This window comes from Syngnathus acus, chromosome 19 (assembly GCF_901709675.1).
Source record: "Syngnathus acus chromosome 19, fSynAcu1.2, whole genome shotgun sequence".
NCBI lineage: Eukaryota > Metazoa > Chordata > Actinopteri > Syngnathiformes > Syngnathidae > Syngnathus > Syngnathus acus.
The window spans coordinates 1,354,865-1,499,043 of NC_051103.1; the positions used below are offsets into that span (position 1 = coordinate 1,354,865).

The 144,179-nt window shown below is 44.0% G+C and overlaps 1 protein-coding gene, 3 long non-coding RNA genes and 13 other non-coding genes across 17 annotated transcripts; 7 read left to right on the top strand and 10 right to left on the bottom strand.

Moving 5' to 3' along the window:
• The first annotated feature begins 1,419 nt into the window (after positions 1-1,419).
• Positions 1,420-4,871, top strand: LOC119137931. Its single transcript, XR_005101038.1, has 2 exons — positions 1,420-1,461; positions 4,632-4,871. It is a non-coding gene; the product is annotated as an uncharacterized LOC119137931 (long non-coding RNA).
• Positions 4,872-23,265: 18,394 nt separating this feature from the next.
• LOC119138403 lies at positions 23,266-24,648 on the bottom strand. The gene has a single exon (XM_037278413.1). It carries the CDS (start codon positions 24,646-24,648, stop codon positions 23,266-23,268), a length of 1,383 nt encoding a protein of 460 aa, XP_037134308.1.
• Positions 24,649-44,297: 19,649 nt separating this feature from the next.
• Positions 44,298-44,370, top strand: trnat-agu. Its single transcript has one exon. It is a non-coding gene; the product is annotated as a tRNA-Thr (tRNA).
• Positions 44,371-46,065: 1,695 nt separating this feature from the next.
• On the top strand, positions 46,066-64,016 carry LOC119137923. The gene is made up of 3 exons (XR_005101031.1): positions 46,066-46,077; positions 62,226-62,232; positions 63,824-64,016. It is a non-coding gene; the product is annotated as an uncharacterized LOC119137923 (long non-coding RNA).
• On the top strand, positions 46,271-46,384 carry LOC119138872. Its single transcript, XR_005101275.1, has one exon. It is a non-coding gene; the product is annotated as a U5 spliceosomal RNA (small nuclear RNA).
• trnah-gug lies at positions 49,197-49,268 on the bottom strand. The gene has a single exon. It is a non-coding gene; the product is annotated as a tRNA-His (tRNA).
• On the bottom strand, positions 60,215-60,378 carry LOC119138846. Its single transcript, XR_005101254.1, has one exon. It is a non-coding gene; the product is annotated as a U1 spliceosomal RNA (small nuclear RNA).
• LOC119138853 lies at positions 61,466-61,658 on the bottom strand. Its single transcript, XR_005101261.1, has one exon. It is a non-coding gene; the product is annotated as a U2 spliceosomal RNA (small nuclear RNA).
• A 2,430-nt stretch (positions 64,017-66,446) lies between the features above and the next one.
• LOC119137934 lies at positions 66,447-69,661 on the top strand. The gene is made up of 3 exons (XR_005101041.1): positions 66,447-66,535; positions 67,718-67,723; positions 69,646-69,661. It is a non-coding gene; the product is annotated as an uncharacterized LOC119137934 (long non-coding RNA).
• LOC119138862 lies at positions 66,898-67,011 on the bottom strand. Its single transcript, XR_005101266.1, has one exon. It is a non-coding gene; the product is annotated as a U5 spliceosomal RNA (small nuclear RNA).
• Positions 69,662-74,170: 4,509 nt separating the features above from the next.
• Positions 74,171-74,243, bottom strand: trnak-cuu. Its single transcript has one exon. It is a non-coding gene; the product is annotated as a tRNA-Lys (tRNA).
• Positions 74,244-75,762: 1,519 nt separating this feature from the next.
• trnam-cau lies at positions 75,763-75,835 on the top strand. Its single transcript has one exon. It is a non-coding gene; the product is annotated as a tRNA-Met (tRNA).
• Positions 75,836-86,575: 10,740 nt separating this feature from the next.
• Positions 86,576-86,648, bottom strand: trnat-ugu. The gene has a single exon. It is a non-coding gene; the product is annotated as a tRNA-Thr (tRNA).
• Positions 86,649-92,410: 5,762 nt separating this feature from the next.
• trnas-gcu lies at positions 92,411-92,492 on the bottom strand. The gene has a single exon. It is a non-coding gene; the product is annotated as a tRNA-Ser (tRNA).
• A 1,857-nt stretch (positions 92,493-94,349) lies between these two features.
• trnaq-cug lies at positions 94,350-94,421 on the bottom strand. Its single transcript has one exon. It is a non-coding gene; the product is annotated as a tRNA-Gln (tRNA).
• Positions 94,422-104,452: 10,031 nt separating this feature from the next.
• trnat-ugu lies at positions 104,453-104,525 on the top strand. The gene has a single exon. It is a non-coding gene; the product is annotated as a tRNA-Thr (tRNA).
• Positions 104,526-140,019: 35,494 nt separating this feature from the next.
• On the bottom strand, positions 140,020-140,131 carry LOC119138859. The gene has a single exon (XR_005101263.1). It is a non-coding gene; the product is annotated as a U5 spliceosomal RNA (small nuclear RNA).
• Between the last annotated feature and the right edge of the window lie 4,048 nt (positions 140,132-144,179).

The following is a 144,179-nucleotide window of genomic DNA, read 5'->3' on the forward strand; positions in this document are numbered from 1 at the left end:
CAAATGATAAATGTTAAAAATGAAATGTTACAAATACATGTTACAAAAAAGTTACAAATGATAAGCGTTAAAAATGATAAGCGGCAAAAATAATAAAGGAAATAAATGACATGAATTTGTGTCCCACGCGGGTTTCGACACCACTCGCGAAAACGGCTCGTGTCTGAAACGCTTGTGCACCCAGACTGAGCTAATCAGGTTCCTTCAGTCAAGGTGGTTGAATTTGGTTAATGTAATGAATGTGTTTGTTGAATGCGAATGCGTAATCAAAGTGGTGGAAATTGCTTAATGTAATGAATGTTGAATGCGAATGACAAAAGTTACAAATGATAAGCGTTGAAAATGATGAGCGGGAAGAATAAAGAGTAAAATAATTTATGACGCCCAATGTGGGAATCGAACCCACTACAGGAAACTGGCTCGGGTTGACGTTGCCATTAAGAATGAATGGGGGATTTTAAGGCACAAATTTGCTAATTACTTAAAAACGGTAAATGTTATGAACAAAAAAAATGGTAGCAAGCGTGACATGAATTTTTGGGACGTGTGAAAGTTTGAACGGGGTGAATGGGTTGAAGCATGTGGGAGTAGTTAGATGCCAAAAAAGTGGGAGGAATAAGTTGTTTAATAATAATAAAGTAGAATACCAATGTGTGAAGGCCTTCGCCTTCACACAATAAAGTAGAATACCAATGTGTGAAGGCCTTCGCCTTCACACAATAATAATAATAATAAAGTAGAATAACATATGTGTGAAGGCCATCGCCTTCACACAATAAAGTAAATGGTGTAGAATAACATATGTGTGAAGGCCATCGCCTTCACACAATAAAGTAAATGGTGTAGAATAACATATGTGTGAAGGCCATCGCCTTCACACAATAATAATAATAATAATAATAAAGGACAGGAATAACAATAGTGTGAAGGTTACACCTTCACACTAACTAGAAATTGCAATTTCTGGAGAAATTGCGTGTGAAGGCGAAGGCCAATGTTAAGTTACAAATGTTACAAAAAAGTTACAAATGATAAATGTTAAAAATGAAATGTTACAAATGTTGCAAAAATATTACAAATGATAAATGTTAAAAATGAAATGTTACAAATGTTACAAAAAAATTACAAATGATAAATGTTAAAAATGAAATGTTACAAATGTTACAAAAAAATTACAAATGATAAATGTTAAAAATGAAATGTTACAAATGCTACAAAAAAATTACAAATGACAAATGTTAAAAATGAAATAATACAAATGTTAAAAAAAAATTACAAATGATAAATGTTAAAAATGAAATGTTACAAATACATGTTACAAATGCTAAGCGGCAAAAATAATAAAGGAAATAAATGACATGAATTTGTGTCCCACGCGGGTTTCGATACCACTCGCGAAAACGGCTCGTGTCTGAACCGCTTGTGCTCCCAGACTGAGCTAATCAGGTTCCTTCTTTCATGGTGGTTGAATTTGGTTAATGTAATGAATGTGTTTGTTGAATGCGAATGCGTAATCAAAGTGGTGGAAATTGCTTAATGTAATGAATGTTGAATGCGAATGACAAAAGTTACAAATGATAAGCGTTGAAAATGATAAGCGGGAAGAATAAAGAGTAAAATAATTTACGACGCCCAATGTGGGAATCGAACCCACTACAGGAAACTGGCTCGGGTTGACGTTGCCATTAAGAATGAATGGGGGATTTTAAGGCACAAATTTGCTAATTACTTAAAAACGGTAAATGTTATGAACGAGAAAAATGGTAGCAAGCGTGACATGAATTTTTGGGACGTGTGAAAGTTTGAACGGGGTGAATCGGTTGAAGCATGTGGGAGTAGTTAGATGGCAAAAAAGTGGGAGGAATAAGTTGTTTAATAAAAATAAAAAAAATAATAATAATAAAGTAGAATAACAATGTGTGAAGGCCTTCGCCTTCACACAATAAAGTAGAATACCAATGTGTGAAGGCCATCGCCTTCACACAACTAGAAATTGCAATTTCTGGAGAAATTGCGTGTGAAGGCGAAGGCCAATGTTAAGTTACAAATGTTACAAAAGATTTACAAATGATAAATGTTAAAAATGAAATGTTACAAATGTTACAAAAAATTTACAAATGATAAATGTTAAAAATGAAATGTTACAAATGACAAATGTTAAAAATGAAATGTTACAAATGTTACAAAAAATTTACAAATGATAAATGTTAAAAATGAAATGTTACAAATGTTACAAAAAATTTACAAATGATAAATGTTAAAAATGAAATGTTACAAATGATAAATGTTAAAAATGAAATGTTACAAATGTTACAAAAAATTACAAATGATAAATGTTAAAAATGAAATGTTACAAATGTTACAAAAAATTACAAATGATAAATGTTAAAAATGAAATGTTACAAATGATAAATGTTAAAAATGAAATGTTACAAATACATGTTACAAAAAAGTTACAAATGATAAGCGTTAAATGATAAGCGGCAAAAATAATAAAGGAAATAAATGACATGAATTTGTGTCCCACGTGGGTTTCGATACCACACGCGAAAGCTGCTCGTGTCTGAAACGCTTGTGCTCCCAGACTGAGCTAATCAGGTTCCTTCAGTCAAGGTGGTTGAATTTGGTTAATGTAATGAATGTGTTTGTTGAATGCGAATGCGTAATCAAAGTGGTGGAAATTGCTTAATGTAATGAATGTTGAATGCGAATGACAAAAGTTACAAATGATAAGCGTTGAAAATGATGAGCGGGAAGAATAAAGAGTAAAATAATTTATGACGCCCAATGTGGGAATCGAACCCACTACAGGAAACTGGCTCGGGTTGACGTTGCCATTAAGAATGAATGGGGGATTTTAAGGCACAAATTTGCTAATTACTTAAAAACGGTAAATGTTATGAACAAAAAAAATGGTAGCAAGCGTGACATGAATTTTTGGAACGTGTGAAAGTTTGAACGGGGTGAATCGGTTGAAGCATGTGGGAGTAGTTAGATGCCAAAAAAGTGGGAGGAATAAGTTGTTTAATAACTAGAAATTGCAATTTCTGGAGAAATTGCGTGTGAAGGCGAAGGCCAATGTTAAGTTACAAATGTTACAAAAAATTTACAAATGATAAATGTTAAAAATGAAATGTTACAAATGTTACAAAAAATTTACAAATGATAAATGTTAAAAATGAAATGTTACAAATGACAAATGTTAAAAATGAAATGTTACAAATGTTACAAAAAATTTACAAATGATAAATGTTAAAAATGAAATGTTACAAATGTTACAAAAAATTTACAAATGATAAATGTTAAAAATGAAATGTTACAAATGATAAATGTTAAAAATGAAATGTTACAAATGTTACAAAAAATTACAAATGATAAATGTTAAAAATGAAATGTTACAAATGTTACAAAAAAATTACAAATGATAAATGTTAAAAATGAAATGTTACAAATGTTACAAAAAAATTACAAATGATAAATGTTAAAAATGAAATGTTACAAATACATGTTACAAAAAAGTTACAAATGATAAGCGTTAAATGATAAGCGGCAAAAATAATAAAGGAAATAAATGACATGAATTTGTGTCCCACGTGGGTTTCGATACCACACGCGAAAGCTGCTCGTGTCTGAAACGCTTGTGCTCCCAGACTGAGCTAATCAGGTTCCTTCAGTCAAGGTGGTTGAATTTGGTTAATGTAATGAATGTGTTTGTTGAATGCGAATGCGTAACCAAAGTGGTGGAAATTGCTTAATGTAATGAATGTTGAATGCGAATGACAAAAGTTACAAATGATAAGCGTTGAAAATGATGAGCGGGAAGAATAAAGAGTAAAATAATTTATGACGCCCAATGTGGGAATCGAACCCACTACAGGAAACTGGCTCGGGTTGACGTTGCCATTAAGAATGAATGGGGGATTTTAAGGCACAAATTTGCTAATTACTTAAAAACGGTAAATGTTATGAACAAAAAAAATGGTAGCAAGCGTGACATGAATTTTTGGAACGTGTGAAAGTTTGAACGGGGTGAATCGGTTGAAGCATGTGGGAGTAGTTAGATGCCAAAAAAGTGGGAGGAATAAGTTGTTTAATAATAACTAGAAATTGCAATTTCTGGAGAAATTGCGTGTGAAGGCGAAGGCCAATGTTAAGTTACAAATGTTACAAAAAAGTTACAAATGATAAATGTTAAAAATGAAATGTTACAAATGTTACAAAAAAATTACAAATGATAAATGTTAAAAATGAAATGTTACAAAAAAATTACAAATGATAAATGTTAAAATGAAATGTTACAAATGTTACAAAAAAATTACAAATGATAAATGTTAAAAATGAAATGTTACAAATGTTACAAAAAAATTACAAATGACAAATGTTAAAAATGAAATAATACAAATGTTAAAAAAAAATTACAAATGATAAATGTTAAAAATGAAATGTTACAAATACATGTTACAAAAAAGTTACAAATGATAAGCGTTAAAAATGATAAGCGGCAAAAATAATAAAGGAAATAAATGACATGAATTTGTGTCCCACGCGGGTTTCGACACCACTCGCGAAAACGGCTCGTGTCTGAAACGCTTGTGCACCCAGACTGAGCTAATCAGGTTCCTTCAGTCAAGGTGGTTGAATTTGGTTAATGTAATGAATGTGTTTGTTGAATGCGAATGCGTAATCAAAGTGGTGGAAATTGCTTAATGTAATGAATGTTGAATGCGAATGACAAAAGTTACAAATGATAAGCGTTGAAAATGATGAGCGGGAAGAATAAAGAGTAAAATAATTTATGACGCCCAATGTGGGAATCGAACCCACTACAGGAAACTGGCTCGGGTTGACGTTGCCATTAAGAATGAATGGGGGATTTTAAGGCACAAATTTGCTAATTACTTAAAAACGGTAAATGTTATGAACAAAAAAAATGGTAGCAAGCGTGACATGAATTTTTGGGACGTGTGAAAGTTTGAACGGGGTGAATGGGTTGAAGCATGTGGGAGTAGTTAGATGCCAAAAAAGTGGGAGGAATAAGTTGTTTAATAATAATAAAGTAGAATACCAATGTGTGAAGGCCTTCGCCTTCACACAATAAAGTAGAATACCAATGTGTGAAGGCCTTCGCCTTCACACAATAATAAAGTAGAATACCAATGTGTGAAGGCCTTCGCCTTCACACAATAAAGTACAGGAATAACAATAGTGTGAAGGTCTTCACCTTCACACTAAAAATGATGAACAGTTGAAAGTTGGGTGTGAATTTCAAAATAAAAGATGAAGTTTTTGGGAAGTTGTGGAATAGGTAGAAAGATAATGAACAGTTGAAAGTTGGAATGGGTTGAATCGGTTGAAAAATGTAGAAATGAGAAGGGAAAAAGGAATTGGGTGTGAATTTCAAAATAAAAGATGTGAAGTTTTTGGTAAGTTGTGGAATAGGTAGAAAAATGATGAACAGTTGAAAGTTGGAATGGGTTGAATCGGTTGAAAAATGTAGAAATGAGAAGGGAAAAAGGAATTGGGTGTGAATTTCAAAATAAAAGATGTGAAGTTTTTGGTAAGTTGTGGAATAGGTAGAAAAATGATGAACAGTTGAAAGTTGGAATGGGTTGAATCGGTTGAAAAATGTAGAAATGAGAAGGGAAAAAGGAATTGGGTGTGAATTTCAAAATAAAAGATGTGAAGTTTTTGGTAAGTGGGAAGTTGTGGAATAGGTAGAAAAATGATGAACAGTTGAAAGTTGGAATGGGTTGAATCGGTTGAAAAATGTAGAAATGAGAAGGGAAAAAGGAATTGGGTGTGAATTTCAAAATAAAAGATGTGAAGTTTTTGGTAAGTTGTGGAATAGGTAGAAAGATAATGAACAGTTGAAAGTTGGAATGGGTTGAATCGGTTGAAAAATGTAGAAATTAGAGTAGAAAAACGAAATTTTGGAGAATTTGGTTGAATTTCAAATTTGGAATTTTTGGTTAGTGGGAAGTTGTGGAATAGGTAGGCAAAAGATGAACAGTTGAAAGTTGGAATAGGTAGAATCGGTTGAAAAACGTAGAAATTAGAGTAGAAAAACGACATTGTATAAATTTCGAATTATTGGTAAGTGAGAAGTTGTGGAATAGTTAGGCATAAGATGCATGAGCTAAATGTTGAAACGGGTTGAATGGGTGGCAAAATGAAGAAATTAGAAAGGAAAAACGCTGTCAAATGACACTGAATGATGTATACATGAAGTGGGATTGAGCTGAACCTGTTGATGTTGGGACAATACAAATTGGTTAAAGCAAATTGGAAACTGCAGGTGAATATGTACATACAAAAAGCAGTAAGCAAGAAAACCAGTAAGCGAGTAAAAACAGTACATACGCAAGAAATGTTAGTCAACAAGAAACAGTCAGCAAGATAACTAGTAAGAATCAAATCTGAATCTGTTCTTATTAGGCATAACATGTGCGTGACAACATAACATCCACCAGGTGTCAGTGCTGAGCGACAGTTATTAGGCATAAGATGAACAGTTTAAAGTTGGAACACGTCGAAAAAGACATTCCTGTCCACAAAGCCCAGTGGAAAATAAGGATGCTGAGGACAAAGATACTGCTGCTTTGACGTTGGGGATGTCTGGATAATCTGCAGTAAAATCAAAAACACCAAAAATAAATCCTCTATCCACATTAAAAGTAAAATAACATAGTTTATTTAAAAGTTGACAGAATTACATTGCATGTCCAATGAAAAAATATGCACATCTCTTAAAAGTTGTTACAAATGTAAGGCTGTGTGTGCAATTGTTACAGACAGAAATGATGAAGACAGCTCATCCGCTGTGCAACATATTTATTTTCAGCGTCCTCTACTGGCAAAAATACATATTGCACTTGGGCGCATGGGTTTCTTCCTCTAAATAGAAAAAAAACTTCCTATAAACCAAAAGTTCTGGGGAGGCAAGTGCCACATATGTTCTTTGGACAGCGGTCCAAAGAACGCTACCGTAAATTGTACCATAAAGGGCATTTTAAACAAAGCTACCAGTGTAAAGCTACCAGTAAAGTTGTTACGCGTGACCTCCGGTTGAACATTTCAATCTAGAATGGGAATACATGCGACATCTGGGCAACATTTTCAAAATAAAGCATAGTATTCCAGAATAATAAAATAAAGACAGCAGAAGTTACAAATATCCTAAAATAAGACAAAGGTAAAATACCATATACTATAGATTAAAATCATATACTATACATTAATACCATTAACTACACATTAAAACAATATATTTGTGACTGTATTTGCTATAAACAAAATAATAAACTGGGTCACCTCAATTGGCGGATGACGTTACTGGTAATGATTTTCAACATCCACGAGGTGTCAGCGCTGAGCGACACAATCAACAGATTGGAATGTATTTGCAATACCGTATTTATTCTAATTATCGCCCATATTCTAATAATCGCCCAGTGTGTGTTACCGATGACATAAATAAAAAACATTGATACCTCTAATTATCGCCCATGCTGCTAAAAATTCCCCCCAAAACTTACGTTTTCCTCCGCGACCGCATGTCGACGTCATTGTGCAAGTTTAAATATGACTGATTTGACAGCACGTCGAATGTCCCTTTTAAATTGTTTCTCGCCATAAACTATGATACAATTACACTCGTCACTCCACTACAATATCCTCACACAATTACGTTATCGGGGTGTGCGCTCGACCAAGACGATCGCATTAATATGACGTAGACAACACGTGATGTGCGACGGTAACGTGTCGCATCGATGGAGCGTCAATTGACGCACCCAGCTGTTAGAGGTAGATCAAAACAGCCGCTGTCCTAGTGTTAAGAACACCAGTGAGATACTACATAAGGAAAATATACATATTATCGCCCATTTCAGTGCCCCTTGGCGATCGGACAATAATGGGCGATAATTAGAATAAATATGGTAATTTAATAAAACGGGTGACCTAAATCCACGGAAGACTTTGCTGGTAATGATTTTATACAGCCACTAGGTCTCAGTGTTGAGCGGCTAAATCAAGATAGGGATCGTATTTGCAATAGAAATATAATAAACTGGGGATAGTGGATCTTCGCTTTTTGCACCTGAAACAATTAAACAATCACATTATTCATAATGACTACCATAAATAATTAAGCACGTTGTTGAAGGGGATATACCCAGTTCAGTTTGTTTCGTAATGGCATTTCATAACTTGACATATTAAAAAACTCAATAGAGTGAAATCATTCAGTAAACTGTACCTGTCTGTTCAAGTTGCTACCATTTTTATTTTTTGTTTATTTTTGCATGATGCCTCATCTGATTGGCTTGAAAACTTAACAAATAAAAATTTTAACCTTGTGCCAATGGCTTGAAATCTTTATCAATGTAGATTTTACCTTGTGCCAAATGAAGTAACAAAAAGCCTCTTGTTCAAAAATGCTTCATTAAAAAAAATTGTTTCACAAGGTTCATAATAATTTCTTTTGAAATTTCCTAATGCATTCACTCATGAGAATTAATTGTTCAATTTCAATATGATTTTCAAGCCAATCAGATGAAGCATCATGAAAAAATAAACAAAAAATAAAAACGGAGGGGGGGGGGGGGTGAACTGAAGAAATCATCCCATTCCCTGCCTTGCTGCTCTTGCTGCCTTTCTAAAAATGCACCCAGCATTTTCAACAATCATATTTGTATCATCCCATATTGTATTATTTCACATTTTGTGAAACAAATCAGGGGTGAATAGTTTACATACCTGATATGACGTGCTCATTGCATGTCCTTGTGTAAATCGTAGGTTTCCATCGTTCACGACGAATCGCCGCGATCCATTTATCGCGTTTTTGGATGTTTGCCGGAAATCTATAGAAGGTTTATCGCCTCGTCTATTGCTACATCCAACAGCACAGCAGGTGTCCGGCATTTTCAAGCTCAAATAGCAGCAGATGTAACAAGAAAGCGTGTGTGAGTCGTTGACCGGCACTGAAATGTTGACCGGCAAGACGGCCGCCAAGCTAATGTGCGCGGCTGATGACGTCAGCTGCAAAGCCTCTATTGGCGGATGACCTTGCTGGTAATGATTTTCAACATCCACGAGGTGTCAGTGCTGAGCGACACAATCAACCGATTGGGAATGTATTTGCAATACCGTATTTATTCTAATTATCGCCCACATTCTAAGAATCACCCAGTGTGTGTTAGCGATGACATAAATAAAAAACATTGATACCTCTAATTATCGCCCATGCTGCTAAAAATTCCTCCCCAAACTTACGTTTTCCTCCGCGACCGCATGTCGACGTCATTGTGCAAGTTTAAATATGACTGATTTGACAGCACGTCGAATGTCCCTTTTAAATTGTTCTTCTCCATAAACTATGATACAATTACACTCGTCACTCCACTACAATATCCTCACACAATTACGTTATCGGGGTGTGCGCTCGAACAAGACGATCGCATTAATATGACGTAAACAACACGTGATGTGCGACGGTAACGTGTCGCATTGATGGAGCGTCAATTGACGCACACCGCTCTTAGAGGTAGATCAAAACAGCCGCTGTTCTAGAGTTAAGAACACCAGTGAGATCCGGGTATTGCATACTACATAAGAAAAATAAAAATATCGCCCATTTCAGTGCCCCTTGGCGATCGGACATAAAGTGTTCTCTATTAATTGCCCCCCCCCCCCCTCTCCTGTTGGACATAAACCTTCTGTAATTATTGCCCTGGGCGATAATTAGAATAAATACGGTAATTTAATAAAACGGGTCACCTAAATCCACAGATGACTTTGCTCGTAATGATTTCATACAGCCACTAGGTGTCAGTGTTGAGCGACTGAATCAAGATAGGGAACGTATTTGCAATATAAATATAATAAACTGGGTCACCTAAATACGCGGATGACTTTGCTGGTAATGAATTTCAACATCCACCAGGTGCTGAGCGAAAAGAAGCAACAGATAGGGAATGTACTGCTTATCACCCAATATAGTGCACATTTAGCAATGTTTAGTAAAAACCTCGTTACTTTTTTTCTGGTTTTGTTGTAGCTTATGTGGTTATCAAGCCAAACCATGAAAGGAAAACTAAATATGTCGGAATAAGTTTTATTTTGGTGTAGGAATTGTCTCTAATAATTTATTATAATTTAAAAAAATAGTTGGAAAAATATGGGGAGAAAAAAATGTAAAGCATCTATTGAATTGATGCAACTAATACATTTAATATAATGACTCAACACACAATTTATACACGGACAACTAAATATAACTAAGTGGTGAAATATATTTTCATAATTTAGATTAAATTAATTCAATTTAATAAAAAAAATAAACAATGACTATTTTGTGCATTTAACTTTAAACTTTAATAATAGAACATTTTAAACAGAACAACAAACAACAAGAATTACAAACAATAGAACAAAAACTAAAACTAAATTACCACAAAAACCCCTCTGGGGTAAGATTAGGGCCATCGGGGAATCTTTCTTTCCATGTGGTCAATGGAACCCTTTTGGTGGCATTGGTGGTGTCCACAAGTTCCACGTGTTCACCTTTTATTTTAAAGGCGATCACGTGAAATGCCTCTTCTTCCAGTTCCTGCGCAAAGAAATTTCATCACAATTTATTGTGTTTAAAACATCACGAGAAAACATGATGGATGTATAGATGGATGGATGGGCAGATAGATAGATAGATAGATAGATAGATAGATAGATAGATAGATAGATAGATAGATAGATATAAAACCTAAAACAATTTGATTAATTTCATGACCATAATCACAACCACAATGATTTTATACAGTCAAGGAAGCAAGTGAAATTGTATGTCTTCCTGATAGAGCTGTATCTGAGACTAAATCTTATAAAGTTGGTGATCCAGATTTTGAGAAAACTCCTAAAGCGTGAATCTGACTTCAACCTTAGTGATGATGAGCCAGTGATAGCAGTGCATCCCAAGTAAATAACAGTATTGATTCAATTTAGAATACCTTTGTTTATACACATGGAAAAAAACTGCTTGCTTTAGGTACCTTTATCTCAGTATTTTCCGTGGAGTGGAGCTCCAGGCCACCGGAACACGATGTTTTCAGGTGTGATAGAGACACCCGCTGTCCAACTGTCAGAAGTTTAATGTTGGTCTCTCGCCACCTGACCACCTTTATTTCCATTTGATCCTATAATGAAAATGTCAAATTAGTACTAGCTGTTGAAATGTAGATCTAGGCTACAATTACTAAGGCAATAAAGCTAGAGAAATACTCAAGAAACTGGTGCCAAATTTCTGTCCTACAAAACCAGTGTCTTGCATGTTTAGACGTCTCCCTCCTCTAATATACATGATCGTCAGCAAACTCTACACGGGTGATATTAGAGTGAGCTATCAAAAGCTTGGAAGGGATCAGGCCTTGATGCCCTAAGGCACCTTACTCAGGTGAAATGTGAGTGTGTGTGATGTATCTATATTTAGATACGCACATGCACACACACGCATGCACACACACGCATGCACACACACGCACACACACACACACACCTAGTGTGACAGAGAGAGAGAGAACAATCAGTTTACTTTTTTTAAATAAAAGATGCCTAATGGGACCGTCAACCCACGTGACAGCACCATCCTCATGGGGCGGATCTCAAAAAGAAAGACAGATTAAACATCACTACTTCATGAAAGAGAGGGAGCGGAAAGAGAGAGATTGATCTTACAGCAGAGACAATGCCGTCTGTTGTGAAAAGGACACCCTCCTCATGGCGGATGTCCTTCAAGGCTCTGCCAATGCTTGGAGGGTACAGCAGAGCTGTCCCCCTCACCTCCAAATCTGGCGTCACCTCTATCGCCCCAGCCACATAAATACTACTGTTGTGCCGGGAGAGGAGGACCCCTTTTTCTTTTCCCCGGCCAAAATTAATAAATCTAAAAGTGCCTCCAACAGAGACATCGGAGGCTAAATTTTCAAAAAGAATGAATTTGCACAAATGGTGGCCATCACAGAGGGCCACCACTGTATTACAGTGGGAGGCCGTAGCCTCCACCGTGCCATCCTCTTTAAGGACCCATCTTGAATATTTTGTTGTGGTTTTTAAGGCCACCACTTTGGCCGTGACCGCTGCTGGCAGTTGGTGGAACGTCCACAGGTTTTCCATTCTGAAAAAAAAAATGAAAATAATAACTGATCATCAGAGACATAATTACAACAGCACTTATATATGGTTTAGTTAGTCTACATGATGACAGAAATTGGTTATAAAATAGCAGCCCTACCCCTTTGGAAGGACTATGGTTAATGTCCTAAATGGCTATTGTTTAATTGTTTTTTGTTGTTTTTATCTATCTATCTATCATTTATTTATTTATGTATTTATTTATTTATTTATTAAAAAATCCCAATGAACTACTTCCAAATTTGTGTATTTTGGAAATTGTTAAGCGTTGACTCCTTTGATCTACAATTTCATTCCCTACATAATTTTGGAAGCTCATATCATGTTGGTGCCTGTGCATTAGTTCCACAGAAAACATTTTAGCACTCTAAAATGTGTGATTATACATTGATATGTGCACTCAAAAAAAAAAAACGCTTTTATGAAAAACAAATACAGCGGATCGTACAAAACAGATAAATCCAACAGAAATTTTAATCCAATTTACCATGACTGCCTTCATTTTCTCACTTAAAATGTGCAAGGAGACATTGCTTATTTTACATCTGATCGCATTCAATTTCACTGGAAATCATCAGTACAATAGCATTAATAACTAGAATTTGCAATTCCTGAAGAAATTGCGTGTGAAGGTGAAGAAGTTGAATAAATATTTAAGGAATGTTGCAGAATGATGTTGAAACGAGTTGAATCGGTTGAAAAATGTAGAAATGAGAAGGGAAAAAGGAATTGGGTGTGAATTTCAAAATAAAAGATGTGAAGTTTTTGGTAAGTGGGAAGTTGTGGAATAGGTAGAAAATGATGAACAGTTGAAAGTTGGAATGGGTTGAATCGGTTGAAAAATGTAGAAATGAGAAAGGAAAAAGGAATTGGGTGTGAATTTCAAAATAAAAGATGTGAAGTTTTTGGGAAGTTGTGGAATAGGTAGAAAAATGATGAACAGTTGAAAGTTGGAATGGGTTGAATCGGTTGAAAAATGTAGAAATGAGAAGGGAAAAAGGAAATATTGGAGAATTGGGTGTGAATTTCAAAATAAACGATGTGAAGTTTTTGGTAAGTTGTGGAATAGGTAGAAAAATGATGAACAGTTGAAAGTTGGAATGGGTTGAATCGGTTGAAAAATGTAGAAATGAGAAGGGAAAAAGGAATTGGGTGTGAATTTCAAAATAAAAGATGTGAAGTTTTTGGTAAGTTGTGGAATAGGTAGAAAAATGATGAACAGTTGAAAGTTGGAATGGGTTGAATCGGTTGAAAAATGTAGAAATGAGAAGGGGAAAAGGAATTGGGTGTGAATTTCAAAATAAAAGACGTGAAGTTTTTGGGAAGTTGTGGAATAGGTAGAAAGATAATGAACAGTTGAAAGTTGGAATGGGTTGAATGGGTTGAAAAATGTAGAAATGAGAAGGGAAAAAGGAAATATTGGTGAATTGGGTGTGAATTTAAAAATAAAAGATGAAAACGTGAAAATTTTGAATTTGGCAAGTTTGGGAATGTCCCCAATGTGATTTGAATGTGTTGAATGATGTGAATTTCAAACTGGAACAACGTAAATGTGAAATGTTGAATCTGCCATTAAGAATGAATGGGGAAAAAATTGCCGGAAATTTGTGAATTTTGTGAAAACGGAAAATTTTTGGAAGGAAAAAAAATGTAAGCACCCATGTCATGAATATTTGGAATAAGTGAAAAGTGGAACGGAGTGAATCGGTTGAAGTATGTGGAAGTAGTTAATCAGCGAAAAAGTGAGCGGAAGATGTAGAATAATAATAAAGTACAGGAATAACAATAGTGTGAAGGTCTTCACCTTCACACTAATAAAGGACAGGAATAACAATAGTGTGAAGGTCTTCACCTTCACACTAATAATAAAGGACAGGAATAACAATAGTGTGAAGGTCTTCACCTTCACACTAACTAGAATTGCAATTCCTGAAGAAATTGCGTGTGAAGGTGAAGAAGAATGATGTTGAAAGAAGTTGAATCGGTTGAAAAATGTAGAAATAAGAAGGGAAAAAGGAAATTTAGGAAAATTGGGTGTGAATTTCAAAACTGAAAATGTGAAATGTTTGGTAAGTGGGAAGTTGTTGAATAGGTAGGAAAATGATGAACAGTTGAAAGTTGGAATGGGTTGAATCAGTTGAAAAATGTAGAAATTAGAGTAGAAAAATGAAAGTTAGGAGAATTTGGTTGAATTTCAAATTTGGAATATTTGGTAAGTGTGGAATAGGTAGGCAAAAGATGAACAGTTGAAAGTTGTAATGGGTTGAATCGGTTGAAAAATGTAGAAATTATAGTAGAAAAACAAAATTGTAGAGAATTTGGTTGAATTTCATTTGAAGATTTAGAATTTTTGGTAAGCGGGAAGTTGTGGAATAGGTAGGCAAAAGATGAACAGTTGAAAGTTGGAATGGGTTGAATAAATGTAGGTAAGTGGGAAGTTGTGGAATAGGTAGGAAAATGATGAACAGTTGAAAGTTGGAATGGGTTGAATCAGTTGCAAAATGTAGAAATGAGAGTAGAAAAACAAAAATTCGGAGAATTTGGTTGAATTTCAAATTTAATTTGAAAAGTGCATTCAATTATGCATCAACATTCATGCATTCATGCATTCGTGCATTCATCCATGCATTCATCCATGCATTCATTCACACATTCAATTTTTGTCACGTCACCCTGCACACGAGTGACAGTGATGGGTATCCCATCTTGTGGTATCTTCGGGGGCTGGCTGAAAGTTTTTTGCCAGATCTCAAGCTTGATGCTTGTCACTTCGCCCGAATCAGACACAACCTCCACCACCTCTTCCCCATAGAGGATACCACAGACAGTTAGGATGAGGCTGGAGTTGCAGGCCTGTTGAATAAAATAAAAATCTAATTAGTTTTTATGAATGGAAAACAACGTTTACCAAAGGCTAATCATGCCTCCAAATAAAGCAAGTGGGAGCAGTAAAGCCATCCTAAAACACAAAAACGTTCTTAAAGCAATGCGACAGTGAGCGCCCGGCGCGCTGCGGGCGGTCGCGCGATCGGACCAAATTAAGCTCCCTGCGCACTGAGGTACACTTCAATTTTGGAAAGTACATCAGGACGTTACAAATATTTTCTAAATTTCAGCGACGGCTCTGTCACAATAATGCGACCAGCGCGGAGCAGTTGCGCGGTCGGCAGCGCGCTACGGTTGCGCGCTGGGCGGAACGCTGCAATTGCGCGATGGGACAAAAATGAGCAAATAAAGAAAGAAATCTTAAAAAAGTGAATTTTTTAGTCTTGGAACGGATTAATTTGTTTTCCATTGTTTGTAATGGGAAAAATAGATTGGGAACCTGATCCCAGTTGATCTCGGAAAAGAGAATAATAAGCAATAAGCAAGCACCTTTTCAATTCCACTGCTATGAAGCCATTTACTAACCTTTATTCCTGTGTAAGTTGTAGAGTGGAGCATTACTCCCGAATCGTTCACCCGGGCACTCAGGTGGGTGAATAGGAAGGAACCCCCTACCTTCAACTCTAGGAGATTAGCCTCCCGCCAAAGGCCAATTTTGACAGTGGCTTCATCCTGCGGTAGTTTAAAAAAAGTTTGTGTGCAAAGTGCTACAACAGGGGAAGTACAAATGGCTACTTACTTTTTTCAGTGTCAAACTCCGAAATGGCGCAAGGTGGTTCCCTCTCTGGCGCACCATGCGGATTGGACGCATCTAAAGTGGACCAAATAGATATCACAATTACAATAATTATGTTTGACAATGAGCGTGTCATGTGTCAGTGTACACAACCTTAACGATGACAAAAAAAAAAAACTTTTGGTACCTTAGTACTAAACAGAGGATTTCAATGATTTTGTGTGTGTGTGTGGGTGGGGGGCTTTGCATACGCATGCATGTACATTATTGCACATGCATCATGTCTTCACAGGTGTACACAAATACATGTGTGTATATGCGCATTTGTGGGTGCAGGTGACTTACATCGGTAATTATGCCATCCAGTGACACCATCTCCTCAGGTAGTTTTTTCACTACTTCCTGAGGAGATGATGCCACTGAGTTGGGGTAGACCAGGGCCCTGGCCTCTTCTTCCAACTGTGGGCTGGTCTGCACTTCCGCCCCGATGAAGATTTTGGAGCCGGGTTTAGTGAGGAGCAAAAGGCCCCGTTCGTCGACACCAAAGTTTAAAAAAATTTAACTGTTGCCCTCTGTGACGAGGGCTGCCAAGTGTTCAAACAGAACTACTTGATAGGCTTTCTTGTCGTCACAGAGGGCAACAGTCACATTATTATGCTGGCCTTGCATGGACAAGGTGCCATCCGCACCACAAATCCAGCTCCGCGCTCGGACAGCACTCCTGATTGCGACAACTTTTGCGCCAATCATTTTTGTCGCCATTCTGAAAGCGAAAAAAAAGAGAGAAATTGACTTGTTTAGTTTGTAGATGACAAATGGCAAATTATTCATTTAATAATTACAATTATAATACATCTGACTGACTTATTTTATTAACTACACAAGATATCATTACCATATTAAAATTGGATAAAAATAAATGAATACCACGTATAATAAAAAAACCACAATTATTTAAATGTTATACTGAAAAGAAAGAGTTTCCCAGCAATGATTTTTAACATCCACCAGATGTCAGTGCAGAGTGACAAAGTCGATAGTTCATGGGTGTGTAGCATATCAAGACTGCTACAAATTAACACTGGGCAATGATTCAATACTACTGATCTTACTCGGTCAGTACATATCAGTGCTTAGAGTTGCAATGTCATCTGCTATATAATTTTGGAAGCACATTTCATGATGGCGCCCGTGCATTTTTATTTTGGGGCTAACCGAAATCAAAGATTTTAATAAAAGAACACTGTAAAACGTTTTTATCCATTTACGTGTGGCGACTACGAGGTGTCGTCTGAAATAAATGGATTACGCGTCGTATATCTTTCCAGAAATGTCGTTACTCCGTAACGCAGAGTGAATACATAATGGGTGTGGCGCGTCCATCTTGTTATATGGCGGCAAATGCACACGGCGGACGATAGTGTATAATACTTAAACGAAAGAGCAATAAAATGGGGAATCCTCCGTCATAAATAGGAACGCAAAACAAACATGTATTTTCGACTGACTAATTAATGACTAATTACAAGTTCATTTGCTATATGCGCATTTCGTAATGGCGGCCGTTTTTTTTTTTTTGCTCCAGGGGAACCGAAGATGTGAATGCACGAACTCCCTAAAAGTCCGTCCTGAGAACAGGAGACTAATTTTTCTATATGTACAGTAATAACATGTAATAGTACAGTAATTGAACTGTGACGTTCGTAATTAACTTCAGTTTGAAGTGAGGAAGTGCTACTTTCCGCACTATCGCAACAATCCTGGTTAAAATTTAAGCATATACTCAGGGTTTTTAATAAAGTTGTGAGAAAATCGCGGTTTGCGGGTGAGATTTCTGAAAAGCCACTTACCTTTCTCGTCTCCAAGCTGATAATGAGACCGTGTGCATCAATTATTCCCCACCCACTTTTCGGCGGCGCGAAAGTTCTTTGCGAAGTCTGTAAAGGGTGTGTAACTTTTTGCCGTCGCGTCACAACTTTATTACACACAGAAAAAACACAGAGAGCGGAACACATCGCTCTAAATTCGTGTGAAATATGATTACACAATTGAGTGAACATGTGCATGTTTATATTTACGTGAACTCAATGCTTTTAGATCTCCCCCCCCCACCCTTAAAACGTGAAAAATGGCAGCGTCCACTTTAAGTAAAGCCAGAAAAAAGAAATAGGTAAACACGCGTAAAATCACGCGATACGTGACGATACGATTGAGTGGCCATGTTTCAGCATCTTTACAATAAGGTCATGATAGTAATAAAATAGTTGTACAGTAATGGTAATAACTATAATCGCCACGGTTTACGAGATTTCCGAATATTTTTCAAAGTATTTCAATGCAACATGATCAGTACAGTCGCGAAGATAAAATAATATACAGTATATCAAGTTAGTGAGTAGTGTGAAAGTAATGAATGAACATGCAGAGTTTAAATAAAAAATAAGTATTTAATTACAGTTTCATATCAACACGGAAAAGACCTATTTTCTATTAAAGAAGGAATTCAATAAATGTAAATTATGAATAATGTCATTCAAAACAGGTTCTTTTATACGACAAATCACAACATAAGTTGTCAACATACACTTTATACGTTTCTTTCTAAACAAGAATGAAAAAAAAAACAGTTGCATGGTGCTTTTTGGACCAAAAATACAGTATGATATTTGTTGTTTTGGGCAGAATCGAATATATAATGCGTGAGGAGAAGCGGTAAAATGAAAGAGTGCTTCCTGACAAATGTCCTTTTTGGCTACTCACAGAAGAATCAGGAGAAGTCATGTGTGTTTGGGAGTTTGTGTTCCATGATGCAGGCCTCCCTTGTACAAGTCTTCTTGAAATGCGTGGCTCTCGCTGTTCCGCAACATAATATCATAATCAATTCATGTTGAGGAGCAGCGGTAAAATTAAAGAGTGCTTCCTGACAAATTTCCTTCTTGGCTACTCACAGAAGAATCAGGAGAAGTCATGTGTGTTTGGGAGTTTGTGTTCCATGATGCAGGCCTCCCTTGTACAAGTCTTCTTGAAATGCGTGGCTCTCGCTGTGCTGCAACATAATATCATAATCAATTCATGTTGAGGAGAAGCGGTAAAATTAAAGAGTGCTTCCTGACAAATTACCTTCTTCGGTGTTCCGATCATCCAGATGTCCCCATTTGGCGAGAGTGACTTTTGCACGTCCAACACCAGATCTTAGTCTATTTAGGCATTTCCACGTTGCATAGTTGGTGTCTGCTCCTGGGGGCATTGCCTCGCTTGCCTTAAGCTCCATTGTAGTTTCTGGTGGAAGATTGTCAAGTCTTTCTTCCCACCGAGTGACTCTTTCACTGCCTAACTCGGTGTTCTGAGGGGTGGGACACTTTTCAGAAAACTTTTCCTGGACTTAAGGCGGCTTTTGGCTGGTACATGGCCGAAGAGAGGAAGTCTTTGGTCAGTGGACTGTGGATGAGCCGCTTTCGCCAGATAAAAGAAACTGTTAAAATACAGAAGAGTGAAATAGCAGCATTTACTGTCTTTTGAAAGAAAGATAAAACATGTCTCATGATGAGAAACTTACCTAGTCTGTTTTCTGTTCTCGCCTCATGATTATGACGTAGAAAAAATATAATACATAAATAACTGAAATAAGTAATGTGAAAAACAAATAAAAATAAATAAAGTTTAAAAGGCCTTCCTAGAACTTATCTTTAAAATGTGATTGTAAAATCAGAAATCTAAAAATGTAAAAAGTTAAAAAGTCTCCCCTTAACTCGTCTAAGATAGTTTAAAAAATGTAAAAGTTGCAAGTTAAAAATTTAGAAAGTTAAACATTTTAAGTTAAAACTTTAAAAAGTTAAAAATGTTACAAGTTAAAAAGTTAAATCAACTTGAGTTAAGGGAAGGCTTTTTGAAAGCTAATTTAAAAAGTTTAAAATTTTAAAAAGTTACATCGAGTTAAGGGAAGGCTTGTAGAAATTTTCAAAAGCCTTGGCCTTCCCTTAACTGAACTTGAGTCCACACCAACCCCCACTCCATCTCAACATACAGGCCCATCCTCAACTTACCACCACAGACATGAGTTCAGCTACATCAACTGTCCTTGTCTTTACATGTATGACCACCTTTACTCATGATACTTTTTAATCACAGTTTCATGTATGGCTTTACTCACAGTTTGTTTCCATTTATCACTCATATGATTTGCCTGGGACCATTTAAAAATGATAAAAGTGAATCCAAGTTAAAAAGGCCACTCCTCTCCGTCTCCCCTGCACTCACTCTGAAGCATGCTTCTCGTGTCAAGCCAAACCTTTGCCATCGATAACTATTTTCCAATTCAATGTTTTCTCCATTTGTAATGCCAGCCAGGCAACAGGTTTATTGCTAGCACCAAGCAGAAACCTCAGTGTACAAAATTGGGGTGGATTTCATTATGTTTGCCACCAATTTATATTATCAGTATAAAGCTGCTTTTGCAGCTATCGCTATCCACATGGGTCGGTAGTTATTTTCTATGTGGAAATTGTGAGGCTTCTGCCTAATGCCAACATTACGTTTACCATTCTGAGCCACCTTGGCCCCAGATCCCATTTCATCTCAAATCAACAAATCACCCACCACATCCCACCACTAATATTATACCACTTACGCCATTCGATGTCTGTCCTCGTTGTTTTTCCAACTACTGAAACACATGATTTAGATTTGACTTACCTTTCACTGGTCAAAACACAGAAAACCGGATTGCGATAGCTGTTGTATGTTCGCACGACACCTGAATAAAGAGCACAGAGGTCGAGAGAAAGAAAAAGAGGTCAAGTAATGAGCACTTCCACTCCGGATCCCATCTCTCCTCAAGTCAACAAATCACCCACCGCATCCCACCACTATTATTATACACTTACGACACCATTCACGTTTCGATTTCCATCCTTGTTGTTTTTGAAAATGCTGAACCGCACGATTTAGCTGTGACTTACCTTTCACTGGTCAAAACACAGAAAATAGGATTGTGATAGCTGTAGTACGTTTGCAGGACACCTGAATGAAGAGCACACTGAGGTCGAGAGACAAAAATGAGGTCAAGCAATGTGTTTTTGTCAGTGGTAGCAGCGGTTATGAGTTGCGTGTAACCTTTTGAGCGAAACAAATCAAGAATGGGCTTGAATGAGGCAGATAGCATATCTTCATTAAAATCTCCACATACCAAGATCTGATGATGGTCCATTACTTCAAGGTACCGCAAGAGATTTCCCAAGCTTGGCAGAAAGGTGCGCAGACTGTTGCGTGGAGGCCTGTAAACGGCAGCAATCAACACATTGAGGGGAGCTTCAAGTTTCACCACAACAAATTCAATGTCAGTCACACCCTGAATGTATTTCTTTTCCTGGGCTGCGATGTGACTTTTGACACAAATACCTACGCCGCCACCAAGTTTTGTTGCCAAGTCAGGACAGTTTGTGTAAGAATCACTTCGGTTCCTGTGAAACATCGTGTAGCCTTCCAAGCAAGCACGTCCATCGGCCACTGATCCTTGGAGGTGTGTCTCTGTGAAGCACAGAACATCAGCAAAAAGCAGTTCGTGATGAGACACGATATCTTGCACGTGACAAGACAGCCCTTCGGTGTTATGATGGAGGACAACCAGGTGATTTGCCCGATCTACCGACGGCATCACGTGAAGGAGGGGCATGACGCTCTCCAAAGAATCCTCTGCCATCTCAGCAAGAGCAGCAGTGATTAGTGGATTTGCATGAAGTCTTCTCTCATCCATATGCAGAATATGCAGACCACTGAGCGAAGTCACTCTACTCAGAGCTACGTACCCCATGCCGTGTTCGAAAACACCTTTCAGCGAAACTGCAGCCTCTGATGTTGTCATGCCTTGTACCTTATGGATCGTGCAGGCAAAAGCAAGCTTAATGGGAAACTGTCGGCGCACCGCTCCACCCTTCTTCAGCTTGTCCTCCTGTCTGTCAATGTACACAGGGTTAGCAGCACGTGCTGTCTTACTCACATCAAGTTCCAACCCAAGTTTCTGGACACGTGCTTCGTTTGGATAGTTCACCAATTTGACAACTTTTGCAAGCATCCCATTGCACAGACCTGATTGAACATCAACGTTGCGTGTGATCATAACACGAGCACCCAAGGCAACTTTGATTGAGTCCGGGAGCTCATTCTTAGCGCCTTGCACAGGGGAAGCTTGCCTTGCCATTCTGCCAGTTCCTTTGTCTTTCTTGTAGTCATCTGCGTCAATTTGCACAATGTCCTTATGAAGCAGATTCAGCATCGCAGAGTTATGGCCATCCACCTGTTTATTGGTGGCAAAAACATGCAGAATATGCTTTGGACACATTTCTGGGGAAGTGTACCTCGTCGCAAGGAGAGCTCTGTCCAGTTCCGACAGTTCATCAGACTTTTCTTTGACGCGGAGTCGGTTCAGCAGTTCAGCAAAGGCGACATCGTCTTTCTGCCTCATGATGTCGCTGAGTGTGATCTTTGTGAAGTTGTCACGCCAGTGGTCCAGCCGCGTGGGATCGTACACGCACAGAGGTTTGGACTGTCCCACAGGAGGGAGCTGAAAGAAATCTCCAACAGCAAGAACAGACATGCCACCAAAAGGTAAATTAATTCCTTAGATTTGTTTCAACCTGGCATTCACGTAGGCAAAGAGGTCTTTTGACACCATGGAAATCTCATCGATGATGAGTATTTCGGCGATCGACAGGTCGGCTCTGACTTCGTCCAGTTTATTGCCCAGGCCATGGTACGGGGGTTTGAGACTTCTCGGCAGTTTGAGTAGGCAATGCAAAGTTGTCCCGGAAATGTTGAATGCCGCCGTGCCAGTGAAAGCCGCGAGAACAACCGTTTGCTTGGAAATGTCGGCCTCCTCAGCCAGTCGTGGTAGTCTCTGCAGTATTTTGGTAGCCTCTGCGTGGATACACTTGATCAGATGCGATTTGCCGGTCCCGGCGCCACCGTTGATGTGGTAGAAGAACTGCTCAGTCGGCTTTGGGCTACACACACGTTTTATGCACCAATCTCTGACCTTGTAGAAAACGGACGCTTGCTTTTGGTTCAGGTTACGATACATGTCGCGTAACACTGCGGGATCGATGGCAGCAGCCTCTGTCACGATGGACATTTGTGTTCTTTTGGACCTGACGTTATAGTCCGGGACATTTTCCTCCACGTTGTCATTCGGGTCCTGTCTCGCGTTGATTTCCTCAACGCATTCGAGTCTTTGCAACTCACTCTCGGGAGCCAGGTGGCACCATTCGTTTATGACGAGCCCACTGTCCTCCACCTCTTGGATGGCATTGTCAATGTCTCGACTGTATTTCTCATACCTTTCTCTGTTCCTTCTGACAATTTCGCACACACGCTCCACAGAGTCGTTATATGGTAACTGTACACAGGCGTGATCGTGAAACAACTGATACGCGGGACAGCGTTCAGATTTTAACTGGCAATCAGCAAGCACGATGAGGCAGGTACAGCTTGAGCAAGGAGCAGTAATATTCCTCCGGATCCTTTTGTTCAGAGTATTTGCAGTATTTGATGACCGCATGTTTTTCTGTTCTTTTCTGGACAAACCCCATGTCGTTCAGCAGAGGCAAAACATTCTTACCTTTGACTTGTTTGCCATAAACAATTCTGCACGTTGATGCAAAATCAGCCAAGCACATTACTTCAAATTCCTCTGTTTGAGGTCTGCGTTTGTATTTGTCTGGCAGCCCAGTCATCCACACTTCATGAGATTCCTGCGTTTTGCCCTCAAGGAGTGAGAGAGGATAACTCATTTTCAGCGCATTGTCACTCGTTTGTACAAATACCACACTGCGGGAGGACTGTTTCATATGCAAGCCGCATGCGCGTGCGACACATTCCTGAGCACTCACTTCTCTTTTCTTGCAGTACGCTTGCATAATTTGCTTCATTTCATCGCTCTCGTTGACATTTTCGCTGCGGGAGTTTTCAATAACCGATTTCAGGTATTGGCTCAGACCGTGTTCAGCTTTGCTGATGTAGCTGCAGATGTAGGCGATGCAAGAGTAGGCATTCAGGATGTATTGGATGTCCAGGTTTCCATCCCACGCAAGAAGCAAATGGCGGTTGTAGTTGTTGACCCAGCAGTCCTTCGGTTCTCGCTTAAGCACGACAGAACTCGACGAGGCCGTCATGTGCAAACAGTTCATGTACTCGTCACCGGTGAGCTTACATTTAGCCAGTAGCTGAGGCAAAGTCAGGGATGACGTTTCAGGCTCATTCAGCAGACTTAGCACGGGAACAAGCTTGGCACTTGACGCCAACCGATTCTCCTTGTGTTGATCTCGATTGTCGTCGTCGACGGGCGCAGGTCTGACGATCATCGTTTCATCGCACGGTTGTTTGGGGAATCCAAAGCGGCAATTCGCACCTTTGTGTTTGACACACGTTTTGGAGTGACTTTTGCTGTGCATCTGAACCTCTGTGACCTTTTTGTACAATTCCGGTTCCTTCTGCGGGTCCGGCAGCTCAGCCGAGATGTAGCGAGACACAAAATGACAGATGGCTCCATCTGTGGCTTCCTCAAATACAGGGGCACCTCGAACCCAGATGAGGCAATGAATGTGAGGACTTCCTCTGTGTTGAAACTCCAGTCGGTAAAAGTAGTCGACGACCTCAACAATCGGTCGCGCCGGAGAGAGGATCAAATCTCTGAACAGAGCTTCCACACGCTTGTCAAACATGCGCATCGTCGTCACAGGATTGCTGCGTAGAATCTCACACTTGGTTGCCCAGTCAAGTTGGGCGAAATTCACTACTTCACCTTGTTGCGCTTTGATGGCAGTGATGACCTCTTCCCAACGCATTTCGGCAGCAGAAAATGTGCAGAAGAACGTGGGTGTGCCCAGCTGCCGGATCATAGCAAAAAGATCTTTGCATAGTTGTACTAGGTTCATCTTGTTTTTTCTTTTTCAATTACTTCACTGGTTCTTCTATATCAAACAATTTTCTTAGGTTCATTTACCTGACATGTTTCGGCGGGTTCTTCCGCCTTCATCAGAGTGTCTGGCCAGAGTCATCCGCACTGAAGACAACAAACATCAGCGTTGGATCAGGGAGGCCATTGAGATCCGCAAGCGGGGCCCGAGGACCATCAACAGGGACGAGGGAGCCTACATGCTCTCTACAACCTGGAACAGCATTTTGGAGAGGTGAACGGACAGCAGAGGGCGTGGCTCATCTGTCAAATCTGACAGGTGAGCCACGCCTTCATCCATCAGCTGATAAAGACGCGTCACAATCACATCACTGACACTCTGATGAAGGCGGAAGAACCCGCCGAAACATGTCAGGTAAATGAACCTAAGAAAATTGTTTGATATAGAAGAACCAGTGAAGTAATCGGACAGCATGTTTGCTGCGCACCAATTTCTCAACTTCACGTTTGTCCTGAAGCATGGCATTGTTTATCCTTCGACCATCCCTGGTAAAAGGCTTACCTTTGCGTAGCTGTATTGTCATGCTCGACGTTGCCTGGGAAATTTCAGTCACAAACTGGGCAAAGAACAAGTAGTTGGTATCTCGAGCAAAACGTTCATCCACACAACACAGACGCGTTTTGAAATATTTGCTTGGTGTGAGTTTTATTGCTCTCTGGCCTCAAGTTTGGGAGTCTTGAAAAAGCTTACTGGGTTGTTTCTTTCTGCAGGAGCAACACAATAAATGCCCTCTGTAAAACTCATAATTTCCTCTGACACATCATTTGGTTGGAGACATGATTCAAGTATCACTCCACCATTTGGTTGATCACCGTCTTCCGCATTTTCTGGTTGCTGTTTGTTACCACTGTTGTCATCTTGTGAGTCACTGTTCATCCCACACAGAGCATCACTCTCAAATCTGTATATCTCCTCCAGAGCTTCCTCATTGTACTCACTGTCGCTCATTTCCGCTTCATCGGAGCTGCTCTCATCGTCAGTGAGGGTTGGGTCGCAAAGGTCCGCATCGTTGCGAATAGTTATGTTTCTGTACTGTGGATGAAGTTGTTTCAGTTTCATCAGAGCACTCATTAGCTTGGACCAAGTGACAGTTTGAAAAAACTGATGGCCTTTGTAGCAAAGCCATCTCTTCAGTTTCACTCTCAACATCTGTGACTTACTTCTTAGTCTCGGCAAGACATTGACCGTCTCTTGTACTTCGGATGGCACGCACACCACATTTCCACGAATGGCTCGTTGTTGACCTTTGGGAAGAGGTACGATTTTGGCAAATGATATGCATTTTGAAATGAGGTGTCTCTCCAGTATGTTCAATACACACAGTTCCTTTGGAATATCAGAGAGTGTGAGATTGTTCGCAACAGCAAATGCAGGCATTTTACCATCTTTGAGGTGAGGACAGCAAGTGTGACATATCCACTCCAGTTTTCTTTCAGCTGGTACGCTGCACGAGGCCTGACATTCATCATCACAAATATGGACAAATTGTCCCGTGAGACAACTTGCAACAACATGTCTGTTTTTCTTATAAAAGCTACGTTGACAAGGGCGTACTTGGTTCGGAAACAATGCTCTGTGGCAAACAGTGCAGACAAATGTGGGGCCATTCTTAATCTGGGCTTTGAATAGCTCAACAGCTTTCATAATCACACAGTCATTTCGCTCCCTACATAGTTGGTTTATGACTTTGTATTTTTGTAAAAGCGTACTTACTCTGCGTATTGTTTTAGTCCTCAGTGAATCAGATTTTGTTTTCATTATGCGCCTCATGATTTCCTGATGTTTGAATCGGAATTCAGGGTTGTTTAAATAACGGCGTGTAATGTAATAGTGCTGCCTGTTTCGAAACCCAACATCGTCACGGTAACGTTCTGTGATGTACGAACGCTGTCTGTTCTTAAACCCAACATCGTCACGGTAACGTTCTGTGATGTACGAACGCTGTCTGTTCTTAAACCCAACATCGTCACGGTAACGTTCTGTAATGTAAGCGCGTCGTCTCATCGTAAAACACTCATCTGTCCTATAACGACGTGAGAAACGGGAACGGTTTTTCTTCTTAAACTCATGATCCGTCTGACAACGTTGTGTAAAATAGGACTTTTGTTTGGAACAAAAACGCTTGTCCTGTTGATCACGGGTCCTAATATAACCCAATTTCTTTTGTCTTACCTCTGCATTTTGACTGTACTGTTCCTTCTCTTTAGAGTTCTTCATCATTCTCTTTAGTTCCTGTTTTTTACGTCTCACTTCAGATTTTTCTTTTAACTTTTCCTGTGCTTTTATTTGTCGTTGGAACTTTGCCCTACGAGATTTTGGAATTTTTGACACATTTGGCAGCTGTTTACCTGTTGTTGGGAAAACCGCTTCACTGTCGTTATCGATAAATTTTTGGTAGTGACGTTCACCTGAACACGGTGTAGTCTCGCTCGTCTCAACACGAGAGAATCTCAGCAACAGGTCTGCTTCATCGATGTTCATCACGGGAGGTAACTGTGTACATGGCGCCATCTCATGGTTACTTACGGGAACTTCAACAGGTTCAAAGCAGATCGGTACAAGCTCATACGGCTAATTACCAAAGCATCTCAAGCTTGTATAAACCTCCGTCAACTTATCGATCAGGTCGGACACACGTGAAGAGCATCATGACCGCTGTCCCATTGTCAGCATGGAGGCCATCTCGTCCTCTAGAGTGGGGATCAAAAAATCCATACCTGCCTTGGTGGTCTCGGAAAACAGCAATGCACGTTAACCGCATAATCAGAAGCGCATAATTGACCTCTGAGGTCAAGCACTGGAGTCTGTCACGAAGGTTCAGAAACAGCTCATCTCCGTAGAAAGAGGTGAACAAACCACCCATTGACTGACTCTTTATTAAGACATGCTGCTTAGAAAAACCACGCACAATCCCTGGAAGTTCATCAGCCGTCAGCAATCTGTCCAAGAAGCATCCTTGGGCTTTCAATGCAGCAACAGTACATGTATACAGTTCATTGCCAACATTAAGAACAGCATCAAGGTCAGAGCTGGTCAGGTGATTGAACTCCTGGAAGAAAGCCAGAAATCTAACAGAGTTAGCCACACATTGACTGTTTCTGAATTCTCCATATCTCGGATGAGCTTGGCTGTGAGATGCCAACACATACGTTACCAAATGAGGTTGCACAGTAGCCGTGGCTGCAGCGGGAATGTCAGGCCCAGTGTCACAGGAATCAGTCTCAAATTGTGCAATATTGGCACGGTGATGAACAATCTCAAAATGTGCATCAAGGGCACGTTCAGCAGTTTGACAAAGTGGATCATGGCCACGTTCGTCAGTTTCAAAGTGCGGATCATGACCACGTTCAGTTTGACAAAGTGGATCATGGCCACGTTCGTCAGTTTCAGAGTGTGGATCATGACCGCGTTCAGTTTCAAAATGTGGCTCAAGGCCATGTTCAGGTTCAAAAAGTGCAGTATTGGCACATGTGTCAGGAGTTTCAAAAAGTGCAGTATTTGCACGTTCGAAGTCATTATGCCGGGTAGGTAAGGTTGGATCACTGCATGTAACTGGTGGCGGGGAGCATCGACGTTTGGCACGTCGCTCCCAGCTCAACTTTACAGCCTGGGATCGCCTTCCTTTCCTCGGCATGTCAAGTTCTCAAGGATGTGAGATAGAAGGAAGACAGAAGACAAAAGATAGAGCAGCCACAAGAGAGGCTATAGGGGGTCAGCCACAGGTCCCTGGAGCGTCACAGAATACAGGTCCACGGAGCGTCGCAGAAATACAGGTCCACGGAGCGTCGCAGAAATACAGGTCCACGGAGCGTCGCAGAACCACAGGTCACGGAGCTCTACAGGAAAAAAAAACATATATCAATAAGCTACAATGTAATTAGTCATGCTTTCAATTTACAACTAACTCAAAGCAAAATTACATTATAATTGATTAATTTATTTATTAAAAGAAGACATGACATAACATTGGAAAAATCAGACGCAAAACTGTTTTAGCTGTAGTTTTAACTTGTATACAAGAGGCTTATTAGTGAGAAGAATGTGGTACAAATGAATTTGTGGGTGGTATAGCACATCTTGAAAATATTATGGCACAACATAATGATGTACAGTGACGGTTTCTGTCGCACTAGAGTTTATGAGATGGAGAAAATGAAACTTTGATTATGGCGGAAGCATGTCTAACTTACAGTATACAATGTTACCGCAATGTACAAATGTAAATGGTACAGTGACCCCAATTATAACATAAAAGAATGCTAAACTAATAATTTGCTCCTGGATGCTTCTTTTGTATCGGATCAGGTATAAGTAATTTTGTCATCCAACACCTAGGTTTTGAACTTCAGTGTTCACTACTTAACCAAAAGCACAATAACAATACATAAGCATAGTAATCACAATTAAACAAACCATTGACTAAAATACAGAAACAGTGGCCAAATTTAATCGCGATTTCAAAACTATCATCACAGGAACTTGAAATACAAGCACTTTATAATGATGATAACATAAAATTGACTGACTGAATCATGCCTCACCTTGGAAGTAGAGTTATGTCCTGCAGGGAAAGAAATAACAGAAAGGGGAAGAAAATAATTAAGTGACATTTCCACAATGCTTTGAATGTCTTTTATGATTACAAATACTGAGTTGAAAATACCAAGATGGAAAAAATGGACAGTGGTAGCTCAATATACAAATGTAATCGGTTCATACTTTTACAATGACATACTAGGATAATCGAGCAAGAAGGAAAAAAAATGACAAGACTGGGATGAGATTTCAACATCATCACGAACAGATTAAGTCACGGTGCCGAAATTGAAGGTCAATATTTCTTAACTAGTCAAAAACAGCTTTTAATTATACAGTAGTCACAATGCACAACTGTAGTACTAATGATAATTCATCATCATATTTTTTAATGTTATTTAACTTTATTCCAAACTTCAACACTACAAAATTCGACTACAAATGCGTTTCAGACATTAACTGATACGTTTGGTTTTACGCAAGCCGTACAGGCAGCAACGCATAAGAATGGAAATACCTTAGATCTGATATTATCCCGAGGACTTGCAACCTCAAATATAGCAGTACTGCCATACACTAGTGTTCTGTCTGATCATTACTTAATAAAATTAGAAATTTTAGTTCCTTGTCAAAGACAAGAGAGCAATCAGAATTATAGGAGCCGTAATTTTAACTCCATGATTGCAACTGCGCTATCTGAGTTACTGTCGCCGGCAACCGCCATATTTCCCGCATACATCGGCTCTATTGATAATCTTACAAATGAATTCAATGCGACATTGTTAAATGCCATCGACTCTGTGGCGCCGCTACGTCTGAAAACTCGCCGTAGATTGCCTACTCCGTGGTTCACAGATGAAACACGTACGCTTAAGCAATTATGTAGAAAGCATGAGCGCAGATGGGGTTTAACCAAACTTGAGGTTTTCCATCAGGCATGGCAGGACAGCCTCCTGAAATATAAAGATGCGCTTATCTTAGCAAAAACTCGTTATTTTTCGCAAGTTATTAATCTCAATAAAAACAATCCTAAACACCTATTTGATACAGTGGCAAAGCTGACACTACGCCAGCCGACCCCCGATAGTTCCTTCCACTCAGCTGATGAGTTTATGAAATTTTTTGCTCAAAAGACTGAATCCATTAGGGACGAGATCAAGAATACCATTCCAATCGATCAGTCGAGACCGCCGTTTACCAGCGCTGATGATCATGTAATAACCCTCTCAAATTTTAAAAGCGTGTCCCTTGAAAGGCTTACACAATTGGTTAGTGAGGCTAAACAAACAACATGTTTACTCGACCCTCTTCCAGCCAAACTACTTAAAGAATGATTTCAAATTTTAGGACCGTCCGTCTTAAATATAATCAATCTGTCTGTCTCCTCTGGTATAGTGCCAACAGCCTTTAAAACGGCTATCATTAAACCGTTACTTAAGCGACCAAATCTTGACCCGGACTGTCTCAGTAATTATAGGCCAGTTTCAAACCTCGAATTTATAGCAAAACTTCTTGAAAAAGTAGTAGCGCAGCAGCTTATTGATTACATGGTCGCCAATAATCGATATGACTCTTTTCAGTCTGGTTTTAGAGCTAATCATTCCACTGAGACAGCACTTGCTAAAGTGTCTAACGATCTTCTCATAGCTATGGATTCAAACACTTCATCTGTATTGTTACTACTCGATCTTAGTGCTGCCTTCGACACTGTAGACTTCGATATTTTATCAGGGCGTCTTAAAAGTTGTGTTGTTATTTCAGGGTCAGCACTAGGCTGGTTCCATTCCTATCTATCAGACAGGACGCACCGAGTGGTCCATGGCAATACGTCCTCTGAGCTCTATAATGTTACGTGTGATGTCCCACAAGGATCGGTACTCGGACCAATTCTATTTAATATTTATATGATTCCGCTTGGGGACATAATACGTAAATATAATATTAGTTTTCAATGCTACGTGGATGACACCTAATTATATATGCCGTTATCGATGAAAGGTTCCGCGGGATTGTTGTAATCTTGAGGCGTGCCTTGCGGAGATCAAGCAATGGATGTCTCTCAACTTCCTTCGTCTTATTAAAGTCAGCTTTATTGTCAATCCCTTCATATGTCAAGACACACAAAGAAACCGAAATTCCGTTTCCTCCATCCCACGGTGACGAGACATACAAGCAGACGACACAAAATAAAAACAAGAAGGCACAAACAATAAATAATAAATAAAAAATAACAAATAAATAAAATGAGCGATGAATAAATAATAAACCAATAACCCAATAAATAAGAGGAGCAAAACTGAGCCAGTGTGCATACAGCAGACAGTAAGCATAGCGCAAAGAACAGGACGCTACGCAGAAAGGGGGAGCGAGTTCAGGATCCTAACAGCCTGGAGTATGAAGCTGTTGGAGAGTCTGGTGGTGCGGGAGCGCAGGCTCCTGTACCGCCTCCCAGAGGGCAGAAGATCAAACAAAGAGTGAGCGGGGTGACTCACATCACTCACAATCTTGGTCGCCTTGCGGGTGAGATGGGAGGTGTAAATGTCCTTCAAGGAGGGGAGAGAAGCACCAATAGTCTTACCAGCCGTTTTCACTATGCGCTGCAGGGCCTTCAAGTCGTAGTCAGTGCAGCTGCCACCCCAAACAGCAATACAGCTGGAGAGGACGCTCTCAATGGTGCCGCGGTAAAATGTAGTCATGACGGCCGGAGGAGCGCCCGCTCGCCTGAGTTTCCGAAGGAAGTACAGGCGGCGCTGGGCCTTCTTCGCCAGTGATGCGGTGTTGGTGGACCAGGAGAGATCCTCACTGATGTGCACCCCCAGGAACCTGGCGCTGCTCACTCTCTCCACCACAGCACCGTCGATGGTCAGCGGCAGGTGTTGGGCGTGACCCTTCCGGAAGTCAACAACAATCTCCTTGGTCTTGTCGACGTTCAGCAGGAGGTTGTTGTCCCTGCACCACGTGGTCAGAAGGTCAACCTCCAGCCTGTATTGAGTCTCGTCTCCCTTGGTGATGAGACCCACCAGAGTCGTGTCGTCAGCAAACTTCACTATGCGGTTGTCGCTGTAGGTGGCAGTGCAGTCATGCGTCAGGAGGGTGAAGAGCAGCGGACTGAGCACGCAGCCTTGGGGGGCCCCTGTGCTCAGCGTGATGCTGGCGGAGATTTTGTCGCCAACACGCACCACCTGTGGCCTCTGACAGAGGAAGTCCAGTAGCCAGTTGCAGAGGCAGGTACTGAGGCCCAGCTTGTCAAGTTTGCTGATGAGACGTTGTGGCACAATGGTGTTGAAGGCAGAACTGAAGTCCACAAACAGCAACCTCACACACGAGTCCCTCCCCTCCAGGTGGGTGAGGGCCGAGTGGAGGGCAGAGCAGATGGCATCCTCAGAGGACCGTTTGGCTCGGTACGCAAACTGGAAGGGGTCAATGGTGGGGGGGAGAACGGATCGGATGTGCTCCATGACAAGCCGCTCAAAGCACTTCATGATGATGGGCGTAAGTGCCACGGGGCGGTAGTCATTGAAGCAGGACGGAGCAGGTTTCTTCGGCACAGGTACGATGGTGGCAGCTTTGAAACACGACGGGACGATGGCCTGCTGCAGGGAAGTGTTAAAGATGTCCGTGAAGACACCCGTCAGCTCACCAGCGCAGTCCTTCAGCGCTCGACCCGGGATGTTGTCCGGTTGTGTATAGGTTGTCATAGTTTCTGTGTGTCTGTGTGCTCGACCCTCCCTTCCTGTGTGCCCTTGATTAGTGGAATCACACGCACCTGCCTCTCGTTACCTGTGTTGTATTTAAGTTCTGTTTGCGTGTCACTCGCCGTCGGAGCATTGCATGTGTTGTGCGGACAATGCACGTGTCACTGTCATGAGGTTGTTTGGTTCCTGTCTTTTGTTTCACGTCTTTGGCGGTCAGTCCTTTTGGTTTTGTTGTTTAGACACGTTAGTCTGCCGGGTCTGTCCTTTGAGTTTGCTACATTAAACCCTGGTCCAAGCTGCATTTGGTCGTCCTCGCTCCATTCCTCTCCGTTCGTGACAAAAACTCCAGCTAGGGGAAATGAGAAACCTTGAGAAGAGACCACAGATGGGAAGGTCCCTCTTCCAGGATGACCAGGCTGCAATGGATGCAGAGAGGACACATAGTACAAACAGTGTAGACAAATTCAAAAAAGGTGTGGAGAGCAGGATGTTATTGCACAGTAATGACTCTGAGACTCTAAGAGTGGTGTGAGTTCATCAGAGCAACAGCCCGGGGGAAGAAGCTGTCTCTGTGTCTGCTGGTTTTGGCGTACCGAGCTCTGTAATGCCGTCCGGAGGGGAGTAGTTCAAACAGACTGCAACCTGGGTGAGAAGGGTCTGTAGAGATGTTCCTTGCACGTTTCCTGGTCCTGGACAGGTACAAGTCTTGGATAGATGGGAGGTTGATTTCAATGATCTTTTCTGCAGTCCTGATTGTCCGTTGCAGTCTGTGCTTGTCTTGTTTGGAGGCCGATCCAAACCAGACAGTGATGGAGGTGCAGAGGACAGACTGGATGATGGCAGTGTAGAAGGTCTTCAGAAGCTCTCGCGGCAGGTTGAACTTCTTGAGCTGTCTCAGGAAGTACAGCCTCTGCTGGGCCTTCTTCCGGACAGAGTCTATGTGGCCGGTCCATTTCAGATCCCGAGAGATTGTGGTTCCCAGGAACTTGAAGGTGTCTGTGGAGAGAATAGTATTACTGCGGATAGTGAGGGGTAAAAGTGGTGAAGGGTCTCGCCTGAAATCCACTGTCATCTCCACGGTCTTGAGCGGGTTCAGCTCCAGATGGTTTTGGCTGCACCAGTGGACCAGCCGCTCCACCTCCTGTCTGTACGCAGTCTCATCACCGTCCTGGATCATTCCGATGAGAGTGGTGTCGTCTGCATACTTCAGGAGCTTCACAGGAGAGTCACCTGAGGAGAAATCATTGGTGTAGAGAGAGAAGAGCAGTGGGGAGAGGACGCACCCCTGAGGGGCTCCAGTATTGGTGGTCCGGGTGTCAGATGTGATGCCCCCCAGCCTCACACGCTGTCTCCTGTTGGTCAGGAAGCTGGTGATCCACTGACAGGTGGAGGCAGGCACCGCAAGCTGGATGAGCTTCTGTTGGAGGATGTCAGGAGCGATGGTGTTGAACGCCGAGCTGAAGTCCACGAACAGGATCCTGGCGTACGTTCCTGGGGTGTCCAGGTGGTGCAGGATGTAGTGCAGTCCCATGTTGACCGCATCATCCACTGACCTGTTTGCCCGGTAGGCAAACTGGAGGGGGTCAAGCAGGGGGCCCATGACCTCCTTCAGGTGGTTCAGCACTAACCTCTCGAAAGATTTCATGACCACAGATGTCAGTGCGACAGGTCTGTAGTCATTCAAACCTGTGATGGCGGGCTTCTTGGCCACTGGAACGATGGTGGAGCTCTTGAAGCACGAGGGCACCTCACACAGCTCCAGAGAACGGTTGAAGATCCGTGCAAAGGTGGGCGCCAGCTGCTCAGCGCAGACTTTCAAGCAGGAAGGTGACACGCCGTCTGGGCCCGGTGCCTTCCTGGTCTTTTGTCTCCGGAACATCTGGCGCACTTCCTCCTCGCGGATCTGGAGTGCGGGCGCGGCCTCTGCAAGAGAGAGAGTGGGTGACAACGATGATAGAGGTGTGGACAGGGCCGTTGTGGGGAGAGGTGAGTATGTAGATTGTGCTGCAGGAAGTCCCGTTTTGTGGGAGAACCGATCAAACCTGCAGTAGAACTCGTTTAGCTGGTTAGCAAGCCTTGGGCTCTCCACAGGACGGGGGGTTCGTTTCTTGTAGCCCGTGATGCTCTGCAGACCTTTCCACACTGTTGAGGGATCAGGATTGGCAGAGAGGTGTCTCTTCAGGTTCTCCCCGTAACACCTCCTGGCTTTCCTGACCTCTCGGTTCAGTGTGTTTCTGGTCTGCCTGAACAGGTTGCGGTCGCCGCTCCTGTAGGCCTCCTCCTTGACTTTGCGCAGCCTCCTGAGGTTCGGTGTAAACCAGTGCTTCTCAAATAGTGGGGCGCCCCAAGGGGGGCGCGGTGCAATACCTGGGGGGGCGCGTGTGACCCTGGGGAACAGGCTTTTTTTTTGGCAGTACTAGAATAAAGTGTAATTGCGCATTTACTACAATAGGCGGCAGTGGCGCTCTCATTGTTACTTCTGTCACGTTTGCGACAGTGCAACATTTTACGACTTACAAGACAACAGGTTTGCCTTGGTTAGCAGTGTTGAGTCAACAGAAAGCTCCGACTGCGTCCTGTCTATAGCCTCCGTTATTCAACATAACCACCAACATGAAAACGTTTTTAACAGGGATGAAAAGAAAAGCGGAGAGAAACAAAGATAATGAAACAAAAGAAAGTCAGCCGAAAGCTAAGACGAGGAAATACGACGAAGCGTATTTAGCGCTTGGCTTCACTGTGAGTACAGTTGGAGAAGAGGAAAGACCGATGTGTCTGCTGTGTCTAAAAATGCTCGCAGCGGACAGCATGAAGCCAAATAAATTGGCGCGTCACTTAAATACGTTACACCCCGATCACGCCGATAAGCCACTTGAGTTTTTTCAGCGAAAACGTGCTGAATATGGCCAACAGTCATCCCGTTTTGTGAAGGCTACTTCAGTAAACCATCGAGCGCTGTTAGCATCATATAAGGTGGCGTACCAAATCGCGCAGTGCAAAAAGCCCCACACCATAGCAGAGGAGCTAATACTGCCTGCAGCATTAGACATGGTCTCTGTCATGCTGGACGACGCCAGTGCAGCAAAACTAAAAACTATCCCTCTGTCCAATGACACTGTCGCCAGACGTATAGATGACATCGCTAACGATCTTCAAGAACAGCTGGTAGATAAACTCAAAGACAAACGTTTTGCCTTACAGTTTGATGAAGCAACTGACAGCAACAAAGACTGTCTGTTTATTGCTTATGTACGTTTTGACTTGTCAAACTCCCTGTGTGAGGATCTACTTCTTTGTAAATATGTCCGAGACAGAGCCACAGCTGAAGAGCTCTTCAAAATTCTGGACTCCTTTTTGACTGAGAATGGGCTAAAGTGGGAGAACTGCATTGGTGTTTGCAGTGATGGTGCACAAACCATGGCAGGGAAGAGAAAAGGACTTCGGGCACTCATCAAGACAGCCTCACCTCATGCTGAGTGGACACACTGTATTATACACAGAGAAGCACTTGCAACCAGGCAACTTTCCCCTGAATTAAGTGAGGTTATGACTGACATCATAGGTGTAGTCAATTTTATAAAGACCAGACCACTAAAAACAAGAGTCTTCTCTGCCATCTGTGAGGAGATGGGAGCTGAACATCAAGCTGTGCTCTATCACAGTGAAGCAAGGTGGTTGTCACGAGGAAAAGTCTTGTCCCGAGTTTTTGAGCTCAGAGAGCAAATAAGAGTGTTTTTGGAGCAGGAGCACAAGTATGAAGTGGCAGAAAAATTTTGTGATGAGAAGTTCCTGGGAAAACTGGCCTACCTGAGTGACATATTTGAAAAGCTAAATGAACTGAATCTGCAGCTTCAGGGGAAAGATAAACACCTCCCTCAGGTCACAGACAAGATTAGCTCTTTCACCCGAAAGCTTGCAATGTGGGGCAGGCAACTTGATGAAGGAAACACCGATTCATTTCAGAACCTGCATGAATTTGTGGACACCAATGACTATGATGCTACCTCAGTGATTCCACACATTAAGCAGCACATTTCTTCACTGATGGGATTCTTTAAAAAGTACTTCCCTGAAAACAGTTCCCAGTATGACTGGGTGAGAGACCCTTTCAGTGCACCAGCTCCAACTGGTTTCAGCTCTGCAGAAGAGGAGCAGTTCATTGACATGACGTCTGACTCCACATTGAGACTGAGGTTTACATCACAGACACTCAGTGCATTCTGGCTGAGTGTAGAGAGGCAGTATCCACTCTTAGGGGAGAAAGCTATGAGCATTCTGCTTCCTTTTGCAACATCTTACCTTTGTGAGATTGGCTTCTCTGCTGTTGCTGCACTGAAGACCAAGTACAGGTCCCAGCTAAACATTGAGCAGGAGCTGAGAGTTGCACTATCATGCTTCGAACCTCGCTTCGAAAAGCTGTGCACTGCAAAACGTGCTCATTGTAGCCATTAAACCTGACTTCCTCCTCATTTTGATGAAAAAAAGAAAGAAAAAAAGAGCACAAATTGTTTAATTCACCTTGTTTTGTAGGTTCAAGTGTTTTATATATTGTGCTCCTGAGTTAATGTTGCTGAACTGAATATAAATAAGTTATTATTTTTTTAGTTTTTGTAGTTTATTAGTTATTATAATTATTAAATATTATTTATTGATTTGATTTAATTTTGCAATGGTGCAATTAGTTGGTCAAACATGTTTACAGTTTAAACAAGGATTTATTTATTCTTAATTTCAGGCATTGATGCACTTAAAATCTTTTCTGTTGCAGACTTAAAACACGATTTGATAAAGTTATTCTTTGTAAGTTTGACCATATGTCTTTCTTTTTTTCTTTAATGTTAATAAGGATAAAATGTTATGCAGAGATGGATAGTCACGGTGGGGGGCGCGAATAGTTTTCTTCTTGCTAGGGGGGGCGTAACAGAAAATAATTGAGAAGCACTGGTGTAAACCAAGGTTTGTCGTTGTACGTGCAGAAGGTCTTAGTCTGCACACACAGATCCTCACAAAAACTGATGTGACTGTCAGTGAGTTCATGCAAGTCTGAAGTTGCAGCTTCGAAAACTCCCCAATCGGTGCAGTCAAAGCAGGCTTGGAGGTCCTGCCTTGACTCCACTGTCCACTTCCTCACAGTCCTCACCACAGGCTTAGAAGTTTTTAGTTTCTGCCTGTAGGCCGGGATCAGATGAACTAGACAGTGGTCCGAGAGTCCTAAAGCTGCACGAGCCGCAGAGTGGTATGCATCCTTGATCACGGTGTAGCAGTGGTCCAGAGTCTGTGCCCCTCTGGTGGGACACTTTACGTGCTGTCTGTATCTGGGGAGTTCGTGTGCGAGGTTCGCCCTGTTGAGATCACCCAGAACAATGATTAATGAATTTGGTAGAAGTTTATCCATGTCTGTTACCTGGTCAGCGAGCATCTGCGTGGCTTCACTCGCCCGTGCGTGTGGTGGAATGTAAACAGCCGCCATGACGACCGAGGAGAACTCCCGTGGTGAATAGAACGGCCGGCAGTTTATGAAAAGTGTTTCTAGGAGAGGGCTGCAAAACTCTTTCAACACCGTGACATCAGGACACCAACGTTCATTAATGTAGAAACAGAGACCACCTCCCTTTGATTTTCCGGAGAGCTCCGCGCTGCGATCTGCCCGCGTTAGCCGAAACCCCGCTAGCTCCACGGCGTGGTGGGGGGTTCGTTCGCTGAGCCACGTTTCCACAAAGCACAGCGCGGCGGATCTGCTGAAGTCCGTGTTCCTTGAAGTGAGGAGCAGCAGTTCGTCCATCTTGTTCGCCAGGGAGCGGACATTCGCCAGATGAATTGACGGTAGGGCAGAACGGAACCCTCTCTGCCTCAGCCTTACGAGTGCTCCGGCTCTTTTCCGCGCCGCCGTCGTCGCGCTAGCTTGTACAGCACCGCCGCTCCGGCTAGAATCTCCGACAAACAGTCTCAATCGGAGAGAACAGGAGAGAAAATACCAGAAGAAGACTGTCCGATGTTTAACAGCGCTTCTCTGGTAAAAGTGATCCGGGATGGACAGCAGAGGACACAGAAAACACACAAAATAAGACAAAGAAACAGAGAGCGACTCACCGTGGCTGCCATCCGCGGCGCCATCATATGACAAGGTGGTGTTCATGCACTTCTGCATGAGTTCCGCTCTATTCTTCTGGCCCAACTCTTTCGGCGCAGCCGTTAGGTACATATGATGACCATGGAAAGTTCTTTGCGGATTATCAATCTTTGCCTTTCATGTTCATCGGGACTACCCTTTTAATAGGTACCTACACTGTGTATTTGGATAGAGACTGCTGAAAGGGGACACATATAGTAATATGGAGCAAGTTAACAAATAAAAACTACAGTTAACTTGACTTGGACTTGACTTGACCTATTTAAGGACTTGACTTGGACTTGACTTGACCTATTTAAGGACTTGACTTGACTTGCCCAAGAAAAAAATGACTTGGGACTTACTTGAGACTTGAAGGTTAAGACTTGAGACTTACTTGAGACTTGCACATGTGTGACTTGGTCCCATCTCTGGACATTTGTGTTGTTTCGGACCTGACGTTATAGTCCGGGACATTTTCCTCCACGGTGTCATTTGGGTCCTCTCTTGCATTGATTTCCTCAACGCATTCGAGTCTTTGCAACTCACTCTCGGGAGCCAGGTGGCACCATTCGTTTATGACGAGCCCACTGTCCTCCACCTCTTGGATGGCATTGTCAATGTCTCGACTGTGTTTCTCATACCTTTCTCTGTTCCTTTTGACAATTTTGCACACACGCTCCACAGAGTCGTTATATGGTAAAGGAGGTATTTCTCTTTAAAGATACAAATACTCTTCTTAATATTAGGACATCCAGGTAGAGAAGACATTTTGACTTTCGCCAAAATGCTGTGACAGATAGATGGACAAAAGATTTTGGATTATGCGAGCCACCTCTCGACACGGCCCTTCGAACAAAATGTTTTTTCTGTGTTCAGGTTTACCCTCTCTGGCTCTGCCCGTTCCTCCTACCACCCGGCAGGGGCATGGTCCACCCCAAAAGTGACGAGGAGGAACTGTACGTGGACATCGGTGCCTACGGTGAGCCCAAAGTCAAACACTTTGAGGCAACGGCATCTACGAGGCGGCTGGAGAAGTTTGTTCGAGACGTCCACGGGTACGTCGCTCAAGATTTTGTATTTCTGCTGTAAAGTTTAACCACGCAAATATTTCAAATTCCTTTGACGACATTTGCTTTCTAGCTTAATGACTCAGAGATGTTTTCTAAGGTTCTTGTGTTGACTTTGCAGGTTCCAGATGGTGTACGCCGACGTCTACATGGACCGCGACGAGTTCTGGGAGATGTTTGACGGGCAGCTGTATCAGAAATTCAGAGAGGAGCTCGGCTGCAAGGACGCTCTCCCCGAAGTTTACAACAAAATTTGTAAAGCCGCCAGACACTAATCTTCTGCGGCCGCAGGTTGGGATCGTGTCCCCATCAAATGTGACATATGTTGATCATCTACCGTCAAGTCGCAACGTGCCTGCGTGTTAAAAAAAGTTTGACAAACATTTTTTGAAAATAGACAACAAGGTCATTTTTATAACACAAGTGTTTTAATCAATAAAAATTTAAAATGTACAGTTCGCATTTCGTATCTTAAAATCAAGTGCATTTGTGTTTAAGGGAAATTTACACCGAATAAAATTCATTTTAAAAATAGATAAAACAGATAAAACAACTTTTGTAAAGCAATGGTAAATTGCAATTGTAAAATATTAAGAATAAAGTTAGACCAATCGGTCATTAAAAGAGTTAAAAGGAAACAGTTAATAGATTATAAATAGAAGCAGATAAAAAGAAGAAATCTATCATGTATATCAAAACATTCGTAAAAAGAATCAATTCATTGTGTCTCTGTTTCCATGCCCTAAATGAGGTAGGAAGACAAAAAGGAGGCTGAGGACGCCTCAGCTGCCTCCAAAGCTACCAGCTGCCTAAAAAGGGCAGAGGTCGGATCCTCCTCGTCCTCATGAAGGCTGCTGGTGTCTGAGGGTGAACTCGAAAAGCAGTCCGAGGTCACCTCGGCCAACTCCTTAAATAGGCCGGAGGTCAGGTTTTCCTCGTCCTCATGCAATCTGCTGCTACACAAGGGTGAATCCCAGAAGGAGCTAGTGGACATCTCCAGCTCCTCCAACTCCTTAAATAGGCCAGAGGTCGTCAGGTCGTTCTCATACAGGCTGCTGATGCATGAGGATGAGGACGAAGATGGAGGCAACTCAAAACCCCGACCGATGGTGCAGCCAGGGTCCTCATTAGGCCCTGCCTGCCAAATGCTCGTATCTGGCAAGAAGTGCTGCCTCGGCACCGCCAAGTGGCCAGTCAGGTCCGCTTTGGGTGCCTCAAAGTGGCTGAACGTGACAGAGGGGGGTGCCGGTGCAGGGATGTCAGGTACACGCACTGCAAACACAAAAACGGCAGTCACTCCCGAGATGAGATTCACTGCGAGACTTCCATCACTAAACAGAATGCTCAGTTTGGATTGACACGCTCTGTCAGGTGATCAGTTCAAAAAATTCAAAGAAACATTTTCTGAGACGTACCTGTATTATTATTGCCCATCAAAGAAGCATGCGGTTGGACATTATTGGTGCGTTCGGATTTTTTGGTACTGCACCACACTCTCTTTTTCTTTTGACCCTGCACAAAACACAAAATCATGTCATTTCACACAAAAACACTTTTTTTTTTTTAATTGTTCCGATGGATTCTAACTCACATAGTTATCCCGACAGGACCAATCCGGGTGCAAGCTGGCATGGATCTGGTTGAGCCGATCCGATTCATTAAAGTACTTTTCCTGCTCGTGCTGCGTGAGCGACTTCCACTGTGGATTTAATGAGAAAGTGTCAAAAAAAAAAAAAAAAAAAACACGCGCGCGTGAATGCGTGCGCATCGTACTTACCATCTGCCCCAAGATTTTATTCCCGGATGCGGTGTCTGTACGCTCTCCGCTTGAATTTTCAAGTTGAGCTTTGACAAAAGGCCGCTGCTCCTTCATAAATAACATAAACGCGTTCGGTGGTGTTTTGATATACGGCTTGGAAGGAGTCTGGGGTTCTTTTGTCCAGCTGGAAAATTAAAAGCACAAGCAAACGCATGTCACCATCGTGTGGGCATTCAAAGGAATACATTTTGCAGAAACTGAGGATTTACCCTGCTTTTTGGGGTGTTGGTGGTAAGATCGGAGTGAGCAGGTAACATCCTGGTGGTCGTATGTTATTGGACAAGTGTCCAAGGCTACAGAAAAATACGAACGTTAGACTTTTTTTATGATCAGAAACGCTAGAAATGTTAAATCTGGTTAACAGGTCGTCACATTTTGAGGATTAAATTAAAGTGTAAAATGGAATTATGTCAGTAGAATTTAAAGAAACAAAATATTTTCAGTTGCGTTTACTTTTTAATGCTTTTTAACTTTTGCAAGGACCAAATGGTATAAACTAGAAAAAGAACTAGAAAATGCAATTTCTGGAGAAATTGCGTGTGAAGGCGAAGAAGACCATGAATGGGAATCTTAAAAAAAAATTGCGGCAACATTTTTTTAAATTTGGAACAAAACGAAAGCTACAGGTTCAAGAGGTTCAGTTTGGAGTTCAAAAGTTGAAACGGGTCTAAACGGACAAAAATTGTAAAAGTTAGAGCAAATGTTATATTTAGGTCACTTCTGGTTTCATTTAAGGCACTTCTTGTTGAAATAAGGTCAATTCCGGTTTATTTAATAAACCCAGGTTTCTGGACACGTGCTTCATTTGGATAGTTCACCAATTTGACAACTTTTGCAAACATCCCATTGCACAGACCTGCTTGAACATCAATATTGCGTGTGATCATAACACGAGCACCGAAGGCAACTTTGATTGAGTCCGGGAGCTAATTCTTAGCGCCTTGCACAGGGGAAGCTTGCCTTGCCATTCTGCCAGTTCCTTTGTCTTTCTTGTAGTCATCGGCGTCAATTTGCACAATGTCCTTATGAAGCAGATTCAGCATCGCGGAGTTATGGCCATCCATCCACCCGTTTATTGGTGGCAAAAACATGCAGAATATGCTTTGGACACATTTCTGGGGAAGTGTACCTCGTCGCAAGGAGAGAGCTCTGTCCAGTTCCGACAGCTCATCAGACTTTTCTTTGACGCGGAGTCGGTTCAGCAGTTCAGCAAAGGCGACATCGTCTTTCTGCCTCATGATGTCGCTGAGTGTGATCGTTTTGAAGTTGTCACGCCAGTTGTCCAGCCGCGTGGGATCGTACACGCACAGAGGTTTGGACTGTCTCACAGGAGGGAGCTGAAAGAAATCTCCAACAGCAAGAACAGACATGCCACCAAAAGGTAAATTGTTGACTCGTGGTACCGCTCCCGCTGACATGTTTGCGCATGTCTGATATAAAGGGGCGTGATTCTCCAATAAACACGTTCGGTAGGTAGACAGGGCACGACTGATTGATTGACAGGGTAGTGATCCAATCATGACAACGCCATTCTCAGCCTGCGCTCCCACCGTGTTATCAGTAATATTTTCTAAATGTATTATTCATTTTATATTCAAACTGAAAACATAAACTAAACAACACGGAAGTCATTCAAGTCATCGTTTCTCAAGTCAAGTCAAGTCCCGAGTCTTTAACTTCCAAGTCCAAGTCGAGTCGCAAGTTTTTTCATTTTTTGTAAAGTCACAAGTCATCAACTCGAGTCAAGTCCAAGTCACAGTGACTCGAGTCCCCATGTCTGGCATTCCTATAATATTTAAGGTGTTTGAATTCCATTGCATGACACACTAAATTAACTACAAGGGACTCGAACCTGCAATCTTCTGATCCGAAGTCAGACGCCTTATCCATTCGGCCACATAGCCATGGGGAAAATTGCATCAAGTGAAAACAGGGCAATGATTTTGATGACTCCCCAGCCTTCAGAAGCAAGTGAAGTTCACAGTTGTTACAGACATGTCCTGTGGATTAATCCATTTACAGTAAAAGAGAATTGTTATGCCATTGAAATATAGCCTTATTAGTGCAAGTGATCGTGGATCAGTCTCAAAATCTGAAGGTTGTGAGCTCAACCCTCACACGGGGCGCTGTTTTCCATAGTCCACAGTAAAATCATTGTCAATTTCAGAAGATAGTAGGTTGCTCAGAATAGAATAAAGTTTTCTGTCTGTGAAGTTGAGTTTAATTGAAATGGCCGGTGGTTGAATCAATTTTACAGTAAAATAGCTTTGTAAAACCAATTGCTCATGGCCTTGTTAGCGCAGGCGGTAGCGCGTCAGTCTAGTAATCTGAAGGTCGTGAGTTCGACCCTCACACGGGGCACACCTTTATATAGTCCTAACTCTAGCCCTAGTTGGAAACTCTCATCCTCGTTGGAAACCCCAGTTGGAAACCCTGGCCACAGTTAGAAACCTTAGTTGGCCTCCCTAACCTGAGTTGGAAACCCTAGTTTCAGAATGCTCAGACTTAAAGTCAATTTTTCTTTCTGTGAAGTTCAGTTTGATTGAAATGGCCGGTGGTTGGATCAATTTTACAGTAAAAAAGAATTGTAACACCGCAATTGCACAGCCTCATAGTGCAGGTGCTAGAATGTCAGTCTCACAACCTGAAGGTCAAGAGTTCGGTCCTCAGGTGCGGCAGACTTTTTATATACCTAGTCCAAACTAGCCCTAACCCTAACTCTAGCCCTGGAATAATGACAAGGCTGACATCAGCAGCGCACGCGCGGCGTTGTTGACAAAGGACGAGGAATTTGATTGATGGATTTAATGATTTGGAGTGACACAGATGGTTTGATAATATTGTTGTTTATATGATAGTTATTTGATATATACTTTATATATCGTTATATTTCGGGTAGATGGAGCTCGTCAGCTTGGGAGGGCAATCCATCTAGGGGACGGAAAACCCTGATTCTCAAACCCCCACTGCCTTGTGGGTTACCTATTCTCGGGAAATCTATATCTTTATGTTTGAAGCCTGAAATGTGGCGAAATGTTGAAAGGTTCAAGGGGGCCGAAAACTTTCGCAAGGCACTGTACGTGGCATCGTTTCCATAAAGGACGATCGATGGATTTAATGAATTGGAGTGACACAGATAGTTTGATAAACGTGTTATTTATGTAATAGTTATTTGAATAACTCTGAATGTTACGTCAGACCCGTCCTCAGCTCTTTGTTTGTGTTTATGTCACATTAGCATACCTATCGTTTAGCCTGTTGTTGCTCGTTCATGTCTGTTCTTGGTGTTGGATTTTTCGAATAAATTTCCCCCAAAATGTGATTTATACCCCGGAGTGACTTATATATACGTATATATTTTTTTCACTTTATTGTGCATTTTATGGCTAATGCGCCGTATATTCCGGAGCGACTTTTAGTCCGAAAAATACGGTAGTTATGTATACACTTAATCCGTCAAGAAGTAATTTTTTCTAAAACTTTGGAGAGTATACTCGCTAGAGCTATTGGTCTACAGTTAGCAATACATCCTACTTTACCAGCCTTGTCTTTTATAACAGGGACCAGAACTACAGACATCATGGAGTCAGGTAGAGTACCGTGAGTCAGCAAGCCATGAGAAACAGAGAGACAGCAGCGCTGTCAATCGGGGGCCAGCTAACTTTAAATGCTCTGCTGTGATGTTATCCAGACCACTGGCTTTTCTGTCAGAAAGTTGTCCTCCGGCAATAGACACCTCATGACAATTAAAACAAATACTTTCCTCTTCAATTATGCCTACATGATAGGGCTCGCTTTTCACACTGTTAAATAGTGCTGAATAATGCTGCCTCCAGAGGTCAGCCATGCTCACACGATCTGTTACCCCCTCTCCCTCTATGTTACATGGGAGAGCTGCTTTAGCCCTGTTCAGGGATTTGACCTCTTTCCAAAAATTAATAACATCATTATTAAACAGATTATCAGCCAAAGAGTGAGCACTTAGGGCGTGCTCTTGCTTATTTATGTACCGTAATGCATATTTGTACTTGGCATTCATTTTCTTTTTATATTCAAGGACAGGTCCCTGTCTGGGCCTACCAGCTATTACCCAAGCCTTGTGGGCCTCATTGGCCTCTGCATGGTCAGCTACCCATTTATTCCACCCGGGCTTGATGTTCTTAGCCTTTCTATGGCGGGAGAATAAAGACCTGCTAGCAACCAGAAGGGCTCTCACTATATCATGATACATTAAACATAAACTTTTCCCCATATTATCAGCTCACTCATATTTCTCTTCAGATCGAATAAATCTTTGGCCTTTTACTCAAGATTTCCATGGGGAGGAACAATAAGAATCTATCTAAATTTTTTGATGCTCTGCGAAAGCGGAGCTTTCTTTCTCTGTTAGGGTTAGGGTTAGGGTGCAAAAAGACCAGACCTAAATTGATGCAGAAGTGGCTGTGTTCGGATTTGAACCCACAAGTCAGGAGTGACTGGAGTTTAAATAAATAACCGCTTAGACCGCTCGGCCACACTACCTAATTCCTAGGCTACTGTATGGAATTTTCTTGACAATCATATTAAAACTTTGAAATCGGAGGATACATAGCTGGTTTCCCCACCAGCAACCAGGTTAGTGCTGTCCGACACCGCCTTGTTTATAATGTAACAAAGAAGAAACAACTCGCAGAAGGCCTGGCAATCATCGACAAGAGCCAGCTACCCGGAAAGCAAAAATTGCGGTGCTACAACTTCACATTGTACCAAAGGGCCATGTGGCCACTGAAGATGAGCAAGATCAACAGCGAACGGACTGGACAGACTAAGCCAACTCCTACATTCGGAAATGGCTAGGTCTACCGAAAGGTTTCTCTGACACAGGCTTGTTCAGGGTAACCACGCTGCAACTGCCGATCCAGTCCATACCTTGGGCTATGAGTAGGAGAAGGCCAGGTTCGTTCTTGAGCTAATAGGATCCTTGGATCCTACTGTGCGAAATGCACTTGTGGCGCTATCGGCAGGCTTCAACATCAGGAAAGAATTGGCAAGGTGAATGAAGGGAGAGCGGGGCTTGGCTGGGGAGAGCCTCCACGATTCTTGTCCAAGGCCACAAAGAGGGGGACCCCTGTGCAGCGCACCGAATGCCAGCCTACAGCACCTACTGGCAGGCTGCACTGACACAGGCACGCTACAGATGGCGCCACGACCCAGTCCTGACGAAGCTGGCTGAAGTTCTCGAGAACAGCAGAAAAGAGACCAACAACCAGTCTGCAGCCATACAGCTCCCTGTCAGGCTTGTGAGGGCAAAGGAGAGCAGTCGAGACACCAGCCGACGAGGCAGTTTTCCGACAGCTGAAGTTCAATCGAATCAGGGAGACGCAGTTCCGCACTCTCACAAATTACGCAGTCGAGATTGAATTGAATTCCTTTATTGTCACGTTAACGCAGTGTTAACTGTGAAAATTAGTTCATACTAGGCATTCCATATCAATGAGGACAGGAAAAGGGTTCTTCTCCCTCGCCGGTACGCTGGCACTGCGTGCCCGGAGCCAAGAACGCCTTAAAATGAAGATGGATTTTTCATTATTTTTGAGATTGGACCAAAATCTACTAAAATGGATTTCTACAGTCTTCGAATTGGACTTTGTCAAATTTTAAGCTGATAGATAGGCTAGGAGAGAGGACTTCGGGCCAGCAGGAAAGGGAGATGCCATTTTCAAGGCGTGGTCCTCCTCCAGAAGGCTGCCTATCTATTAAAACAGAATTTGAATTTTGGAACAAAGGAGAACTGATCACTCCAACCAAATAGCATTTTAGACCCTTTGTCTCCTCTTTTGCTCCTCAGTTTCTTATGTGCAATCACCGAACCCCTCTTTAGTGATTTGGGTTTTTTTTTTCAAATTCAAGACATAGATGTTTTTTACTGCCGCACAACATGAGCCGTGCATGAACACCACCTTGTTCAAAGATTAAAACCGACACAATGCATGAATTCACGACAAATGACATACCAGCAAATCAGTGTGACTTCTGCTGTTGCCTTTGCGAGACCAGTTCAGATATGCGTTATCACGAATTTATAAATCAGGTGTGTTCGGACCTCCGCAGTGGAGGCTGTGCTGAATCCCTGAGACCGCCTCACCGAACCCCTAAAGTTTGACCGAATCCAGGTTAAGAACCACTGGTTTAGAGGCTGTCATTTCTGCAAAAGGAGGATCTACTAAATATTGATGTCATTTTTCTGTTGGGGTTTTCAATTGTATGCATCTGCCTACTTTTGTTTAAATAATGATTGCACACTGTCTGCAAATCCTATAAACTTCATTTCACTTCTCAAATATCACTGTGTTGATCACTGCCGTCATCCGCCATGCATGGATTCGGGCCATCTGATTGGTTCCTTTGCCCCCCCGACACACACAGGAATGGGTTCGGACTTGAATAGTAAGTGTTGGGAATCGTTTTGGCTGTGCGTTCAGAGCAAGGAACAAGCCACTAGCCCCACGGGAAGTTGTCATTTTCTGTAAGCTTGTGTGTATGTAAATTTGTCATGGTCCAACGTAAGACTGTTTAGGGTGAATAAAAAATAACTGCAACAAGTTTATTCTGCTATTCACCAGATTCAAACTGGGGTTGCAGCCGCCTCAATGCTAAATTATGGCCAATATGCAGTTGCATGTTTAGGGTCTTTTCTCTAGGATCTTCAGCCACGACACCCAGGCAGACCATGAAAGAATGTTGATGTTAAAATGTTGGTGGAACTATCCAATAACTACGCAGATCCGATGATCCCTAAGACTTGAGATGAGACAAAATTGAAAAGGCTATTTGTTGACAGTGTCTGTGAGTTACTTCAACCCAAAAGTTCACATAAATTACACATAGCTAATGTTGACCACAAAATGGCATGTGAGCTGGCCAGGAGTCCTGGAATCTTCTGATCTGTAGACAGCTGCGTTATCCATTGCTCCATGAGCCCCACGGGAATATGTGGCTTGTAAGCTTGTGTGTAACACTTTTGCAAAAATGAAAAAATAAATAAAAATGGGTGACATTATTTGAACATGCCATGATGCTTTATTCATTGTGCCACTCGCCCTACAAGTTTGTAGGTCAATTTTCTATTGACCGCAAACGTGTGGAAAATCGTCATTGTCCAAAAGCAATAGTGAGCAAGGGACAAATTCCACGCAGTAATTTGAGCATGCCATGACCCGGATTCGAACCAGGGTTGCTGCGGCCACAACGCAGAGTACTAACCACTATACGATCATGGCCAATATGCACAACTACGCTACTGCATACAGGCCATGATCGTGTAGTGGCTAATGGTTGAGTGCGATTCAAATCCGGATTATGGTATAATCAAATTACCTTGTTGAATTTGTCTGCTGGTCACTGTTGCTAAACAGCCTTCCTTTGGACAATGACAGTTTTCCACACAAGTTTACAGTCGATACAGTCTTGTAGGGTGAGTGGCGCAATGGATGACACATGACGGCGGATTCAAGTGATGAGAATCAAAACAACAGATTTAAGAGACTCAAGGTAAATTAACTCAACCCGTTTTGTTTCAATTGACAGCCCATGTGACATGCACCTCAGATGAAATGGGGCTAGTTGATCAACAGCAATGTTTTAACAAAGGGATCATCTGGGAGTTGAACCCTCGACCTCTCACACCCAAAGCAAGATTCATACCCCTAGACCACCGGTGTCAAACTCGAGGCCCGGGGGCCAGTTATGGCCCACCGTATCATTTTCTGTGGCCCGCGACGACAAATTGTGCATTAAATTTACGTCATACTAAAATTGCAAATTGTCGTAACTTTTAAGAATCTTCTTAAAATTATTTTTGAAATATTTGAAAAGTTTCCACTAGTCTGATTTGAAAAAACAATTATTTGTCAGTTTGTTTTGTAGCTTATACTGTATATAATATGAACCGTTTATTTATTTGGGTTGACAGTCATAATGGCCCGTCGAGGGAAACTTTGACTACAATGTGGCCCGCGACAAAAATGAGTTTGACACCCCTGCCCTAGACCAACGAGCCTCAAAGAAAGCTCGCAGACCATGTTACATTCTGTGTAACATTGGCCTATCAAACAGTCCACACAACAATAGACAACAGTGTTTCAAAGAAGAGCTCGTCCGGGAGTTTAACCCGGGTAATCAAAGAACCCTAGGCGAGAATCATTCCCCTGCACCAATGAGCCCCATAGTAGACCAGCTGACCCCGTTACATTCCGATTGGAAGCCCATGTGACATGGACCTGAAGACTGAATGTCAGTGATTTATGGAATAAATGGAATCTGGTTGGCCTAAGGCTCCCAATTCCCCAACTTCAAACCCTAACGCTAACCCTCAAACCCTAACAATTACCAAACCCTAATAAATTAACCCTTAACCTGCTAACCCGCCTACCATAACCCCCTCACCTTTAATCTCTAATACTCCCCCTAAAGGTAGTGCTCTCTAAACTTGAATGCAGGCATATGCGAACTGGACCAGCAGATTGCCCCATTTCAGAACTGTTTTAGAAACCTTTACAGACGGTTAAAATCCACATAATAGTTACGCGCGCATGTGTTCCGTGAGCGTTCTCGTCCCCCCCCCCCCACCCACCTTTCCTTTCTCCCGCCAAGTAGCAAATTGCCCCTCTACACAGAACAGTCCTCGTTAGTATAGTGGAGAGTATCTCCGCCTGTCATGCGGAAGACCGGGGTTCGATTCCCTAACGGGGAGTTTATTTCTTTGTGCAAAGTAGAATTTAAGCAGGTTTTCGACCCATGTGCGTTAACCTGTGTTTGCAGCAGAGTTATTGTATAGCTGCATTGGTTTATATCATTACATCATAAGATGGCACCGCGGATGGCCACCTCGGTGACTCGCTCTCTCCTACTTTTCGTTATTTTCTATCTTTATAACCTCACTTTGAATCATACTTCCGGTTTGCCACGTAGAGCGCCGCAGCGTCACGAGAGAGACGATCTACATTCCAACATTTCTATATGTTTTTCTAGTTCTTTCGCGCTTTTTATGTTTTTTACTCCACTTTTGGGAGTTTACTATTGTTGAAAGTCGCGGACCGTCAATCCCTGCCATTTCAACCACGTCACTGTTTGGCTCTTAGCGGAGGCTTCGTGGCTGTTTGTCTACCGTCGATCATCGGACACGTAAGCATGGCTGCGGATCAAGAGGTTTGTACGGCTTTGTGCACCAATTGCACCCTTCTCTTAGATAGGTTGTCCCTGCTAGAGGGACGTGTCTGCCAGCTAGAGCAGAATAGTGCGATAACACTAGATGTGGCGGACACAGATGCAGACTGTAGTCAGCCCGCTAGCCCCGTTAGCATAAGCCCCAAGCGGCTTGCTAACCGCGATGAGCCAATCAAGACGTATAGCCGTCCCAAGCTATCTCGGTCTACTGGCTCTCGCTACTGGTGATGCGGAAACTATTATACATGCGTTTATTATGTCGCGCCTGGACTACTGTAACGCATTATCAAAGTCAAAGTCTGCTTTATTGTCAATTTCTTCACATGTCAAGACATACAAAGAGATCGAAATTGCGTTTCCTACTATCCCACGGTGGAGACAAGACATATTACACCCAATTGGTCCACAGACAAATAAAACATTCAAGGAAACAATACACAAAGTAAAAATAAGAAGGCACATACCGTATTTTTTGGACTAAAAGTCGCTCCGGAATATACGTCGCATCAGACATAAAATGCACAATAAAGTGAAAATAAAAACATATATAAGTCGCTCCGGAGTATTAGTCGTATTTTGGGGGAAATTTATTTGACAAAACCCAACACCAAGAACAGACATGAACGAGCAACAACAGGCTAAACGATACGGTATGCTAACGTGACATAAACACAAACGAGAAGCTGAGAACGGGCCTGATGTAACAATAACAGTTATTCAAATAACTATAACATAAATAACACCTTTATCAAACCATCTGTGTCACTCCAAATTATTAAAGCCATCGATCGAGTTGGTTCTCCTTCATGTATACAAGTCCGACATCAGCGGCGCGTTACAGTTAAACATTTTCTACAGGCCCATATAACAATATATAAACTATGTATGAAATGACAATAATATAAACAACAATTTTATCGAACCATCCGTGTCACTCCAAATCAATCAATCCATCAGAATCTTCGTCTTCCGTGTCATTTGAGAAAAAAGAAAAAGAAAAGAAAAGTTGACGCCGGAAAGACTACGTGTGCCACAGACGTCAGACTAGATATATTAAATAAATGTAATATAAACAACAATTTTAACAAACCATCCGCGTCACTCCAAATCATTAAATCCACCGGAATATTCATCCCGTGTCAAAAACCCCCAAAAATAAACAGATGGCGATTCCGGACCTACGTGCGGCGCTGATGTCAGCCTCGTTGTCAGTTGGCGGCTCCAATTATTCCACAGATCTACGTATATAACTATATTGTAGCGTTACCGAAGTACCAAGCAAGACGTGGGTTTGGTAACAGGCCGGCTCTTTATTTCACAAATCAAGAGCTCAACACGTGAGCCAACACACGCAAGCGCCCAGGATCGCTCGTTCCGCCCCCCCACCCCCGGCTGCCTTCACGGCCTCCCTACAAAATCGGAAACTACTGAAGTCTAACAACATACACGTTGCTACTCTAAATAAATTACATATCAAATAACTATAACATAAATAATACGTTTATCGAATAATCTGTGTCACTCCAAATCACTAAATCTCCCGACTTTGGAAGTCAGTGAATGGAACTCATTGTCAGTGAGGCTCCAATTATTCCACAGCCATAGTGCGCCCTTATGCGGTTTGAAATGAAAATTACATGTGAAGTGATCAACTATACTAGTAAGTAAGTAAAGTGTTAATGATCAAGTAAAAATTTGTGAAAAAATTCACATATAAGTCGCTCCTGAGTATAAGTCGCCCCCCCACCCAAAGTATGAAAAAAGAACGCGACTTATATTCCGAAAAATACGGTATATAAATGTATTATTTATTTATATAAAGGCCGGTCCACGAAAATATTTCTGACACGTAACCGGTCCGTGGTGCAAAACAGGTTGGGGACCACTGATTTAGTAGAAGGTGGCTACAGATAAAACTTTGAGTTTATTTTGAAAAACTTACAGGTCACTCACTTAAGTTCAAACGCACGCACAACCAATGCAGCTATATAATAACTCTGCTGCAAACATACGTTAACGCACTTGGGTTGATAACTGAACCCTGGTCTTTCACACGACAAGCAGAGATACTATCCACGATACTAACGAGGAACATGCCCTGTGTTAGGGCAAGATGGACTGCTTGGCGGGAGAAAGGAAAGGGAGGGGGCAGAAAGGGGAACGCTCACGGAACACATGCGCGTATAACTATTATGTGGATTTTAATCATCTGTAAACGTTATTAAAACAGTACTGAAATGGGGCAATCTGCTGGTCTGGTTCGTATATGCCTGCCTTCAAGTTTAGAGGGCACTACCTTTAGAGGTTAGGGTTAAAGGTGAAGGGGTTACCGTTAGCGAGTTAGCAGGTTAGGGGTTAATTGTTAGGGTTTGGTTATTGTTAGGGTTTTAGAGTTAGCGTTAGGGCTTGAAGTTAGGGAATTAGGAGCCTTAGGCCAACCAGATTCCATTTATTCCATTAATCACTGACATTCAGTCTTCAGATCCATGTCACATGGGCTACCAATCGGAATGTAACGGGGTCAACTGGTCTACTATTAGATAGATTAGATTAGATAATCCTTTATTATTCCCTCAATGGGGAAACTCCTGTGTTAGCAGCAGTACACTTAACATATACACACACACACACACACACGCATGCGGGGGAGGGGGTAAAAGATTAAAAAAGTAAAAGATATATATAATTAAAAAATATGGACAGTACATACACAATACATAATATACAGTGGAGATAAAAAAATATTAGATAGAAAAATAGTGCAAAGGAAGAAAAACAGTGCAAAAAAGCAGGTAAGAAGAGTTGAGGTAGACAGATATTGCACATATGATTGCACATATGGTTATTGCACGTCATTATTGCATGTTATTATTGTCCGTTAGCTACAGTGATCGGCCTGGTTGTACAGTCTGATGGCAGCAGGGAGGAAGGACCTGCGATGCCTCTCGGTGGTGCATCGTGGGTGATGAAGCCGGTCACTGATGGAGCTCTCCAGGGCTCTGACAGTCTCATGAAGGGGGTGGGAGACATTGTCCATGATGGAGGACAGCTTAGCCACCATCCTCCTCTCCCCCACCACCTCCACCCGGTCCAGACTGCAGCCCAGGACAGAGCCGGCTTTCTTCACCACCTTGTCCAGTCTCTTCTTCTCCGCTGCAGTGATGCCGCTGCTCCAGCAGACCACCCCATAAAAAATGGCGGACGCCACCACAGAGTCGTAGAAGGTCCTCAGGAGGCCGTCCCTCACTCCGAAGGACCTCAGTCTGCGCAGCAGGTGGAGTCTGCTTTGGCCCTTCTTGTATATGGCCTGAGTGTTAACAGTCCAGTCCAGTTTATTGTTCAGGTGAACACCCAGGTACTTGTAAGAGTCCACAATCTCTATGTCCGTTCCCTGGATGTTCACCGGCGAGGGGGGGACTTTGCGCCGGCGGAAGTCCGCCACCAGCTCCTTTGTTTTTCCAGAGTTAATCTGGAGCCGGTTCCGCTGGCACCAGTCCACGAATCTGTGATTCAGTTCTCGGTACTCCGTCTCGTCTCCGTTGTTAATGAGACCGACGATGGCGGAGTCGTCCGAGAACTTCTGGAGGTGGCAGGTTGATGTGTGGTGGGTGAAGTCAGCTGTGTAGATGGTGAAGAGGAGGGGGGCCAGGACGGTAAAAAGCCTTAAAACAATACGAAGAAGAAAATGACGTAACTTCCCGTTCGCGACCGAGTCGTGTATTGCATTTGCCGTTCACCAACGAACGAATCTGTGAGTGAACGGATCACTCATTGAGTGAATCACTCAGTGAGTGAATCACTCACTGAGTGATTCGCATTTCCAGTTCATCGTGAGAACGGATCAGTGAGGGAACGAATCCTGACTTTCCCGTTCGCAAACGAGTCATTGGGTTAACTGCCTTTCCGTGCATCAACGGATCAGTCAGTGAACGTGTTGCGTCTCCTAGCGTGAACTATGTAAGCCAGAATGTAGATTTACGATTTACTTATAGTAGGTTTTAAATGACGTGTATGCAAACAAAATGCCTAAATGCTATTATCTAATATATCGACTGTAGTTTCACATTAGATTGGTTTGAGATGTACTTTTATTATCATTATTATTATTATTATAAACATTTATGTTATAACTTGTCTGGTGTTTTATTCCTTGTTTTTATATTCGCCATTCAAAACATAAAAATCTGACATTTGGTTAACTGCTTTATATGACAATATGTATGTGTTTTACGTTGCTATATGAGTTGGTGTCCCCCAAAATAACAAACGTCGGCATAACGTTTTTTTTTCAACCTTTTCTTCAAACACAAACACATTCGGTATAATAACACCATCAACTACAAGCCAACAAATACAAAATTGAAACATCAATGTCGGCATAACGTGTGTCGGCTGGCAATAGCATAGCAGCAATGCTGTCTCTCACTCACTCACTCGTGAAGACCAATCAGCAGCGCCAGCGAGCGTTAGATGGAGGAGGGACTTTACGCGTCAGTGACGTAACTTCCCGTTCACGAACGAGTCGTGAATTGCATTTGCCGTTCACCAACGAACGAATCTGTGAGTGAACAAATCACTCACTGAGTGAACAAATCACTCACTGAGTGAACAAATCACTCACTGAGTGAATCACTCACTGAGTGAATCATTCACTGAGTGAATCACTCACTGAGTATTTGGCATTTCCAGTTCACCGCGAGAACGGATCAGTGAGGGAACGAATCCTGGCTTTCCCATTCGCGAACGAGTCAATGAGTGAACTGCCTTCCTGTGCATCAACGGATCAGTCAGTGAATATGTTGCGTCTCCTGACGTGAACTGTGCAAGCCAGAATGTAGATTTAAATATGTCGCCTAGGACACTACAAACAACTCAAAGTTTAGTTTATCCATCCAGTAGATTAGCGTATGATCGCCAGCGCCTGCTGGAGGTACGGTCATCGAGTGTTTTCGGACACGTAGCCACAACTACCCTAGTCTGTTTGCGTAGCCTCGGAGTGCTCAGGGCGCTAGCCCCAGGAGCTCACGACGCAGCGGGCTCGCCGGGCAGCACACGCCGGAGGAGGAGTAAGCGTAGGCGGTGTGACCGGCGGCGAAAGCGCGGCTGTCGAGGTGGGCTAACGGCTAAGCTGAGAGCTAACCCCTACAAACCGCCGCTTCCATCCATCTTCCTCTCCAACGTCCGCTCGCTGGATAATAAAATGGACCATCTAAAACTGGAACTCTCTTCAAAGAGGGAAGTTAGAAACTGCTGCGCTCTCATCCTGACGGAGACATGGCTGAACTCATCAATGCCGGACAACGCCGTTAGCCTGGAGGGGCTCGCTACATTCCGCGCCGACAGAAACAGCGAGCTAAGCGGTAAATCCCGAGGAGGTGGGCTGTGTGTCTACATCAACAACAACTGGTGCAAAAATGCTAGATCTGTCGCCAGCTTCTGCTCTTCGGACATCGAGCTTTTGACTGTGAACTGCAGACCCTTCTACCTGCCCAGGGAGTTTACTGTTGTTAGCATCACGGCTGTGTACGTGCCTCCTAGCGCTAACACTAAAGAGGCCATGAGGGTTCTCTACCGGACAATTAGTGAGCTGCAATCCACGCACACAGAGGGGGTTTTCATCATTGCTGGGGACTTCAACCAGGCTAGCATGAAGACTATTCTCCCTCATTTTTACCAACACGTGGATTTTCCAACTCGGGGAGAGAACACTCTGGACTTGGTTTACACCAATATAAAGGATGCATTCAGAGCAGCCCCCCGCCCCCACCTCGGCTCTTCAGACCACCTATCTGTTATGCTAACCCCTGCATACAGGCCCCTGCTGATCAGAGCAAAACCCACAGTGAAGCAGGTGAGGGTGTGGTCTGAGGGGGCCATGGAGGCACTCCAGGACTGCTTTGAGTGCTCTGACTGGGACATGTTCAAATCAGCAGCAACATATGACAATCAGATCAACATTGATGAGTACGCCATGACTGTGTCAGCCTACATCAACAAATGCTCCGAGGACGTCAGCACCACTAAGAACATCATCACCCGAGCCAACCAACGACCCTGGATGACTGAGGATGTACGTCATACGCTGCGAGCACGGAACTCAGCCTTCAAGTCTGGCGACAAGGAGGCACTGAGGACAGCGAGAGCCAACTTGAACCGTGCCATCAGGCTAGCGAAGCGAAGCCACAGTCGAAAAATTCAGGATTTTTTCCACGACGCCAATAACACCAGGAGTATGTGGCAAGGCATACGGGCGATCACGGACTACAACTCACCCTCCCCCCCGGTGGGTGAGGTTGATGCTGACTTCCTAAATGGTCTAAATAACTTCTTTGGGCGTTTTGAGGCACTAAACAACACTCCGGCAGTTAAAACTGTTCCCCACCAGGAAGAGGAGGTCCTCTGCCTTGACTCAGCCGACGTGTGGAAGACTCTGAGAAGAGTCAACCCACGTAAGGCCCCAGGCCCCGACAACATACCTGGGCGGGTGTTCAAGGAATGTGCAGGCCAGCTGGCTGGTGTCATCACAGACATTTTTAACATCTCGCTGGACCAAGCCAAAGTGCCAGTGTGCTTCAAGGCTGCCTCCATCATTCCGGTGCCGAAGAAACCTCAAATCACCTCATGGAATGACTACAGACCTGTGGCACTGACTCCCATCATGATGAAGTGCTTCGAAAGGCTGCTCAAAGATCACATCGTCTCCAGACTCCCCCCAACATTCGATCCGTTCCAGTTTGCCTACCGGCAGAACCGCTCCACTGAGGATGCCATCTCCTCCGTTCTTCACCTGAGCCTGGCTCACCTGGAGGAGAGGAACACCCACGTGCGGTTGCTGTTCCTGGACTTCAGCTCAGCGTTTAATACCATCATTCCACAACATCTGGTGGAAAAACTGGAACACCTGGGCTTCAGCACCCCCCTTCGGAACTGGCTGCTAGACTTCCTCACCAACAGACCTCAGTCAGTCCGGGTCGGACAGAACACCTCCGATGTCATCACCCTCAGCACAGGCTCCCCTCAGGGCTGCGTCCTGAGCCCCCTGCTGTTCACCCTGATGACACACGACTGCGCCCCCAGGTTCACCACCAATCACATCGTGAAGTTTGCAGACGACACAACGGTGGTGGGCCTCATCAGGGACAACAACGACCTGGACTACAGAGAGGAGGTGGAGCAGTTGGTGGGCTGGTGCAGAGAAAATAGCCTGATCCTGAATGTGGAGAAGACGAAGGAGATCATCGTCGACTTCAGGAAGAACCAGCCTCACCACGCTCCACTGATCATCAACAGCTCAGCTGTGGAGGTGGTCAGCAGCACTAAATTCCTGGGAGTCCACATCACAGACGACCTCACCTGGACTGTGAACACCACAACACTGGTCAAGAGGGCACAGAAGCGCTTGTACTTCCTGCGGAGGATGAGGAGAGCCCACCTGCCCCCACCCATCATGAGGACGTTCTACCGAAGCACCATAGAGAGCATTCTGACAAGCTGTCTCTCGGTGTGGTGTGGAGGTTGCAGCGCCTCCGATTGGAAGAACCTGAGGAGAGTGGTGAGGACAGCAGAGAGGATCATCGGGGCTCCTCTTCCCTCCATTCAGGACTTGTCATCCCAGCGCTGCGTGTCCCGAGCCCGAAATATTATCAGTGACCCATCACACCCCCACCATGGACTGTTCTCCCTGCTGCCCTCTGGGAAGAGGTTTCGCAGCATCCGCTGCAGGTCCACCAGGTTCTGCAATAGTTTTTTCCCTGCTGTCGTCAGACTGCTGAACATTCAAACGTAGCATTCCTCTGCACACTTGTAAATACTGCTTTTTGTCTCCTGCACTGTTCACATACTTTATCACTGCTGCACTTTGTACTTTCATATTTTTATATAGAATGTCACTTTTTTTTATAACCAGCCGAAATACCTCTACATTGCTGAAAGCCGTATGCAACGAAATTTCGTTTTGTACACACCGTTGACAAAATGACAATAAAGTTCTGTCTAAGTCTAAGTCTAAGTCTAATTTACGATTGACTTATAGTAGGTTTTAAATAACGTGAATGCATATATATGCCTAAATATTGTTATCTAATATATCGACTGCAGTTTCACATTAGATTGCTGGTTTGAGACGTACTTTTATTATTATTATTATTATTACTATTATTTTAATGAACATTTATGTTATAACTTTTCTGGTGTTTTATTTCTTGTTTTTATATTCGCCAATCAAAACATAAAAATCAGACATTTGCTTAACTGCTTAAATTAACAAATGTTCAACCTTTTATTCAAACACAAACACATTCGATATAATACCATCAACTACAAGCCAACAAATACAAAATTAAAACATCAACGTCGGCATAAAGTGTGTCGGCTGGCAATGGCATAGCGGCAATGCTGTCTGTCACTCACTCGTGAATCTTCGCGAACGACCAATCAGCAGCGCCAGCGAGCGTTAGATGGAGGAGGGACTCTACGAGTCAGTGACGTAATTTCCCGTTCACGAACGAATAAGTGACGCAACTTCTCGTTCACGACCGGGTGAGAGACTGTTGCCAACGGATCAGTGTGTAGGTGTTGTATTATAGAAAGAAATGTGTCAATTACCCGAGCCAATTATTATTATATATAGGTTGTGTAGTTGTATTGTTTGATGTGTATGGGTTGTTGCCACTGGATGTTATTTAAAAAAAAAAAAAAAAAGCCGTATCAGTGTGTGTGTGTGGGGGGGGGGGAGAGAGAGATTCATTGAACGATTCGTTTGAACGAATCCTTTGAGTGAACTGATTCTAAAGATTCAGTTCACCTAAAAGAACTGGAATGCACATCACTAGTGGTAATTACATAGTATTTTGCATTTACTAATTTGTTACATACAGTTTAGCAAGCAAATGCACAGTTCCAGAGTACAATTAATAACATGCTCAAAACCGTTCAGTGTGTGACAGCACCTAAACTCCATGTGCGTACTACTGCGCTTACTTTTTGCTTTAAACAGTAAAACCAGGGGAGAGCGCGGACGCAGTCCCCCACTACCAGAAATTATGCAGTCGAGATTCCCACATTCGGAGAATTCGCAGAGGTCAGCACAACCGGAGTGCAATGGCTGAGCCTCTCCCTAGGTGAACCACCTTCTTGATCACGGCATCTCCCCTGCCAGGTAAGTATGAATTGGATCAGTTACCCGGCCGCCGTCTTTACCGCACACGCCATCTTCAGTCACGGGCTTAATTTCGCCAAACGTGTGGCACACATACACACTCAGTGGATGAAACAGGATTTGTAGAACTTTTTATATAGTATCTTTAGTCATTACAAAACCAAAGCATGATAAATTAATTAAGTAAAAAATAGATTAAAAAAGACGACCATCATGCTTTGCTTCTTTTCCTACCCTTAATTGCCCCTACCCGCGCCTTTGTTCACCTCCTTTTTCTTAGAGTCGCCATCTAGTGGTGATGGCAGCAACCCAACAAAATAAAGTGAAATAATATATCTGCAAAAACATGCCCATCACGCATTGCCTCTTTTAACCTGAGAACCCTAAAACTATGAATTTGTATTTATTGAAAACCTCCAGGGCAGCTCGGTGGTGCACTGGGTAGCACGTCCGCCTCACAGTTAGGAGGGTGCGGGTTCGATTCCACCTCCGGCCCTCCCTGTGTGGAGTTTGCATGTTCTCCCCGGGCCCGCGTGGGTTTTCTCCGGGCACTCCGGTTTCCTCCCACGTCCCAAAAACATGCTTGGTAGGCCGATTGGCGACTCCAAATTGTCCCTAGGTGTGAGTGCGAGTGCAAATGGTTGTTTGTCTCTGTGTGCCCTGCGATCGGCTGGCAACCGGTTCAGGGTGTCCCCCGCCTACTGCCCGATGACGGCTGGGATAGGCTCCAGCACTCCCGCGACCCCCGTGGGGACTAAGCGGTTCAGAAAATGGATGGATGGATGAAAACCTGCAACATTACCACTGAATTGTTTTTTTTCTGAACAAGTTTTGAAAACGACATTTTCATGAAAGTTTGAGAATAAGAATTGTAATTAAAATTCTTGAAACAATGATAGGAAAATCTCAAGCAAAGAAACACATTTTAATTATATTTTAGAACGGTTACGTAAATTCTTGCTGCCTCTCAAGCCGAAACGTCTTACATTTAGATCAGACCCCATCAAGTCATAATTGACAGCTTAACCCTGTAAGAATGAAGCGAATGGATTGAAATGGTTTTCTTACATATTGAACTGTTGATTTGACCAGGAGAGGGGGTGCACCGTGCCTGGAGATACTGCTATATCAAGTCGATGCGTGGAGTGGACGGGGCAAGCCCCTTTTCCAAATCCCTATTCCAAATAAATCAATTAAATATGTGGTCCCCAGATGGGGGACGTATCAGCTATTAAACTGATAAGAACAGATACTACACTTGATCTTAGCCAAAAGACCGAGAAGCGATAACCCGAAATGGCTCTGAGGCAACGACTTAAATAAAGAGACTACCAATTCAAGTTACGGTTGCATGTATCAACTGATGCTAATGCCACATACTGACCCCTGTGAATTCCCCAAATGTGGGAATCTCGACTCCATAATTTCTGCTAGTGGGGGATTGCGTTCTTTCTGTTTAAAACAAAACTTTTGCGCAGTAGTACGCACACGGAGTTTAGGTCTACAGTGCTGTGACACACTGAACGCTTTTGAGTAGTGATGGACACATGAGGCTTCCTTGGTGTAACTGCCGAAGTCGAAGCAGTTGTGTCTTTCGCCGCTGGGCGGAGCTGTTGTGGCTCTGGCGAAGCTTCAAATTTTGCATGGTGTGCAAATTATTTTTGTGTGAATTTATTTTTGTTCCTTGTTATTTGTATATAGTTTGTAGCACTGTCTTATTGATATTAAGTTGCGATAGAAACCGGTGGTAAGTTAGACTTCGAGGGCACTTCCTGTTTCCGGGAAAGAAGCGGGAAGGTGACGTGATGCAACAGCGCAATAGTTAACGGCCGACCTAGGATGCGTCATCGCGAAGCTACTAAGTCAAAACAGTAAAGTACCCGGTTGTTCACTGGCAGGCCAAAATATGTGTTGTCACCAGTTCTACGGTGTGGCTGTGATGTCAATGAATTAAGATCACAGTAAACATCTGTAACAAAGAACTCTCGTCTCTTTAGTGAAGAAACTGGCACACTTGGGATTTGAGGCTTTCCCACCAAACGGTTTGCAAATAGGTTCATTTCTCGAGGCTTCAGGTGCACACAACCCCTCCTGCTGGTCAAAAGGAGTAATTTATTCCATTAATGAGAATTACATTCACCGTTATATTTTGCTTCATGTAGCCTGATCAAAATGAATAAAACTTCTCTCTGTATGTGCATTCACGTGTAACATTGAAGGAGGTGGACGTGTGTTTCAATATGTAAATAAATACCATCATTGTCTATTAAGAAACTAAAAGTTGATGGAGCACATTTTGTTTTGAAGGGCTGCTGTGTTTTAACAAGGAAAGACTGATGTGCTTATGGATGAAGATGACTTGTACTTGTGATTGTGCTTGTGAACAGTAAAGGTTCAAGATTCAAGAATTTTTATTTGCCATATTTGAGCGTGCCAAACAAGGAATTTGACTTCGGTACATCACAGCCTCTGTTCAACATTTTGGTAACTAACAACACTCAGGACGTGTGAAAAATGACAAATATTCTCCCAGGAGGGCAACGAAAAACTCAAAACTCCAACTAGGGCAAATGAGAAACCTTGAGAAGAGACCACAGATGGGAGGGTCCCTCTTCCAGGATGACCAGGCTGCAAAGGATGCAGAGAGGACACAGTACAAATAGTGTAGACAATTCAAAAAAAGGTGTGGAGAGCGGGATGTTATTGCACAGCAATGACTCTGAGACTCTAAGAGTGGTGTGAGTTCATCAGAGCAACAGCCTGGGGGAAGAAGCTGTCTCTGTGTCTGCTGGTTTGGGCGTACAGAGCTCTATAACGCCGTCTGGAGGGGAGTAGTTCAAACAGACTGTAATCTGGGTGAGAAGGGTCTATAGAGATGTTACTTGCACGTTTCCTGGTCCTGGACAGGTACAAGTCTTGGATAGATGGGAGGTTGATTCCAATGATCTTTTCTGCAGTCCTGACTGTCTGTTGCAGTCTGTGCTTGTCTTGTTAGGAGGCCGATCCAAACCAGACAGTGATGGAGGTGCAGAGGACAGACTGGATGACGGCAGTGTAGAAGGTCTTCCCGCAGCAGGTTGAACTTCTTGAGCTGTCTCGGGAAGTACAGCCTCTGCTGGGCCTTCTTCCGGACAGAGTCTATGTGGCCGGTCCATTTCAGGTCCCGAGAGATTGTGGTTCCCAGGAACTTGAAGGTGTCTGTGGAGAGAATAGTATTACTGCGGATAGTGAGGGGTGAAAGTGGTGAAGGGTCTCGCCTGAAGTCCACTGTCATCTCCACGGTCTTGAGCAGGTTCAGCTCCAGGTGGTTTTGGCTGCTCGTGGACCAGCCGCTCCACCTCCTGTCTGTACGCAGTCTCGTCACCGTCCCGGATCAGTCCGATGAGAGTGGTGTCGTCCGCATACTTCAGGAGCTTCACAGGAGAGTCACCTGAGGAGAAATTGTTGGTGTAGAGCAGTGCTTCTCAAATAGTGGGGCGCGCCCCCCTTGGGGGGTGCGGTGCAATACCTGGGGGGGCGCGTGTGACCCTGGGGAACAGGCTTTTTTTTTGGCAGTACTAGAATAAAGTGTAATTGCGCATTTACTACAGTAGGCGGCAGTAGCGCTCTCATTGTTACTTCTGTCACGTTTGCGACAGTGCAACATTTTAGCTGTGCACTGCAAAACGTGCTCATTGTAGCCATTAAACCTGACTTCCTCCTCATTTTGATGAAAAAAAGAAAGAAAAAAAGAGCACAAATTGTTTAATTCACCTTGTTTTGTAGGTTCAAGTGTTTTATATATTGTGCTCCTGAGTTAATGTTGCTGAACTGAATATAAATAAGTTATTATTTTTTTAGTTTTTGTAGTTTATTATTATAATTATTAAATATTATTTATTGATTTTATTTAATTTTGCAATGGTGCAATTAGTTGGTCAAACATGTTTACAGTTTAAACAAGGATTTATTTATTCTTAATTTCAGGCATTGATGCACTTAAAATCTTTTCTGTTGCAGACTTAAAACACGATTTGATAAAGTTATTCTTTGTAAGTTTGACCATATGTCTTTCTTTTTTTCTTTAATGTTAATAAGGATAAAATGTTATGCAGAGATGGATAGTCACAGTGGGGAGTGGGGGGCGCGAATAGTTTTCTTCTTGCTAGGGGGGGCGTAACAGAAAATAATTGAGAAGCACTGGTGTAGAGAGAGAAGAGCAGTGGGGAGAGGACGCACCCCTGAGGGGCGCCAGTATTGGTGGTCCGGGTGTCGGATGTGATGCTCCCCAGCCTCACACTGTTGGCCAGGAAGCTGGTGATCCACTGACAGGTGGAGGCAGGCACCGCGAGCTGGATGAGCTTCTGTTGGAGGATGTCAGGAGCGATGGTGTTGAACGCCGAGCTGAAGTCCACAAACAGGATCCTGGCGTACGTTCCTGGGGTGTGCAGGTGGTGCAGGATGTAGTGCAGTCCCATGTTGACCGCATCATCCACCGACCTGTTTGCCCGGTAGGCAAACTGGAGGGGGTCAAGCAGGGGGCCCGTGACATCCTTCAGGTGGTTCAACACTAACCTCTCCAAAGATTTCATGACCACAGATGTCAGAGCGACAGGTCTATAGTCATTCAAACCTGTGATGGCGGGCTTCTTGGCCACCGGAACGATGGTGGAGCTCTTGAAGCACGAGGGCACCTCACACAGCTCAAGGGAACGGTTGAAGATCCGTGCAAAGGTGGGTGCCAGCTGTTCAGCACAGACTTTCAAGCAGGACGGTGACATGGCGTCTGGGCCCGGTGCCTTCCTGATCTTTGGTCTCCGGAACATCTGCCGCACTTCCTCCTCGCGGATCTGGAGTGCGGGCGCGGCCTCTGCAAGAGAAAGAGTAGGTGACAACGGTGATGGAGGTGTGGACAGAGCGGTTGTGGGGGGAGGTGAGTATGTTGATTGTGCTGCAGGAGGTCCTGTAGTGTGGGAGGACCAATCAAACCTACAGTAGAACCTGTTCAGCTGGTTTGCAAGCCTTCGGCTCTCCACAGGACAGGGGGTTCGTTTCTTGAAGCCCGTGATGCTCTGCAGACCTTTCCACACTGTTGAGGGATCAGGATTGGCAGAGAGGTGTCTCTCCAGGCTCTCCCCGTAACACTTGCTGGCTTTCCTGACCTCTCGGTTCAGTGTGTTTCTGGTCTGCTTGAACAGGTCCCGGTCGCCGCTCCTGTAGGCCTCCTCCTTGATTAAAGATTAAAGTCCCAATGATCGTCACACACACACCTGGGTGTGGTGAAATTTGTCCTCTGCATTTAACCCATCCCCGTGTGATTTTAATCCATCCCCTGGGGGAGAGGGGAGCAGTGAGCAGCAGCGGTGCCGCGCTCGGGAATCAGTTGGTGATCTTGACTTTGCGCAGCCTCCTGAGGTTCGGTGTAAACCAAGGTTTGTCGTTCTTGTACATGCAGAAGGTCTTGGTCTCCACACACAGATCCTCACAAAAACTGATGTATGATGTGACAGTGTCGGTGAGTTCATGCAGGTCTGGAGTTGCAGCTTCAAAAACTCTCCAATCGGTGCAGACAAAGCAGGCTTGGAGGTCCTGCCTAGACTCCACTGTCCACTTCCTCACAGTCCTCACCACAGGCTTAGAAGTCTTTAATTTCTGCCTGTAGGCCGGGATCAGATGAACTAGACAGTGGTCTGAGAGTCCTAAAGCTGCACGAGCCACAGAGTGGTGTGCATCCTTAATTACGGTGTAGCAGTGGCCCAGTGTCTGTGCCCCTCTGGTGGGACACGTTATGTGTTGTCTGTATTTGGGGAGTTCGTGTGCGAGGTTCGCCCAGTTAAAATCACCCAGAACAATGATTTGTGAATTTGGTAGATGTTTCTCCATGTCTGTCACCTGGTCAGCCAGCATCTACGTGGCTTCACTCGCATGTGTGTGTGGCGGAATGTAAGCAGCCGCCATGACGATCGAGGAGAACTCCCATGGTGAATAGAACGGCCGGCAGTTTATGAAAAGTGTTTCTAGGAGAGCGCTGCAAGACTCTTTCAACACCGTGACATCAGTACACCAACGTTCATTAATACAGAAACAGATACCACCTCCCTTTGATTTTCCGGTGAGCTCCGCGCTGCGATCTGCACGCATTAGCCGAAACCCAGCTAACTCCACGGCGTGGTGGGGGGTGCGTCCGTCAAGCCACGTCGCAACGAAGCACAGCGCGGCGGATCTGCTCAAGTCCGTGTTCCTTGAAGTGAGGAGCAGGAGTGCTTGTGCAATTGAGGGGGGTGGTTATTGGTTTTTATTCAAAAACAATATTTTTTGCCAAATTACAATAGACTGTCATGTGCCCATTCAAATGGGTACCACCAGAAATTAAACTGCATTGATAAACGAGGGCTTAAATGTGATTGTCTGTCTGCACTCGGCATTATTTCTCTGTTTATGTTCACATACGTATATGTCGGTATAAATTAGGTGAATGTATGACTGTTGCACGGAATATGATATAGGCGGCTATCCGTTGCGATACTGATATTTTCACAGAGAAAGAATGCTCCGCTTTCGCAGAGCATAAAAAAAAATTGAGATAGACTCTTATTGTTCCTCCCCACGGAAATCTTTAGTAAAAGGCGAAAGATTTATTCGATCTGAAGAGAAAAAAGTGTGATCTGATAATCTGGGTGAAAACGGGCCACCCCACTGCTGGTCTCACCAAATTCACAGGCGGTCTCACACTCAAATTGCAGCAACCATTCCTTCTAAAACAAACAATAGACGTTCATAGATTTACTATACTTAGAACAGGGGTCTCAAACTCCAGTCCTCGGGGGCCGCATTCCTACATGTTTTCCAAGTTTCCCTCGTTAAACACACCTGATTCAATTATCAGGCTCCTGCAGAACGTGAGGATGAACTGCGGGTGTGTTTAACGCGGGAAACTTGGAAAACATGTAGGAATGCGGCCCCCGAGGACTGGAGTTTGAGACCCCTGACTTAGAAGGACTCAACCTAAATAGAAGGTTTAAACGAGTATTTTGTGTTCATTAATGTCTTTTTTACTTCAAACATTGTTGGTGCACAGGATTGTAGGTACCTGGTCGAACACTGACGGCGCTCATTCTTTCAAACAGCGTCACCTATTGATTGGGCGTCTATTTTGAGTATTGAAGGTAAAAACAGTTGTATGTCTCTGTACGTGTACTTTTGGTATGAGAGAACGGGAAATGATCCCATCTCTGTGTTTTATTTGAAAACGTGTGATTTCATAACTTTATTCAACACAAATCGGGAAACAAAATACGATCGAAATTTCTCAAATGATTTCTCAAATTTCAGAAGTGCTCTATATCTCTCGTGTCGCAAATAATTGAGGCTTTTGTCGTTGCTGGCGTGGTTTGGAGTGTAATTCACCTCCACTGCGATGGTGGCGTTCGATATTTGACATTTGAATATAAATCTGTCATTTTACTTTAGGAAGTAAAAGTTGTTTTCTAGAAATCCATACTTTTGATGTATGAGGAACAACAATCAGGCGCATTCTTCAAAAAGACAGACCTACAGCCGACAAAAAGGTTTTGATACGTTCATATCATGTAACGAGTCAGGAACGTGGTAATTACATATTATTTTGCATTGACTAATTTGGTTAATACAGTTTAGCAAGCAAATGCACAGTTCCAGAGTACAGTTAATAACATGCTCAAAAGCGTTCAGTGTGTCACAGCACCGCAGACCTAAACTCCATGTGCGTACTACTGCGCGTTAAAGGGAAATGTACTTTCGGCAGTTTGCAAACATATTTGATTAAGGCTGCATTAGACATATATAATCATATCAATATAATTTCTAGTGTGCTCGTGTGGTGATTAATAAGTGGAAAGGAATGTGCAGGCTACAATGAATTTGTTCTCTACAAAGTATTGTGGAACAGGATGTCCAGACAGGGAGGATATCTCAAGGCCGGTGAGGAACAACTCGTCTTTGTGGTCCAGACACCTGTGCTGAGCAGGGGAAAAACCCAAACGAGGAGGAGACGACCATCGACCAATCACCACACAATATTTTGCATGCTTGAATATTCATATTGTGTTTCTTTAAAACTGGGCAACCCGGAAGAATGTGTTGTCTCTTGATGGTCACAAGAACACACGAATTTTAGTGTGAGGGACCCGGGGGACCCAGGCGCCTGTATTAGCTTGCTTTGTCAGGATTAAACAATTGGTAAATTCGGCCTAATTGATCTACTGGTCTTCTCTTTGACAGAACGAACTCGCAAAATTGTTAGCTGCGACAGTGTGTGGATTTCGACATAACAATTTTTGTGTTAAGTGTTGATCATAATTTGGAGTCAGAACAATAACTAAAATCCGTAGCCTAACAGCGTGATTTTTGTTTTAATCAGAAAGACCAGGGGAGAGTGCGAACGCAGTCCACCACTGTTGTGTTTATACGGAGTAGAGATGAACGCTAATGCAACTTCTTTATTCAGCAACTTTCTATTTTCTCCCCACTCATGTCTCACATAGCAGTACAATGCCCCTGGCGCACCACAGAGCCCCCAACTGTCAACATTATGCGAGACCTCCAATAACACACTATATCAGGGGTGGCCAACCAGTCAGAGACCAAGAGCCACATTTTTTACTGTGTCATCGCAAAGAGCCACATCATACACATGAGCACACATGAACACCCCCCCCCCCCCACACACACACACACATACACACACACACCCCTCTGCTCAGCCAAATTTATTGTGTGACATTATTATGTCACGCACCAACATGATAATGACAAATTGACTCCTACAGTACTAAAACCACAGACCAAAGACCACATTTTCAACAATGAACATTGTGTGCATTGTCTCACACAGACAAACTCTCAGTTCAACAAATTCCACAAACAAAAACATAAGTTTTTTCACTTACTATGTGTGGCGGGACAGACCATTCGTTTTAGTTTGTCGTTTTCAGGAGACAAGATTTCAATAACGTCACTGAGGCATATTTTAACGAACTCCACTTCATTGTATGGCTTTTTAGCCCGTGCAATGTTCCAAGCCAGTTGAAACAATGCAAGTGTGACAGTCTCTGAGTGCTTCGTAATTTTTTTGAAAAACTGTACCTATTTTTTTGCCAGACTTTTCAAAGTCTCCAAACTTGTGCTTGCGAAATTCAGTCCCTTTAGCAAAGTCCTTATCGATATTGGCATGAAGTGAGCTGAAGTGGCGCTGACCATTTGAAGCTTTTAAATGCGCCAATGATGTCCGACATATCAGGCAGAATGGCTTGCCATAGCGTTCAACAAAAAACAACTTTAAGCTTTTCTGGACCTAATGGGCCCCCGTAGTCACAGTCACCATTCATTAAAAAGCCAGCAAAATCAATCGCTCTGTTTGTCCCTCCTCCTTTGCGGGATTTCACCTCACGCGCATGCGCGTTTGACCAAAATACCATATTGAACTCAAGCGAAGCAAATACGCACGAAAAATAAACACAAATGTTGATATGAACGTAAAAGAGCCGCATGAAACCAGCCAAAGAGCCGCATGCGGCTCGCGAGCCGCGGGTTGGCCACCGCTGCACTATATAATATTATAGTTTCAACATACGATAATACCACATCTCCCTTTTTCCAGAGATCATAGGGTAGACTGCCTTTGTTTCATCAGACCTTAGAGGATTATTCTGCCTCTTGTGTAGAAAGGTCTGTTCCTAACCTTTGCCAAGGTCTTTCAGGGCACCCTGATGGCATGAGTGACTCTTTTGGGTTGTGTCGCTCTTGTATGCATGTCCTGCAGTTCAGTATTATTTCGTTCACTTGCTGGCTGAGTCCCGGCCACCACACAGATTGACGTGCACGTGCTTTACATTTCACGTCACCTAAGTGTCCTTCGTGTAATTTGAATAGCACGTCGTTCCTCATTGCAGAAGGTATTACCAGTCGTGTGTCCTTTAGCAGTAAGCCATCTTTCACTGTTAATGTAGCTCGCTCCGGCCAGTAGTTTTTCAGCGCTGGTTCCTGTTTTGCATGTGCTGGCCATCCTTCCATGCACATGGTCATGACACGCGAGCAGACACTGTCGGCTTTCAACTGCTCTTTCAGGTTTTCTGTATATGATGAGCTGACAGGTAGACTCTCAGTGACACAGTCTGTTAGAGTGGTGCTCACTCTAACTTATTTTTGCAAGAACCACACGGGAGACAGTATGCCCTTTTTAAGCATTTGCAAATGGAGAACCATTCGTCGCTGTGCGTACAGCGATGATCGAATGAGGTCTGGCTCAGGCCTCTTGCAAGAGCATATTTATTAAGAACAAGCAGGGTGGGGGTGACATTGGACATGTTTGGTGGTCACCTCAGCAACTGGTTAATCAGTGCGGAGGGTCCCAGCTCATTGTTTTACAAGGTCGTGGAAACAGAAACTAGTGGAGCATTTTAGATGACTAACTAAGCAAGAATGTTTCCACACCATTTGGAAAGTTTCAACAACTGAATGGTTAAACTTTTCAGAGTCAAGGAAAGGTTTAAACAAAGTTAATAATTCTAGTCTACATTCCAACATAATCATACGATCAAGATAATCTGTAAACCCTAACACAGTCCACAAATATGTTTGTGCTCTCCATCAGGTCCTGGTCATCAGTGGACATGCGTAATTTTACAGGTGCACGTGAAAGTGTGTCTGCTGTCCAAAGCGACTTTCCTGGTACGTGCACGATGGAGTATGAGTAGCGCATCAGCCTCATCCTGAAACCCTGGATTCTCTGTGGCAAAAGATCCAGTGCTTGGGCACCGAACAGGCTGAGAAGGGGTTTATGGTCGGTCTCCAGGCAAAACTCCTTTCCGATGAGGAAATCCCGAAACCGTTCACAGGCCCATGTGAGGCCCATGTGAGGCCCAGAGCCTCCTTCTCCACCTGTGCGTATCGTCGCTCAGTTGGAGTGAGTGACCGTGATGCGTAAGCCACAGGCTTCCATCCTTCCCCCCATTTCTGGAGAATTACGCCCCCCAACCCATACGATGATGCATCAGCAGATACTTTGGTGTCTCTGCCCGGGTCATACATAGCCAGCACCGGAGGAGAGGACAGAGCTTTCTTTCGGTCTTCAAACGCTGCTGCCTAGTCCACGTCCCAGACCCAGCAGTTTTTCTTTGAGAAGAGGTCACGGAGCGGTTTATCTTTTTCAGCTAGCTGGGGAATAAACCTTCCCAGCTGGTTGACCATGCCGAGAAAACTCCTTAATTCACTCATGTGTGGGCTCTGTCATGTCTGTGATGGCATCTGTCTTTTTTGGGTCAGGGTGGATGCCTGCGGCTGTGACGATATGGCCCAGGAAGACTACTTCGCTCTTGGAGATTTCACACTTGTCCACATTCAGTGTGATGCCTGCTTTTTCCAGTCTTTGTAGCACGGCAGTAAGTCAAGTGTCATGCTCTTCCTGGCCCCGCCCCCACACCAACAGATCATCGATGTGACAAACCACACCGTTGAGCCCCTCTGTGATCTCCGCCATCCTGCACTGGAAATGCAGAGAACTTGCAGAGAAGAACCAGTGGAAACACAGAGTCATTGTCTGTCTTTTTGTACCTTTAATCAGGATTCTGCTATTGGCTGTAATGAAGATTTGGCACACAAAACGTTTGTGTATTCCTGAATTGTTAAAGCAGTGCTTTCAGGCCTCCTCAGTTTAACATTGTTTTAGTGATCAACACACCAAAACATCTGCAACAGAGAAAACTTGGCATTTTTTCTTTTGGTTTTTGATGAACTGTAAACTGACAATGGAGGGGTCTGCAGTCCATCTCGGGCCATGGTAAAGGGGCTGATCGGAAACCAGTTTATGGGGACAAGGACCGGGTGGATGAACTCAATCTATTCTTCAACAGATTTGATTCCGCCTCCCCCCACCCCTTCACCTCGATCCGCATCTCATTCTGCCACCTTCGACACTCCATCCCCCCCGCCAGCTCACCCCCCCCTAACCCTAACCCTAACCCTAACCCCCCCCGAGTCACTCTTCTGTCTCCACTCCATCACCCCGGTCTTCCGACATCCCCCTCTCCTTTACAGATCTTGAGGTGAGGAGTCACCTCAGAAAGATCAAAGCAGGGAAGACCCCGGGCCCAGACGGCATCTGGCCGAGACTGCTCAGGGACTGTGGGGACCAGCTGAGTGGTGTGGTCAGGTACCTGTTCAACCTGAGCCTGAACAAGGTCCCAGTACTGTGGAAGACCTCCTGCGTGGTCCCTGTACCAAAGGTGCCGTGCCCCAAGGAGCCTAACCACTTCAGGCCTATTGCCTTGACTTCCCACCTGATGAAGACTATGGAGAGGATCATCCTGGGTCACCTGCGTTCCCTAGTGGGAGCGCAGCTGGACCCCCTGAAGTTTGCTTACCGGCCTGGTGTTGGGGTGGACAATGCAGTGATTTATTTACTGCACAGAACACTGCTTCACCTGGAGGACAACAGGAGCACTGGGAGGATCATGTTCTTTCTCCAGCGCTTTTAACACCATCTAGCCGTCACTGCTTAGGGTGAAGATGGAGAAGGCGGGTGTGGACGAGCGCCTGGCTGCATGGACAACGGACTTCCTCACCGACCGGCCGCAGTATTTGAGGTTACATCGATGTGAGTACGACGTGGTGCGCTGCAGCACTGGTGTCCCCCAGGGTACGGTGCTCTCTCCTTTCCTTTTCACCCTGTTCACTTCAGACTTTACCCACGACACCGCTCACTGCCACATCCAGAAGTTCTCCGACGACACGGCCATTGTTGGAAATGTCGCGGAGCGGAATGATCTGGAATATAGGTTGGTCATCAAGGACTTTGTCAGTTGGTGTGAGCTCAACCAGCTTCAGCTGAACACCAGCAAGACGAAGGAGTTGATTGTGAGCTTCGGGAGGACAGCACCCATCTTCACTCCGGTGAATATCCAGGGATCGGACATTGAGGTAGTGGAGAACTACAAATTCCTGGGTGTTCACCTTAACAACAAACTGGACTGGACTGATCACATCCATATCCTGTACAAAAAGGGCCAGAGTCGCCTCCACCTGCTGAGGAGACTGAGGTCCTTCGGTGTGTGCAGGGCTCTCCTCCGGACCTTCTATGACTCTGTGGTGGCCTCGGCCATCATCTACGCTGTGGTCTGCTGGGGTGGGGGCAGTACGGACCGGGACAGGGGGAGACTGAATAAGATGGTCAGAAGAGCGAGCTCAGTTCTGGGCTGTCCCCTGGACTCCGTTGAGGTTGTGGGTGAGAGGAGGACGTTGATTAAGCTTAAATCTATCATGGATAACACCTCTCACCCCCTCCATGAGATTGTGCGGTTCCTAAGGAGCTCCTTTAGCGGCAGACTTTTGCATCCTCGGTGTAGGAAGGAACGGTTCCGCAGGTCCTTCATTCCCTCTGCTGTCAGACTTTACAACATGCATGCCACCTGATAAAATGAATGTGTTTCGTCTCTACTAGCAGCACTTGTGTTTATCCTTGTCTGTTATTTACCCTTTTTTGTAATTCTGGCACTTGTTTTATTCTTGCACTCGTATTATTCTTGCACTCATATGCGCTGCTGTGACAAGGGAATTTCCCCGCTGTGGGATGGATAAAGTTCAATCAATCAATCAAGAGTTGGTTCAGACTGAAGTAAAGTTGTTGATTTCAAAGCACGACACATTAAATTGACTATGAAGGGACTCGAACGCTCAATCGTCTGATCCGAAGTCAGACGCCTTATCCATTAGGCCACATCGCCATGTGAAAGACTCCCTGTTTTAAGTGTGGCCTTGATAAGTCTAAAAATTCAATGGTTCCCAACAAGCCCAATGTGGGGCTTGAACCCACGACCCTGAGATTAAGAGTCTCATGCCCTACCGACTGAGCTAACCAGGCTTTTTGACCTTGGAATTGTTTTACTTTTTCAGTTTTTTTTTTAATGGGTTAGGGCAAATAGAGGAATGCTTAAAGTGTGGCCTCTGAAACACATCTGTATTGATAAGACTAAAGAACCAAAGGTTCCCAACAAGTGTGGGCTGCCCAATGTGGGGATCAAACCCACGACCCTGAGATTAAGAGTCTCATGCGCTACCGACTGAGCTAACCGGGTTTCTCCTATTAAGAATTGTTTCATTCTTTCACTTTTTTTTAATGGGTTCGGTTCACGAAAACCAGCAGCCACGTTTTAAATCTGGCCTCTGAAACACATTCGTTGATAAGACTAAACATTTAAAGGTTCCCAACAAGTGGCATCTGTTCAATGTTGTCTCTAGTTCAAAACCCCAGCCCGAGTTGGAAACTCTAATTGGAAACCCTTGCCCCAGTTGGAATTCCTAGTTTGAAACCCTACCTCGAGTTGGAACCCTAGTTGGAAACCCTAGCCCTAGTTGGAAACGCTGGCCCTAGTGTGCAATAGAGAAAGCATTTTTTTGTTTGTTTTTGTCACTTTGTTGCACTGAAAACGGAGATTGGGGGGGAGTCAGCACAACAAAAAAAGAAATCAGAGACCAAAACCCTTTCCGACAGTATACAAGAGTTGGTTCAGACTGAAATAAAGTCATTGATTTCATATGAATTATATTAAAATGACCATGAAGGGACCTGAACCCTCAATCTTCTGATCCAAAGTCAGACGCCTTATCCTTTAAGCCACATAGCCATGTGAATGACTGTACCAAGTGAAACATGGCAACGACTTCTGAGGACTGCAGCCTTGTGGCAAGTGTTCACAGTTGTTACAGACATAAATGGCCTGTGGATTAATCAATTTACAGTAAAAGAGAATTGTAATGCAATTGACATATAACCTTGTTAGTGCAAGTGGTCGTGCATCAGTCTCAAAATCTGAAGGTTGTGAGCTCGACCCTCATACAGGGCACTGTTTTCCATAGTCCACAGTAAAAATAGCTTGTAAAACCTAACATTCATAGCCTCGTTAGCGCAGGTGGTAGCGTGTCTGTCTCATAATCTGAAGGTTGTGACTTAGACCCTCACACGAGGCACACTTTTATTTAGTTCTAACTCGAGCCTTAGTTGGAAATCCTCGCCCCAGTTGGAAACCTTACTTGGTCACCCGAACCCGAGTTGGAAACCCTAGTTTGAGAATGCTCAGACAAAAGTAACTTTTTCTTTTGATGAAGTTCAGTTTGATGGAAATGGCCGGTGGTTGAATCAATTTGACAGTAAAATAGCATTTTAGTACCGGCACCACATCGGCGCAGGCGGTAGCGTGTCAGTCTCATAATCTGAAGGTTGTGAGTTTGATCCTCACACCGGGCATGCTTTTTACACAGTCTAGTTCTTGGTGGAAACCCTCGTCCTAGTTGGAAATCCTAGCCAAGTTCAGTTTAATGGAAATGGGCTGTGGTTGAATTCGTTTTACAGTAAAAAACAATTGTCAAAATGCAAGTGCATAGCCTCGTTGGCGCAGGTGGTAGAGCGTCAGTCTCATAATCTGAAGGTCGTGAGTTCGACCCTCACACGGGACACGCTTCTATATAGCCCTAACTCTAGCCCCAGTTGGAAACCCTCATCCTTGTTGGAAACCCCAGTTGGAAACCCCAGTTGGAAACCTTGGCCCTAGTTTGAAACCATAGTTGGCCTCCCTAACCCTAGGTCAGGATTCGCAACCCAAAATGTTCAAAGAGCCATATTGGCCCAAAAATACAAAAAACATACCTGTCTGGAGCCACAAATATCTAAAACCCTTTTATAATGCAACATCAGAGATGGGGACTCGAGTCACTGTGACTTGGACTCGAGTCGCTGTTTTGATGACTTGTGACTTGAGTTGACAAAAAATGAAAAAACTTGAGACTCGACTTGGACTTGGAAGTTAAAGACTCGGGACTTGACTTGACTTGAGACACGATGACTTGAATGACTTCAGTGTTATTTAGTTTATGTTTTCAATTTTAATATAAAATTAATAATACATTTAAAAAAAATAATATCGATAACACAGTAGGAGCGCAGGCTGAGAATGGCGTTGTCATGATTGGATCACTACCCTGTCACTCAATCAGTCGTGCCCTGTCTACCTACCGAACGTGTTTATTGGAGAATCATGCCCCTTTATATCAGACATGTCAGCGGGAGCGGTACCGCGAGTCAACACCTTCGGCTATCGCAATTACTTTTATGATGGCAAAAGACGGACAGCACAGTGCGTGATATGCAGCAAAAACATTTCGCACAGCCAGACGACAACTTCAAACTTTGTCTGTCGTCTGAAGAGCCATTCTGCCAAATAAGTGCTTTTCATTTATCTAAATAGGTGTGTGTATATATAGCTTTAATGCAATGAATATGATGATGAAACTTAATTAAGTAAATATGACTTAATATGGAGCAAGTTAATAAATAAAAACTACAGTTAACTTGACTTGGACTTGACCTATTTAAAGACTTGACTTGGACTTGACTTGACCTATTTAAGGACTTGATTTGACTTGACTTGCCCAAGACAAAAATGACTTGGGACTTACTTGAGACTTGAAGGTTAAGACTTGAGACTTACTTGAGACTTGCACATGTGTGACTTGGTCCCATCTCTGGACATTTGTGTTGTTTCGGACCTGACGTTATAGTCCGGGACATTTTCCTCCACGGTGTCATTTGGGTCCTCTCTTGTGTTGATTTCCTCAACGCATTCGAGTCTTTGCAACTCACTCTCGGGAGCCAGGTGGCACCATTCGTCTATGACGAGCCCACTGTCCTCCATCTCTTGGATGGCATCTTCAATGTCTCGACTGTGTTTCTCATACCTTTCTCTGTTCCTTTTGACAATGGATATGGTAAAGGAGCTATTTCTCTTTAAAGATACAAATACTCTTCTTAATATTAGGACATCCAGGTAGAGAAGACATTTTGACTTTCGCCAAAATGCTGTGACAGATAGATGGACAAAAGATTTTGGATTATGCGAGCCACCTCTCAAAATCAAGTGCATTTGTGTTTAAGGGAAATTTACACCGAATAAAATTCATTTTAAAAATAGATAAAACAGATAAAACAACTTTTGTAAAGCAATGGTAAATTGCAATTGTAAAATATTAAGAATAAAGTTAGACCAATCGGTCATTAAAAGAGTTAAAAGGAAACAGTTAATAGATTATATAGAAGCAGATAAAAAGAAGAAATCTATCATGTATATCAAAACATTCGTAAAAAGAATCAATTCATTGTGTCTCTGTTTCCATCCCCTAAATGAGGTAGGAAGACAAAAAGGAGGCTGAGGACGCCTCAGCTGCCTGCAAAGCTACCAGCTGCCTAAAAAGGGCAGAGGTCAGATCCTCCTCGTCCTCATGAAGGCTGCTGGTGTCTGAGGGTGAACTCGAAAAGCAGTCCGAGGTCACCTCGGCCAACTCCTTAAATAGGCCGGAGGTCAGGTCGTCCTCGTCCTCATGCAAGCTGCTGCTACACAAGGGTGAATCCCAGAAGGAGCTAGTGGACATCTCCAGCTCCTCCAACTCCTTAAATAGGCCGGAGGTCGTCAGGTCGTTCTCATACAGGCTGCCGATGCATGAGGATGAGGACGAAGATGGAGGCAACTCAGAACCCCTACCGATGGTGCAGCCAGGGTCCTCATTAGGCCCTGCCTGCCAAATGCTCGTATCTGGCAAGAAGGGCTGCCTCGGCACCGCCAAGTGGCCAGTCAGGTCCGCTTTGCGTGCCTCAAAGTGGCTGAACGTGACAGAGGGGGGGTGCCGGTGCGGGGATGTCAGGTACACGCACTGCAAACACAAAAACGCCAGTCACTCCCGAGATGAGATTCACTGCGAGTCTTCCATCACTAAACAGAATGCTCAGTTTGGATTGACACGCTCTGTCAGGTGATCAGTTCAAAAAATTCAAAGAAACATTTTCTGAGACGTACCTGTATTATTATTGCCCATCAAAGAAGCATGCGGTTGGACATTATTGGTGCGTTCGGATTTTTTGGTACTGCACCACACTGTCTTTTTCTTTTGACCCTGCACAAAACACAAAATCATGTCATTTCACACAAAAACACATTTTTTTTTTTTTTTAATTGTTCCGATGGATTCTAACTCACATAGTTATCTCGACAGGACCAATCCGGGTGCAAGCTGGCATGGATCTGGTTGAGCCGATCCGATTCATTAAAGTACTTTTCCTGCTCGTCCTGCGTGAGCGACTTCAACTGTGGATTTAATGAGAAAGTGTCAAAAAAAAACATGCGCGCGTGAATGCGTGCGCATCGTACTTACCATCTGCCCCAAGATTTTATTAACGGATGCGCTGTCTGTACGCTCTCCGCTTGAATTTTCAAGTTGAGCTTTGACAAAAGGCCGCTGCTCCTTCATAAATAACATAAACGCATTCGGTGGTTTTTTGATATACGGCTTGGAAGGAGTCTGGGGTTCTTTTGTCCAGCTGGAAAATCAAAAGCACAAGCAAACGCATGTCACCATCGTGTGGGCATTCAAAGGAATACATTTTGCAGAAACTGAGGATTTACCGTGCATTTTGGGGTGTTGGTCGTATGTTATTGGACAAGTGTCCAAGGCTACAGAAAAATACGAACATTAGACTGCAGAAATGTTGACGATAGAAACATGATATGATATACAGTTGTTACTTACATCACTCGATCAGGCAGGTGGCACCAAGGTTCCACCAAGTGTGCATCCAGAATCTGCAAAAAAAAGTTATTACCGTAATTTTCGGACTATAAGACGCACCGGAGTATAAGTCGCACCAGCCATAAAATGCCCAAAAATGTGAAAAAAAACATATATAAATCGCTCCGGAGTATAAGTCGCATTTTGGGGGGCAATTTATTCGACGAAATCCAACACCAAGAACAGACATGAACGAGCAACAACAGGCTAAACGATACGGTATGCTAACGTGACAAACACAAACGAGGAGCTGAGAACGGGCCTGACGTAACATTCAGTTTTTAAAAAAAAACTATTACATAAATAACACGTTTATAAAACCATCTGTGTCACTCCAATTCATTAAATCCATCGATCGTCCTTTGTCAACAATGCCGTGTGCCGCGCCGCAGTTCAAATTATTCCACAGGCCCATACAACGATATATAAACTATATTTTAAATAACTATCACATAAACAACAATATTATCAAACCATTTGTGTCACTCCAAATCATTAAATCCATCGATCAAATTTCTCGTCCTTTATGTCATCCTGGTGACAGAGGACATGTCCAGAGGATATGGCGCTTTAAAGTGTTAATTACTTTATTTGATTTTTTCTCTCTATTTTTCATGTTTTGAATATGTTCAAGATAAAGATATCAAAGCATGTGAAGTGATCAACTATACTAAAAATAACATGTGAAGTGGTCAACTATACTTGTAAGTAAGTGATGTGTTAATGATCAAGTAAAAATTTGTGAAAAAAAACATATATAAGTCGCTCCTGAGCATAAGTCGCCCCCCCACCCAAACTATGAAAAAAACCGCGACTTATAGTCCGAAAATTACGGTAATTGTTTTATGAGAAACATGTAACTATTCCATTTTTCATGTTCTCGTGCATGATTCTCCTCAAAATCCAGAGTTTGCATTAGTTGTTCATACTTTAATCTTCATTCAAATCTGGCTGCAATTCCTCATTAAACATCTGGAACACTAAATTAAACATTTTAGTTTTCAGTTGAGTTTTTCCGTCCCGAATTGTAATTGTGTCTTCAAGTTTGTGCATGTTCCAATAAGTTTCAGAAAAGTTATTAATGCGAAAACGTTTCTTTATCAGAATCAGAATCAGAATCAGCTTTATTGTCAATTCCTTCATGCTAGGACACACAAAGAAACCGAAATACCGTTCCCCCTATCCCACGGTGACGAGACACAGCACACGATTAACACACAAGTAAAACAACGGGGAGAGAGTTCAGGACCCCAACAGCCCGGAGATCACAAACTTCGCCAGTGGCGAGCAGTGCTGGCATCTCACAACAAAGTCCCGGCACCATTCTTCACGGATGTAGACGCACAGTCCACCTCCACGCGATGTTCCCCCTCGTACAATGGCCCGGTCCGCCCGATAGCGCGCCATCCGCTCCAGACGCACAGCAGCTACGCACTGTCCGGTCCGCAGAACTCAGCAGGCATGTTGATGTCCAGCGATCGAACTTGAAGTTATTTGGGTCTAAAACTTTTCCCTACCTGTTTTTGACGGTTTTGCATCATCTTTAAATCGGCGTTGGTTAATTTTTGTGCGTCTGATCGATGAGTTCCTGACTTCCGAAATGATGTCTATCCGTTATGATCTGCGTTATCATTGAGGCATACTTAAAAAAAAATAAAATAAAAATACGTTTTGAAGTTGTCACGCCAGTGGTCCAGCCGCGTGGGATCGTACACGCACAGAGGTTTGGATTGTCTCACAGGAGGGAGCTGAAAGAAATCTCCAACAGCAAGAACAGACATGCCACCAAAAGGTAAATTAATTCCTTTGATTTGTTTCAACCTGGCATTCACGTAGGCAAAGAGGTCTTTTGACACCATGGAAATCTCATCGATGATGAGTATTTCGGCGATCGACAGCTCGGCTCTGACTTCGTCCAGTTTATTGCCCAGGCCGTGGTACGGGGGTTTGAGACTTGTAAAATAATGTCTGATGGTACTTAAACCTGACACAAAGATTGACATAGGGGTGACCTGTTTTGGGCCTAGTAAAGGTTACCTAGAAGTTAGTTCCTTTAAATTAACTTTTGTTAAACTGGTAAAGGGGGGGTGACTGGTTGATCGCGTCAACCTCTATTGCAGTTCCAAACATTCACCAGAAGATGGTGCCAAAGTCAAATTTATCATAGTTATGGTCAGGGACGTGCGGTCAGAGGAGGCAAGGCACGCCTCCCCTGCCGTCATGAAAATGGGAAAAACAAATTCAATTGTTCTTATTATAAAGTCATTTTCCTTTTAATTTCAATAATTTTGTATCATTTTGAACCAAAATCGCTGAATTTTTATAGTTATTTTAAAACCGAAGACGGTTTGCTCGGAGGACCCAACGTCCTGTCGCCTCCTCTGAGGATTGCGTAATTACACGGCTGCCTATGTTGATAGGCAATGCGGTTAGACAGAACTGCTCTCTGTCTTCATGTCGCTGTTTAAGTGTTCAAACACTGTGGCTATATTAATTAATTTTCGTAGTTAGGATGGTTTATATAATATCTTGTGTTGTCATCTGTCTGTAACGTCGTGTTTCTTTAGATCAGGGGTCACCAAACTTTCTTAAACCGAGAGCTACTTCCTGGGTACTGATTGAGGCAAAGGGGTACCAGTTTGACACACACTTCTAAAATAGCCAATTTGCTCAATTTGGCTTTCACTATGTGTTTTTATTGTCATTTCCAGTTCACATGTAAGTGTGATTTTAACAAGAATAGCAAAAATACAGTCAAACCTTGGTTTTTGACCACAATCCGTTCCAGAAGGCGGTTCGAGAAGCGAATCGGTTGAATTCCGAATCTATATTTCCCATTACAAATAATGGATTTTTTTAATCCGTTTCAAGACAAAAAAAAAAACCCGCCTTTTCTAAGCATTTTTTTCATTTGCGCATATTTGGTGATAGCGCAACTGCAGCGCACCGCCGAACGCGCAACTGTAGCGCGTCGCCCACTGCGCAACTGCACCGCGCTGGTCGCATTATTGTGACAGAGCCATCGCTGAAATTTAGAAAATAATTTTAAAGTCCTGATGTACTTTCCAAAATTTAAGTAGACCCAAGTGCGCAGGGAGCTTAATTTTGTCCGATCGCGCAACTGCAGCGCACCGCCGAACGTGCTACCGTAGCACGTCGCCCACCGCGCAACTGCACTGCGCTGGTCGCATTGTTGTGACGGAGCCGTCGCTGAAATTTAGAAAATATTTTTAAAATCCTGATATAATTTCCAAAATTTAAGTGGACAACAGTGCACAGGGAGCTTAATTTGGTCCGATCGCGCAACCGCAGCGCGCCGGGCGCTCACTGTTGCATTGCTTTAAGTGCGTCTTTGTGTTTTAGGATGGCTTTACTGCTCCCACTTGCTTTCTTTGGCGGCATGATTAGGGGTTGATACAATCCTCAAAGTAACGAAAATACAATAACAAGGGAGTCAGTCGGCATCCGGGCCGCGCGGTCGGGTTTTCTCGGGTCCTCCCGGCTCATCTCGCGAGGTTCGACCTCCGAATTTTGTTCGACAACCGAAGCAAAAAATCTTGAATTTTTTGCTCGAATTCAGATTTGTTCGAGAACCGGGACGTTCGGAAACCGAGGTTTGACTGTAAAATAAATAAATGCAGCTCACTGACGAGTGCCGCGATATGAGCTAATTTTAGAACAGTCCTGCGGGCGACTCATGCGGTCCTCACGGGCGACCTGGTGCCCGCGGGCACCGTGTTGGTGACCCCAGCCATGGAGGCTAATTTGTGTGTTTTGGGGTGTTCTTTGGTATTGAGGGGGGCTGGTTGGCCGCGTTTACTTTTTTCCTTTTTCTTGTTGCTTTGCTTTGATGGCTTTTAACTTTCACACTTAAAGGCTTTTTTTGTGCCGCCGTTGTGTGGCAGCCTTATTGAGTTGCTTTCATGTCATGTGTGTGTCTTTTATATATCTTTTATATGGTATGAATAATGCTGGGGCCTGAATTTCCCCACCCTTGGGATTAAAGGGAAATGTGCTTTCGCCAGTTTGCAAACATATTTTATTAAGGCGGCGCTAGACTTATAATCATATCAATATAATTTTCAGTAGTAATGTACTCGTGTGGTCACATAATAAGTGGAAAGGAATGTGCAGGCAACTGCATGAACTTATTTTCAACAAAGTATTGTGGAACAGGATGTCCAGACAGGGAGGACATCTTACAAGGACATCTCGAGAGGAACGCGAATAACAACTCGTCTTGGTGGTCCAGACCCAACCGCCCACAACTGAGACCAGACACCTGCGCTGAGCAGCGGAAAAACACCCAAACGAGGAGGAGATGACCATCGACCAATCACCACACAATATTTTGCATGCTTGAATATTCATATTGTGGTATCTTAAAACTGGGCAACCCGGAAGAATGTGTTGTCTTTGACGGTCACGAAGGCACACGAGTTTTTTGGTGTTAAGGACCCGAGACCCAGGCGCCTGTATTAGCTTGCTTTGTCAGGATTAAACAATTGGTAAATTCGGCCTGATTGATTTATTGGTCTTCTCTTTGACAGAACGAACTCGCAAAATTGTTAGGTGTACCGGTGTGTGGATTAGGACATAACGACTCATGTGTTAAGTGTTGATCGTAATTTGGAGTCAGATCAATAGCTAAAATCCCTAGCCTAACAGGATCAATAAAGTTTCAATCAATCAATCAATCAATCAATCAATCAACTATATACCAAATAACTAACATAAATGCCAAATTTATCGGATCATCCGTGTCACTCCAAATTATTAAATTCATTGAAATCGTCATCCTCTGTGTCACGTGCGTTCGCGTCGCGCCGGAAGTGACGTCATGCAGCCTGATAACTGGCCCAAAAACCAACCTTCTGAGGATGCAGCCTGTGAATTTGGTCACAGCTAGTGACGCCTTTTTTGCATCAGTTCTCTTGCTAGCAATGAGGCTTCAACACCTACCGCTAATCAAAAATTCAAACACAGTACTATCAAGCAAGGTTAGCAGATGTAGCTGTCTGTCAGACCCTAGTGGGAATTTAACTCACACCCTCTGATTTATAATTCTAGTGCTCTTATCACTAAGCTACGTGGCCTTGCTTGGCAAAACTGTGTCAACCTTTTAGAAGATGAACCAAAAGAAACTCTTGAAAATGTACTTTAACCAGGACTCTAGGCCAGTGATTTTCAACCAGTGTGCACACATTTGTGTGCCATGAGAAACTATAAAATTTCCCTTCACGTCCCCAAAGACAACAACAACTCATCACACAACTGCTGGTCACCAGTACCATGGACAAGACACGTGTACACCCTCAACTATTATAAATTCAGCTTGCACAGCAAACATTAAGTATGTTATTAGGGTTCAGTGAGGATTGAACTCAGAACCCCTTGGTGACTAGACCAGTACCCTAACTACTGAGCTACAAGGCCTGCTCTATGGCTGTTACTAATAAACTATAAACTATTCCTGTACAATATTGCGAAATTTAATCAGATTGTGTCACAAATCAACAGGCACGTTTAACTACCATGCAACTAATTTGCGAGCAATCAAAGCAAGATACCTGAGCCAAGTTTGAGAACCAGTTAGTGTGCTCGAACCTCATAGCTGGTTGAAGCGCTGGTGTTGGAAAGCAGGATCGAGTCCTGATTTTGATTCTCCTTTATGTACAAGTTTGAATGTGACAACAGCCGGGAACAGCCATGCCTAACGAGCAAAAGGACAAGGTGTGTCCTTTCATCAAAAAAGATGTGGCCAAAGAGTCTGTCAGAAGGGACATTTAAAAACACATGCAAGAACACACACAGGTGAGAAATGTTTTTCCTGCTCAGTTTGTGGCCAAAGAATCTCTCAGAACAGTCACTTAAAAATAAACACAAGAACACACACAGGTGAGAAATCTTAGTCCTTCTCAGTTCCTGGCCCAAGATTGTTAGGGTTGACAAATTACAGTGGAGCCTCGGTTTTCAAACGTCCCGGTTCTCGAACAAATCAGTATTCGAACAAAAAATTCGAGATTTTTTTGCCTCGGATGTCGAACGAAATTCGGTTGTCGAACCTCGCGAGATGAGCCGAGAGGACCCGCATGCCAACTGACTCCGTTCGTTATTACATTCTCCTTACTCTGAGGATTGCATCAACTCTAATCATGCCTCCAAAGGAAGCAAGTGGGAGCAGTAAAGCCATCCTAAAACACAAAGACGCTCCTAAAGCAATGCGACAGTGAGCGTCCGGCGCGCTGCGGTTGCCCGATCGGACCAAATTAAGCTCCCTGCACACTGAGGTCCACTTAAATTTTGGAAAGTCCATTCGGACTTTAAAAATATTTTCTAAATTTTAGCAACAGCTCTGTCACAATAATGCGACCAGCGCGGTGCAGTTGCGCGGTCGGCGGCGCGCTACGGTTACGCGTTTGGCGGTGCGCTGCAGTTGCGCGATCGGACAAAATTAAGCTCCCTGCGCACTGAGGTCCACTTAAATTTTGGAAAATACATCAGGACTTTAAAAATATTTTCTAAATTTCAGCGACGGCTCTGTCACAATAATGCGACCAGCACGGTGCAGTTGCGCGTTCAGCGCTGCGCTGCAGTTGCGCGATCGGACAAAAGTGCGCAAATGAAAAAAATGGTTAAAAAAGGCGGGTTTTTTTGCTTGGAATGGATACATTTTTTTTCCGTTATTTGTAAAGGGAAAACATTATTCGGAATTTGAACGATTCACTTCTGGAACAGCCTTCTTGAATGGATTGTGGTCGAAAACCGAGGCTCCACTGTTCTTGATTGTATGATTATGTTGGAATGTAGACTATATTGATTAACCAGTTGCTGAGGGGAACAAACTCCCCCTCCTGCCCTGTTTTCTCTCAATAAATATGTCCTTATATGTTCAGAGTTTCTGAATAGATATTTGAAAGAGTAATATGGGAAATGACTTTAAAATATATGTAGTCTCCGCTCAGCATCCATCGCCATTTAAAGAATGACAGTTTCAAGGCTGAATTCGTGTGTCACATGACGTGCGTTCGCGTCGCACCGGAAGTCATGTCATGCAGCCTGATAATTGGCAAAAAAAAGACTTTCTGAGGATGCAGCTTGTGAATTTAGACACAGCGAGTGAATCTTTTTTTGCAAGACCAGTTCTCTTGCTAGCAATGAGGCTTTAACACCTACCGCTAATCAAAAATTCAAACACACTACAACCAAGCAGGGTTAACAGATGTAGCTGTCTGTCAGACCCTAGTGGGAATTTAACTCACACCCTCTGAGTTACAATTCTAGTGCTCTTATGACTGAGCTACGCAGCCTTGCTTGGCAAAACTGTGTCAACCTTTTAGAAGATTGACCAAAAGAAACGCTTGAAAATGTAGTCTAAACAGGACTGTAAGCCAGTGATTCTCATCCAGTGTGGACACATTTGTGTGCCGTGAGAAATTATAAAATTTCCCTTAAGATCCTCAAAGACAATAACAACTCATCACAGAACTGCTGGTCACCAGTACCATGGACAAGATATGTGGAATTACACCCTCAACTCTTATAAATCGAGCTTGCGCAGTAAATGCTTAGTATACAATCAGGCCTCAGTGAGAATTGAACTCACGACCCCTGGTTTACAAGACCAGTGCTCTAACCACTGAGCTACAAGGCCTGTTCTACTGTAAAACTAAACACTATTCAACTACAATAAGTAAGATGGCGGCGCGTGCGCACGCTGCGGCCTCTCTCTGTCCCGATCGGTGTTTTGTTTTGTCGTTTAATGTGGGTTTGTCCGACAGTTTTGTGTGTTCGTCTCGTCGTACCGGGTTGTGCTACAAGTGCGGCGGGCTGGTTCTGCTCGACATCGGCGAAAGCGAGTTTTGTGGCGATCTGGACTTTGAAGCGGGGACATTAAAGGCGCTCGGTCTGCTCCGTCCTGGAGCGTCGCCGGACTCGCCTGCTATTCCTCCCCCGGTTGGGCGTCCGGGCCAGGCTGGCGGCCAACCCAGCTCGCCCGGCCGTGCCTTCCATTCTTCTGTCGAACGTTCGATCGCTGGACATCAACATGCCTGCTGAGTTCTACGGACCGGACAGTGCGTGACTGTTGTGCGTCTGGAGCGGATGGCGTGCTATCGGGCGGACCGGGCCATTGTACGAGGGGGAACATCGCGAGGAGGTGGACTGTGCGTCTACATCCGTGACGAATGGTGCCGGCACTCTGTTGTGGGATGCCAGCACTGCACCACTGGCGAAGTTTGTGATCTCCAGGCTGTTGGGGTCCTGAACTCTCTCCCCCGTTGTTTTACTTGTGTGTTGATCGTGTGCTGTGTCTCGTCACCGTGGGATAGGGGGAACGACATTTCGGTTTCTTTGTGTGTCTTAGCATGAAGGAATTGACAATAAAGCTGACTCTGACTCTGACTCTGATATTACAAAGTGGAAATCAGGATGTCACCACGTTTACCTCCCATGCTACTATTCTGCGAGCAAGCAAGGCTAGATAGCTTGGCCAAGTTTGAGAATCAGTTAGCGTGCTCGAACCTCTGGTTGAAGCTGGTGGTTGAAGCTGGTGGTTGAAGCGCTGGGTTTTATGTACAAGTTTGAATGTGACAACAGCCAGGAACAGCCATGATTAATGAGAAACAGGAGGCCGAACCAGAGCAACTTTGATAAAAGAGGAGGGGAAAGAGAAGGAAGAAGAGGATATCTACAGTATGCCCTCAACTTGTCTCTCGTTGAAAAGTATAGATGAGGGTCAACGTGAGGTGAGCAAAGGGGCGGAGCCTGCAAGAAGCAGCTCTCGTCAACACATGACAACAGAAGATAATGGAGCCCACCGTGGAGAATCGCAAGCAGACGACCTCTTAGCTCCAACATCAGATTGTGATGACATGTTGTCACATGCTTCTGATGCTGCAGATGATGAGTCAGAAGTTGATATTTTATACCAAACACTGGAAATGTTCTCAGTGTTGGAAAATGTTTGCTCATAAGAGGAGTTTGAAACTACACCTAAGAATACACACAGGAGGGAAACATTTTTCCAAAGATTCTCTCAGAAGAGGCACTTAACAAGTCACATGAGAACCCAGACTGGGGAGAAACGTTTTTCCTGCTCAGTTTGTGGCCAAAAATTCTTTCAGAAGGGTGACTTGCAAACACACACAAGAACCCACACCAGTGAGATATCTTTTTCCAGATCACTTTGTGGCCAAAGATTCTCTCAGAAGGTAAACTTAAAAATACTACATGCAAGAACACACTCAGGTGAAAAATATTTTTCCTGCTCAGTTTGTAGCCAAAGATTCTCGCAGAACAGTCACCTAAAAATAATGACAAGAACACACACAGTTGAGAAACCTTTTTCCTGCCCAGTTCCTGGCCAAATATTCTCACAGAAGGGTGACTTAAAAACACACACAAATACCCCCACCCATGAGAAACCTTTTTCCTGCTCAGTTTGTGGCCAAAGATTCTCTCAGACGGGACACTTAAAAACACATTCAAGGGCACACACAGGAGAGGAACCATTTTCCTGCTCAGTTTGTGGCCAAAGATTCTCTCAGAAGGTAAACTTAAAAACACATGGAAGAACACACACAGGTGAAAAACTTTTTTCCTGCTCAGCTTGTGGCCAAAGATTCTCAGAGAAAGGAAGCTTGAAAAGACACACAAGAACCCACACTGGTGAGAACCCTTTTTCCTGCTCAGTTTGTGGCCAAAGATTCTCTCAGAAGGTAAATTTAAAAACACATGCAAGAACACACACAGCTGAAAACCCTTTTTCTTACTCAGTTTGTGGCCAAAGATTGTCAGAAAAGGGAAACTTAAAAAGACACACAAGAACCCACACTGGTGAGAAAACCGTTTTTCTTGCTCAGTTTGTGGTCAAAGATTTTCAGAGAAGGGACAGTTCAAAACACATACAAGAACACACACAGGTGAGAACCCTTTTTCCTGTTTAGTTTGTGGCCAAATATTCTCTCAGAAAGTAAACTTAAAATCAAATGCAAGAACACACACTAGTGAAAAACCTGTCTCCTACTCACTTTGTGGCCAAAGATTCTCTCTGAAGAGAAACTTCAAAATCCACTAATTGTCGGACACCACGAGCGGTTACCTAATATGCAAGGCCTTTTTTTGGGGGGTTTGGCGCCACTGTGGGTGGCAGCCACCCAGCAGTGTTCTCTCTTTTCCTCTTTATTTCCTTCTTTTCTCCTTTTTCTTTCTTTCTATTTGTCCATTCGGCAATGCTGGTGCCTTCTATCGCACCTCGGCGTGTGCAGATTGTTTCGGATCGGATATTTTTTTTCCCTGGGAGATGGGATGGCTGCACACATTGGTCGGGACCGGCGTGACTCTACGACGGCCATCCTGTTCATCCGGCCGGTGCTGACCAGATCCCTCGCTTTGGCCTCGCAGCCGCGACCCGTGTGGGAGGTCCGCTCCCTCGTGCTCGTTGAAGCCAATGACCTTCGCCGTACCAGCCCCATGGTGACTATCTGCACGTGCGACGACTAGGTGCCCAGGACGCTGCTCACACGTTTGCCTGTTTTGTGATGTTTTACCGATTTACGACCACGGTCCATTGGGCGCCGTTGAACTTGACTGCCCTTACACCTGTTTATGGACCCCGTGGAGGCTATTTTGCGTGTTTTGGGGTGTACTTTGGAATTGAAGGGGGCTGGTTGGCCGGTGTTACTTTTTTCCTTTGTCTTGTTGCTTTGGTTTGATGGCTTTTAACTTTCGCACTTACTGGCTTTCTTTGTGGCGCCGTTGTGTGGCAGCCTTATAGGAGCCTATTGAGTTGCGCTCATGTCATCTGAGTGTCTTTTACATACCCGCTCTATACTGCTGAGCGGGGCCTGAATTTCCCCACTCCCGGGGATCTATAAAGTTTCAATCAATCAATCAATCAATCAATCAATCAATCAATCAATCAATCAATCAATCAATCAATCAATCATCTGACTTAGCTCCCACAATTGTCATGCTGTTATGTTTTGTGAGTTGTTTTTGTCTTGTCCTGTTCGTCGTATTGTCACTTCCTGTTTTGTTTTGGTAACTCTCCTCTCGTTTCAGTTCGTGGGTCCTTCCTCTGTGTGTCAGGCTACTTGTCTTCCCTGATCCCAATTGTGTGCACCTGTGTCTTTGGTCCTAATTGTCTGCACCTGTGTCCTCACCTTTCTATGTGTATTTAGCCAGCGTCTTCCCCTTGTCTTGTGCCAGTGCGTCTTGTCCCGTCTTGAGCACCAGCGATCGCGTGAGTAACAGATATCACTTTAGAGAACCTAGTTTAGAAGATACCTTTTTTTTGTCAAGCCTGAGCCCTGTGTTTTTCAGGTTTTTTTTCTGCCACCGTGTTTTCCCTCGTTTTGAGGTGCTTTTGGTTTTTGCTGTCTCCAGCCAACTCAGTGGCCTAGTGGTAGAGTGTCTGCCCTGAGACTGGAAGGTTGTGGGTTCAAACCCCGGCCGGGTCATACCAAAGACTATAAAAATGGGACCCATTGCCTCCCTGCTTGGCACTCAGCATTAAGGGTTGGAATTGGGGGGTTAGATCACCAAATGATTCCCGAGCGCGGCACCACTGCTGCTCACTGCTCCCCTCACCCCCAGGGGATGGATTAAAATCACATGGGGATGGGTTAAATGCAGAGGACAAATTCCACCACACCCAGATGTGTGTGTGACGATCATTGGGACTTTAACTTTAACTTGTTTTCCCTCTTTTTGAGGCGCTTTTGTTTTTTTGTGCTGTCTCCAGCCTGTTCGAATAAATACCTTTTTGTTGGCACTCTGCATCCGAGTCCTCTCCCTGATCCAAACCTGACAACAATAGCTCCTACAAGATGTCTCCCGGGTCTCTTAGCTCTTAGCTGGCTCGTATCTTTGTTTGTTAGCCTTGGAAACTCCTCTATCTTGTTTAGCAGTGTGTCCTCAATTGCTTCTGAGGAACGGTGACACTCTTCAACCCGTTCCCAAATCATCTTTACGCCTCCAGCGGGTACTGCATGAACCCTTTTCACCTGTTCTGCAGATCTTGGACCTAGCCACCTTGTTAGTAGGTCGAACTCCTCTCTTTCTGATAAATTTACGTAAGTCTTTAGTCGCGCCAATAAATGATACTTTCCATGTCCAATAGTTTTGCGGTTTGTCGTCAAATTGCAGTAAACCAACGCTGACGAGTTACCGTATTTTCACGATTAAAACGTGCACTGTAATAAAAGGCGCAGTCTCAGTTATGTGTGCCATGACTGTGTTTAACACACATAGGGCGCACCTCATCATAGGGCGTGGGTTTTATATATACAATCCACGCCCACACTTGCCCCTTTAACGTTCTCATGGCGCTCTCAACTACGACCGCCTTACAACAACACACACACACCCACACACGCACACATACACACGCACGCACACACACAAATACACACACGCAGCAGTGACTCTCCAATACACATCGATACCAAATGATCAGGTGACGCTTTCCCGCCTTTATAAAACCTTCTGAGATGGAGGGTGTTGTTACATCTGCTGAAGTGCCATGTGTACTGACTGCCATTAAACAACCCAAGATCTTGCCAATAAAGAACCAACCGTTACTCCACATCTTAGTTTTCCTGACCCAACAACGGACATCCTCAACAACACGCAACAGCCGTTGATGGAATCGAACCCGCACTTTCTTAACTGTGAAGCGGACATGCTAACCAGTTCCCCACCGAGCCGCCAAAGAGTATAAATATTACTATATTGAGTCAAATACAAACCAAATTACAGATACAGTGGAGCCTCGGTTTTCGACCACAATCCGTTCCAGAAGGCTGTTGGAGAAGTGAATCGTTCAAATTCCGAATCATGTTTTCCCATTACAAATAATGGAAAAAAATGTAAAATTTAAATTTAAAAACCCAGCCTTTTTAAAGTATTTTTTCATTTGTACATTTTTGTCCGATCGCGCAACTGCAGTGCTTAGCCGACCGCGCAACTGCTGGTCGCATTATTGTGACAGAGCGGTCGCTAAAATTTAGAAAATATTTTTAAAGTCCTGATGTACTTTCCAAAATTTAAGTGGACCTCAGTGCGCAGGGAGCTGAATTTGGTCCGATCGCGCAACCGCAGCGCGCCGGGCGCTCACTGTTGCATTGCTTTAGGAGCGTCTTTGTGTTTTAGGATGGCTTTACTGCTCCCACTTGCTTCCTTTGGAGGCATGATTAGAGTTGTTGCAATCCTCAGAGTAACGAGAATGTAATAACGAACGGAGTCAGTTGGCATGCGGGTCCTCTCGGCTCATCTCGTGAGGTTCGACAATCGAATTTCGTTCGACATCCGGAGCAAAAACGTCTCGAATTTTTTGTTCAAATACTGATTTGTTCGAGAACCGGGATGTTCGAAAACCGAGGCTCCACTGTAAAACAACTTAACACCGACTTTCGACGAGGATGGGATTTGAACCCATGCGTGCAGAGCACAATGGATTAGCAATCCATCGCCTTAACCTCTCGGCCACCTCGTCTTGCTCATATGGCGTTGGCATCACGTTATGTACGTTGTGCCAAGATACTTTGTGTGAAAATCCGACGATGTGATATGAAATGAGTGGAGAGCACAATGGAGTAGCAACCCATCGCCTAAATATCTCAGCCATCGCATCTCATGCATGAGTTGCATGGGCGACATGATATGGCATGTACGGGGTAGTATAAGCTACAAGGTAAAATGATACGATACTTTAGATGTGAAACGAAGAAAAGCTAAGCCACAAAAGAAGTGACACTGTCAACAAAGAAAAACATTTTTTCAATGTTGTCTCACCCCAAATCTTTGGGATCATCGGCTCTGCGCAGTTGGATTGTTCCACCAACATTTTAACATCAACATTCTTTCATGGTGTGCCTGGGTATCTCGGCTGAAGATCCTAAAGAAAAGAACCTCAATTTCTTGTATGCTATTGCATGATCGTATAGTGTTGTGGCCGTAGCAAGAGCTCCAGGGAGCAGCTAGGATTGTGCTAAGGAGCTGCATGAGGCTCTGGAGCCGCGGGTTGCCGACCCCTGAACTAGCTCCATTTAATCTAAGGTGCATGTCATATGGGCTATCAATTGCAATGAAGGCTTGAGTTAATTGACCTTGAGTCTCTTTCGTCTGCTATTTTGATTCTCATCATACATAAAACATCACTTAAATCTGCCATCATGTGTTATCCATTACGCCACTCGCCCTACAACACTGTATTGACTGTAAACTTGTGTGGAAAACTGTCATTGCCCAAAGGAAGGCTGTTTAGCAACAGTGACCAGCAGACAAATTCAACAAGGTAATTTGATTATGCCATAACCCGGATTCGAATCGAACCAAAAAATGAACCGAAAGGAACCAATCAGATGGCCCGAATCCATGCACGGTGGATGGCGGTGGTGGTAAACAGTGATATTTGAGAAGTGAAATGAAGTTTATAGGATTTGCAGACAGTGTGGAATCATTATTTCAACAAAAGTAGGCAGGTGCATACATTTGGGCACCCCAAGAGAAAAATGACATAAATATTTAGTAGATCCTCCTTTTACAGAAATAACAGCCTCTAAACCAGGGGTCCTGAACCTGGAATCGGTCAAACTAGGGGTTCGGTGAGTCGGTCTCAGGGGTTCAGCAGAGCCTCTACTGGGGAGGTCCGAACACACCTGATTTATAAATTCGTGACAACGCATATCTGAACTGGTCTCGCAAAGGCAACAGCAGAAGTCACACTGATTTGCTGGTATGTCATTTGACGTAAATTCATGCATTGTGTTGGTTTTATTCTTTGAACAAGATGATGTTCATGCACGGCTCATTTTGTGTGCCAGTAAAAAACATCTATGTCTTGAATTTGAAAAAAATATATACATTTTTTTCACTAACGAGGGGTTCGGTGATTGCGCATATGAAACTGGTGGGATTCGGTACCTCCAACAAGGTTAAGAACCACTGCTCTAAACACTTCCTATAGCTTCCAATGAGAGTGTGGATTCTGGTTGAAGGAATATTGGACCATTCTTCTTGACAAATCGTTAACTCCAATAAACTTCATTTCACTTCTCAAATATCACTGTGTCTGTCTGCTATATGATATATTTAACTGAAATTGCTGATCCGAACAGCCAAGGATTTATAAAGAAAATGTTGAAATTGATTAGGGGTGGCCAAACTTTTGCATACGACTGTATATGACCAAAGATTTGAGGTCCAACCGAGACTAAAACTGAGATCACTGGATTCAGAGTCTAGAGCGCTCATGGAACCCTCAGGTGTAGGGAAGCATACGATTTCATGGGGCAGCACACAAGCTGTTGCCATTTCGCAAATTTTTCCCAACTAAATGACAAATTATTTGAGGTCCCACCGAGACTTGAACTCGGATCACTGGATTCAGAGTCCAGAGTGCTCACCATTACACCATAGAACCCTGGCAGTGACAGAAGGAGGAGCATAATTTTTCTGAGCACAATGCACTAACTAAGGCGCTCATTTTACGAAATTGACAAAAGTAGTGGAGGCAGGGCTTACACACTCATAGGGCTGTCCACAAAGTACTGAATTGGAATTTCCAAATTTGTGTTCCATGTAAATGACTACAAATTGAAAGTTCCACCAAGACTTGAACTTGGATTGCTAGATTCAGAGTGCTCACAATCACACCATGCCAACATTGATTAATTGATTGATTGAATGATTGATTGATTGATTGATTGATTGATTGATTGATTGATTGATTGATTGAACATTTATTGATCCCCGGGGGTTGGGAAATTCAGGCCCCATCAGAATCCATACCACAGAGCGGGTATACAAAAGACACACAGATGGCATGAGCGCAACTCAATAGGCTCTCATAAGGCTGCCACACAACAGCGCCACAAAGAAAGCCTGTAAGTGCGAAAGATAAAAGCCGACAAAGCAAAGGAAAAAAGGCTAATCCCCACCGTCTGTTGTCTTCCGGGTTAGAGCACGCTGGCGTCAGATTTGTTGACTGCCGCTTCTATCCCGGACCGTGTCCGTTACTTGTTTTTCGTTTTCCCGTTTTCAGTGCACCCGTCTCTTCTTTTATTTTTCTCGTGTTGTCTTCCGTCCACCTCGCATCCCCGCAGCTCCGCTCTCACCTATCTGTTTCCTCTCCCTCGGACTACCAACTACGTTAGCCAGCTAGCCAACAGCCAACTGGCCAAAACCACCACCGGACCCTCCTGCCTCCCGACTCGGAGCCTGTGGCCGCCGCCTGCTGTGGACTCGACGGCAGCTCTGGCCCGGCTCTCTGGCCTTCCGTTCGGCGTCCTTGGGGGACGGGCTCCACTCCCTGCGGGCTCGCCAACTGTGGCTCTGCTGTGTGCCGCCGTGGTGCGTTGGGGCCTGCCGTTCGAGCGGGTGCAGTCGAGGTCGACCGGCATCACCACCTGGTCCACTGCTGCTTCCACACGAGGCTGGGATCCTTCGCCGTCGCTGCTACATCTGACCGGCATTTCCCCGATGGCTCACCCATCTCCTCTTTTTGGACTACCAACCCCCCGTGACCCCCACCTCCCGTACTGGCAACCTCAACAACCTCCGCTCCCGCCCCTCCTGCTCCTCCATCCATCTCCTTCGCACTGCTGACCGATGTCTTGTTAACTATAACCTACTGTCTCTCTCCCCCCCCCCTCCACTCTTTTTTATTCCATGTGAAGCGTCTTTGGGTTATTGAAAAGCGCTATATAAATTGAATGAATTATTATTATTATTAAAAAAGTAACAGCGGCCAACCAGCACCCCTCAATATCAGAGAACACCCCAAAACACACAAAATAGCCTCCACGGGGTCCATAAACAAGTGTAAGGACAGTCCAGTTCAACGGCGCCCAATGGACCGTGGTCGTGAATCGGTGAAAACATCACAAAACAGGCAAACGTGTGAGCAGCGTCCTGGGCACGTGCAGATGGACACCACGGGGCTAGGACGGCGAAGGTCGTTGGTTCCGACGAGCACGAGGCTGCGAGGCCAAGGCGAGGGACCCGTCAGCACCGGCCGGATAAGCAGGAAGCCGTCGTAGAGTTACGCCGGTCTCAACCGATTACTCGGTAATCCAGAAGAGCATTAGCTTTAAAACCATCCAAGATCTAAAGTAAGTTCCACCAGTTGACATTGTAACTCGGAGAACATGTGATTACTTTATCAAATACTATATGGCTCCTGTTTGCCGAGGTGTCCCTGGCACACTTTGCAAAGCAGACAACACTGACAAATAGATTTAGAAAATGTTGTTTCCACCCAGTCTCAAACAGGGGGTGTTTCGCGTCTTAGAAGAACATGATGACCACTACCGCTATGGAAACTGCTGTGACGTCCAAAGCATTTTGAGAAGCCTGGCAAAAGTTCAACAAAAGTGAGTGAGGAAGAAAGCAGGCACTTATGAACTTTTTGATTTGCTTTTCAAAACTGTGGCAGCAAAAGCAATTTTTCCATACAAAGAAATAAACTCCGCGTCGGGGAATTGAAGCCCGATTTGCCGAGCCCAGGCTGAGTCGTTCCGCTAAAGGGTACCTGATTTGAGACTGGGTGAAAACCAGGTTTCGCACTTTTCTTTAACTTTTGCCAGGCTCTTCAAAAGGCTATGTGTCAGCGCAGTTTCCATGGTGTAGTGGTTATCACATTCCCTCACACGCTGAAGGTCCCTGGTTGGAAACAATTCTTATGATCCTTTTGATTTTAGACTCCGCGTCGGGGAATTGAGCCTCAGTTTGCCGAGCCGAGGCCGTGAATAGTATAGCTAAAACGGCCTGTTGCGTTTTGTTCAAGATGTCCATCGTTAAGCAAGTAAAACAAAAATGTGGAGTAACAGTATTTGTAACAGATATTAGGTTGTTTAATGGCAGTCAGTGCACAAGGCACTTCAGCAGATGAAACAACAACGTCAAACTTCAAATCAGAAGGCTTTATACTGACCAAAAGCAGGAACTAGGAAGGCAATGGGAGGGAAGGATAAGGTCTGTTCTGTTATCACCTGAATGTCCTGTTATTTACTGAATGTTTTGTGACTATGTGTCATGGAACTTAACTGAGCTCTGTGTGCCGTGTCTGTGCTCACTGCCTATGTGTAAATGAAAGTCACAAAGCTCTGTGTGCTGTGTCTGTGCTCTGATTGAGCAACTATGTTTGGGTAAATTATTTACACATTGATTGATATGTTTGTATAAACTAATAAGAGTATCTGCATATTGCTGTTGCTCCCTCTTCAGGCCCTAAACTGATCGCCATTCAATTCCGTCCATTATCTGTACTGCGGGGGGTCGCAGGCGTGCTGGAGCCTATCCCAGCAGTCATCGGACAGTAGGCGGGGGACACGTTGTAACTGGTTGCCAGACAATCGCAGGGCACACAGAGACAAACAATCATTCGCACTTGCACTCACACCTATGGGCAGTTTGGATTACTAAATAGGCTGACCAAGCATGTTTTTGTGATGTGGGAGGAAAACCCGGGGAAAACCTACGCAGGCACGGGGAGAACCTAGAAACTCCACACAGGGAGCACCAGATCACAAGTCAAAAGTCCTTATATGATACAAATGGATTTGATTTCATGTCGAATCGTAAGCTTTGCATGTTTGAGTGGGGATTTGGGGAGGTTTCACCAAACATGTGAATGAATGAGGGAGTAACCGTAAAGATCTAAAACAGTGATGGTTCGGGTGCGCTTGGCGCCCAGTAGCACTCACCTTTGGTCCAGTAAGTAAGGTGCACCACTGTAGCAGATGTTTCCATCGTGTAGTGATTATCACGTTTGCCTAACACGCAAAAAGTCCCCAGTTCGTGACTGGGTAGAAATAGCTTCGTTACATTCCGATTGGTAGCGAATATGACATGGACCTGAGGACTGCATTTCAGTGATTAATGAATTCTGAATAATATCATAGCCGGTTTGGACGTGTCCTTTCAGGGTCATAATTGTGTGTCTACCGCTGCCTCGTGGCAGCCAGGCCTAAAAAAAAATGGGAACGCCTGAGGGAGTTTCGCCAAGATGAATTAGGAAGAACTTTATGAAATAAAGTTGATGTGAAAACGTAGGTGGACGTAATGTCTGGAAGCTTGTGTTCAACAGAAGGCTGTTTGGTAACAGTGAACAACGGACAAATTCAGCAAGGTAATTTAATTATGCCATGACCCAGATTCGTTCCGGGGATGCTACGGCCACAACACTATACGATCATGCAATAGCATACAAGAAATTGAGGTTCTTTTCTTTAGGATCTTCAGCCGAGATACCCAGGCACACCATGAAAGAATGTTGATGTTAAAATGTTGGTGGAACAATCCAGCCGATGATCCCAAAGATTTGGGGTGAGACAACATTGAAAAAATTTTTTTCTTTGTTGACAGTGTCACTTCTTTTGTGGCTTAGCTTTTCTTCGTTTCACATCTAAAGTATCGTATCATTTTACCTCGTAGCTTATACTACCCCGTACATGCCATATCATGTCGCCCATGCAACTCATGCATGAGATGCGATGGCTGAGATATTTAGGCGATGGGTTGCTACTCCATTGTGCTCTCCACTCATTTCATATCACATCGTCGGATTTTCACACAAAGTATCTTGGCACAACGTACATAACGTGTTGTCAACGCCATATGAGCAAGACGAGGTGGCCGAGAGGTTGCTAATCCATTGTGCTCTGCACGCATGGGTTCAAATCCCATCCTCGTCGAAAGTTGGTGTTATGTTGTTTTACAGTGGAGCCTCGGTTTTCGAACGTCCCGGTTCTCGAACAAATCAGTATTTGAACAAAAAATTCGAGACGTTTTTGCTCCGGATGTCGAACGAAATTCGATTGTCGAACCTCACGAGATGAGCCGAGAGGACCCGCATGCCAACTGACTCCGTTCGTTATTACATTCTCGTTACTCTGAGGATTGCAACAACTCTAATCATGCCTCCAAAGGAAGCAAGTGGGAGCAGTAAAGCCATCCTAAAACACAAAGACGCTCCTAAAGCAATGCAACAGTGAGCGCCCGGCGCGCTGCGGTTGCGCGATCGGACCAAATTCAGCTCCCTGCGCACTGAGGTCCACTTAAATTTTGGAAAGTACATCAGGACTTTAAAAATATTTTCTAAATTTTAGCGACCGCTCTGTCACAATAATGCGACCAGCAGTTGCGCGGTCGGCTAAGCACTGCAGTTGCGCGATCGGACAAAAATGTACAAATGAAAAAATACTTTAAAAAGGCTGGGTTTTTAAATTTAAATTTTACATTTTTTTCCATTATTTGTAATGGGAAAACATGATTCGGAATTTGAACGATTCACTTCTCCAACAGCCTTCTGGAACGGATTGTGGTCGAAAACCGAGGCTCCACTGTATCTGTAATTTGGTTTGTATTTGACTCAATATAGTAATATTTATACTCTTTGGCGGCTCGGTGGGGAACTGGTTAGCATGTCCGCTTCACAGTTAAGAAAGTGCGGGTTCGATTCCATCAACGGCTGTTGCGTGTTGTTGAGGATGTCCGTTGTTGGGTCAGGAAAACTAAGATGTGGAGTAACGGTTGGTTCTTTATTGGCAAGATCTTGGGTTGTTTAATGGCAGTCAGTACACATGGCACTTCAGCAGATGTAACAACACCCTCCATCTCAGAAGGTTTTATAAAGGCGGGAAAGCGTCACCTGATCATTTGGTATCGATGTGTATTGGAGAGTCACTGCTGCGTGTGTGTATTTGTGTGTGTGCGTGCGTGTGTATGTGTGCGTGTGTGGGTGTGTGTGTGTTGTTGTAAGGCGGTCGTAGTTGAGAGCGCCATGAGAACGTTAAAGGGGCAAGTGTGGGCGTGGATTGTATATATAAAACCCACGCCCTATGATGAGGTGCGCCCTATGTGTGTTAAACACAGTCATGGCACACATAACTGAGACTGCGCCTTTTATTACAGTGCACGTTTTAATCGTGAAAATACGGTAACTCGTCAGCGTTGGTTTACTGCAATTTGACGACAAACCGCAAAACTATTGGACATGGAAAGTATCATTTATTGGCGCGACTAAAGACTTACGTAAATTTATCAGAAAGAGAGGAGTTCGACCTACTAACAAGGTGGCTAGGTCCAAGATCTGCAGAACAGGTGAAAAGGGTTCATGCAGTACCCGCTGGAGGCGTAAAGATGATTTGGGAACGGGTTGAAGAGTGTCACCGTTCCTCAGAAGCAATTGAGGACACACTGCTAAACAAGATAGAGGAGTTTCCAAGGCTAACAAACAAAGATACGAGCCAGCTAAGAGCTAAGAGACCCGGGAGACATCTTGTAGGAGCTATTGTTGTCAGGTTTGGATCAGGGAGAGGACTCGGATGCAGAGTGCCAACAAAAAGGTATTTATTCGAACAGGCTGGAGACAGCACAAAAAAACAAAAGCGCCTCAAAAAGAGGGAAAACAAGTTAAAGTTAAAGTCCCAATGATCGTCACACACACATCTGGGTGTGGTGGAATTTGTCCTCTGCATTTAACCCATCCCCATGTGATTTTAATCCATCCCCTGGGGGAGAGGGGAGCAGTGAGCAGCAGTGGTGCCGCGCTCGGGAATCATTTGGTGATCTAACCCCCCAATTCCAACCCTTAATGCTGAGTGCCAAGCAGGGAGGCAATGGGTCCCATTTTTATAGTCTTTGGTATGACCCGGCCGGGGTTTGAACCCACAAACTTCCAGTCTCAGGGCAGACACTCTACCACTAGGCCACTGAGTTGGCTGGAGACAGCAAAAACCAAAAGCACCTCAAAACGAGGGAAAACACGGTGGCAGAAAAAAAACCTGAAAAACACAGGGCTCAGGCTTGACAAAAAAAAGGTATCTTCTAAACTAGGTTCTCTAAAGTGATATCTGTTACTCACGCGATCGCTGGTGCTCAAGACGGGACAAGACGCACTGGCACAAGACAAGGGGAAGACGCTGGCTAAATACACATAGAAAGGTGAGGACACAGGTGCAGACAATTAGGACCAAAGACACAGGTGCACACAATTGGGATCAGGGAAGACAAGTAGCCTGACACACAGAGGAAGGACCCACGAACTGAAACGAGAGGAGAGTTACCAAAACAAAACAGGAAGTGACAATACGACGAACAGGACAAGACAAAAACAACTCACAAAACATAACAGCATGACAATTGTGGGAGCTAAGTCAGATGATTGATTGATTGATTGATTGATTGATTGATTGATTGATTGATTGATTGATTGATTGATTGAAACTTTATAGATCCCCGGGAGTGGGGAAATTCAGGCCCCGCTCAGCAGTATAGAGCGGGTATGTAAAAGACACTCAGATGACATGAGCGCAACTCAATAGGCTCCTATAAGGCTGCCACACAACGGCGCCACAAAGAAAGCCAGTAAGTGCGAAAGTTAAAAGCCATCAAACCAAAGCAACAAGACAAAGGAAAAAAGTAACACCGGCCAACCAGCCCCCTTCAATTCCAAAGTACACCCCAAAACACGCAAAATAGCCTCCACGGGGTCCATAAACAGGTGTAAGGGCAGTCAAGTTCAACGGCGCCCAATGGACCGTGGTCGTAAATCGGTAAAACATCACAAAACAGGCAAACGTGTGAGCAGCGTCCTGGGCACCTAGTCGTCGCACGTGCAGATAGTCACCATGGGGCTGGTACGGCGAAGGTCATTGGCTTCAACGAGCACGAGGGAGCGGACCTCCCACACGGGTCGCGGCTGCGAGGCCAAAGCGAGGGATCTGGTCAGCACCGGCCGGATGAACAGGATGGCCGTCGTAGAGTCACGCCGGTCCCGACCAATGTGTGCAGCCATCCCATCTCCCAGGGAAAAAAAATATCCGATCCGAAACAATCTGCACACGCCGAGGTGCGATAGAAGGCACCAGCATTGCCGAATGGACAAATAGAAAGAAAGAAAAAGGAGAAAAGAAGGAAATAAAGAGGAAAAGAGAGAACACTGCTGGGTGGCTGCCACCCACAGTGGCGCCAAACCCCCCAAAAAAAGGCCTTGCATATTAGGTAACCGCTCGTGGTGTCCGACAATTAGTGGATTTTGAAGTTTCTCTTCAGAGAGAATCTTTGGCCACAAAGTGAGTAGGAGACAGGTTTTTCACTAGTGTGTGTTCTTGCATTTGATTTTAAGTTTACTTTCTGAGAGAATATTTGGCCACAAACTAAACAGGAAAAAGGGTTCTCACCTGTGTGTGTTCTTGTATGTGTTTTGAACTGTCCCTTCTCTGAAAATCTTTGACCACAAACTGAGCAAGAAAAACGGTTTTCTCACCAGTGTGGGTTCTTGTGTGTCTTTTTAAGTTTCCCTTTTCTGACAATCTTTGGCCACAAACTGAGTAAGAAAAAGGGTTTTCAGCTGTGTGTGTTCTTGCATGTGTTTTTAAATTTACCTTCTGAGAGAATCTTTGGCCACAAACTGAGCAGGAAAAAGGGTTCTCACCAGTGTGGGTTCTTGTGTGTCTTTTCAAGCTTCCTTTCTCTGAGAATCTTTGGCCACAAGCTGAGCAGGAAAAAAGTTTTTCACCTGTGTGTGTTCTTCCATGTGTTTTTAAGTTTACCTTCTGAGAGAATCTTTGGCCACAAACTGAGCAGGAAAATGGTTCCTCTCCTGTGTGTGCCCTTGAATGTGTTTTTAAGTGTCCCGTCTGAGAGAATCTTTGGCCACAAACTGAGCAGGAAAAAGGTTTCTCATGGGTGGGGGTATTTGTGTGTGTTTTTAAGTCACCCTTCTGTGAGAATATTTGGCCAGGAACTGGGCAGGAAAAAGGTTTCTCAACTGTGTGTGTTCTTGTCATTATTTTTAGGTGACTGTTCTGCGAGAATCTTTGGCTACAAACTGAGCAGGAAAAATATTTTTCACCTGAGTGTGTTCTTGCATGTAGTATTTTTAAGTTTACCTTCTGAGAGAATCTTTGGCCACAAAGTGATCTGGAAAAAGATATCTCACTGGTGTGGGTTCTTGTGTGTGTTTGCAAGTCACCCTTCTGAAAGAATTTTTGGCCACAAACTGAGCAGGAAAAACGTTTCTCCCCAGTCTGGGTTCTCATGTGACTTGTTAAGTGCCTCTTCTGAGAGAATCTTTGGAAAAATGTTTCCCTCCTGTGTGTATTCTTAGGTGTAGTTTCAAACTCCTCTTATGAGCAAACATTTTCCAACACTGAGAACATTTCCAGTGTTTGGTATAAAATATCAACTTCTGACTCATCATCTGCAGCATCAGAAGCATGTGACAACATGTCATCACAATCTGATGTTGGAGCTAAGAGGTCGTCTGCTTGCGATTCTCCACGGTGGGCTCCATTATCTTCTGTTGTCATGTGTTGACGAGAGCTGCTTCTTGCAGGCTCCGCCCCTTTGCTCACCTCACGTTGACCCTCATCTATACTTTTCAACGAGAGACAAGTTGAGGGCATACTGTAGATATCCTCTTCTTCCTTCTCTTTCCCCTCCTCTTTTATCAAAGTTGCTCTGGTTCGGCCTCCTGTTTCTCATTAATCATGGCTGTTCCTGGCTGTTGTCACATTCAAACTTGTACATAAAACCCAGCGCTTCAACCACCAGCTTCAACCACCAGCTTCAACCAGAGGTTCGAGCACGCTAACTGATTCTCAAACTTGGCCAAGCTATCTAGCCTTGCTTGCTCGCAGAATAGTAGCATGGGAGGTAAACGTGGTGACATCCTGATTTCCACTTTGTAATATCAGAGTCAGAGTCAGAGTCAGCTTTATTGTCAATTCCTTCATGCTAAGACACACAAAGAAACCGAAATGTCGTTCCCCCTATCCCACGGTGACGAGACACAGCACACGATCAACACACAAGTAAAACAACGGGGGAGAGAGTTCAGGACCCCAACAGCCTGGAGATCACAAACTTCGCCAGTGGTGCAGTGCTGGCATCCCACAACAGAGTGCCGGCACCATTCGTCACGGATGTAGACGCACAGTCCACCTCCTCGCGATGTTCCCCCTCGTACAATGGCCCGGTCCGCCCGATAGCACGCCATCCGCTCCAGACGCACAACAGTCACGCACTGTCCGGTCCGTAGAACTCAGCAGGCATGTTGATGTCCAGCGATCGAACGTTCGACAGAAGAATGGAAGGCACGGCCGGGCGAGCTGGGTTGGCCGCCAGCCTGGCCCGGACGCCCAACCGGGGGAGGAATAGCAGGCGAGTCCGGCGACGCTCCAGGACGGAGCAGACCGAGCGCCTTTAATGTCCCCGCTTCAAAGTCCAGATCGCCACAAAACTCGCTTTCGCCGATGTCGAGCAGAACCAGCCCGCCGCACTTGTAGCACAACCCGGTACGACGAGACGAACACACAAAACTGTCGGACAAACCCACATTAAACGACAAAACAAAACACCGATCGGGACAGAGAGAGGCCGCAGCGTGCGCACGCGCCGCCATCTTACTTATTGTAGTTGAATAGTGTTTAGTTTTACAGTAGAACAGGCCTTGTAGCTCAGTGGTTAGAGCACTGGTCTTGTAAACCAGGGGTCGTGAGTTCAATTCTCACTGAGGCCTGATTGTATACTAAGCATTTACTGCGCAAGCTCGATTTATAAGAGTTGAGGGTGTAATTCCACATATCTTGTCCATGGTACTGGTGACCAGCAGTTCTGTGATGAGTTGTTATTGTCTTTGAGGATCTTAAGGGAAATTTTATAATTTCTCACGGCACACAAATGTGTCCACACTGGATGAGAATCACTGGCTTACAGTCCTGTTTAGACTACATTTTCAAGCGTTTCTTTTGGTCAATCTTCTAAAAGGTTGACACAGTTTTGCCAAGCAAGGCTGCGTAGCTCAGTCATAAGAGCACTAGAATTGTAACTCAGAGGGTGTGAGTTAAATTCCCACTAGGGTCTGACAGACAGCTACATCTGTTAACCCTGCTTGGTTGTAGTGTGTTTGAATTTTTGATTAGCGGTAGGTGTTAAAGCCTCATTGCTAGCAAGAGAACTGGTCTTGCAAAAAAAGATTCACTCGCTGTGTCTAAATTCACAAGCTGCATCCTCAGAAAGTCTTTTTTTTGCCAATTATCAGGCTGCATGACATGACTTCCGGTGCGACGCGAACGCACGTCATGTGACACACGAATTCAGCCTTGAAACTGTCATTCTTTAAATGGCGATGGATGCTGAGCGGAGACTACATATATTTTAAAGTCATTTCCCATATTACTCTTTCAAATATCTATTCAGAAACTCTGAACATATAAGGACATATTTATTGAGAGAAAACAGGGCAGGAGGGGGAGTTTGTTCCCCTCAGCAACTGGTTAATCAATATAGTCTACATTCCAACATAATCATACAATCAAGAACAGTGGAGCCTCGGTTTTCGACCACAATCCATTCAAGAAGGCTGTTCCAGAAGTGAATCGTTCAAATTCCGAATAATGTTTTCCCTTTACAAATAACGGAAAAAAAATGTATCCATTCCAAGCAAAAAAACCCGCCTTTTTTAACCATTTTTTTCATTTGCGCACTTTTGTCCGATCGCGCAACTGCAGCGCAGCGCTGAACGCGCAACTGCACCGTGCTGGTCGCATTATTGTGACAGAGCCGTCGCTGAAATTTAGAAAATATTTTTAAAGTCCTGATGTATTTTCCAAAATTTAAGTGGACCTCAGTGCGCAGGGAGCTTAATTTTGTCCGATCGCGCAACTGCAGCGCACCGCCAAACGCGTAACCGTAGCGCGCCGCCGACCGCGCAACTGCACCGCGCTGGTCGCATTATTGTGACAGAGCTGTTGCTAAAATTTAGAAAATATTTTTAAAGTCCGAATGGACTTTCCAAAATTTAAGTGGACCTCAGTGTGCAGGGAGCTTAATTTGGTCCGATCGGGCAACCGCAGCGCGCCGGACGCTCACTGTCGCATTGCTTTAGGAGCGTCTTTGTGTTTTAGGATGGCTTTACTGCTCCCACTTGCTTCCTTTGGAGGCATGATTAGAGTTGATGCAATCCTCAGAGTAAGGAGAATGTAATAACGAACGGAGTCAGTTGGCATGCGGGTCCTCTCGGCTCATCTCGCGAGGTTCGACAACCGAATTTCGTTCGACATCCGAGGCAAAAAAATCTCGAATTTTTTGTTCGAATACTGATTTGTTCGAGAACCGGGACGTTTGAAAACCGAGGCTCCACTGTAATTTGTCAACCCTAACAATCTTGGGCCAGGAACTGAGAAGGACTAAGATTTCTCACCTGTGTGTGTTCTTGTGTTTATTTTTAAGTGACTGTTCTGAGAGATTCTTTGGCCACAAACTGAGCAGGAAAAACATTTCTCACCTGTGTGTGTTCTTGCATGTGTTTTTAAATGTCCCTTCTGACAGACTCTTTGGCCACATCTTTTTTGATGAAAGGACACACCTTGTCCTTTTGCTCGTTAGGCATGGCTGTTCCCGGCTGTTGTCACATTCAAACTTGTACATAAAGGAGAATCAAAATCAGGACTCGATCCTGCTTTCCAACACCAGCGCTTCAACCAGCTATGAGGTTCGAGCACACTAACTGGTTCTCAAACTTGGCTCAGGTATCTTGCTTTGATTGCTCGCAAATTAGTTGCATGGTAGTTAAACGTGCCTGTTGATTTGTGACACAATCTGATTAAATTTCGCAATATTGTACAGGAATAGTTTATAGTTTATTAGTAACAGCCATAGAGCAGGCCTTGTAGCTCAGTAGTTAGGGTACTGGTCTAGTCACCAAGGGGTTCTGAGTTCAATCCTCACTGAACCCTAATAACATACTTAATGTTTGCTGTGCAAGCTGAATTTATAATAGTTGAGGGTGTACACGTGTCTTGTCCATGGTACTGGTGACCAGCAGTTGTGTGATGAGTTGTTGTTGTCTTTGGGGACGTGAAGGGAAATTTTATAGTTTCTCATGGCACACAAATGTGTGCACACTGGTTGAAAATCACTGGCCTAGAGTCCTGGTTAAAGTACATTTTCAAGAGTTTCTTTTGGTTCATCTTCTAAAAGGTTGACACAGTTTTGCCAAGCAAGGCCACGTAGCTTAGTGATAAGAGCACTAGAATTATAAATCAGAGGGTGTGAGTTAAATTCCCACTAGGGTCTGACAGACAGCTACATCTGCTAACCTTGCTTGATAGTACTGTGTTTGAATTTTTGATTAGCGGTAGGTGTTGAAGCCTCATTGCTAGCAAGAGAACTGATGCAAAAAAGGCGTCACTAGCTGTGACCAAATTCACAGGCTGCATCCTCAGAAGGTTGGTTTTTGGGCCAGTTATCAGGCTGCATGACGTCACTTCCGGCGCGACGCGAACGCACGTGACACAGAGGATGACGATTTCAATGAATTTAATAATTTGGAGTGACACGGATGATCCGATAAATTTGGCATTTATGTTAGTTATTTGGTATATAGTTGATTGATTGATTGATTGATTGATTGAAACTTTATTGATCCTGTTAGGCTAGGGATTTTAGCTATTGATCTGACTCCAAATTACGATCAACACTTAACACATGAGTCGTTATGTCCTAATCCACACACCGGTACACCTAACAATTTTGCGAGTTCGTTCTGTCAAAGAGAAGACCAATAAATCAATCAGGCCGAATTTACCAATTGTTTAATCCTGACAAAGCAAGCTAATACAGGCGCCTGGGTCTCGGGTCCTTAACACCAAAAAACTCGTGTGCCTTCGTGACCGTCAAAGACAACACATTCTTCCGGGTTGCCCAGTTTTAAGATACCACAATATGAATATTCAAGCATGCAAAATATTGTGTGGTGAGTGGTCGATGGTCATCTCCTCCTCGTTTGGGTGTTTTTCCGCTGCTCAGCGCAGGTGTCTGGTCTCAGTTGTGGGCGGTTGGGTCTGGACCACCAAGACGAGTTGTTATTCGCGTTCCTCTCGAGATGTCCTTGTAAGATGTCCTCCCTGTCTGGACATCCTGTTCCACAATACTTTGTTGAAAATAAGTTCATGCAGTTGCCTGCACATTCCTTTCCACTTATTATGTGACCACACGAGTACATTACTACTGAAAATTATATTGATATGATTATAAGTCTAGCGCCGCCTTAATAAAATATGTTTGCAAACTGGCGAAAGCACATTTCCCTTTAATCCCAAGGGTGGGGAAATTCAGGCCCCAGCATTATTCATACCATATAAAAGATATATAAAAGACACACACATGACATGAAAGCAACTCAATAAGGCTGCCACACAACGGCGGCACAAAAAAAGCCTTTAAGTGTGAAAGTTAAAAGCCATCAAAGCAAAGCAACAAGAAAAAGGAAAAAAGTAAACGCGGCCAACCAGCCCCCCTCAATACCAAAGAACACCCCAAAACACACAAATTAGCCTCCATGGCTGGGGTCACCAACACGGTGCCCGCGGGCACCAGGTCGCCCGTGAGGACCGCATGAGTCGCCCGCAGGACTGTTCTAAAATTAGCTCATATCGCGGCACTCGTCAGTGAGCTGCATTTATTTATTTTACAGTCAAACCTCGGTTTCCGAACGTCCCGGTTCTCGAACAAATCTGAATTCGAACAAAAAATTCAAGATTTTTTGCTTCGGTTGTCGAACAAAATTCGGAGGTCGAACCTCGCGAGATGAGCCGGGAGGACCCGAGAAAACCCGACCGCGCGGCCCGGATGCCGACTGACTCCCTTGTTATTGTATTTTCGTTACTTTGAGGATTGTATCAACCCCTAATCATGCCGCCAAAGAAAGCAAGTGGGAGCAGTAAAGCCATCCTAAAACACAAAGACGCACTTAAAGCAATGCAACAGTGAGCGCCCGGCGCGCTGCGGTTGCGCGATCGGACCAAATTAAGCTCCCTGTGCACTGTTGTCCACTTAAATTTTGGAAATTATATCAGGATTTTAAAAATATTTTCTAAATTTCAGCGACGGCTCCGTCACAACAATGCGACCAGCGCAGTGCAGTTGCGCGGTGGGCGACGTGCTACGGTAGCACGTTCGGCGGTGCGCTGCAGTTGCGCGATCGGACAAAATTAAGCTCCCTGCGCACTTGGGTCAACACAAGATATTATATAAACCATCCTAACTACGAAAATTAATTAATATAGCCACAGTGTTTGAACACTTAAACAGCGACATGAAGACAGAGAGCAGTTCTGTCTAACCGCATTGCCTATCAACATAGGCAGCCGTGTAATTACGCAATCCTCAGAGGAGGCGACAGGACGTTGGGTCCTCCGAGCAAACCGTCTTCGGTTTTAAAATAACTATAAAAATTCAGCGATTTTGGTTCAAAATGATACAAAATTATTGAAATTAAAAGGAAAATGACTTTATAATAAGAACAATTGAATTTGTTTTTCCCATTTTCATGACGGCAGGGGAGGCGTGCCTTGCCTCCTCTGACCGCACGTCCCTGACCATAACTATGATAAATTTGACTTTGGCACCATCTTCTGGTGAATGTTTGGAACTGCAATAGAGGTTGACGCGATCAACCAGTCACCCCCCCTTTACCAGTTTAACAAAAGTTAATTTAAAGGAACTAACTTCTAGGTAACCTTTACTAGGCCCAAAACAGGTCACCCCTATGTCAATCTTTGTGTCAGGTTTAAGTACCATCAGACATTATTTTACAAGTCTCAAACCCCCGTACCACGGCCTGGGCAATAAACTGGACGAAGTCAGAGCCGAGCTGTCGATCGCCGAAATACTCATCATCGATGAGATTTCCATGGTGTCAAAAGACCTCTTTGCCTACGTGAATGCCAGGTTGAAACAAATCAAAGGAATTAATTTACCTTTTGGTGGCATGTCTGTTCTTGCTGTTGGAGATTTCTTTCAGCTCCCTCCTGTGAGACAATCCAAACCTCTGTGCGTGTACGATCCCACGCGGCTGGACCACTGGCGTGACAACTTCAAAACGTATTTTTATTTTATTTTTTTTTAAGTATGCCTCAATGATAACGCAGATCATAACGGATAGACATCATTTCGGAAGTCAGGAACTCATCGATCAGACGCACAAAAATTAACCAACGCCGATTTAAAGATGATGCAAAACCGTCAAAAACAGGTAGGGAAAAGTTTTAGACCCAAATAACTTCAAGTTCGATCGCTGGACATCAACATGCCTGCTGAGTTCTGCGGACCGGACAGTGCGTAGCTGCTGTGCGTCTGGAGCGGATGGCGCGCTATCGGGCGGACCGGGCCATTGTACGAGGGGGAACATCGCGTGGAGGTGGACTGTGCGTCTACATCCGTGAAGAATGGTGCCGGGACTTTGTTGTGAGATGCCAGCACTGCTCGCCACTGGCGAAGTTTGTGATCTCCGGGCTGTTGGGGTCCTGAACTCTCTCCCCGTTGTTTTACTTGTGTGTTAATCGTGTGCTGTGTCTCGTCACCGTGGGATAGGGGGAACGGTATTTCGGTTTCTTTGTGTGTCCTAGCATGAAGGAATTGACAATAAAGCTGATTCTGATTCTGATTCTGATTCTGATAAAGAAACGTTTTCGCATTAATAACTTTTCTGAAACTTATTGGAACATGCACAAACTTGAAGACACAATTACAATTCGGGACGGAAAAACTCAACTGAAAACTAAAATGTTTAATTTAGTGTTCCAGATGTTTAATGAGGAATTGCAGCCAGATTTGAATGAAGATTAAAGTATGAACAACTAATGCAAACTCTGGATTTTGAGGAGAATCATGCACGAGAACATGAAAAATGGAATAGTTACATGTTTCTCATAAAACAATTACCGTAATTTTCGGACTATAAGTCGCGGTTTTTTTCATAGTTTGGGTGGGGGGGCGACTTATGCTCAGGAGCGACTTATATATGTTTTTTTTCACAAATTTTTACTTGATCATTAACACATCACTTACTTACAAGTATAGTTGACCACTTCACATGTTATTTTTAGTATAGTTGATCACTTCACATGCTTTGATATCTTTATCTTGAACATATTCAAAACATGAAAAATAGAGAGAAAAAATCAAATAAAGTAATTAACACTTTAAAGCGCCATATCCTCTGGACATGTCCTCTGTCACCAGGATGACATAAAGGACGAGAAATTTGATCGATGGATTTAATGATTTGGAGTGACACAAATGGTTTGATAATATTGTTGTTTATGTGATAGTTATTTAAAATATAGTTTATATATCGTTGTATGGGCCTGTGGAATAATTTGAACTGCGGCGCGGCACACGGCATTGTTGACAAAGGACGATCGATGGATTTAATGAATTGGAGTGACACAGATGGTTTTATAAACGTGTTATTTATGTAATAGTTTTTTTTTAAAAACTGAATGTTACGTCAGGCCCGTTCTCAGCTCCTCGTTTGTGTTTGTCACGTTAGCATACCGTATCGTTTAGCCTGTTGTTGCTCGTTCACGTCTGTTCTTGGTGTTGGATTTCGTCGAATAAATTGCCCCCCAAAATGCGACTTATACTCCGGAGCGATTTATATATGTTTTTTTTCACATTTTTGGGCATTTTATGGCTGGTGCGACTTATACTCCGGTGCGTCTTATAGTCCGAAAATTACGGTAATAACTTTTTTTTGCAGATTCTGGATGCACACTTGGTGGAACCTTGGTGCCACCTGCCTGATCGAGTGATGTAAGTAACAACTGTATATCATATCATGTTTCTATCGTCAACATTTCTGCAGTCTAACGTTCGTATTTTTCTGTAGCCTTGGACACTTGTCCAATAACATACGACCAACACCCCAAAATGCACGGTAAATCCTCAGTTTCTGCAAAATGTATTCCTTTGAATGCCCACACGATGGTGACATGCGTTTGCTTGTGCTTTTGATTTTCCAGCTGGACAAAAGAACCCCAGACTCCTTCCAAGCCGTATATCAAAAAACCACCGAATGCGTTTATGTTATTTATGAAGGAGCAGCGGCCTTTTGTCAAAGCTCAACTTGAAAATTCAAGCGGAGAGCGTACAGACAGCGCATCCGTTAATAAAATCTTGGGGCAGATGGTAAGTACGATGCGCACGCATTCACGCGCGCATGTTTTTTTTTGACACTTTCTCATTAAATCCACAGTTGAAGTCGCTCACGCAGGACGAGCAGGAAAAGTACTTTAATGAATCGGATCGGCTCAACCAGATCCATGCCAGCTTGCACCCGGATTGGTCCTGTCGAGATAACTATGTGAGTTAGAATCCATCGGAACAATTAAAAAAAAAAAAAAATGTGTTTTTGTGTGAAATGACATGATTTTGTGTTTTGTGCAGGGTCAAAAGAAAAAGACAGTGTGGTGCAGTACCAAAAAATCCGAACGCACCAATAATGTCCAACCGCATGCTTCTTTGATGGGCAATAATAATACAGGTACGTCTCAGAAAATGTTTCTTTGAATTTTTTGAACTGATCACCTGACAGAGCGTGTCAATCCAAACTGAGCATTCTGTTTAGTGATGGAAGACTCGCAGTGAATCTCATCTCGGGAGTGACTGGCGTTTTTGTGTTTGCAGTGCGTGTACCTGACATCCCCGCACCGGCACCCCCCCTCTGTCACGTTCAGCCACTTTGAGGCACGCAAAGCGGACCTGACTGGCCACTTGGCGGTGCCGAGGCAGCCCTTCTTGCCAGATACGAGCATTTGGCAGGCAGGGCCTAATGAGGACCCTGGCTGCACCATCGGTAGGGGTTCTGAGTTGCCTCCATCTTCGTCCTCATCCTCATGCATCGGCAGCCTGTATGAGAACGACCTGACGACCTCCGGCCTATTTAAGGAGTTGGAGGAGCTGGAGATGTCCACTAGCTCCTTCTGGGATTCACCCTTGTGTAGCAGCAGCTTGCATGAGGACGAGGACGACCTGACCTCCGGCCTATTTAAGGAGTTGGCCGAGGTGACCTCGGACTGCTTTTCGAGTTCACCCTCAGACACCAGCAGCCTTCATGAGGACGAGGAGGATCTGACCTCTGCCCTTTTTAGGCAGCTGGTAGCTTTGCAGGCAGCTGAGGCGTCCTCAGCCTCCTTTTTGTCTTCCTACCTCATTTAGGGGATGGAAACAGAGACACAATGAATTGATTCTTTTTACGAATGTTTTGATATACATGATAGATTTCTTCTTTTTATCTGCTTCTATATAATCTATTAACTGTTTCCTTTTAACTCTTTTAATGACCGATTGGTCTAACTTTATTCTTAATATTTTACAATTGCAATTTACCATTGCTTTACAAAAGTTGTTTTATCTGTTTTATCTATTTTTAAAATGAATTTTATTCGGTGTAAATTTCCCTTAAACACAAATGCACTTGATTTTGAGAGGTGGCTCGCATAATCCAAAATATTTTGTCCATCTATCTGTCACAGCATTTTGGCGAAAGTCAAAATGTCTTCTCTACCTGGATGTCCTAATATTAAGAAGAGTATTTGTATCTTTAAAGAGAAATAGCTCCTTTACCATATCCATTGTCAAAAGGAACAGAGAAAGGTATGAGAAACACAGTCGAGACATTGAAGATGCCATCCAAGAGATGGAGGACAGTGGGCTCGTCATAGACGAATGGTGCCACCTGGCTCCCGAGAGTGAGTTGCAAAGACTCGAATGCGTTGAGGAAATCAACACAAGAGAGGACCCAAATGACACCGTGGAGGAAAATGTCCCGGACTATAACGTCAGGTCCGAAACAACACAAATGTCCAGAGATGGGACCAAGTCACACATGTGCAAGTCTCAAGTAAGTCTCAAGTCTTAACCTTCAAGTCTCAAGTAAGTCCCAAGTCATTTTTGTCTTGGGCAAGTCAAGTCAAATCAAGTCCTTAAATAGGTCAAGTCCAAGTCAAGTCTTTAAATAGGTCAAGTCCAAGTCAAGTTAACTGTAGTTTTTATTTATTAACTTGCTCCATATTAAGTCATATTTACTTAATTAAGTTTCATCATCATATTCATTGCATTAAAGCTATATATACACACACCTATTTAGATAAATGAAAAGCACTTATTTGGCAGAATGGCTCTTCAGATGACGGACAAAGTTTGAAGTTGTCGTCTGGCTGTGCGAAATGTTTTTGCTGCATATCACGCACTGTGCTGTCCGTCTTTTGCCATCATAAAAGTAATTGCGATAGCCGAAGGTGTTGACTCGCGGTACCGCTCCCGCTGACATGTTTGATATAAAGGGGCATGATTCTCCAATAAACACGTTCGGTAGGTAGACAGGGCACGACTGATTGAGTGACAGGGTAGTGATCCAATCATGACAACGCCATTCTCAGCCTGCGCTCCTACTGTGTTATCGATATTATTTTTTTTAAATGTATTATTAATTTTATATTCAAATTGAAAACATAAACTAAATAACACTGAAGTCATTCAAGTCATCGTGTCTCAAGTCAAGTCAAGTCCCGAGTCTTTATCTTCCAAGTCCAAGTCGAGTCTCGAGTTTTTTCATTTTTTGTCAACTCAAGTCACAAGTCATCAAAACAGCGACTCGAGTCGACTTGAGTCCAAGTCACAGTGACTCGAGTCCCCATCTCTGATGTTGCATTATAAAACTAGACTTCCTCACCAACAGACCTCAGTCAGTCCGGGTCGGACAGAACACCTCAGATGTCATCGCCCTCAGCACAGGCTCCCCTCAGGGCTGCGTCCTGAGCCCCCTGCTGTTCACCCTGATGACACACGACTGCGCCTCCAGGTTCACCACCAATCACATCGTGAAGTTTGCAGACAACACAACGGTGGTGGGCCTCATCAGTGACAACAACGACCTGGACTACAGAGAGGAGGTGGAGCAGTTGGTAGGCTGGTGCAGAGACAATAGCCTGATCCTGAATGTGGAGAAGACGAAGGAGATCATCGTCGACTTCAGGAAGAACCAGCCACACCACGCTCCACTGATCATCGACAGCTCAGCTGTGGAGGTGGTCAGCAGCACTAAATTCCTGGGGGTCCACATCACAGACGACCTCACCTGGACTGTGAACACCACAACACTGGTCAAGAGGGCACAGAAGCGCTTGTACTTCCTGCGGAGGATGAGGAGAGCCCACCTGCCCCCACCCATCATGAGGACGTTCTACCGAAGCACCATAGAGAGCATTCTGACAAGCTGTCTCTCAGTGTGGTGTGGAGGTTGCAGCGCCTCCGATTGGAAGAACCTGAGGAGAGTGGTGAGGACAGCAGAGAGGATCATCGGGGCTCCTCTCCCCTCCATTCAGGACTTGTCATCCCAGCGCTGCGTGTCCCGAGCCCGTAATATTATCAGTGACCCATCACACCCCCACCATGGACTGTTCTCCCTGCTGCCCTCTGGGAAGAGGTTTCGCAGCATCCGCTGCAGGTCCACCAGGTTCTGCAATAGTTTTTTCCCTGCTGTCGTCAGACTGTTGAACATTCAAACTTAGCATTCCTCTGCACACTTGTAAATACTGTTTTTGTCTCCTGCACTGTTTACATACTTTATCACTGCTGCACTTTGTACTTTATACTTATCTTATTTCATATTTTTATATAGAATGTCACTTTTTAACCAGCCGCAATATCACTACTTTGTTGAAAGCCGTATGCAATGAAATTTCGTTTTTTGTACACCCAGTGTTGACAAAACGACAATAAAGTTTGTCTAAGTCTAAGTCTAAAAGGGTTTTAGATATTTGTGGCTCCAGACAGGTATGTTTTTTGTATTTTTGGGCCAATATGGCTCTTTGAACATTTTGGGTTGCGAATCCTGACCTAGGGTTAGGGAGGCCAACTATGGTTTCAAACTAGGGCCAAGGTTTCCAACTGGGGTTTCCAACTGGGGTTTCCAACAAGGATGAGGGTTTCCAACTGGGGCTAGAGTTAGGGCTATATAGAAACGTGTCCCGTGTGAGGGTCGAACACACGACCTCCAGATTATGAGACTGACGCTCTACCACCTGCGCCAACGAGGCTATGCACTTGCATTTTGACAATTGTTTTTTACTGTAAAACTAATTCAACCACAGCCCATTTCCATTAAACTGAACTTGGCTAGGATTTCCAACTAGGACGAGGGTTTCCACCAAGAACTAGACTGTGTAAAAAGCATGCCCGGTGTGAGGATCAAACTCACAACCTTCAGATTACGAGACTGACACGCTACCGCCTGCGCCGATGTGGTGCCTGTCTTAAAATGCTATTTTACTGTCAAATTGATTCAACCACCGGCCATTTCCATCAAACTGAACTTCATCAAAAGAAAAAGTTACTTTTGTCTGAGCATTCTCAAACTAGGGTTTCCAACTCGGGTTCGGGTGTCCAACTAAGGTTTCCAACTGGGGCGAGGATTTCCAACTAGGGCTCGAGTTAGAACTAAATAAAAGTGTGCCTCGTGTGAGGGTCTAAGTCACAACCTTCAGATTATGAGACAGACACGCTACCACCTGCGCTAACGAGGCTATGAATGTTAGGTTTTACAAGCTATTTTACTGTAAAATTGATTCAAACTCAACTTCATGGACAGAATACTTTATTCTATTCTGAGCAACCTGCTATCTTCTGTAATTGACTATGATTTTACTGTGGACTATGGAAAACAGTGCCCTGTATGAGGGTCGAGCTCACAACCTTCAGATTTTGAGACTGATGCACGACCACTTGCACTAACAAGGTTATATGTCAATTGCATTACAATTCTCTTTTACTGTAAATTGATTAATCCACAGGCCATTTATGTCTGTAACAACTGTGAACACTTGCCACAAGGCTGCAGTCATCAGAAGTCGTTGCCATGTTTCACTTGGTACAGTCATTCACATGGCTATGTGGCTTAAAGGATAAGGCGTCTGACTTTGGATCAGAAGATTGAGGGTTCAGGTCCTTTCATGGTCATTTTAATATAATTCATATGAAATCAATGACTTTATTTCAGTCTGAACCAACTCTTGTATACTGTCGGAAAGGGTTTTGGTCTCTGATTTCTTTTTTTGTTGTGCTGACTCCCCCCCAATCTCCGTTTTCAGTGCAACAAAGTGACAAAAAAAAAAAAAAATGCTTTCTCTATTGCACACTAGGGCCAGCGTTTCCAACTAGGGCTAGGATTTCCAACTAGGGTTCCAACTCGAGGTAGGGTTTCAAACTAGGAATTCCAACTGGGGCAAGGGTTTCCAATTAGGGTTTCCAACTCGGGCTGGGGTTTTGAACTAGAGACAACATTGAACAGATGCCACTTGTTGGGAACCTTTAAATGTTTAGTCTTATCAACGAATGTGTTTCAGAGGCCAGATTTAAAACGTGGCTGCTGGTTTTCGTGAACCGAACCCATTAAAAAAAAGTGAAAGAATGAAACAATTCTTAATAGGAGAAACCCGGTTAGCTCAGTCGGTAGCGCATGAGACTCTTAATCTCAGGGTCGTGGGTTTGATCCCCACATTGGGCAGCCCACACTTGTTGGGAACCTTTGGTTCTTTAGTCTTATCAATATAGATGTGTTTCAGAGGCCACACTTTAAGCATTCCTCTATTTGCCCTAACCCATTAAAAAAAAACTGAAAAAGTAAAACAATTCCAAGGTCAAAAAGCCTGGTTAGCTCAGTCGGTAGGGCATGAGACTCTTAATCTCAGGGTCGTGGGTTCAAGCCCCACATTCGGCGTCCTTGCTTGTTGGGAACCATTGAATTTTTAGACTTATCAAGGCCACACTTAAAACAGGGAGTCTTTCACATGGCGATGTGGCCTAATGGATAAGGCGTCTGACTTCGGATCAGACGATTGAGCGTTCGAGTCCCTTCATAGTCAATTTAATGTGTCGTGCTTTGAAATCAACAACTTTACTTCAGTCTGAACCAACTCTTGATTGATTGATTGAACTTTATTCATCCCACAGCGGGGAAATTCCCTTGTCACAGCAGCGCATATGAGTGCAAGAATAATACGAGTGCAAGAATAAAACAAGTGCCAGAATTACAAAAAAGGGTAAATAACAGACAAGGATAAACACAAGTGCTGCTAGTAGAGACGAAACACATTCATTTTATCAGGTGGCATGCATGTTGTAAAGTCTGACAGCAGAGGGAATGAAGGACCTGCGGAACCGTTCCTTCCTACACCGAGGGTGCAAAAGTCTGCCGCTAAAGGAGCTGCTTAGGAACCGCACAATCTCATGGAGGGGGTGAGAGGTGTTATCCATGATAGATTTAAGCTTAATCAACGTCCTCCTCTCACCCACAACCTCAACGGAGTCCAGGGGACAGCCCAGAACTGAGCTCGCTCTTCTGACCATCTTATTCAGTCTCCCCCTGTCCCGGTCCGTACTGCCCCCACCCCAGCAGACCACAGCGTAGATGATGGCCGAGGCCACCACAGAGTCATAGAAGGTCCGGAGGAGAGCCCTGCACACACCGAAGGACCTCAGTCTCCTCAGCAGGTGGAGGCGACTCTGGCCCTTTTTGTACAGGATATGGATGTGATCAGTCCAGTCCAGTTTGTTGTTAAGGTGAACACCCAGGAATTTGTAGTTCTCCACTACCTCAATGTCCGATCCCTGGATATTCACCGGAGTGAAGATGGGTGCTGTCCTCCCGAAGCTCACAATCAACTCCTTCGTCTTGCTGGTGTTCAGCTGAAGCTGGTTGAGCTCACACCAACTGACAAAGTCCTTGATGACCAACCTATATTCCAGATCATTCCGCTCCGCGACATTTCCAACAATGGCTGTGTCGTCGGAGAACTTCTGGATGTGGCAGTGAGCGGTGTCGTGGGTAAAGTCTGAAGTGAACAGGGTGAAAAGGAAAGGAGAGCGCACCGTACCCTGGGGGACACCAGTGCTGCAGCGCACCACGTCGTACTCACATCGATGTAACCTCAAATACTGCGGCCGGTCGGTGAGGAAGTCCGTTGTCCATGCAGCCAGGCGCTCGTCCACACCCGCCTTCTCCATCTTCACCCTAAGCAGTGACGGCTAGATGGTGTTAAAAGCGCTGGAGAAAGAACATGATCCTCCCAGTGCTCCTGTTGTCCTCCAGGTGAAGCAGTGTTCTGTGCAGTAAATAAATCACTGCATTGTCCACCCCAACACCAGGCCGGTAAGCAAACTTCAGGGGGTCCAGCTGCGCTCCCACTAGGGAACGCAGGTGACCCAGGATGATCCTCTCCATAGTCTTCATCAGGTGGGAAGTCAAGGCAATAGGCCTGAAGTGGTTAGGCTCCTTGGGGCACGGCACCTTTGGTACAGGGACCACGCAGGAGGTCTTCCACAGTACTGGGACCTTGTTCAGGCTCAGGCTCAGGTTGAACAGGTACCTGACCACACCACTCAGCTGGTCCCCACAGTCCCTGAGCAGTCTCGGCCAGATGCCGTCTGGGCCCGGGGTCTTCCCTGCTTTGATCTTTCTGAGGTGACTCCTCACCTCAAGATCTGTAAAGGAGAGGGGGATGTCGGAAGACCGGGGTGATGGAGTGGAGACAGAAGAGTGACTCGGGGGGGGTTAGGGTTAGGGTTAGGGTTAGGGGGGGGTGAGCTGGCGGGGGGGATGGAGTGTCGAAGGTGGCAGAATGAGATGCGGATCGAGGTGAAGGGGTGGGGGGAGGCGGAATCAAATCTGTTGAAGAATAGATTGAGTTCATCCACCCGGTCCTTGTCCCCATAAACTGGTTTCCGATCAGCCCCTTTACCATGGCCCGAGATGGACTGCAGACCCCTCCATTGTCAGTTTACAGTTCATCAAAAACCAAAAGAAAAAATGCCAAGTTTTCTCTGTTGCAGATGTTTTGGTGTGTTGATCACTAAAACAATGTTAAACTGAGGAGGCCTGAAAGCACTGCTTTAACAATTCAGGAATATACAAACGTTTTGTGTGCCAAATCTTCATTACAGCCAATAGCAGAATCCTGATTAAAGGTACAAAAAGACAGACAATGACTCTGTGTTTCCACTGGTTCTTCTCTGCAAGTTCTCTGCATTTCCAGTGCAGGATGGCGGAGATCACAGAGGGGCTCAACGGTGTGGTTTGTCACATCGATGATCTGTTGGTGTGGGGGCGGGGCCAGGAAGAGCATGACACTCGACTTACTGCCGTGCTACAAAGACTGGAAAAAGCAGGCATCACACTGAATGTGGACAAGTGTGAAATCTCCAAGAGCGAAGTAGTCTTCCTGGGCCATATCGTCACAGCCGCAGGCATCCACCCTGACCCAAAAAAGACAGATGCCATCACAGACATGACAGAGCCCACACATGAGTGAATTAAGGAGTTTTCTCGGCATGGTCAACCAGCTGGGAAGGTTTATTCCCCAGCTAGCTGAAAAAGATAAACCGCTCCGTGACCTCTTCTCAAAGAAAAACTGCTGGGTCTGGGACGTGGACTAGGCAGCAGCGTTTGAAGACCGAAAGAAAGCTCTGTCCTCTCCTCCGGTGCTGGCTATGTATGACCCGGGCAGAGACACCAAAGTATCTGCTGATGCATCATCGTATGGGTTGGGGGGCGTAATTCTCCAGAAATGGGGGGAAGGATGGAAGCCTGTGGCTTACGCATCACGGTCACTCACTCCAACTGAGCGACGATACGCACAGGTGGAGAAGGAGGCTCTGGGCCTCACATGGGCCTCACATGGGCCTGTGAACGGTTTCGGGATTTCCTCATCGGAAAGGAGTTTTGCCTGGAGACCGACCATAAACCCCTTCTCAGCCTGTTCGGAGCCCAAGCACTGGATCTTTTGCCACAGAGAATCCAGGGTTTCAGGATGAGGCTGATGCGCTACTCATACTCCATCGTGCACGTACCAGGAAAGTCGCTTTGGACAGCAGACACACTTTCACGTGCACCTGTAAAATTACGCATGTCCACTGATGACCAGGAGCTGATGGAGAGCACAAACATATTTGTGGACTGTGTTAGGGTTTACAGATTATCTTGATCGTATGATTATGTTGGAATGTAGACTAGAATTATTAACTTTGTTTAAACCTTTCCTTGACTCTGAAAAGTTTAACCATTCAGTTGTTGAAACTTTCCAAATGGTGTGGAAACATTCTTGCTTAGTTAGTCATCTAAAATGCTCCACTAGTTTCTGTTTCCACGACCTTGTAAAACAATGAGCTGGGACCCTCCGCACTGATTAACCAGTTGCTGAGGTGACCACCAAACATGTCCAATGTCACCCCCACCCTGCTTGTTCTTAATAAATATGCTCTTGCAAGAGGCCTGAGCCAGACCTCATTCGATCATCGCTGTACGCACAGCGACGAATGGTTCTCCATTTGCAAATGCTTAAAAAGGGCATACTGTCTCCCGTGTGGTTCTTGCAAAAATAAGTTAGAGTGAGCACCACTCTAACAGACTGTGTCACTGAGAGTCTACCTGTCAGCTCATCATATACAGAAAACCTGAAAGAGCAGTTGAAAGCCGACAGTGTCTGCTCGCGTGTCATGACCATGTGCATGGAAGGATGGCCAGCACATGCAAAACAGGAACCAGCGCTGAAAAACTACTGGCCGGAGCGAGCTACATTAACAGTGAAAGATGGCTTACTGCTAAAGGACACACGACTGGTAATACCTTCTGCAATGAGGAACGACGTGCTATTCAAATTACACGAAGGACACTTAGGTGTCGTGAAATGTAAAGCACGTGCACGTCAATCTGTGTGGTGGCCGGGACTCAGCCAGCAAGTGAACGAAATAATACTGAACTGCAGGACATGCATACAAGAGCGACACAACCCAAAAGAGTCACTCATGCCATCAGGGTGCCCTGAAACTTGGCAAAGGTTAGGAACAGACCTTTCTACACAAGAGGCAGAATAATCCTCTAAGGCAGGGGTTCTTAACCGGGGGTATCCGTACCCCTTGGGGGTATGGGACCCAAATGCTGGGGGTATGGGACTCGATCTCTCGTAATCAGGTATTTTTTTAGTATCTCTCGTTATTTTCTTCTATTTTGTACCTATTATTGTTCACAGGTTATTTTTTTTTAGTGATGCTTATGTACTTGTTCACTGTCGTTATGCTTGTAAGTAGTTAAAATCTGACAATCTCAAATGAACGTAAAAATCTGCAGACCTAACGATTAATCTGTAGAGTTGGCAGCACTGACAGCACAGGCATTGGGTGTTGTGGCCATCAGCTGAGCTCTGGCGGGACCACAAGCAGCATAACTGACCACAACATCGCTGTAGCGTCAAAAAGCCGTCCGCCCCCTCACCCACAACGTTCATATTCACGCCTCACTCCCACACCACAGTAGTTATTTTGTCCTGCATCACACTCACTACACCACAACACACCCATCCTCCCCTAAGGAAAATATTAACACAGAAGGAATAATAAGGCAAGTAAATATGAGGTCTAAAGCTCTTCTTTCTTCTTTCTTGCTCTTCTTTTTAGGGTTAGGGTTAATAATTATTTCAACAGTCAAGTGAAGGGGGTATGGTACCATATTGGACAATCCATTGGGGGTCTGGAATCATTCGAAGGTTAAGAACCCCTGCTGTATATCGTCTGCAGAAACGAGCTCTAAGAGTAATATGTTGTGTACATCCGAAACATTAATCTCAGCCTCTTTTTACTCGGCTACGTATCCTCACTGTTTTTCAAGTCAATCATCTTCAAATTGGTCATTTTGTTCATGGCTCATTGGGGAGAACCCTTCCCCTATTTTTTCGAGAGGGGCTGGACTCTCTTCCCCTCTGGAGTTGCCCACGGTGAGAGGCGTCGAGCAGGTGTGGGCATACTTATTGCCCCCCGGCTGGGCAACTGCACATTGGGGTTCACCCCGGTGAACGAGAGGGTAGCCTCCCTCCGCCTTCGGGTGGGGGGACGGGTCCTGACTGTTGTTTGTGTCTATGCACCAAATGGCAGCTCAGAGTACCCACCCTTCTTTGGGTCCCTGGAAGAAATGCTGGAGAGCGCTCCTTCTGGGGCCTCCATCGTTCTACTGGGTGACTTCAATGCTCACGTGGGCAATGACAGTGAGACCTGGAAGGGAGTGTGTTAGAAAAATGTATATATATATGTTATCATGCGTTCTCTAATCAATGCTTTACCGCAGTATTACTGCAATATATGCTTGCTGTTTGGCCTTGCTGTTTTTATGATGTACCACAGAAGAGAAAAGTTACGGCTGGGTCAGGAGAGAGGTTACAGCTGGGTCAGACAGGACCAGCTGACAACTCAGCAAAAAGAAGACATCTACCGAGACAGTTCCTTTCTAACAAAGACCACTTTGTTAAACAACATGCCTCATTGCTGTCTTGCACCTCAGATGAACCTACAAGTGACCATCATTGTCAGGGTTTTCCAAACTATCTTAATCGTAGGATTATGTCGGAATGTATGTATCCAGTAATAAATAACCTAGCTTGTCCCATTCTACACAATGTCGTAAAGCATCCCTTGCTATGTTTTGACGAGAGGTCAAAGGTTTTCTTCTCTATCCAGGCCACTCAAATTCCTCTTCCCACATGTTCTTATCAGTATGTAAACACCTAGTGATTTCTTCCTTACGAGGCAAAGCCCACATGCGTTCCCCCTCCTCTTTTAGGGGCTTTTGTCTCACGATTTGTGGGTAGGGCAAATCCCAATAAAAAGAGCGGGAGTGCATACAGATATTTAGTGTAGTGAGATTGTTGTGAAGCTATCTGTACTGCACTCCTCGCGAGAAAAGACTTAATATTCTGTCTCACTTGTGGTTTGTTTGCTGTTGCTCTTCTCTTGAAATTTGTTCGGTCAGCGAAAAAACCTAACAGAAATTGGGGGCTCGTCCGGGATCTCGACACACCTGGCGGTTCCAGCGGACTCTTCGACGCAGGCGAAAATCCTCGGCCGAGGTAAACAAAAGCCCTTTGACGGGACTGTCTCGATCAGTCCGGCTGGACACCGGGAGGGTTGACGAGGCTATCCGAGGAGGAGAATCAGCAGACCGTGAGTAGGAATATTAATTCTACTAAAAAGAAATGGATGAGCGGTGACAAGAGGTCACCTAATGAATGAGCAGTGACGAGGTCACTTACAACGAGCAGTGACAAGAAGTCACTTAAAGACCTTGAGAATTCTAGACCCTATCAAGTGCAATCAGAAACAGTTAAATTCCGCAGGGGCGGTGTGGAGCCCCCTAACTTTGTTAGTTAAATTCCGCAGCGGGAGTGCGGACTCCTCTGTTATTAAAAAACGCGCGTGGTATGCTTGTGTACAGTTTGACTGAGAGTGATCTCATTTGAGCGCTCCTCTATATAAACACACAGGATTGTAAACAGTGGCTTTGTGTGGGGGCAGAGGCAAGAACTCTCCGCTCCCTTCGGGGAGGTGAAAGGAGACTTACCACACATCGAACTTTTAACCACTGTCCTGTGAATAAAGTTGGTTTTAGGACACTGTAGGTGCCATTCAAACTACCAACTCCAAAATTTAGAAAAATAAAGCATGGGAAACTTAAATAGTAAGCGAAAGTCCCTACCCCGACATGAACTAAAATGCAAAGATTGGAAAATAATTGAAAGGCAGGATCCCGACCGACTTAAAAAAAAAAAAAAAAAAAAAGATTTCGATAAATGGGTTAAAAAATATAAATTTGAGGGAGAACTAGAAGAAGTACAAGAGCGGGAAGAGAAAACACATGCTACAAATTCAAAACTAAAGATCATAGCGAAGTTGTATCCGCAAATACATGACACACACAAAATTGAGGAATCACCTCCTCCTTATGGGTTGATGGACAGAGCCACTAGGCAGAAAAGCCCGCTAGAAATGGATTGGTCAAAGGAAATCAGAGCAAATTATACAGAAATAGGGAGAACAAAGCAAAATGATAATGAAACCTTTGTTGAGTATCGAGTGCGCATGACAAAAGTGTTTAAAACACACAGTGGACTGGTGGAAGATAATGCGCCTCAAGGTGCTTATCAACAGCAATTAAAAAATGCCATCCACGCAGGGTCCAGACCAGCAATACAAGGCTGGGTGATCAAACATTATATGGGCATGAACACCGGAACTTTGGAGAAATACATAAATCACGCCCTCCATGCGGAAAAAGTAGTAATAGACAAACAAAAACGAAAACAAATGAAAGCTTCAAAAGACACTTTTCTGGTAGACCAGGATAGTGACACTTTTTACCAAAATGCAGGCAGAGGACAGAAAGGCCAGAGAGGGCGAGCAATGTCTGACAGAGGAGGCTTTAGAGGCCGAGGAAGAGGAGTTGTGCGACCTCCAATAGAATGCTGGAATTGCGGAGAAAACGGTCACATGGCACGTGACTGCACAAATTAACAAAGACAGTTATGATTAGGCCAAAACCAAATCAAATCAGGTTTCCATGTAATGAAGTGGGAACCTGGCTGCCAAAATTAAAGAGAAATTAGCTTAAATATACAGGAGATATTTGTGTTAAAGGGATAAAGTAAGATAAAGAAACACTGAAGTTAAAATTGGCTAAATAAATGGAAAATAATTACAAATAGCTTCTAGAAGTAAAATAAAGAATAAATCTGACAAGTAAGACGAGCAAAAAGGTGTTCTTAGTGGGATCTATGTGGTCTTATACGTATGTTGTGCGTCATCCTTTTGTGTTGGTGTGTGTGCGTGTGCGCGCAGAGGATCCTCATGAGTGGGTGTGTATATGAGTGTGTGTGTGAGTGAGATGTGTGTTCTATGAAAGAAAAATTGAAGAATAAGGGAAGTGAAGAAAAATCCAAAGAGAGCTTGTTGTTGCATAGGCAGGAAGATGATGAAACGACATCAGCGCGGCCTCGCTTGAGGGCCGTAGCTGAGGGTGTGGACAAATGAGACAACAAATGTTGTGTAGAAGACATTGAAAGATGTCGAATGTGAACATGACAAAGGGCGCAACAGCAAAGCTGGCCTGCCCTTTGAGAGGGTGAGACTGATAAGCGTGCCTGCGCTCGCGCGTTGTCGCGGGGCGGGGCTGTGCGCGTGGGCCTTTGCTATGCTCGTGTGGGCGGTGGGCCGGCATCATGGTTGTTGCAGGAAATGGCCAGCCTGTGACCAATCAACATTGATGCTGCGCCCCCCCTCGCACGAGGGGGGCTATGGCTGCGGGCGAAGCAGGGAAAGTGCGAGTTTCTCAGAGAATGTTTGAATATTTGAAGCAGGGTGATGCTTAAGAAAGATGTGACAATATTTGCATGAAGGATAATAGGCACTGATGAGAAAAGGAGTATAACCAAAACGTCAAAACAGAGGATGACGTTGGCGCAGCGTTGTTTGTTGGTATTGTTTGTGAGCTGTGTCTCTGTTGTTTTTGTGTTGTCTGTGTGCTGTCAGTGTTATGTGTTAAAATTGGCTAATGTAGGTGCACAAAAGAATTTGCTAGACTGTAGTCTATCTGATTTGCACCGCAAAACAAAAGCAATTTTGTGAAAATAAGAAGAAAAGAAAGGCAAGCAATTTTTTTGTGGGCAGAAACTGGTCCACACTGCATTAATGCCTAGCCCTGATGAAACAAAATTTGAGAGATGGAAAGAACTTGCTTTCTGGAATTGGATGAAGCAAAATGATTAAATAACAACATTTCAAAGCTAAATTTAGAAGAAATAGTCGATTGGTTGTGTCAAGACTACACAAGTTTTTACATTTGAGAATAAGAGAGTGATTGAGTTAGTTAAAGTTAAGAAACAACAACAATTGACTATTATATTAATTTACTGGCGGTTATTTTGTTGGTTTTTATCTTTTTATCTTAATTGGTTTGACACCTTGAGGGAGAAAAGATTAGGATGTGGAACATGGGTTGAGACAACCAGTTACACACGCAAAGCATGTGAGCACTGGGACACTGAGAAGCATTTTGAAAGGTGTGTCAAATTAAATGAAGATGAAATCATATGTAGTAATACAACACTTTACTACATATGGATGCTCTAAATCATACAATTGAGTAAAATAAAACATACATTTTGATTTTCATTCAAATTGCTAAGATTCTTGTGATAAACAATGAGAGAATGATTGAAAGGAAACTACAAGGAACTACAACTAAGCTAGTTGTGGAAGCAGTCCAATTGCCACGAAAAATAGCTATATGCACGTGTGCAGGGCACACATGAGACTGATAAGGTGCCAAGAGGTAACAAGCTTGCGGACGGAACCGCATAGCTGTAGTGCAAAAGACGCTTCAAATTTTGTACACACAAGAAGCAGATTAAATTACTGAAACGTTTTTAAAGATGTGCAGCGACAAAGTCCATAGACTGAAATTCGATTATGGACGAAAAGAGGGGCAAGAGTGGAGAATGGTATCTATAAATGACCAGAAGACTGACCTATCCTACAAAAAGCCTATATAAATGGGCAGCAATATTGAGCCATGGTGTGTGTCACATGGCTCAAGAGGAGGGATAGTGGGGCAGTTCATTCAGCTTTATACAACATATGGATTTGATTCATATTCAAAACATTTATAAAACAAAATTTTTGTAGAGTTTGTTTAACATGTGCTAAACACAATCCACAGGGTTATAATGCCTGGTCATAATAGATGCATTCTCAAAATGGTTTGAATTGGCTTCAACAAAAACACTGAATGCCTTAACAGTGGAAAAAAAAAAAAACGTTATGTAAAGAAATAATACCGAGATATGGGATTTCGGGAATTAATTCTCATGACAGGACTGGTATAAAGTGTGAAAATGTGCATGGAAAAAAGTGGAAGATCATGGACAAAATGTTTAGACCTGGTCAAACTGTACATAAATATTACAAGTACTGTGGGTTTAACCCCGTATGAAAAATTGTTTGGGCGACAATATAGATTACCATGTTTCAAAACCAAGTGGGATACTAAGGATGATTCAAATTTGGCATTTACATTTTATATTTATAATTAATATTTTAAAGGCAAAAAGAACAAAGCACGTTCTCATTAAGAGCATTGAAAACGAAACACTGGTGTTCTTCCAAGGGGGAAGGGCCACATTGAATATTGACTTTGTCAACAACCGCTGTAGATGTTAAAGAATGGGATGATTATATCTAAAACGAATGTGGATCATTTGTTTCAGGTAACTATAAGAGTTGCTGAAAAACGAAACAATTGATTGCTAATGGCAAAACAAGCTGCAAAGACAGAAACAAAAAGTGAATATGTCATATGTATGGATTTGCGACCGATTCTTTATGTTGTATCGTTGCCATTGACCAAAGATTGTGTGACATCTGTCACATCTACTGATTGTGAAATGTGTGACAGAGCATTCTATATAGTAATATCCATTGAAAAAAGAAAAAAGAAGCCATTGCTTTCAGAGAATGTAGTCAAGCTAAATTGTATATGTATCAACATGCCAAGATCTGGGAAAAAGCTGGAAAAACAAACAAACAAAATGTCTTTAAATTTGAGAGTCGACGATGATCTGACTGAAATTGATGCAATCAGAGTCCCCAGAGGAGTTACTGATTAATAAGAATTAATTGACCAAATTGTAGCAGGATGGGAGTCTTCCATTTGCTGGTGGTGTACGATGAACAAAAACGTCGACATGATAAATTACAACCATTGCAACATGCAGAAATTGCGCAAACGGACACAAGCGGGACTTGAGGCAGTGCACGGACAGCTAGCCACGCCTTCCCTAATGTCAATCCAGAACCGCAATGCTCTTGTTATGTTGGTGTCTGAGAAAGGAAGGGTCTGCGCAATGTTCAGAGAACAATGCTGCACCTTCATCCAGAACGACACCGCCCCTGATGGGAGCCTGACGAAGGCGATTGCAAGCTTGCAATCCCTCAAAACGAGGATGAAAGAGCACAACAAGTGGATGACTGCTTTTGGGAAGTATAAAGCCCTTGTGTCCTCAATTACTGCTATACTCACCTTGTGTGGTTGTTGTTGTATTCCATGTCTCCGTGCTCTGTTTAATCGTCTCATCACTACAGCAATATCGCCCATGGAAGACAAGATGGCCGGGGTATGCCTAATGTCTGAACGCCAGCATGTTGATGATAACGATGATGATAATGGAATTTTTGCACTTGGGTTTACAGACTTCTTCCCAGATCTGGGTGTTTCCGAATGATAATATCGCAACGTTTATCCTTTCTTGGGGTAAACTTATTTGTGCTCATACTTGTGATCCTACGGCTGAAAATCTTTTTGAAGTGGCCGCTTTTAGGTGATAAGATGGTCTCTGAGAACTTATGATACACAGGAGGGAATTGTTAGAAAAATGTATATATATATGTTATCATGCGTTCTCTAATCAATGCTTTACCGCAGTATTACTGCAATATATGCTTGCTGTTTGGCCTTGCTGTTTTTATGATGTACCACAGAAGAGAAAAGTTACGGCTGGGTCAGGAGAGAGGTTACAGCTGGGTCAGACAGGACCAGCTGACAACTCAGCAAAAAGAAGACATCTACCGAGACAGTTCCTTTCTAACAAAGACCACTTTGTTAAACAACATGCCTCATTGCTGTCTTGCACCTCAGATGAACCTACAAGTGACCATCATTGTCAGGGTTTTCCAAACTATCTTAATCGTAGGATTATGTCGGAATGTATGTATCCAGTAATAAATAACCTAGCTTGTCCCATTCTACACAATGTCGTAAAGCATCCCTTGCTATGTTTTGACGAGAGGTCAAAGGTTTTCTTCTCTATCCAGGCCACTCAAATTCCTCTTCCCACATGTTCTTATCAGTATGTAAACACCTAGTGATTTCTTCCTTACGAGGCAAAGCCCACATGCGTTCCCCCTCCTCTTTTAGGGGCTTTTGTCTCACGATTTGTGGGTAAGGCAAATCCCAATAAAAAGAGCGGGAGTGCATACAGATATTTAGTGTAGTGAGATTGTTGTGAAGCTATCTGTACTGCACTCCTCGCGAGAAAAGACTTAATATTCTGTCTCACTTGTGGTTTGTTTGCTGTTGCTCTTCTCTTGAAATTTGTTCGGTCAGCGAAAAAACCTAACAGAGTGATTGGGAGAAACGGTCCCCCTGATCTGAACCCGAGCGGTGTTCTATTGTTGGACTTCTGTGCTCGACACGGATTTTCTATAATGAACACCATGTTCAAACATAAGGGTGTCCATGTGTGCACTTGGCACCAGGACACCCTAAGCCGCAGTTCGATGATTGACTTTGTAGTCGTGCCATCGGATTTGCGGCCGCATATTTTGGATACTCGGGTGAAGAGAGGGGCGGAGCTGTCAACTGATCACTACCTGGTGGTGGATTGGCCCCAATGGTGGGGGAAGATGGCTTTTTGGACATTTTGGGTTGCAGACCCCTGGCCTAACACGTGAAAGGTCCCCAGTTTGAGACTGGGTAGAAACAGCTTCTTCTACTATTTCTTGTCATTGTTGGTTCCTTTGCAAAGTCCATGACACATTAAAACGATTTTGCGCTGCAATTATGTTGTGGTACCTGATTTGAGACTGGGTGAAAACTGGCTTCTTTCACTCACTTTAGATGGAACCATGCTGACTCTGTTAGATTACATTTGGTAGTTCTTAGCTGTGTCTAAATTCGCATCACGTGTCACACAAATGCAGCCTGTAAATGATGCGCATGTGACATTGGCATGTCGAAAATGGCAGAGCACGGGAGACAGCTGTGCTTCGAAGTAGGCCTCATTCAATAGTTAAACCGGAGACCTCTCGCGCCCTAAGCGAGAATTATGCCCCTCGACCAACGAGCCCCGTATCAAATTAGCTGACTCCGTTACATTCGGATTGGTAGCGGATATGACATGGACCTGAGGACTGCATTTCGGTGATTAATGAATTTTGATAAATACGTATCATAGCCAGTTTGCGCGTATCCTTTCAGGGTCATAAATGTATGTCTACCGCTGCCTCGTGGCAGTCAGGCCTAAAAAAAGATAGGAATGCCTGAGGGAGTTTCACCAAGATGAATTAGGAAAAACTGTATGAAATAAACTTGATATTAAAACATAGGTGGACGTAATGTCTGGAAGCTTGTGTTTAACAGAAGGCTATTTGGCAACAGTGAACAACGGACAAATTCAGCAAGGTAATTTAATTAGGCCGTGACCCAGATTCGTTCTGGGGATGCTGCGGCCAAAACGCTATACGATCATGCAATAGCATACAATGAGTTTAGGGTCTTTTCTTTAGGATCTTCAGCCAGGACACCCAGGCATACCATGAAAGAATGTTGATGTTAAAATGTTGGTGGAACTATCAGACTGCGCAGATCCGATGATCCCAAAGACTTGAGATGAGACAACATCGGAAAAACTTCTTTGTTGACGCATAAGTTTCAAATGCACATAGCTAATGTTGACCAAAAAATGGCATATAAGCTAGCCAGGAATTCAGATGCATTATCCATTGCATCCATTGCCCCAGAATAGGTTGTAGCCTCCAAACTTGTGTGTAATACTTTTGCAAACATGATTCAACCGGAGTTGCTGCGGCCACAACGCAGAGTACTTATCACTATACGATCATGGCTTATATGCGGAAGCATAAAATAAGTTCAAAACCTTTAGGATCTTCAGCCAGGACACCCAGGCAGATCATGAAAGAATGTTGATGTTAAAATTTTGGTGGAATTATCCAACTGCGCAGATCCGATGATCCCAAAGATTTGGGGTGATACAACATTGAAAAAACGTTTTTCTTTGTTGACAGTGTCACTTCTTTTGTGGCTTACCTCTTCTTCATTTCACATCTAAAGTATCGTATCATATTACCTTGCGGCTTATACCGCACCGTACATACCATATCATGACACCCATACAACTCATGCATGAGATGCGGTGGCTGAGATATTCAGGCGATGTGTTGCTACTCCATTGTGCTCTCCACTCATCATTTCATATCACATCCTCGCCGGATTTTCATTATCTTCACATCCAAAGTATCTTGGCACAACGTACATAATGTGATGTGTCAACACAAGTTGTCCAAGACGAGGTGGCCGAGAGTTTAAGGCGATGGATTGCTAATCCGCTGTGCTCTGCACCCATGGATTCCCATCCTCGTTGAAGGGTGGTTTTAAATCTGTAATATGGCTTGTATTTGACTCAACATAGTAATATTTATACTCTTTGGTGGCTCGGTGGTACACTGGTTAGCACGTACGCTTCACAGTTAGGAAAATGCGAGTTCTTTATTGGCAAGATCTTGGGTTGTTTATTGGTGGTCAGTACCCATGGCACTTCAGCAGATGTAACAACACCCCCCATCTCCAGGTCACACATCTCTAGGTCAGTATACTGTCCGAAAAAGGCAGGAAAGCGTCACCTGACCATTTGGTATCCATGTGTATTGAAGAGTCACTGCCCTGTGTGTGTGTGTGTGTGTGTGTGTGTGTGTGTGTGTGTGTGTGTGTGTGTGCGTGTGCGTGTGCGTGTGCGCGCGTGTGCGCGCGTGTGTGCGCGTGCGTGTGTGTGTCTATTCCATGGTGTTATGATTAGCACTCTGGACTCTGAATCCCATGATCCGAGTTTTAAGTTTCAGTGGGACCTCAAATATTTAGTCAAATAGTATTTGTTAAAGTAATCAATCACATGTTCTCCGAGTTACATATACGGTCTATGCAAAAGTATCATTTGTATGCAAAATCAATTTCAAGATTTTCCTTTATCAAAGTCAAAAGTCAAAGTCTGCTCTATTGTCAATTTCTTCACATTCCAAGACACACAAAGAAATCGAAATTACGTTCCCACTATCCCACGGTGACAAGACATAGTACACAATATACATACAAGTAAACAACACAAAAAATAAAAACAAGAAGGCACAAACAATGAATTTTCGGACTATAAGTCGCACCGGAGTATAAGTCGCACCAGCCATAAAATGCCCAAAAATGTGAAAAAAAACATATATAAGTCGCTCCGGAGTATAAGTCGCATTTTGGGGGGCAATTTATTCGACAAAATCCAACACCAAGAACAGACATGAACGAGCAACAACAGGCTAAACGATACGGTATGCTAACGTGACAAACACAAACGAGGAGCTGAGAACGGGCCTGACGTAACATTCAGTTTTTTAAAAAAAACTATTACATAAATAACACGTTTATAAAACCCTCTGTGTCACTCCAATTCATTAAATCCATCGATCGTCCTTTGTCAACAATGCCGTGTGCCGCGCCGCAGTTCAAATTTTTCCACAGGCCCATACAACGATATATAAACTATATTTTAAATAACTATCACATAAACAACAATATTATCAAACCATTTGTGTCACTCCAAATCATTAAATCCATCGATCAAATTTCTCGTCCTTTATGTCATCCTGGTGACAGAGGACATGTCCAGAGGATATGGCGCTTTAAAGTGTTAATTACTTTATTTGATTTTTTCTCTCTATTTTTCATGTTTTGAATATGTTCAAGATAAAGATATCAAAGCATGTGAAGTGATCAACTATACTAAAAATAACATGTGAAGTGGTCAACTATACTTGTAAGTAAGTGATGTGTTAATGATCAAGTAAAGATTTGTGAAAAAAAACATATATAAGTCGCTCCTGAGTATAAGTCGCCCCCCCACCCAAACTATGAAAAAAAACGCGACTTATAGTCCGAAAATTACGGTACTCTTAATCTTAGCCAAAGGGCCGAGAAGCGATAGCAAGAAACGGGTCTGAGGCAACGACTTAAATAAAGAGACTACCAATTCCAGTTACGGTTACATATATCGACTAATGCTAATGCCACATACTGACCCCTGTGAATTCCACAAATGTGGGAATCTCGACTGCATAATTTCTGTTAGTTCTTTCTGTTTAAAACAAAACTTTTGCGCAGTAGTACGCACACGGAGTTTAGGTCGACAGTGCTGTGACACACTGAACACTTTTGAGTAGTGATGGACACATGAGGCTTCATTGGTGTAACCGTCGAAGCAGTTGTGTCTTTCGCCGCTGGGCGGAGCTGTCGTGGCTCTGGCGAAGCTTAAAGTTTTGCATGGTGTGCAAATTATTTTTGTGTGAATTTATTTTTTTGTCCTTGTTATTTGCATATAGTTTGTAGCACTGTCTTGTTGATATTAAGTTGCGATAGAAACCGGTGGTAAGTTAGACTTCGAGGGCACTTCCTGTTTCCGGGAAAGAAGCGGGAAGGTGACGTGACGCAACAGCGCAATAGTTAACGGCCGACCTAGGATGCGTCATCTCGAAACTACTAAGTCAAAACAGTAAAGTACCCGGTTGTTCACTGGCAGGCCAGAATGTGTTGTCACTAGTTCTACGGTGTGGCTGTGATGTCAACGAATTAAGATCACAGTAAACATCTGTAACAAAGAACTCTCGTCTCTTTAGTGAAGAAACTGGCACACTTGGGATATGAGGCTTTCCCACCAAACGGTTTGCAAATAGGTTTATTTCTCGAGGCTTCATGTGCACACCCCCCCCTGCTGGTCAAAAAGAGTAATTTATTCCATTAATGAGAATTACATTCACCTTTATATTTTGCTTCATGTAGCCTGATCAAAATGAATAAAACTTGTCTCTGTATGTGCATTCACGTGTAACATTGAAGGAGGTGGACGTGTGTTTCAATATGTAAATAAATACCATCATTGTCTATTAAGAAACTAAAAGTTGATGGAACACATTTTGTTTTGAAGGGCTGCTGTGTTTTAACAAGGAAAGACTGATGTGCTTATGGATGAAGATGACTTGTACTTGTGATTGTGCGTGTGAACAGTAAAGGTTCAAGATTCAAGAATTTTTATTTGCCATGTTTGAGCGTGCCAAACAAGGAATTTGACTTCGGTACATCACATTCAACATTTAGGTAACTAACAACATTCAGGACGTGTGAAAAATGACAAATATTCTCCCAGGAGGGCAACGAAAAACTCAAAACTCCAACTAGGGCAAATGAGAAACCTTGAGAAGAGACCACAGATGGGAGGGTCCCTCTTCCAGGATGACCAGGCTGCAATGGATGCAGAGAGGACACATAGTACAAATAGTGTAGACCAGTGGTCCCCAACCTTTTTTGCACCACGGACCGGTTACGTGTCAGAAATATTTTCGCGGACCGGCCTTTATATAAATAAATATATTTATATATTTATTATTTAAATATTTATATATATAAATAGGATGAAATAAAATGATACGACTGGCATAAAAACAAATATAAACCACATAAAAATAAAACATTGAATTAGTGGGAGCACCGAGCTCTTTTCTCAGAAATGAGCCGTTCCCATCTAGGCGTAATCGGAGACAATGACACCCGAAGTGGTTAAGGTTTGTCTTTAAATGCAGGATGCTTGGTCTCCATGTGCCGAAGCAGGTTTGAAGGCTTCATTGCCTCGTTAGCTAGCCTTTCGCCACATATGCGGAGTGCACTTGGCGCGTCAGAGTCACCTGTGGCGATAAATCCATATTTTAAGTAGGACTCCAGAAATGTTCTTTTAAATGCAGCTTTCCTTTTCTTAGAAGTCGTAGCCTCTTCTTCTTCAGTGTCCTCAATGGACGTTTTTCCCTTTCCGAAGAAGCTTTCCAAACTTCTCTGTTTCTTGCTCATTTTTGCTTGCCTCGCGGGCTTGACTGTGGTGACATGTCACGTGACCGAGACGAGCGCCCTGTGTCAAGAGTCCTTATTTTTCAGATGCACCGACAGATGTAATTGGGAGAGATTCGCCAAATCTTTTGTCCATCCATCCATCCATTTTCTGAACCGCTTAGTCCCCACGGGGGTCGCGGGAGTGCTGGAGCCTATCCCAGCCGTCATCGGGCAGTAGGCGGGGGACACCCTGAACCGGTTGCCAGCCAATCGCAGGGCACACGGAGACAAACAACCATTTGCACTCGCACTCACACCTAGGGACAATTTGGAGTCTTCAATCGGCCTACCAAGCATGTTTTTGGGATGTGGGAGGAAACCGGAGTGCCCGGAGAAAACCCACGCGGGCCCGGGGAGAACATGCAAACTCCACACAGGGAGGGCCGGAGGTGGAATCGAACCCGCACCCTCCCAACTGTGAGGCGGACGTGCTACCCAGTGCGCCACCGAGCCGCCCAAATCTTTTGTATTTTTCAAAATAAATTCTTACTCATTTTTGCTAGCTTTGCGGGCTCGACTGGGGAAACATGTCACGTGACCGGGACGAGCGTCTTAAACTGAATGAATTGATCGTCAATGAAAAAAAAAAAAAAAAAAAAATATTTTTTTTTTTTTTCCTGTGCGGCTCCGCGGCCCGGTACCAAGTGACCCACGGACCGGTACCGGTCCGCGGCCCGGTGGTTGGGGACCACTGGTGTAGACAATTCAAAAAAAGGTGTGGAGAGCGGGATGTTATTGCACAGCAATGACTCTGAGACTCTAAGAGTGGTGTGAGTTCATCAGAGCAACAGCCGGGGGGAAGAAGCTGTCTCTGTGTCTGCTGGTTTGGGCGTACAGAGCTCTATAACGCCGTCTGGAGGGGAGTAGTTCAAACAGACTGCAACCTGGGTGAGAAGGGTCTGTAGAGATGTTACTTGCACGTTTCCTGGTCCTGGACAGGTACAAGTCTTGGATAGATGGGAGGTTGATTCCAATGATCTTTTCTGCAGTCCTGACTGTCTGTTGCAGTCTGTGCTTGTCTTGTTAGGAGGCCGATCCAAACCAGACAGTGATGGAGGTGCAGAGGACAGACTAGATGATGGCAGTGTAGAAGGTCTTCCCGCAGCAGGTTGAACTTCTTGAGCTGTCTCGGGAAGTACAGCCTCTGCTGGGCCTTCTTCCGGACAGAGTCTATGTGGCCGGTCCATTTCAGGTCCCGAGAGATTGTGGTTCCCAGGAACTTGAAGGTGTCTGTGGAGAGAATAGTATTACTGCGGATAGTGAGGGGTGAAAGTGGTGAAGGGTCTCGCCTGAAGTCCACTGTCATCTCCACGGTCTTGAGCGGGTTCAGCTCGAGGTGGTTTTGGCTGCGCCAGTGGACCAGCCGCTCCACCTCCTGCCTGTACATAGTCTCGTCATCGTCCCGGATCAGTCCGATGAGAGTGGTGTCGTCCGCATACTTCAGGAGCTTCACAGGAGAGTCACCTGAGGAGAAATTGTTGGTGTAGAGCAGGGGTGCCCAAACCTTTTCAGCTCGCGAGCTACTTTTGAAATGACCAAGTCACAAAGATCTACCCACTAAAAAAAAAAAAATTTTATATATATATATATATATATATATATATATATATATATATATATATATCATCGTGAAAAAAAAGTCCTACTCCCATTCCCTATGAAAGTGATACTTCTTACTATGGCCAGCTGCCCCACTCATTTTTATACCTTTTCTTAAGTTTAAGAGAAAAAACAGGGTTCTGACAATTGGAGGGAACTCGCGAGCTAGCGTGTTTGTGTTGTGTTGTTAGCGCCTTTGTTTGTACACGGGTCAAGTGCGAAAAAAAACCAAAAACATTTTAATATCACGCGATCGACCAATAGTGGCTTGTCGATCGCGATCGACGTATTGGGCACCCCTGGTGTAGAGAGAGAAGAGCAGTGGGGAGAGGACGCAACCCTGAGGGGCGCCAGTATTGGTGGTCCGGGTGTCGGATGTGATGCTCCCCAGCCTCACACTGTTGGTCAGGAAGCTGGTGATCCACTGACAGGTGGAGGCAGGCACCGCGAGCTGGATGAGCTTCTGTTGGAGGATGTCAGGAGCGATGGTGTTGAACGCCGAGCTGAAGTCTACAAACAGGATCTTGGCGTACGTTCCTAGGGTGTGCAGGTGGTGCAGGATGTAGTGCAGTCCCATGTTGACGGCATCATCCACCGACCTGTTTGCCCGGTAGGCAAACTGGAAGGGGTCCAGCAGGGGACCCGTGACATCCTTCAGGTGGTTCAACACTAACCTCTCAAAAGATTTCATGACCACAGATGTCAGAGCGACAGGTCTATAGTCATTCAAACCTGTGATGGCGGGCTTCTTGGCCACCGGAACGACGATGGAGCTCTTGAAGCACGAGGGCACCTCACACAGCTCCAGGGAACGGTTGAAGATCCGTGCAAAGGTGGATGCCAGCTGTTCGGCACAGACTTTCAAGCAGGAAGGTGACACGCCGTCTGGGCCCGGTGCCTTCCTGATCTTTTTGCCTCTGCAAGAGAGAGAGTAGATGACAACGGTGATGGAAGTGTGGACAAAGCGGTTGCGGGGGGAGGTGAGTATGTTGATTGTGCTGCAGGAGGTCCTGTAGTGTGGGAGGACCGATCAAACCTACAGTAGAACCTGTTTAGCTGGTTTGCAAACCTTGGGGTCTCCACAGGACTGGGGGTTCGTTTCTTGAAGTGTTGAGGGATCAGGATTGGCAGAGAGGTGTCTCTCCAGGCTCTCCCCGTAACACTTGCTCTCGGTTCAGTGTGTTTCTGGTCTGCTTGAACAGGTCCCGGTCACCGCTCCTGTAGGCCTCCTCCTTGACTTTGCGCAGCCTCCTGAGGTTCGGTGTAAACCAAGGTTTGTCGTTGTTGTACGTGCAGAAGGTCTTGGTGTGCACACACAGATCCTCACAAAAACTGATGTATGATGTGACAGTGTCAGTGAGTTCATGCAGGTCTGAAGTTGCAGCTTCATAAACTCCCCAATCGGTGCAGTCAAAGCAGGCTTGGAGGTCCTGCCTAGACTCCACTGTCCACTTCCTCACAGTCCTCACCACAGGCTTAGAAGTCTTTAATTTCTGCCTGTAGGCCGGGATCAGATGAACTAGACCAAGGGTCTCCAAACTACGGCAGTTTTTATTGGCCCGCAGCAAATTCTGAAAACATAATTGAATATGGCCCGCACAAGAAGCTTGAGCTCAACTCTGTTGCACTTCTCAGTTTCCACACTAGATGGAGCCCGCCACACAAAGCGTTTGACGTCCCATTAGCACCCCACCCCCCTCCCCCGGAAGAGAAGCGAACGCGCAGCGTTTCACGTCCCCTTAGCGCACCCCCCCGGAAGAGAAGCGAACGCGCAGCGTTTGACGTCCCATTAGCAACCCCCCCCCCCCCCACCCCCGGAAGAGAAGCGAACACGCAGCGTTTGACGTCCCATTAGCACCCCCCCCCCCGAGAAGAGAAGCGAACGCGCAGCGTTTGACGTCCCATTAGCACCCCCCCCCCCCCCCGAGGAGAACCGAAAAAAGAAATTGGCCCCCGGGCAGTGGTCCGAGAGTACTAAAGCTGCACGAGCCACAGAGTGGTGTGCATCACCAAATGATTCCCGAGCGCGGCACCGCTGCTGCTCACTGCTCCCCTCTCCCCCAGGGGATGGATCAAAATCACATGGGGATGGGTTAAATGCAGAGGACAAATTTCACCACACCCAGATGTGTGTGTGACGATCATTGGGACTTTGACTTTGACTTTTTTTTACTTTAATTACGGTGTAGCAGTGGTCCAGTGTCTGTGCCCCTCTGGTGGGACACGTTATGTGCTGTCTGTACTTGGGGAGTTCGTGTGCGAGGTTCGCCCTGTTAAAATCACCCAGAACAATGATTAGTGAATTTGGTAGAGGTTTCTCCCTGTCTGTCACCTGGTCAGGCAGCATCTGCGTGGCTTCACTCGCACGTGCGTGTGGTGGAATGTAAACAGCCGCCATGACGATCGAGGAGAACTCCCGTGGTGAATAGAACGACCGGCAGTTTATGAAAAGTGTTTCTAGGAGAGGGCTGCAAGACTCAACACCGTGACATCAGTACACCAACGTTCATTAATGTAGAAACAGAGACCACCTCCCTTTGATTTTCCGGTGAGCTCCGCGCTGCAATCTGCACGCGTCAGCCGAAACCCAGCTAACTCCACGGCGTGGTGGGGGGTGCGTCCGTCAAGCCACGTTTCAAGGAAGCACAGCGCGGCGGATCTGCTCAAGTCCGTGTTCCTTGAAGTGAGGAGCAGGACTGCTTGTGCAATTGATGGGGGTGGTTATTGATTTTTATTCAAAAACAATATTTTTTGCCAAATTACAATGGACTGACATGTGCCCGTTCAAATGGGTACCACCAGAAATTAAACTGCATTGATAAACGAGGGCTTAAATGTGATTGTCTGTCTGCACTCGGCATAATTTCTCTGTTTATGTGAACATGTTCACATATATGTCGGTATGAATTATGTGAACGTATGACTGTTGCATGGAGTATGATATAGGCGGCTATCCGTTGCAATATTGATATTTTCACAGAAAGAATGCTCCGCTTTCGCGGAGCATGAAAAAAAAATTGAAATAGACTCTTGTTCCTCCCCACGGAAATCTTTAGTAAAAGGCGAAAGATTTATTCGATCTGAAGAGAAACGAGTGATCTGAAAATCTGAGTCAAAACGGGCCACCCCACTGCTGGTCTCATCAAATTCACAGGCGGTCTCACACTCAAATTGCAGCAACCATTCCTTCTAATACAAACAATAGACGTTCATAGATTTACTATACTTAGAAGGACTCAACCTAAATAGAAGGTTTAAACGAGTATTTTGTGTTCATTAATGTCTCACTTACTTTAAACCTTGTTGGCGCACAGGATTGTAGGTACTGGATCGAACACTGACGGCGCTCGTTCTTTCAAACAGCGTCACCTATCGATTGGGCGTCTATTTTGAGTATTGAAGGTAAAAACAGTTTTTATGTCTTGGTACGTCTACTTTTGGTATGAGAGAACGGGAAATGATCCCATCTCTGTTTTATTTGAAAATGTGAAATTTCATTATTTTATTCAACACAAATCGAGAAACAAAATACGATCGTAATTTCTCAAATGATTTCTCAAATTTCGGAAATGCTCTATATCAGTGGTCCCCAACCACCGGGCCGCGGACCGGTACCGGTCCGTGGGTCACTTGGTACCGGGCCGCCAAGCCGCACAGAAAAAAAAAAAAATTATCGACGATCAATTAATTCAGGTCAAGACACTCGTCCCGGTCACGTGAAATGTTTCCCCAGTCGAGCCCGCAAAGCTAATATGTGGCGACAGGCTAACTAACCAGGCAATGAAGCATTCAAAACTGCTTCAACACATGGAGACCAAGCATCCTGCAATAAAAGACAAACCTTAATCACTTCGGGTGTCATTGTCTCCGATTACGTCGAGATGGGACCGGCTCGTTTCTGAGAAATAAACTCGGTGCTCCCACTAATTCAACGTAATGGTGAGTTTTATTTTTGTCATTTGTACTTATTTTTATGTCAGTCGTATCATTTTATTTCATCGTATTTATATATTTAATATAAATGTATTATTTATTTATTTATATAAATGTGTTATTTATTTATATAAATGCCGGTCCGCGATAATATTTCTGACATGTAACCGGTCCGTGGCGCAAAAAAGGTTGGGGACCACTGCTCTATATCTCTCTTGTGTCGCAAATAATTGAGGCTTTTGACGTTGCTGGCATTGTTTGGAGTGTAATTCACCTCCACTGCGATGGTGGCGTTCGATATTTGACATTTGAATATAAATCCGTCATTTTACTTTAAGAAGTAAAAGTTGTTTTCTAGAAATCCATACTTTTGATGTATGAGGAACAACAATCAGGCGCATTCTTCAAAAAGACCGACATACAGCCGACAAAAAGGTTTTGATACGTTCATATCATGTAACGAGTCAGGAACGTGGTAATTACATATTATTTTGCATTGACTAATTTGGTTAATACAGTTTAGCAAGCAAATGCACAGTTCCAGAGTACAGTTAGTAAAATGCTCAAAAGCGTTCAGTGTGTCACAGCACCGCAGACCTAAACTCCATGTGCGTACTACTGTGCTTACTTTTTGCTTTAAACAGTAAAACTAGGGGAGAGCGCGGACGCAGTCCACCACTGTTGTGTTTATACGGAGTAGAGATGAACGCTAATGCAACTTCTTATTTCAGAAACTTTTAATTTTCTCCCCACTCGTGTCTTACATAGCAGTACAATGCCCCTGGCGCACCACAGAGCCCCCAACTGTCAACATTATGCGAGACCTCCAATAACACACTATATAATAGTTTCAACATACGATAATACCACATCTCCGTTTTTCCAGAGATCATAGGGTAGACTGCCTTTGTTTCGTCAGACCTTAGAGCAGGGGTGTCAAACTCAAATTCACAGTGGGCCAAAATTTTAAATTGAACAAAGCCGCGGGCCAAGGTTGAACAAATTAACCTTTTAATATGGAATCAAACAAGTTTTGATTTTACAATGAATATTGAACAAGCAAGGCTTATATAACTTAAAAGTGCAGGTGTGCAAAATCAAGTTGATAATAACACTAATAATACTAATAATAACAATAATAGTAATAATAATAATAAAACATATCAATGGCATATTAAATAAAATTTAAATAAAAATTGAATGCCTCCTTTCTGTTTGCAGCCTTCTGAGGTAAATGTCAAAATTAGCTTCTTACACAGGCTAATAAATTTGAAAATAAAATAACATAACTATGAATAAATCAACCATTCAGGCCTTGGAGTAGCAAGAAAAAGTGCATAGAAAATGTATTTACTGCTCATTTTGCGACACACTGATCTACTCTGATGCGGCCAAGCCAGATACCTGGCATCTTTTCTTGGATGCCAGTTCATCAATGTCGGGGCTTAGGGTTTGAGCTGAGGAAACCGTGATTATCGAACAAAGGTGTTCGTCAGTCAGACGTCTCCTGTGAGAAGTTTTCGTCATCTTCATTGAGGAAAAAAGTTGCTCACATAGGTAAGTGCTACCAAACATGGAGAGCAATTGGTTTGTGGACTGCTGCTCGGAAGCCAATAGTATAGAATCTAGGCAGCGCCATCTTGAAAATTTCAGGTGCATTCTGGGAAAAGATGAACATGGATTCTACTTATATGGGCATGAGGCAGAGCCATGAACGGACGTATGGGCGCCAAAGCAACAGCAGAGCATTATGCTCAGTGGCCTAGTGGTAGAGTGTCCGCCCTGAGACTGGAAGGTTGTGGGTTCAAACCCCGGCCGGGTCATACCAAACACTATAAAAATGGGACCCATTGCCTCCCTGCTTGGCACTCAGCATTAAGGGTTGGAATTGGGGGGTTAGATCACCAACTGATTCCCGAGCGCGGCACCGCTGCTGCTCACTGCTCCCCTCTCCCCCAGGGGATGGATTAAAATCACACAGGGATGGGTTAAATGCAGAGGACAAATTTCACCACACCCAGGTGTGTGTGTGACGATCATTGGGACTTTTAATCTTTAATTATGGGATTTGTAGTACAAGCGATGAATGCGGTGTTACAGTGCTGTCGCCGTATAATACCGGCGGGCCAGCTCTAATATTAATTTGAAATTGCCTCGCGGGCCAAATATAATTACACTGCGGGCCAAATTTGGCCCGCGGGCCAGAGTTTGACACCTATGCCTTAGAGGATTATTCTGCCTCTTGTGTAGAAAGTTCTGTTCCTAACCTTTGCCAAGGTCTTTCAGGGCACCCTGATGGCATGAGTGACTCTTTTGGGTTGTGTCGCTCTTGTATGCATGTCCTGCAGTTCAGTATTATTTCGTTCACTTGCTGGCTGAGTCCCGGCCACCACACAGATTGACGTGCACGTGCTTTACATTTCACGACACCTAAGTGTCCTTCGTGTAAGGTATTACCAGTCGTGTGTCCTTTAGCAGTAAGCCATCTTTCACTGTTAATGTAGCTCGCTCCGGCCAGTAGTTTTTCAGCGCTGGTTCCTGTTTTGCATGTGCTGGCCATCCTTCCATGCACATGGTCATGACACGCAAGCAGACACTGTCGGCTTTCAACTGCTCTTTCAGGTTTTCTGTATATGATGAGCTGACAGGTAGACTCTCAGTGACACAGTCCACAAATATGTTTGTGCTCTCCATCAGCTCCTGGTCATCAGTGGACATGCGTGATTTTACAGGTGCACGTGAAAGTGTGTCTGCTGTCCAAAGCGACTTTCCTGGTACGTGCACGATGGAGTATGAGTAGCGCATCAGCCTCATCCTGAAACCCTGGATTCTCTGTGGCAAAAGATCCAGTGCTTGGGCTCCGAGCAGGCTGAGAAGGGGTTTATGGTCGGTCTCCAGGCAAAACTCCTTTCCGATGAGGAAATCCCGAAACCGTTCACAGGCCCATGTGAGGCCCATGTGAGGCCCAGAGCCTCCTTCTCCACCTGTGCGTATCGTTGCTCAGTGAGTGACCGTAATGTGTAAGCCACAGGGTTCCATCCTTACCCCATTTCTGGAGAATTACACCCCCCAACCCATACGATGATGCATCAGCAGATACTTTGGTGTCTCTGCCCGGGTCATACATAGCCAGCACCGGAGGAGAGGACAGAGCTTTCTTTAGGTCTTCAAACGCTGCTGCCTGGTCTACGTCCCAGACCCAGCAGTTTTTCT

What these genes read in the sequence shown, in the direction of transcription:
- LOC119138403 (XM_037278413.1), bottom strand. Translation starts at nt 24,648, where the DNA reads ATGCGTTGGGAAGAGGTCATCACTGCCATCAAAGCGCAACAAGGTGAA.